This window comes from Orcinus orca, chromosome 12 (assembly GCF_937001465.1).
Source record: "Orcinus orca chromosome 12, mOrcOrc1.1, whole genome shotgun sequence".
NCBI lineage: Eukaryota > Metazoa > Chordata > Mammalia > Artiodactyla > Delphinidae > Orcinus > Orcinus orca.
In genome coordinates, this window is record NC_064570.1 from 26100262 (window position 1) to 26244440 (window position 144179).

At 40.1% G+C, this 144179-nt stretch overlaps 3 protein-coding genes across 14 annotated transcripts in view; all 3 read left to right on the forward strand.

The window, feature by feature from the left end:
* Nucleotides 1–6073, forward strand: part of IFNGR1 (interferon gamma receptor 1) — a 20220-nt gene extending 14147 nt beyond the window's left edge. Inside the window, exons 5-7 of the mRNA XM_004263778.4 lie at nt 41–230; nt 2736–2863; nt 4956–6073. Coding sequence (XP_004263826.1) covers nt 41–230; nt 2736–2863; nt 4956–5510 — 873 coding nt within the window. The 3' untranslated portion in view covers nt 5511–6073. The remainder of the gene's footprint in view (nt 1–40; nt 231–2735; nt 2864–4955) is intronic.
* A 12077-nt stretch (nt 6074–18150) lies between these two features.
* Nucleotides 18151–28575, forward strand: IL22RA2 (interleukin 22 receptor subunit alpha 2). Its single transcript, XM_004263887.1, has 5 exons — nt 18151–18280; nt 19074–19209; nt 21580–21758; nt 27281–27447; nt 28426–28575. The coding sequence occupies exons 1-5, from the start codon at nt 18151–18153 to the stop codon at nt 28573–28575; spliced, it is 762 nt and encodes a 253-aa protein (XP_004263935.1).
* Nucleotides 28576–64813: 36238 nt separating this feature from the next.
* On the forward strand, nt 64814–120260 carry IL20RA (interleukin 20 receptor subunit alpha). 12 transcript variants are annotated; one of them, XR_007470659.1, is made up of 9 exons: nt 64814–65426; nt 84370–84505; nt 90007–90188; nt 91846–92021; nt 92596–92740; nt 96122–96261; nt 99168–100002; nt 100106–100208; nt 119187–120260. XR_007470659.1 is itself a non-coding variant. In XM_049695585.1 (8 exons), the coding sequence occupies exons 1-7, from the start codon at nt 65315–65317 to the stop codon at nt 99957–99959; spliced, it is 1683 nt and encodes a 560-aa protein (XP_049551542.1). In that variant the 5' UTR covers nt 64814–65314; the 3' UTR covers nt 99960–100002; nt 100106–101963. The 12 variants fall into 12 exon arrangements, 9 of the variants coding, with proteins under 9 accessions (XP_049551542.1, XP_049551541.1, XP_004263827.1 ...); XR_007470658.1 differs by lacking the exon at nt 119187–120260 and adding an exon at nt 115862–119143 and having other exon boundaries at nt 100106–100255; XR_007470660.1 differs by lacking the exon at nt 119187–120260 and adding an exon at nt 115862–119143.
* Nucleotides 120261–144179: the final 23919 nt, after the last annotated feature.

The following is a 144179-nucleotide window of genomic DNA, read 5'->3' on the forward strand; positions in this document are numbered from 1 at the left end:
AGGAGTCATGCATTTTCATTGTTTTTTTTCCTCTTTCCAGACCACAAATAAAATGTACATAAAGAAGGAAGATGATTGTAATGAGACTCAGTGCTTCTTAAGTATTCCTGTGTCCTCGCTGAATTCTGAGTACTGCGTTTCAGCAGAAGGAGTCTCAGAAACGTGGGCTGTTACAACTGAGAAGTCGGAAGAACTTTGTATTACCGTTTCTGATAATAACAGCACAGAAGGTAAGTTCTTGCCATTTTTTCCTAAATGTAGTGAGTGATCACTAAAATAGGGTAATGTAAAAAGAGGCAATTTGTAATTTCAATAAACCTCTGCTCTTTTAAAAAATACTCAGTAGTTCCGTTCTTCAGAGAAGTTCTAAATTAAAAATAAGGCCATTTTTCAGGCATTAAGAGATACAAAGCAACCAATTTAGAAAGCCATGTGATGACCTTTTGACCCAGGAAAGAAAAAATATAACAAAAACATAAAGCCATGTGCATAAATGTCTGCATTTCAGGATCATGCATAATAATATAAGTTAGTTTATTACTCCAATATAACAAGATGTTATATATCCATTAAAATGTTCTTTATGGGGACAGTAAGTTTAAAAACTAAAAGCCGCAATGTTCATTGACTAAAATTGTGTGATATGTGAACTGGACAAGCATTGGAAATGAACATCCAAAAATAAATATAGATTGGTTTAAATGATGGATTGTACGTCAATTTTATAACACATTTTAAAATCATTATTTTTATTTTATTATTTCCTGTGTGTGTGAGGGGGATACATATGATAGAACTTCAGAACTGGCATTCTTATTTGGCAGGTACCTAACAAAAATTTAGACTTTTTTTTCATGGTACAAAATTTAAATGTTCATTATAGATAATTTATAAGGAAACAAAATTATCTGTAGTTCTAAGTTACAAACACTCAGTTACTCACAGTTTGGTGGTTTTTTTCCATCCTGTTTTTTCTTTTGCTATGTAGCCTTGATCATATTATGTAGTATATGTAACTTTGTATACTGCCCTAAGCATATGCTATAAATATTTTTCCATGTTATTTTACATACTTTATTAATATTATTTTTAATATCTCTAGAACATTTTATTATGAAGATCATATTTAATGTTCCTCAATTTTTGGACTTTTGATTACTTGCAGATTTTTCGCTGATAAATCATGCTTTGGTGATTGTCTTTGGGTGTATATATAATTGTTTTGATTGTTCAGATGTTTTTAGAACATATATTCTAGGTTAAAAAAATAACACAGTACAAATTTTTTAGAACATATATTCTAGGTTAAAAAAATAACACAGTACAAATTTCTTTTTGAAGAATGGAAATCTAGGCTGAAGAATCAGACCAAACACCTAAAATTAATACTAAAAACTTTTAGGCCATTATATGAGGGTTTCAAATAGGTGACTCAAAATAATGCAGTGCATTTAATACCAGTTTGTGTTATACTATTTGGAGGAAGAAAATCCTCATCAATGCATAAAATTTGAAATAATATAAATGCCCTAGATTTATTTAAAAAAAAAATCCTGAGTTACAAACTGGGCTGATACTGTGTCCACACGATGGCACCATCGTGGCTCATAAGCAGCATCCCCTACCTGCCTGCTCAGTGCTTCTAAGCAACGTGCCAGTGTTTCTTATGGAGTTATTTTATCTTTTCCTATTGTAATAATTTTTTTCACCTCCTGTAACAGGTGTGATTGATAGAGGCATTTATTTGAGTAACTTCCAGAGTCATTATTAGAATAGAAATTAAAGGTAATAAAATGCTATGAAGGAGGGCAAACACCACCACAATATGTAGAGTACTGTTAATTTGTTTGTTTGGTTTGTTTGTTTGGTTTTGGATTTGTTTGTTTGTTGTTTTTTTTTTTTTTGGCTGTACCACACGGCATATGGGATCTTAGTTCCCCGACCAGGGATCGAACCCGTGCCTCACGCCTCTGCAGTGGAAGTGCGGAGTCTTAACCACTGGACCGCCAGGGAAGTCCCAAGTACTGTTAATTTGGAAGAGAAGACTATGGAAAAAAAATCTTGAAGATTGTGCTGTGAAAATAAAAAGCAGCATTAGAGAAAAATATACAACCGTGATTATAGATGTTTGTGCTCTTAAACAGATCTTCCCAATTTTATATTATTCGTTGTATCTGGTTTTCATTCGGGGGACTTCATTCCTGTTCAACTTTCCTGTGTGTGTGTGTGTGTGTGTGTGTGTGTGTGTACACACCTGTGTATTTTTATAAGTTTTTGTAATCTTTAAATAACAATTTAAGAATTCAGAAGGGTGGGACGACATTATTTTAAGAGTTAGAGACATTGCCAGAATTTATTTCTAAAGAGATATATTTAAAATTTTTTTCTTTTGCCTCTTCAACTGAGAGAAAAGCGTAACTCTAGAAACACTCTGTATTTGGGGCTGTAAGGAAATTGTTATGAAAAAGTTATTTTAGCCACATCATATCATGACAGTGTAGTCACAGAAAGTTTAGGATCTCAAAGCTGGGAAGAATCATGTTGATATCTAGGACAGGTATGTAATTTTTTACTCATCTCTCCTGACTTCTGTGTCAGTGTTCTTTAAAACTGTGACCATATTAATTACCTGATATGTAAATCTGTTGAAGAATAGCACTAAGACTTTATAACTATCTGATGGATATAGCAGTGTTCCATTGTAATTCTAATTTGTGGTTTTTCCCTTTTCTTAGATCCTGTTTGGATTCCAATTGTTGCTGCTTTACTACTCTTTCTAGTACTTGCCCTGGTAGTTGTATGTTGTCTTGTTAAGAAGATGAATCCATTTAAGAGGGAAAACATCATGTTACCCAAATCCTTGGTAATATATTTAAATATTTTTTCTTTAATTGTATACAGTTGGCCCTTGAACAACACAGATTTGAACTGTGTGGGTCCACTTATACTTGAATTTTTTTCAATGAATATGCTGGAAATTTTTTGAGATTTGTGAGAATTTGAAAAAACTCTCAGACAAACCACATAGTTGAGAAATACTGAAAAAATTAAGAAAAAGTTAGGTATGTTATGAATGTATAAAATAGATGTAGATATAAATATAAGATGCAGAATATGTGTGAATTGACCATTTATGTTATTGGTAAGGCTTCTGGCCAACAGCAGGCTATTAGTAAAGTTTTTGGAGAGTCAAAAGTCATATGTGGATTTTTTGACTCCAGAGGCGCTCAGTGCCCTTAACCCTTGTATTGCTCAAGGGTCAAATGTACACTAAAATGTTAATTTGAAATTTTCGATAATTCTTAAAATTTGTTTTTTAAAGTAGAATGATGTTCAGCATGTCACCTATCATAAATAACTCAGTCTTCCACACATCCAAAGCCACATATTTTTTACTATGCACTATGCTTTTTTATGCATGGGGCAAAGGCACAGTGAGACAGTGCTAAGGAGCTTAAAGTCTAGTGGGAAAAATGATAAGTATTCAGTGGTTGTCCAGTGTGATAGGTTCAAAGACAGACGTTTATGTACATGCCAGTGAGGACTTCTTTTCTTGTACTTTTGCAGGGTAGGGTTAGTCATGGCTTTTCCAGAGACAGTGATGCCTGAACAGTCTTGAGGGACAGATAGGAGTTTACCCAGGTACTAAGGGACAGTGTGTGCTAAGGCCCAGTGTCAGGAAAGCGTGGCTTTTGAAAATCTGTAAATACAGAAACTCTTCATGGTGGTTAGAGGGTAGAAGGAAAGATGACCCAACAGTGAGTCTAAACGAGAAGTGTGACATTTTAATGCCTAACATTTAAAAGTCTTTGTCTGGGGCTTCCCTGGTGGCGCAGTGGTTGAGAGTCTGCCTGCCGATGCAGGGGATACGGGTTCGTGCCCTGATCCGGGAAGATCCCACATGCCGCCGGGAAGATCCCACATGCCGTGGTGCGGCTGGGCCCGTGAGCCATGGCCGCTGAGCCTGCGCGTCCGGAGCCTGTGCTCCACAATGGGAGAGGCCACAACAGTGAGAAGCCAGCGTACCGCAAAAAAAAAAAAAAAAAAAAAAGTCTTTGTCTGATGAAAAGAACATTTAAAAGTATCAGAATGATAACTATTTAAATCAAATATGACAGGCAAAATATCTGTGATATGCAAAGGGCATATTTAAATGTGTTATGGAAACATTATCTTTAAGTAGCGGGGTTAAGAACTATCAACAGTTAGTAGACAATTCACCTATGAATTATAATGTTCTTACTACTAGTAGTTAAGCACGAACCAACCTTGCAGCGTGCTATTTTACACCCGCTAGAGAAGGAAAAATAAACCTGAATATCCATTAGTACCTTGTAATAAAACTGGTATATGCTGGCAAAAAGTAATTATAGCCCTGAGGGGAGGGTAAGCATACAGTGGGTGTACAGAGTAGTAGCATCCTAAACATGCCACACTCTTAGATTTAGTAATTCCTCTCTTAAGAATTCTTAAAAGATAATTTCATAAATAATAAAGATGTATAGAAATATTAACTTCAGCATGTTCTATAAATGGTGAAAATTGGAACACCTTAATACTTAGTATTAGAGAAATTATTTAACCATCAGTGTAAAATTACTGAGCCCATGAAGATTAGAATTATGAAGACAAATGATGAAATACTACATAAAATAAGTAGCTGTACTCCCATTACAAATGTAACATGCATACGTGTCGAAGGTAGTACACAAAAAGCAACATAGGTTGGTGAGATAGTGACTTTCTAAAAATTCTGAAATATTGTTTTTGATCTTAATATATTTCCATTAAAAAGAAAGAAAAGGCAACTATCAGATTCTATTACACTGTTATCCTAAATATGCCATTCAGTTGTATATTTAGTTAACCATTACCATTAGACCATTTTTCTTTTGAGGATGAGCACTTAAGTTTAATAATTTATTATTTTTAATCACTGATTTCTCTTCCCCTAGCTGTCTGTGGTAAAAAGTGCCTCTTCAGAGACAAAATCTGAATCAAAATATATATCGCCCATCACCTACCAACCAATTGCCGCAGGAAGTGAGCAGCTCTCTCCAGGGACAATTTCAAGCGTGCATACTGAGGACAGTCCAGGAAAAGCAGAGCATGGAGAAGACCTTTCTAGTGAAACAGAAGTGGTGATGACTGAAGAAAATATTTCTGACTTGGCCCCTGGTAGCTCTCTGACCCCAGTAAAGGGAGAAAATTCTATCCATGCAAGCAGTAACCAGTCTGAAACCTGCAACATCACTTTAAATGTGTATCACTCCAGAAATGGTTCTGATAGTGGCCTTGTGGTATCAGAAAACTGCTCTGACTCAGAATTTCCCCCAAGTAATAAAACTGAAATAAAGACAGAAGGACGAGAGTCCATAACGCTGAGAAACACCACCACCTCCTTTGGTTATGACAAACCCCATGTGTTAGTGGATCTGCTTGTAGATGAAGGTGGTAAAGAGTCCTTGATTGGTTATAGACCTACAGCAGATTCCAGAGAGTTTTCATAAGATCAACCAAGGTCACCAACTTGGAAGGATCTGCTTTTCCTGAACAGTTTTTCTGCTTTGATTTCATGAAAAGATCATGATTTCAGAAATTGTGTCTTCTTGGTATTAATCAAGTGGAGTGTCATGGTTTAGATAAAAGTGTAAAGAGCCTGTTTGACACTGTCACTTTTGGTCGGAAAACTGCAGAGTCTTTAATAAAAAACAAAAACCACTGTCACATGTGAACCTTTCCATCTAGATTTGTGAACAGTAACAGTGAACGGTCTCTAATAACCCTGCTTCCTATAATGGTAGGTGTTATGCCCAGGGTCTTTTGTAACCACTTCAAGAGAGAAAATGGATTTTTTCCTTTCTGTGCCTCAGCATGGTATTTGTTTTTGGAAGTTTATGTATATAGTCTTTCCTAATACTTTCAGAAAAAACATGAATGCTTTTCAAAATTGTCCTTAAAATTGAATTGAAATCAGTAGTGTTAATAGAGTGTGTAAATAAAAACATGTATATATTTTTTATGGAACATTGCATTTAAGGATTTTTTTATAATAAAGTAACTTCAAAGTTCATTTTGGTATTCATTTATTCAGGGTTAACTAGAATATTTTTTATTCATTTGCTTGTTTCCATCCATTAATGTTACAGAATCATTTTCTAATTATTCATCTCTGATCTTTAAAATAGTCCTAAAAATAGCCTAGTCTTTAAAAATGGTCCTTTTATATCTGTATCTTAATATTTAGCAATCAGTGTGCAGAACACACAAGCTGTGTGTCCCAAGCTGTTTGGTGGGAGAAGCAGAGATTTAGCTGTAGAGGGTGTAGCATGGGGAGTCTCTAGCATAAAGATGGTGGTCAAAACCACAGGAGTGGGTGAGGAAGAGCTAAGTAGCATGTGGCGTGAAGAGAGAATCCCCAACCAGAGGCAAACCAAGCGTTTATATACCACAGAAAAGTTCTTGGGAATTACTAAGAGGATAGGAATTTTAAGACTCAAAAGTGAATTAACTGACTAAAAAAAAATGTTAAATACAAATTACGTGAGTAAATTAAGCCATGGAAAAAATATTTCTCCTCATTTAAAAGTGCAAATGGAAACGCGTTGCTGGTTTATTACTGGGAAAAAGGTACTAGTATACTCATTTGGGGTATACTCATAAGCAATGTCTTATGAATTGCTTTTTAAACTGGTATAGGAGTACACATAACATCCCATAAAAATCCATATCCTTTACAGAATCTAATCTCTATTGTAGGAAAATTATAAGAAGTAAATTTTTAAGGCAAATGAAAACTGTAGACATTAGAATGGGAAAAAGCAAAAATATGAAAATAATGGATATAGCCAAGGATAAGGTGATAGTTACCACTCTTCATAAGGAAGGTGATAGGTATTACCACCAAATGTAAACAGAGTACCTGTTCTTTTTACCCTAGCTAATTCTGATAATCTTTTTCATTTCTCCCAGTCTTTATAGAAAAAATACTTTAATGCCTTCATTTACATTTCTTTCATAATTAGTAAAGTTGGGCATATTTTATATATTAGGTATTTATACTTCTGTGATGACTAAAGTTGTCCTTTGTCCATTTCTTTCTGGGCTGTGTACATCTTTTTTATTGACTGTATCCTTTGTCTGCCATGAGTTACACATTTATAATTTCTTGCCTTTCACCCAAGTCTTACTACGTAGATGTTTAAAACGTTTATAAAGTCAAATTCATTTTTCCTTTCATTCTTAAGAAAACTCCCTTTCCCAAGAAGATAAAAATTTTCACCCATGTTCTCTTCTACTATTTGGGAGTCATTGTTTCATTCCTACTTTTAATTCTTTTATCCGTCTAGTTTCTTTTTTCTTTTCATATAAGGCATGAGATAGGGATTCAGCTTTATTATCTTGGTTTCTAGGGCTGCCATAATAATTACCACAAACTTGGGTGGCTTAAGACAACAGAAGTTTATTCCCTCACATTTCGGAGACTGGGCCACATTCTATCTGACAGCTCCCTGGAAAGGTCCTTTCTTGCCTCTTACCAGCTTCTGGGGGTTGCTGGCAACACTTGGTGTTCCTTAACTTGTAGATGCATTGTTCTAATCTCTGCCTCTCTTGTCACATTCTTCCCTATGTGTCTCTGTGTCCAAGTCTCTCTTTATAAAAACACTAACCGTTGGATTACGGCCCACTCTAATCCAGTAAAACCTCATTTTAATTTGATTAGATCTGCAAATAGGTTATTTCCACATAAGATCACAATCATAATTACGAAGGGTTATGACTTAACATATCTTTTAGGACACACAATTCAACTCATCATCTATTTTCCCCTTATAAATTACTCAGTTGTCCCAATGCTACTTATTAAAACATCCAACTTTTCTGTGCTGATTTCAGATGTCAGATTTGTCATATGCTGATCCTCAGTATTCCCGGGACTGTTCATTGTTTTGTCTTGTATCCATACCACACTGTTTTAATTCTTACAGCTTTGTACTGGGGTTGTTTTACCTTGTGAGCCCCTCCTTAATACTTTGGGTCAGTGTTCACTGCTCATGTTTCTCGCAAATGATTGTTCTTTCAGGTGAGTGGTAGAAATTTTTCCCAAGTTTCCCCCAAAATTTGGAGGTCCTTTTGGGATTTTTATTAACCTGCATTGACTTTGTACAATGTTTAGGAATAACTAGCACTTTCCAAATTTGATGTTCTGCAAGAATGGAGTATTGAATATAGTATTTCTTTATTCAAGTCTTATATCCCTCATTAGAGTTTTATGCTTCCTACAGGTGTATGGCATTTCTTACATTTAGTCCTTGATATTTTGTATTGCTGATGGCAATATAATCTTGCATTATGACTTCTAAATGACGGTATGTAAGAAAACTATTGTTACAGATTGTTTTTAATCCAGCTAACATCTAAACTTTTCTTTTAATGAAGTTTCAGTTGATTGTCTGGTTTTCCCAGTATACAACTGTGTCGTCTATAAATAAGAATCATCTTGCCTTCTTGTTGCCAATAATGTACTTTGTATTTTATTCCCTTGTCTTCAAACTTTGATAAATTGGAATAGTCTGTTTCTCTAGAGCAACATACCTACTAAATTTGTCAAAAGCTGGTGACTGTGGGTAAATCACTTAGCCTCATGGGAGTTGGATTAAATTCTCTCTACCTTTGGCTCTAAGAATCAGTGTTTCCATTTACATTAACTAATAAGGGGATTCTCTTCCTGACACAGTTCTGATTCTTAAACTAATTTTTCTCCTAAATAACTACTGCTTTCCAAAAACTCGTGCCATTGCATCATCATTTCATGCCAAGTTAAATTGTCTAAGATTACTGCCTGTGTCACCTTTAGGATACTGGATTTTATGCCTAAGAAGAGTATAAATGGATGACTTACATCATAAATCCCAGCTTCGTTTGTTCGGTGACTAGTTAGCTTCGTTTATGAGGTGCAGGACTTACTCTACATTCTCCCCTTCTATGCTTCCACATTCTCCCCTTCTATGCCTCTACATTCTGGAGCTTGGACTCTTTTGGTCACTAGAGTTACCAGCTGGGAATGAATGAACAAACAAAAACAGATGTATAATTATTGAACTGTTTTCAAAAATACCCACCTCGTCTCATCTTTACAACACCCCGTGAGGAGGAATTGCTGTCCGCATTTAAGGTGAGGAATCCATCAGATTAAGAGACTTACCCAGTAAGTGGCGGAATGGGGATTCTGCTTCCAGTGCTTTCTCCAGTAGATCTCAGCTGCCGGCTGGTGGTTATGGCATAAATGTGTGGAATTATAGTCAGAGGCTAAGAAAAGCTAGACAATTTGCAAAACTAACAAACAAAAAAACAGCTCTTTTTTTTAATGGATTTGTACCTGCTATTATTTTTTTTGTTTAGATACCATTCGTATGCAAATGGGCATAAATCTTTTTTTAAAATTCATTAATTAATTTATTTAATTTTTGGCAGCGTTGGGTCTTCGTTGCTGTGCGCAGGCTTTCTCTAGTTGCGGCGAGCAGGGGCCACTCTTTGTTGCTGTGCGCGGGCTTCTCATTGCGGTGGCTTCTCTTGTTGCTGAGCAACGGCTCTAGGCGTGCGGGCTTCAGTAGTTGTGGCACGCAGGCTCAGTAGTTGTGGCCCACAGGTTTAGCTGCTCGACCAGGGATTGAACCCATGTCCCCTGCATTGGCAGGAGGATTCTTAACCACTGCACCACCAGGGAAGTCCAAAATCATCTCTTCGGTTTTTTAAGAGTACCAATCTTCACGTTCCATAACAGGGTGCTAAACTCAGTGAACTGATTTTACCTCAACAGTTCCACCTGTGTTATGCCATCTATAGAACTGTTCTTTTCCATCATTTCCAGTGTTGTCGTGCAGGGCTGCATGGAACCAGATATGACTCTCTCCAGATCTGTAGGGATCCTCTGTTCCACATAGCAGGATTCCCACTTGACTCCTGCTGAATGTTTGGGAAACATTACTACAGCTGTCCCCACACACCCAGCCTGCAGGTAGGACTCATGTTTATCAAGTCTCTGTTATAAGCAGATGTTTGGCAAATTTCTCTTACTGATCCCCTAGAGACCTGGTGAGGTGAGTATTACACATTTTTTTCCAAGTGAGGAAACTGGGGCACAGGAAAGCTAAAGTTGTTAGGTAAACTAGAAATCACAGAGATATGCCTTGGGAATATAATAGGAACTCAGAATGTAAATGAAACTTTGAGGACAGCAGGGCTGAGGCCTTGTGCAGCTAGGGCATGGGGACAGGTGCAGCTCAGAGGCTAAGTCAGCCAAGCGCTGGGATATGGGAGACAGGAGCCCAGCGTGACCTTGAGCAGGTCCCTCTGCGGGAGTCTGTCGGGCTGAGGGAAGGACACATCCCTTCCCCCAGGGATTGGGGGAAGGCAGGCGGCCTCTGCAGTTATGAAGGTGGAGTCCCTATTTTGGGGCATATGGGATGTTTAAAAGAGTCCAGAGACCCCAGTAATCAAAACTTGTCAGTGTTCTGGGTTTGTCTGGGCACTTGGGGGAGGGGGATAAAAATGGCATCCTATAGGACTTTGAGCACCAGGATGGGGACCCCGCTGCAACCGAATGAATCTTAGAGAAATGTATTTTGAGACTCAAACTCGAGTTTCACTTATCTCCGAAGTCCAGGCTTTATCCACTGTGGTCTGATGTCTCTAGCTTCCTATGTAAACAAAGGGACACTAAACCTTCCACTTGTCTTTGAATATACGTTATTCTTTAACTTTGACAACAGGCACCTACCTCCAGGTACAGCCTTCAGTGAAGCTGTAAATACACTGGAATAAGTTACGATGGTTACTCATGATGCTATAGTAAAATAGTACATAAAGTACTATTTTAGTACTTAGTATAATAAAATAGTACATAAAGTACTTTATGTAAAATAGTACATAAAGGCATTATTTTAAAATAGTACATAAAGGCATTTACATAAAGGTACTTTCCTTACTCTCAGGTTTATGAGGATTAAAAAAAATTTTTTAGAAGCTCAGTGTCCATCTTGTTGTATTGCCTGGATGTTTTACCTTTGCTCATGAATAATAAATGAACACTAATCTGTTTCTCTGCCCTTCAACTCCCAGAAAGCAAAACAATAGGAAAGGGGATTTCCAAATTGCAAATGGTTGCCAAAGTCAGCGTATTTTTCTTCCCTGGGAATCATGAAAACACAACAATGAGAACTGAAGTGAAAAAGCTTCTCCACTTGGAAGGTTTGTTTTTAATTCTCTCTGTAAAAACCCTTGGGTCAGAAAAAGTAATCTAAATTGCAGAATTGTTAAAGAAATAGATAGAGAAAAAAAATTACATTTCAGAGCCAAAGGGAGAGCCTGTGGGATACATTCCAGAGTAAATTCCTAGTGTAAATACTTGTACTGATATAAAATAAAGAATAAAACCAATGAAATAAACATCTGACAAACGGAGTTTTTCGTAAAAAAAAGAAAAACAGATTAAATAGAAGAAAGATAGAAGAAAGGAATTTTAAAAGGTAAAAGGAGATATGAATGAGACATTAAATTTTTAAAAAGCAGAATATATAACTAATCATAAAATCTGGTTCCTTGAAAAAAACTTAAAGATAAATAACTAGCTAACCTAACTAAAAATAAGAAAACAAGGGAGAAAATATCACTACTTAACGTAGGAAATTATAATAGGGAAACTACAGAAACGGAAATTGCATACATCATAAGGTAATAATTTGCTCAACTCTCTGCAAATACATTTAAAAGCATAAATGAAGTGCACACTCTTCTAAAGAAAATATAATTTGTAGACTTTTCTGAAGAGAATAAGGACCACGTAGCCCTTCATTACCAAGAAGGGATGAAGAAGATGATGTTGGCCCCCTGTGGATGGGCTCTGCTGGCTTGTTCAGTACTGGATGCCTAACCTGGGGCCTGGCACACAGCACATGCTCAGTAAAGATTTGTTTGAGTGAATAAAGAAAGGAATGAATGGTCAAATCTTTCTTTATGGAATCAACATTACAAGTGAAAACAACACATGATTTTATAATAAACCTCATACCCTGAGGGCAGCGAGATCTGACTGCACCCCTCACTGTGTCCCTGCATGCTACGGAGCCTAGTCAGGTTCTCCTAGCCTCTCTGTGTCTCAGTTTCTTCATCTGTAACATCAGGATAATAATACAGACCTCCTGGGCTTGTTGTGATGATTAAGTAAGATAATGTATGAAAATGGGACTTCCCTGGTGGTCCAGTGGGTTAGGCTCCTTGCTCCCAATGCAGGGGGGCCGGGTTCAATCCCTGATCGGGGAACTAGATCCTGCATGCATGCCGCAACTAAGAAGCCCACATGCTGCGACTAAGGATCCCGCATGCCACAACTAAGACCTGGCACAGTCAAAATAAATAGATAAATTCATTCATTAATTTTAAAAAAAGATAATGTACGAAAAGAATCCACCATAGTGTCCCACAATTATTCGATATTATTATCAACACTAAAACACCATTAAAATTACTGTAAGAAATTTTATAAAGATGACATCTTGTAGATAAGCTTAAAAATTTTTTCTTTTTTATGAAAATTTTCAAATATATACAAAAGTACAGAGTATAATGAACCCCTGTGCACCCAATACCCAGTTTCAATAATTATCAGCTCATGGCTGGTCATCCTCTTCCCCAAACACTTGGATTATTTTGAAGCACATCCCCGACATTATGTCATGTCATCTATAATACTTCAATATCTATTTCTAAAACAATGATAATAACCAAAATCCCATATCACACTTAAAAATAAATTAATAATGATTCCTTAATTAGATGAATTGTTGGTCGGCTGGAAGCCACAGGAGAAAAGAGGAGAATCGAGTCGGTCCAAGGCAGGGCTTTAGGTAAGTTCTCTCCAGATCCAACATGATAGAGGCATCCACTGTCACTGTCAAGGCGGTCTCTTTGTGCTGAGGGTCTGATGGCTGGGGGTTGGGGGTGGGGGCGAGATAGAGGGGAGGGGAGGGAATAAGTTTGAAGCCAGCATTTCATGCCTGAAGAAAAGTAAAGCAAGGGTCTCCCATTATCTGTAATTTTCTTACTTCCCAAAACAAATCTCATTTCATTTGAAACAATTCTGTACAAATTCCTCTGCTTCCAAATTGGTGAGATTTTAGAATTGAATTGTATCTTTTCATTACCTTGAGTCACAGTTGGTAGTGTGGCTTTTATGCAGACTCTGATATCACACAGTGAGCTCATTTAAGGATGACAAGACTAGTTTAGTTTCTGAAATTTTTTTTAAAGATTTTTTGATGTGGACCATTGTTTAAACTATTTATTGAATTTTGTTACAATATTGCTTCTGTTTTATGTTTTGTTTTTTTGGCCCCGAGACATGTGGGATCCTAGCTCCCTGAGCAGGGGTTGAAGCCTCACCCCGTGCATTGGAAGGTGAAGTCCTAACCACTGAATCACCAGGGAAGTCCCTGGTTTCTGAAATTTAACATAGCACAGAAGCTCACACATCTCTGAGAGAATTCAGTTCTTAGAATATTCGATGCTCTGCTCTCTTTCCCCCATTTCCCCTTATTTGTTCTACAACATCAGGAACCCAGTGGAAACCCCAATTTCCTTCTCTGCTGCTACTTATTAAACCTTAAATTAAGATATTTTCTTTTTTTCTTAACTGGAATTTGAAGCAATTTGGTTGCTCCAAAACATAAGCTATTGGCATTAAAGACATTGAACATCGATAGTTCAAACCCAGATTTCTATTCCCCATTTAAAACCAAGGTGAATGAAAAGTCTAGAGTTCAGTGGCTAACATGAGCAAGGAGATGAAGGACGATGCTGAGGAGGCTAGGAGACAAGGAGTCCCCAGAAGGGGCAAAGGGCACCTAAGATAGGCTGCTTGTTTCTTCTTTGAAAGCCTAAGCCAGCTTAGAAGCAATGGAAACTTCACCTGGAGGAGATAAGGAGTTTGGATTCAGAAGCCTGACCCAGCACAACGGCACTGGGAAACACCCTCCATCCTGCTGGGGAAGTATGTCTACTTCCCCCTTTAGAAGTCTGGTTTGGGTAGGTAGGGCAATGTCTATTTTATTTGCGGCTGCATCCTTGCTGCTGAGAACAATGCCTAGCACGTGGTAGGGCGGCAAATATATGTTCTTGACTTAATTAATTAATACTTAAATAATTATTGATTAATTAGTACTGCTCAGCAGCCTTCACTATTCCTTACTAAAGGGGCTATTCTACCAAGAACTTGAAAGTTTGACTACCCAAGAGGAAAAAGAAACCAGCATATATTTCTTCTTTTGACCCGAAAAGCCCCTTTAAAACAATCTTTATGACTTTCCTGTGCTTTAATGTATAATTTTAGTGTCTCTAAAATCATGTGGTACAAAAAAATTTTTTGGTAATAAAACTGATGTAGTGAATCATGGGCAAAGAACAGATGACCTAGTTTGATTAGATAAGAAGATAGGACAAAGATTTAATGTAGTTCAAAATGAACATTGCCCCCGCATTCATCCTTTTAAGGAATTACTTGGTTTGACGGGCTCAAAATCTTTATCAGCTAGGTTGCTGGAAACCGAGGGCAGGAATGGAAAAGGAAGAAGCATGAGCTGAGTGGGGCCCATTGACCGGGGCGGCTGTGGAGTGTGGGAGGGAGTCCTGCAGAGAGGCTGAGGGGGCAGAGGGTATGAGGCCTGCACCAGGGAGGTTATTCGAGGAGCTTCCATGAAAGCAAGAAACGGAAGAATCAACCAGGGACCCCACCTGCTTGAACCACTGCCAGGGGCCCTGATCATTGCAACTGCCAAGCCCTTTACTCAGAATCAGCCTGGCAGCCCCTCTGCCCTCTCTGCCAGAATCCCCGAAGGCCTCCTTCACTCACCTGCGAGCATCTTGCATAATTCCTCACCCTACCTGCCCTCCGGGCCACCCATCATCAGTGTTTTGCCTTTTCTCAGCTAGCAAAGCTCCCAAAAAAACAAGCGTCCACATCAAAGTGACTTAACAGCAAATGTTTTCTGAAATGATTCTTAATACTTATTACCCCCAAATTATAATACAATATAATTTATGAACGAAATGAAATTGTATTTGCTTCAAGAACCATGGTTACAACCAAAAAGGGGATGTTGAGTGGGATGATTCGAGTTTCCTCTCCTGTCCAGAGCTGTCCTCCCCTCGAGGGGAACGCCGGTCGCCTGACCAGTCTCACTCGCAACCATGACACCTAAATGTTGCTTTCTAGCCTTCCTCATCGGTGTCCTCCTGCCTGGTGTGGTAGGTAAGTGCTTCATTTCTTTTTAATTGCTCACAACTTTGTCATCTGAGTCTGCCCAAGGGGACTGTCAGACATGGCCGTGGTGCATTTCTGGGCTTTGTAAAAATTTCAGCTTTCTCCTGTCACTAACTGGTCCGGACAGACATGGGGTCCGTTTCTCTCTGCAGCCTGAATAACTGCATGCGGACTTCACGAGTAGCTACTAAAGAGGAGGCGCTCTTGTGGGTGCAAAAACTTCGCACAGGACAAACATACACCTCTCTCTGTCTCCTTAGCCTTTCTTTCGCCTTCAAGGACAAGATAGCATACTGGTTACCAGCATAGCTCCTAAGCCAGACTGCCTGAATCTGGACTTCAACTCTGCCATTTTATTATCTAGAAAAACTGGGGCAACTAGCTTAAAGCCCCTCTGCCTCAATTACTTCATCTGTAAGGTGGGGACTGTAGGTCACTGTGAGGATTAAATGAGTTAATACATGACAAGTGCTTAGAGCAGTGCCTAGCACAGAATAGACCATAAATAAACAACATGTGAGAATTTGCTGTGGGTATTCATGGAGAACTCTTCAAGAGCAGAGGGCATCTTATCATCCCAACATACCTCTGAGCAAGGTCATTAGGACCCCCAGTTAACAGATGCGTACCTCTCAGTATAAGTGTCTCAAGTAACTTTCACAAGACTGTACAGTTGCCCAGTGACTGATAACATAACAACAATTCAATCCTCCATTTCCCAGAAATATGTTGATCTGAGTAGACTATGACTTTGGTCTTTGGTCAGACCAAGAACTCAATTAGCAGAATACGGCAGGAATTCAAGTGGTACCCAAATGACCTCGGCTCTGCATCTTACCAGACCTGTAACCATATGGACAAGATATGCAACCTCTTTAGACCTCAGTTTCCCCACGTGTAAAATGTACTAATAAAAATACCTACCTTATTGGGTGGTTGTGGGAATGAAAGAAGATGTAAAGCTTTGAGCACAGGGCCTGATATACATTTAAGGTTCAAATATGTTCAGTGATTAATGAAGGCCGGCCAGGGGGAGGAGGCGGAGGGAAAGAAGAAGGAATATCTTCAGCCTCTCGTTGCTCTGCTTGCTCCATTAGCTCCTCTCTCCTGAGGCTCTTCTGTTGGTTTGCTGTGACGGGTGAGAGGCAGGCTCCAGGACCAGACAGCCTGGTTACAAAATCAACCTCACCGTCTGCAGCTGCACCAGCTCTTTTACTTCTCCAAGACTTGGATTTTGGTCTGTAAGAGGAAGACTGCAATAATATCTTTTGCACAGATGAGCTGGGCAGACTCAGTGAAGACAGGTAAAATCCCCTCTGTGTCTGCTACAGAGGGATTGCTATTTTCTTTGATGGAGGTTAGCAGTGGTGTTACAAAAATGAGAGAAGAAATCTGAAGACAGACGAGGTAAAGGACACTGGACTATCTATGTTCAGGACAGCAAATCGACTCTAGGAAGGATCTTCCGGAAAATGTGCGTGCTTGTCACCTCCTGAAAATTTCTGCTAAGTACAATTTTATGTGCTAAATACAATTGATCGGGTAGTGATCTGGGTGAACAAAACCAATGGTGGCATTTGACCCTTTCCAAGTACACATCAGCACTTGATGCACTGAAGGAGGTCCAAAAATAAAAATAAAAACAAACAAAAACCAAATAATAGTAATGACACTATTTGGTTGGTAAAAATAACTACCTAAGGAAACAGCCCCATTCATTAGAAAATAACACATCTTGAATGTTCAGAGCTGAGACCATGGGCTTAGGAGAATTTCCTTCCATCGTAATGATATTTGAGCAAAGACCTAAAGGAGATGAAGAAATGAGGCATGTGGAACACCCGGGAAGAGTATTCTAGGAGAAGGGAAGGGCCAAGGCAGAGACCTCAGATGGGGCCATTCCCAGCATGGTGGACCAGGAGAAAGGAAGTCACTCTGGAGAAGCCAGGGAGCAAGTGGTAGAAGATGAGAAAAAGACAGGGGATGTGCTTCCTCATTTCTCCTGCTCACCACCTATCCCTTAGCAGAAACTTTGGGCCTATTGGAGAGGCAAAGCTTTACCTCTGCCCATTTTAGGTTTTCAGCTGGGACTCTTTTTTTTTTTTTTTTTTTTTAACTTACACAGTGTTACATGTCAAATTTATTCAATAAAAAAGTCGGCTAGGACTGCTTAACAAAAAGGCAGATGAATAAAACAGTTTATTAATGAGTGCAGCGCACAACACCGGGGGATCCTGTATGAAGAGAAACTCAAAATGGCGGCTTAGAATTCCAGCTTCTGTAGCATCTTCAACAAAGCACGATACACCTGTAGGAACATGATAGGACAGAGGAAAGCAGTTTTAGTCTTCCAAGGGAGGAAACTGTGGGAAAGTAAATACGTGGGAGAAAACTAATGGAGTAAGTTTCATTTGCAGATTCTTCTGGTGCCTTCTTTGGGCTGATAAGAGTCTGTCTCCCGTAAAGTAAAAGGAGACTTTATTGGGCTGGCCAGAAAGTTCATTCGGGTCTTTCTGCAAGAGCTTGCCAGAAACCCGAACGAAATTTTTGGCCAGCCTTATATATCCTGCCTTTAGGCGGAAAAAGGGGGAGGTCAAGAGAGCTTTTCCTGCATTTGCTGCTTCTTAATTGCCTTCAGCTCAAAATAATTTTTATGTCAAAGAGGCATATTTGGGGGTAATATATTCTGGTTTCCTTCAGACCCTAGAATAAAATTTTGTCAAAGGTCTCTTGCCTCCAGTGGACTGAATGTAGGTGAGATTGAGCTCTCATGTTGCATGAATTGACCAAGAAAGCACAAACTATGCCAGTGCGAAATTATCCCCCTTCCTGCCATGACTCCTGTTGAGACTCTTCTCGGGAATGCTGGGTTCCGTGGCAAGCCCTTGGGCAGTTTCCCTCCACAGCCCGGACCATTCCACCTGAGCAGTTATGCTCGGGCACTTGGAACCAGGATGCAGGCAGGTAAGAGCATCCACTCAGGAGTGGAACCGGCCTACATGCAATAAAGCCAGGTCAGCTGAGAGAGGTGAGGGACAATGAAGTAGGAAGAAGAGATGAAGCAAGAACCAGAGAAAGGGGCTTCCCTGGTGGCGCAGTGGTTGAGAGTCCGCCTGCCGATGCAGGGGACACGGGTTCGTGCCCCGGTCTGGGAAGATCCCACATGCCGCGGAGCGGCTGGGCCCGTGAGCCATGGCTGCTGAGCCTGTGCGTCCGGAGTCTGTGCTCCGCAATGGGAGAGGCCACAACAGTGAGAGGCCCGTGTACCGCAAAAAAAAAAAAAAGAACCAGAGAAAGGAGGAATGAGTTCCAGGCTGAGGTCCTGGAGGCAGAATAGAATCCAGGCAAAAGCTTGCCTCAGAGGAGCAGAAACGCAGGGTCTCCTAGGAAGGTGGGCAAAGTGGCCCTGGTGAGGCCTTTCATCTCAGTCATTACATTCCATCACCACCAGGGGTGGAATCAAGGACAATACTATCTTTTCACTGCTGTTACTTCCTCTCCAGCTTAGGAGTGGGGTGGGAGTTTATCACGTATGTTTTTATAGTCTGGATCACAACTGTCCTGACACTTTAGCATGCATCAAAATCATCACATCAAAGATCAGAAATGTTGATTTCTGGGCTCCACTTCCACCATCTGCACCTGTAGCAACTATTTCAAGGAATCCTGATGCAGGTATTATTACATTGAAACTTATGGCTAATAACGATGGTGCTCATATCAATGTTCAGTGTTGCTCTGTTTCTTATTGTTTTAGAAACTCAGCCAGCCCACGAGTCTCTGAAACCTCAACGAGTACATTTTCAGTCCCAAAATTTTCACAACATTTTGCACTGGCAGCCTGGGCGGGCTTGTCCCGGCAACAGCACTATCTATTTTGTGCAGTATAAAACGTAAGTAATCTGAGCTTCCTCCAGCTAGTAGAGATGGCCACTAAGATTCCATGTTCTAGAAGGCGATGGAGTGTTAGGATCTGAACTTTTGTCAGTTTCAGAAGGGTTGAGAAGAAGCAGGGGTGGAGGCAGGAGTGTGTCTTCCCTGAAGGTGACACAAAATGCATGATGACGTGTAGTCTGTGACGGGAGATACTTCATCCCTCAGAGACCCAGCACTGAGGCTTCACAGGGTCAGCCTTTGGTTTCACAACAGAGACTCTCAATACACATTTGTCCAACTGAATGTTAGAAGCGACTTGTTCAGCACCTAATAGGTCCTCAATTAAATTGACGCTATTGATAGTTGAAAAAGAAGTTGTGGGACACATGGATGTGAGTGTGTAAACTACATTTTCAATTTAAAGTTCATTTCTTTAGAGTGGGTTTACTATTTAGAAAATTCCTTTCAAAAATGAACGCCTCCTGTAAGCATGAATGCAAATTGGAACACGCTGAGGCATGTTCCTCCTGTGTGATCTTCAGACTAATTCTAGTGGATCGTTGCCAAAACTCAGATATAACCCACTCCTTTCCTGGATTGAGGCCTGGAAACAGAAGCTCCTGATTTGCAAATGGCAGGTTTTCCCCTTCACACATCTCTGCTCAGGGGGCTGGGGTGGGAGTATGCAGAGAGGAGTTGAAGCGCTTCCTTCTCTTACGTAGATTGAGATTCCGGCTGAACATGAGACAGGAGATATTATAGTTTAGCTTTTATGATTTTCTATTCAGAAATTCAGAAGATTAGATGTAGCTATGGACCAAAGTAGCAATTTTTGTGCCATAAATTCCTTCATGTCTCTCCAGCATGGGGTAGATCTAAAGTCAGATTTTTCCCTTTACCAAGCTCTCACTAACTTCAGAAGGACTATTTCCAGAAGTTTCTCAGTCTTCAACTACTGCTTTTCTCAACATATTTTGTGTAGCAACTGTAAACTTCACAAATCTTTACAATAAAGATTTCTCCACTCCCAAAACAGATGTGTGCGTCGTCGTTGGAAACGCTTCCCTGTAGGAAGTGGGGATTGGTGATCTTTTTATCTTTCCCCTGTAGGCAGCATAAACATATCCAAAGTGGGCCTATTTATGGTTCAACATAAACAGTGGATTAGACATTGTTTTTCCATGAAATTAATGAAGATTAAACTTTAGGGCCCCAAGGAAACATTTCATAGTTGTAATTCTTTTTCTTAAATAGAGCTCTTAAATTTGTATAAATTTCAGAATACCTGGATCCATTCCTACCTATGTGATATTTTCAATAGCACAATGCAGATTTATATTTTCAAAATCTTTCGTTTTGGGTCTATCCAGTTCTCATGGGTCTACTGACAGTTTTTGTCCCATGTAGGATAGGACAAAAAATGAAGTATTACACTAAAAAAGAAACCAGTCATTACAGCTAAATTCAGCTAGGAAAGGTAATATCTAATAAGAGTTAGAAAACATTAAATTGTGCTTAATATATGTTGTTGGTTATGTTCTTATGTTGTCTTCTGATATAATGAAACTGCTGTCAGCATATAGTTTACAGAGTACAGACATCAGCAATGCTCTTCATTATATGGCTAAAAAGTTATACTTCAAGTCCTTCAACAAATATTTTGGAAGCTTTCTCCCCAGCCTCTAATTCCTGCTCTGTTCCCACCATCATCTTATTGCATTTTCTCTGATTTGTGACTGGTAAGGAAGGGAAGCATTAATCCTCCCTTTTGCTGTTACACCATCCCACAGTCTTAGGCTGAATCAACGTATCTGGCGCTTTGCCTCATTACCTTTTCTTCCTGGGTTCTCCCCATTCTCTGCCAGCCTCTAATTGCAAAACTCCTTAAAGAGCCCTTCCTACAACCGTCGTTCAGTTGTCAAAAAAGAGATTGACGTTATGTGTTGGGTGTCACCTGAGATGAAAAGTGGTAGCAACTTCTCAGAATCAGCCACGTTACTCAACAGCAAGCTGATAAGAAGTGAGGAAAACCACAAAGTGTTGAAACCTCAGGAGGCTGAAGGACATGGAGAGCTCGTAGTCAAAAATGGAAGTTGGTTCAGACCCCAGAAGAAAAACTTCACTAAGTACTAAAAATCCAAAAACCCTCATGCTAGTGTTACAGAAGGTATCAAGCTTGAGTTTATATTTCAACGAGAAAACACTTTGATAGCACTTCAATTAATTTAAAACTTTTAAAGATACTTAAGAACAGCTGTCAGCTTTCACAGTGGCGCTGATATTGGAGGACAAATTTCAGCCAGTCTGAAAACTGAATAGACTGATAAAACTGAAGACTCCTTCAATGGAATAAAGGAATGCAGATTTTTGTCTTTTCCCTTCTATAGGTATGGACAGAGACAATGGAAAAATAAAGAGGACTGCTGGGGTATTCGAGAGTTCTTCTGTGACCTTACCAATGAAACGTCAGACATATGGGAACCTTACTACGGGAGAGTGAGGACGACCCTGGCTGGGGTCCACTCAGGCTGGACCATGACACAGCGGTTCTCTCCCTGGTGGGAAAGTGAGTTCCATGGAGTTTCTTTGCATTTGCTTTTCCTGCCCTTGAATAGCCCTCATGGAGCCTGGTTAGCTAGCTACCAGGCCCTGTGCTTTGGTGAGGTCCACACCATCGTCTCACTTGATGTCATTCTCAGAACAGCTCTAGCAGATGGCTTTTACTATTCTCGTTTACAGCCCAGGAAGTCAGGGCACAGAAACTTTAGTAGTAGCCCAGGTCTCAGAATTCAAATTTGGCTGCCTCTGATTCAGAGCTGACATTCTATCCCACTGCCAGGATGTTGCCTGCTAGAAAAAAGAAGTATTTTTAGATAGCAGAAAAGGAGCCATATGGGGTTATCCCTAAGCATGACGGTGAGGTTCTTGAAAATACACATTAGAAAAATTTTCTATTGAGGAAATTAAGACTTTTAGTCACCTGTCCAAAAGAGGAGACAAAAAGTGCTCTCTTGTATCCATTTCTCAATGATGTATATTCTTCTAATTTAGTCATAATGTCAGAATAATATACTATAATCTATGATGTAAATTATAAATGGAGCCATTGCCAGCAGACCTTATATAACGGGCTCCCCTGGTGGCGCAGTGGTTGAGAGTCCGCCTGCTGATGCAGGGGACACGGGTTCGTGCCCCGGTCCGGGAAGATCCCACATGCCGCGGAGCGGCTGGGCCCGTGAGCCATGGCCGCTGAGCCTGCGCACCCGGAGCCTGTGCTCCGCAACGGGAGAGGCCACAAGAGTGAGAGGCCCGCGTACCGCAAAAAAAAAAAAAAAAAAAAATAGACAAAAGGTATGAGGAAAAAAGTTTAATGTATATGTACAAAGATATGCATAACAAGACAGAAAACATGGGTATTTACTACAGTCCTCACAATGGCAACTAGTCATGAAGCTGTAGTTAATATTTATAACTGCTTTTCTCATGACTTAACTCAACATTCTCTTTCTTTTCAGCCAGCATCTCAACTTTCCATTTTTGAGGAGTTTGAGTCCTTTTGATCTTTTCCATATTAGCTTAACATAGCCTTAAATTAATTTTTATCACTGAATATAGGAGTTCTAAGAGGCACGTCCAAGGATACCAAGCATACTTGACCCCGCTGTATATATAATTCTATTTCCCTTTGATAATTGGAACCAGTCACCCTAGACAACAGAAGTACCACATTTCCTCCTTGTTGGTTAAATGGCATAAAGAGATCCCAACCTTCAGGAGGCAGCCTCAACTTCCAATTCTTTGAAAATATTGTTGTTATAACCCAGAAGAATTAAGGATCAAGTGTATGGGCATTGCCTCCACCTAGATTTATTAAACAGCTTTATTGAGATAAAATTCACATCCCTTACGATGACTCATATAATGTGTACAATTCAATAATTTTTTACTCTATTCACAGATAAGTACAACCATCACCCATAGTCAATTTTAGAACATTTTCATCACCACAAAAAAGAAACTCCATACTCTTTGGCTATCACCCTCCTATTCTCTCCCTCCTTTAGCCTCTCAGCCCTAGGTGACCACTAATCTACTTTCTGTCTCTAAAGAGTTCCCTCACCTTGATATTTCATATGAATAGAATCATATAATATGTGATGTTTTGTGACTGGCTCCTTTCATTTAGCATAATGTTTTCAAGGTCTGTCCCTTTTGTAGCATGTATCAGTGCTTCATTCCTTCTTGTGGCTGAATAATATTGCAGTACACGGATATACTGCATTTTGTTTATCCATTCCTCAGTTGATGGATATTTGAGTTGTTTCCACATTTTAGCTCCTGTGAATAGAGTTCCTATAAACGTTCATGTACAAGTTTTTGTGTAGACATGTTTTTATTTCTCTTGGGTATATACCTAGGTGTGGAATCACTTGGTCACCCTGTAACTGTATGTTTGATCATTTGAGAAACTGCCAGACTGTTTTCCAAAGCAGCTGCACCATTTTCCATTCCCATCAGCAGTGTATGAGGGCTCCTATTTCCCCACATCCTTAGCACCACTCTGTCACCTTTTGATTATAACAATCCTAGTGCATGTGAAATGGTATCTCATGTGATTTTGCTTTGCATTTCCCTGATGATTAGTGATGTTGAGCATCTTTTCATGTGTTTATTGGCCATTTGCATATCTCCCTTGGAAAATTGTCCATTCAGATACTTTGCCCATTTTTAAATTGAATGATTTGTCTTTTAATTACTGAGTTTTAAATTTTTTGTATGTTATGGACACCATTACCTTATCAGATATATGATTTTCAAATTTTTTCTCCCATTCTGTGATATGTCTTTTCACTCTCTCAGTGGTGTCATTTGAAGCCCCAAAGTATTTAACTTTGGTGAAGTCCAATCTACCTATTTTTTCTCTTGCTACTCATGCTTTCGGGGTCATATCTAAGAATTCTTTGCCAAACCCAAGGCTATGAAGATTTATCCTAAGCTTTCTTCTATGAGTTTTATAGTTTTGGCTCTTACATTTAAATCTTTGATCAATTTTGAGTTCATTTTTATATATGATGTGAGGTAAGGGTCCAACTTCATTCTTTTGTATATGGCTATCCCGTTGTCCCAGCATCATTTGTTGAAAAGGTATTCTCTACCCATTGAATGATCTTGGCACCCTGTTGAAAATGCAAGCCATAGAGAGAAAATATTCACAGTGCATGTTTGGGACAAAGGACTATGTCCAGAATGTACAAAGAACTTTTACAAATCAATAATAAAAAGACAAGACAACTAATTTTAAAAATGGGCAAAGACTTGAACAGGCTTTTCACAAAAGGGAATATTCAAGTGGCCAATGAACATATGAAATTCCATTAGTCATCAGGGAAATGCAACTTAAAAACACAATAAATTGGTACTACACACTTACCAGAATGGCCAAAATTAAACTTTTTAAAAATAATAATGCCAAGTATTAGAGAGAATGTGAAAAAAATGGGAACTTTCATACACTGCTGAAGGGAATATAAATTGGTGTATCTACTGTGGGGAAATGGCAGAATTTACAAAAGCTAAACATATATAAACTCTATCACCCAGAAATTCCACTCTTAGTTATATTCCCAACAAAATGAATGTTTCCCAAGTGACATATACAAGAATGTTCCTGCTACTTTACTCAGAATATCCAAAAACTAGAAACGACCTAAAAGTCTGTGAATAACACAATGGATGAATTGTGTTATATATACAATTAAATACCACACACCAATCAAAAGAAAAAACTCTTTTTTTAAAATGTTTTTATAGCATTCTTTATATATATATATATATTTATTTATTTATTTATTTTATTTTATTACTTATTTTTGGCTGCACTGGGTCTTCTTTGCTGTGCATGGGCTTTCTCCAGTTGCAATTAGTGGGACTACTCTTCATTGTGGTGTGCGGGCTTCTCATTGCGGTGGCTTCTCTTGTTGAGGAGCACAGGCTCTAGGTGCGCAGGCTTCAGTAGCTGTGGCATGCAGGCTCAGTAGTTGTGGCGCACGGGCTTAGTTGCTCCACGTCATGTGGGATCTTCCCGGACCAGGGCTCGAACCTGTGTCTCCTGCATTGGCAGGCGGATTCTTAACCACTGAGCCACCAGGGAAGTCCCGAAAGAACAAACTCCTGATACATGCAACATGGATAGATGTACAGACTTTAGATTGCCAGGGCTACCATAGCAAAATACCACAGATTTTGTGGCTTAAACAACAGAAATTTATTTTCCTACACTTCTGGAGGCTGGAAGTCCAAAATCAAGGTGTCCACAGGTTTGGTTTCTTCTGAAGCCATTCTCCTTGGCCACTTTCTTGCTGTGTCCTTCCATGGTCATCCCTCTGTGCTCAATTGTATGTGTCTTCTTATAAGTACACCAGTCATATTGGATTAGGGACCACCCATACCACCCATATGACTTCATTTTTTAAAAAGCCATATGCTTTTTTAAAAAAAGACCCTATCTCCAAATGCAGTCATATTCTGAGGTACTGGGTGTTAGGACTTCATACTATGAATTTGACGGGAGGCACAATTCAGCCCATAATTATATATATACAAATAAAAGTGAAAGAGTGAAACAAGGCAGACACACAAAAAAGTGTATATTGTATGATTCCAAAAATGAATGTACATGGTGATAAAAGTTAGGAAAATTGTGGTTATCCTCTGGGGTTAAGTAATTGGAGGAAAGGTGAAGGAGGTTTCTGGGGTGTTGGTGATGTCCTGTTTTTTGTTCTGGGTGGTAGCTATACAGGAGTGTTTATTTGTAAAGATTTGTTGAGCCATATCCTCACGATTTATTTGTCTGTATCTATCTTATAAGTTGATAAAAGTGTATTTAAAATTTTAAAATTCTAACTAAACAACAAAAAAGAAAGCATCAACTTTCAACATGTGTTCACAATAAAAACACAAGGAAGCAGATCAACACAAGCAAGGCTGGAAGAAACAAGTACTGGCTGGACCAGCGCTTCAAGGTTTTGTAATATTGGAAGCAGATAATAAATTAAATAACTTAAAGAAATAACAGAGGGAATAAAAACATAATCAAAGGACAAAATGTTACTCAGACCAAATAGATTGAAAAAGACCCAAATAGAGCTCATAGAAATGAAAAAAATATAATCATTGAAATTCAAAAAGTTGATTTGGGGGGTTAAAGATCAATTTAGCCATGACAAAGTAGTAAACTGATGGACTGGAAGACAGCTCTGAAGAAACCCTTCAGAATACTCCACTGAGAAAAAAAAGATGGAAAAAGAAAAAAGAAAATGACATATGGAAAATCGAATGAGAAATGCTAACAGATGTTTAACTGAAATTCTAGATTAAAAGCATGTATGTCTCTGTCTCTATCTCTGTCTATCTCTAAGTTGATTGATCATGGCTAGTTTTCAAGAATTATAAAAGATATGTATCTACAAACTAAAAATACATAATGAATGCCGAACAAGAAAACAACAACAAAACCCATTAACGAATTAAATCATTTAGAATTACCATAGTTAATCTGGGGGAAATTAAAGTGACTATTAATTTATTTAGTTTTCTTTCCTATTTAACAATCATCTGATTATTGATACCAAATGCAAGAAACAAAAATTCTCTCTTGATCCTTCTCCTGCTATTCCATAGTATATAACATAATTCTGTTGAAATAATTTTCTAGCAACAAGTCTTCAAATGATTTTCAAGCTGCTTTGAAATTTTACATCTTTAAGGACCTACAAAATATTTGCCTTACACTAAGATCTTCACCCAAATAGCTTTTTATACTTCGTTTTCCAAAACAATCACTGCAGGCTGTGGAAATGATTGATAAAGGTCCTCTTAAAGTTGATTCAGAATATATGTCTTTGCAAATAAAGAATCATCTGCAAAGAAACTTCTCAGATATTTATATTTTAGGTGTTAGCAATATCTCTTCATAATGATTTTTGCCAGATCCCTGAGCTTAATAATGATTTGTTATTATGCATAATGTGTCCATATGAAATATTACATTTTTGGGTGATATTGTCAAATTTTCCTATTTTTCCTCAGCAAAAATAGATCCTCCATTCATGAATATAACCCAAGTTAATGGATCTTTGTTGGTGAATCTCCATGCTCCCAACTTACCATATAGGGACCAAAAAAGAAAAAATGTATCAATGGAATACTATGGGCTAGTATACCGAGTCTTTGTAATTAACAATTCACTGGAAAAGGTAAGTTCAGATGAATAGATAAGTTTGGTATTTTTTCTTTTGTTTAAGCAACATTTTAGCCATAAAATAGGTCCTGTCTTTTGCTACTCTATCCCCTCTTATTTTTCCTTATCGTTTTTTAGTTCCTTCTCACTTTCACCCTCATTGATAAGCAATTAGTGGTTACCATCGCCATCAGAATTGTGTGTACGTGTGTTTGCACCTTTTCCGTCATTCAGCTGGTTTCCTTTTGATTTTCCCTGCATATCTAAAGACTGGTATTAACAATATTTAATTCCATTTGATTGTCACAAATATTCATTTTTATGGACTTTACACACCTTATTTTAAAGTGGCTTTTGGATCGGAGCATTATATATTAGTGCCAGTTTTGCTCTGATATTATAATCCTCCATTGGTGACTTTATTTTGGTTTGGTGAATGTTCCTTTTTTTGTGTGTCCATCTAAGACAGGGTTCCTTTGGCTGTAGAAAACAGAAACCCATTCAAACTGGTTCAAATAGAAAAGTGGAGGGGAGAGGAAGATTTTTACTCGGAGGTAATGATCAATCTTACAACAGCCAGAAGCAAGAAATAAAGTGCTGCCAGGCTTTGCAGTCACTGGAAAGGAGAAATGGAGAAGCAAGTTGTAAAGAATGTCACTCCGTTTCTCCGTGGTCGCATGCCACATGTCTACAACTGTCTTCAAACCTACTCCATTCTCCTCACTGCACAGTTCAAATTCTTAAAAAAGAGACTCTGACCACTGGGTCAATCAATCAGCATCACTAGGGAGAAGTCATGTGGTTCCTCCACAGCCATGTGACCTGTCCCTTTCTCAGTCTGTGAGCTAGGGCTCTGGAGAAGGAGGATGTGTCTCGGAAGAAACCCTACAGCCCATCTAAACTGGTCATGAACAACTTAGTTTTATCAAAAATAGAGCAAGTCAATGACTTACTGGAAACCATTTATCATCTCATTTTTCCCCCTTGTGTGTAGGAGCAAAAGGTATATGAAGGAGCTCACAGAGTTGTTGAAATTGAAGCTCTAACACCTCACACTGGTTACTGTATAGTGGCTGAAATGTATCAGCCCACATTAGACAGAAGAAGTCAGAGAAGCCAAGAGAGATGTGTGGAAAGTCCTTGAAGTGCTCTGCAGAGGGGCAATCCAAACTCTCTGAGAATAGGACGGCTCGTTTTGAAGAATCTCATTGAAAGTTGTTTATATATATATTTTTTTTTTCTGAAATATCGTTGATTTACAATGTTGTGCTAGTTAGTTTTTATATATTCTTAATGCAATGTTCACCGTTATACTTCACAGACCTCTCTGTTTAATCATTCTTTCTTCCTCTATATTTTATTTGTAAACTAAATTTAAGCGGTTCCCCCCCGCAAAAAAAAAAAAAATAGAATTTAAAGAAGAGGCAGAAAACAAAGGGCTCTGTGAAATACAGAACTTTATTTCTGACTGTAACATCTCTAACATAATCTCCATTCTTCTAAGTCAGCTAAGTAAAAATTAAAGAACCAAGGAGCAGTAGGCATGTTTTTAAATGTTGAATTAATTTTTTAAAATAGCATCACAGACAAGCAATCCTGATGCAATCCTTTTTCACTATGTATTGACAGTTAACTTGACATAGATATTTCAACTTTCACATAAGTGGAATTTTTATGTGAATGAGCATTTTCCCATACATTTCTATTTTATATGAATATACTTTCCATACATTCATTTTCTATTATATAATATTCTTACTTAATGAACCAATATTTTCTTTTAAATTCTATTCTATGTAAATAATAATATTTGAAAAAAAGCCTCTCATGATCTCTGGATTAATATCTAGGTTAAGTTTATCAGCAATAACATCTAAATACCAAAGGATGCCTACTCAATACAATTTCCTTCATTTAACACATACTCACATTAAGGTTTTCTTTTCTGTTTTTGTTTGTTTTTTAATATTGCCTGAGAAGAATGTATCTTTCTTCTCAAAGTCAGGTATAAGATTTTTCAGCAACAAAGTAAAAAAGAATGTTTAACTCTAATTTATACCACACTCATTACTCAATCCTCCTGGTGAAGGGTCCCTTGCCAGTGGCATCTTCATAATTTCTATATACAAGGATCTTTTGAATGACAGTTTGATTGGGGACATAGGGTATGGTTGGGGACCAGGTAAAGAAGTTGACTTGCAGCTGAAAGCATAGCATGGGTGGTGGGTTTATTGGGGAGAGGGGCTGGTGCTGGCAGAGACTGTAGAGCCAGTTAAAGCCCACCAACAATCTCCTAGCAGCTCCAGCCCACAACAAGTGAAGGTCTATGGGCTCAGGCTCCGTGTAGCAACAGAAAGCTACCTTCCTCACCTTGGGCTCAGTGTTTAAGGCTGTCCTATTTTGTGAAGAGATATGAATTGGAGAACATTTGTACAATTCCTCATGAACATTGCTACAAAATGTGACAAAAATATATTAAGTGTTTCTGGTTATATACAATTACACACAATAATAAACTGATTAAAAATTCAGAAATGTGCGGAGGGAGATAGTAAGAGACAGAGAAAGAGCTAGAGAATTATTTTCACCGCTTTCCCATGTGGTCAAAAAAAATGAATTTGAGCACACATCTCGAGATAAAAATTACTTTAATCTATGTTTTTGAATTACGGTTTGTTGTTTTTTTGTTGTTTTTTTTTTTTCCTTGCTGTCCTTTTGAGGGGGAATTAAGAGCAATGGGATGGGTATGGAGTAAGGATTGGTGCGTGACCAACAGCATTTAAGTTTTTGAAATTCAATAGTCCTGAAGACTGATCTAAAAACAGTTATGGCTGCCTCATGAAAGTTATTAGGTAGCATCAAGTTTTATTTTATGTTTGTTGTACTTTGTTTTTGCTTTCATGCTTAGGCAAGTTATTTAGGCATGCTTAGGCAAGAGTAAAATACTTTGTAAAACATGATAACTGTTACATTCTTCATTGGGTTAGGAATATATTGTACTATTTCAATAAATCTTTTAATTTTTTTGCTTTGTATTTTGACATATCTGTTACTTGGGTTTTTTAAAGGATAGACTTGTAAATTCTGTCAGATGAAATCCTAATTAGACTTCTTAGACCTACACTAAGTTCCAACCAGAAAAGAGCAAACAGTGTTGAGCAGGACTTCAGGCATTCCTTGACCTTGCCCTATGATCAAATGGCAATTCCACTCTTACAGTTTCTCAGGCCAAAAGCTTTGGGGACATCTTTGTTTCCTCCCTTTCAGTCACATCCTATATTCAATCTGTCAATAAATTCTACTGGCTCTAAACTCCAAAATATAACTTTTCTCACACCTACCTTATTCCAGGCCAACACCCTTTCTCATCTGGATGATTTCTAGAGACACCTGGCTGGTCTCCCTCTCTGCTCTTGCCTCATTCTAGTCTGGTCTCAGCAGGGTGGCCGGGTGATGCTTTGAACATAAATCAGATCATGTCACTCTTCTGCTCCTAACCCTCAATGGCTCCCCGTCTCATAAAGGTAAAAAACCAAAGTTCTTCCCATGGCCTCCAAGGCCCTGGATGATCTGATTCCTTTTCTCCTAATCTCTCAGGCCTCAGTCCCTAATTCTGGCCACTCTCACTTTGTTCCAGCACACTGACCCTGCTGCTTGGCCCTCAAATGCAAATGTTCTGGCCTGAGGGCCTCTCTACCAGCTGCTTCCTGGAAAGCTGTACCAGCAGTCCATAGGCTGGCGCCCTCACCTACACTAGGTCTTTGCTGCAAGGTTGCCTTATCAGTGACGCTTCCCTCACCATTCGATTTAAAATGGCAAACTACCCACCGTGACTCTCTCTACCCTTCATTTTCCCTCACAGCACTTAAACCACCTGACACACTGTCGTTCACTTGTTCATCTTGTTTATTGTTTGTCTTTCCCTCCTCCACTAGAATGTAAAGGCGGGTCTATCATTTTGTTTTGCTTTATTTTGTTCTGTTCCCACAGCTATCTCTTCATCCTCTAGAACAGAACCAGTGCATAGCAGATGCTCAATTAATATTTGTGAGATAATTTAATGAAGCAAGAGTGGAACCACTGACATCATGGGAGAGTTGGTGAGGAGGACAGGGGAGGAGGCTTTTCTTATCATTTTGTACAATCTGCTGCCTATCTTCCTCCACAGGTTAGTGTGGGAGAGTGAGCCATTCTTTACAGAAATGCAACGATGGAGATAAGCAGAGATAAGGTCTTGGGCAATTCTGAGCAGAGCTATTCTGGAGTAATTGTTTCTTCCTCCAACTGAGTGTCACTTCCTAGGCATTGTTTGCTCTCCTTGGATAGTGGTCATGTCCAGAATTCCCACCCCAGGTTTTCTTTAAAAGGAGAGAGGGAGTGAAATTGGGAATGTGAAAAAACATACCCACTTTGATGAGAAGGAATTTTAGAGAGAGTTCTCAATATAGGGTTGAGGTAGGTGTTCATGGAGTAAATTCATTTCTAGGATGGGTTCTCACAGGACAGCAACCCAAGATCACACAATTTGGGATTATTTATATGAGGTTTATGGCATCCTTAGCAATGGCTTTTTTTGCCAGAAAAAATTATTCAGGGGATATTGGGATTGTTTTTAATTAATTCTTGATTTATGAAAACTGCAAATTCAAATCCCTTGTTATTCTTTGTTAAGTTCAACTCATAAACCTTATTACTCTTGTTTATAAATCTGGCAACTTTCAGCAATCACTTTTAAGAGGGCTTTTACAATTTAATTGAATGATTTTAGATATTTATAAATTTAATATATTCCATATCCTTTTGAACACCTCAATTGTATAACACACAGGTTGTCAAGAACTGTAAGAGGTCTGATAGCTTACGCTGCTCAGAAGCTAACAAGTTAGCCTGTCAACATTTTTTCAATGCTAGCAGCAGACATGAGACTCCTAGGTCAGAGACAAAGAGCTTTAACACTCACAGCAGTAGCCTTAGCCAGAGTATCATCATTTTGCATCAGTTCACTGTTCAGTAGGTCTGGGTTAGGGGCTTCCCTGGTGGCTCAGTGGTTAAGAATCTGCCTGCCAATGCAGGGGACGTGGGTTCGAGCCCTGGTCCAGGAAGATCCCACATGCCATGGAGCAACTAAACCCATGTGCCACAACTACTGAGCCAGTGCTCTAGAGCCCATATGCCACAACTACCAAAGCCCACGCGCCTAGAGCCTGTGCTGTGTAACTAGAGAAGCCACCGCAATGAGAAGCCCGGGCACCGCAACGAAGAGTAGCCCCCACTCGTCGCACCTAGAGAAAGTCTGCATGCAGCAACAAAGACCCAACGCAGCCAAAAATAAATAAATAAATAAGTTATAAAAAAGAATAGGTCTGGGTTAGGACCCAATTATAATATGACAACTAAATTTAATGTGGTATCCTAAATGGGATCAAGAAACAGAAAAAAAAAAAGGACATTAGGTAAAAAGTAAGGAAATCTGAATAAAGTATGGACTTCAGTTAATAATAATGTATCATGATTGGTTCATTAATTATGCCAAGTATACAATACCAGAGTAAGATAATAATAAGGGAAATCAGGTGTAGGGTATATAGGAAATCTCTGCACTATCTTCAGAAAATTTTTGTAAATGTACAACTATTTTAAAAGCGTTTTTTAAAGTTGAGTAAATGAGAAATGTTAAATAAATTATAGAACATATTGTACTTGAGTATTGAAAACACTGTGAAAATTGTAATCAGTGACTGAAATCCAGGAACACTGCTTTTGAGCTTACCAGGGATGTCATTCTTTCTCACCGGTGTGACGTGGGAAGACATGTGACCAAACCACATCAGTGTCCACCCATAAGTTACAATTTCAGATGATTCTTAGTCAGCACTAATTAGAAGTCTTTCATCAACCACCCTGAGAATGAGCAGAGACTAACCACCAAAAGCAGAGCTGAAACATCTGCAAGAGTGAAACATGTCTGTCTAGAGGGAACTGGGGCTTCTTGGTGTCTGGGTTCTCAGGGGATTTCTTAGGTGGGAAGTCACTATTAACACCAGGCTCTGGTTTACCACAGGGGCGTGGCTCTTCAGAAGCTTGTGTCTTTCAGCAATCCCCTTGACAAACATGAGTCCTTATCTACACAGGCAAGACCCCTCACTCTGGAGGTAGGGAGAGGGAATTAAGGGCCATATTCACTGATGCCCCATCCTCAATAGCTCCCTAACCATCTGTCATCCCACCCTGTTCACAATCATCTAGGGATTATAGCACTATCCCTCCCTAAACACTCAAAGTCCCAAAGTGAGAGACGAGAGTGCCAACATTCCTCGTCTGTAAAATGGAGGACAACAGGAAAGGGTTGGTCTAAGTCAGTGGTCTGGATCTTCAGTCTATGTGAGAACCATCTGGAGGGCTTGTTACAACACAAGTTACTGAGTCCCCCTCCAGAGTTCCTACTCAACAGAGGGCCAATAATTGGCATTTCTGACAAGTCCCCAGGTGATTCTGATGCTGCTAGTTGGAAAGCCACTCTTTGAGAACCACTGGCTTAAAGGATCTTGAGGACATCTTTCTACTTTCGTATTTATTAAATCCATGTATCTCAGACTCACGTGGTGATAAAAATCACCTGAGAACTTGGTTAAATATACAGATCAGCAGGCCCTATGCTAAACCTCCTAACTCAGAAGCACCAGGAGAGCACCCCAAGTGATTCTTATGATCAGAGGAGTTTAAGAAAATTCATTGCATAAAAACTCAGGGGACCATCAATGAAGATGGTGTTAGGTTGGAGCAGGGCATGGTGGGGGAGATCACAGGCAATCAAGGACAGCATGCAGCCCCAGAAGAAATGGGTAAAGCTGAAGGAGGGGATGAGAAGAGATCATCAGGGGCACAGTTTTGCCTTGACCCCTGCCCACTGGGTGTAAAGCACTGCAGAAATCATCTCAACCACTTGGCATGCTTCTTTACTACTCTACCAGTACTATTGGATGGGAAGGGCAGGAGGCTCCAGGGAGGACAAATGGCCAAAATGTGATAGATACAGGGTTAAAGAGCAATATTGGAAGGTCATCAAATGCAGCATTCATTGAGTGTTTTGAATGTGCTTGGTTTTCCCTAACATATAACAACACATCAATGGAAAAGCCTTTTATTATTTATTTATTTATTTACTTTTGTATCCTCTTTTACATGAGGGACAAAGCTGGTCTTATGAGTAATTAGAGCATATGGCTTCTAAAGCCTCTTATGGCCAGGGAGACCATATGTCCAGGTTTTCCCCGGACAATTTACTATTATCTCAGTTTCCTGCGCAGTCCTCACCCCCATTCTCTCTCAAAAGATCCTGGCTTAATAACTTACATTACTTATATAAATTACATATAGCTCTAAAATTCCACACGTCCATAGTTCTAGTCATAGTCACTTATATTTGTCTAATGCCTTACATCTTAAAAGGCATTTTTTGTAAAATGAGTTGAAGATCTTATCCCCACTGTGACATTCTGGAAACAGACTCAGAGAGCCTAAGTGATATGACCAACATCACAGTGCTATTTGTGAATCAGAACTGAAGCCTCTTCTATACCCTAGACCAATGGGTTTCTTCCAAAATAGTATTATTTGAAGGTAAAGTGTTCCTTCTCTTTAAATTATATGATCCATGTATCCCAGAAAACAAAAATTCTGTCATGAAGATGTTCATTCCTTTTTTATTTATTTTTAAAATAAAAATATTCTAAGCCTCCATCAACTAATACATCTGTGGAGTTAAGTAGAGAGGTAGTAGAAAGCTGGGTCTACTATAGTAGGTAACAAAGCATATGCCACTACCGTAACCGCACCACACCCTGGCAGGAAGTAGAAAGAAAAATGGTAACAGAAGGAAAGAACAGTGAGTAGAAAGGCAAATCCCCTCAAAGGTATTTTTTGAGGGGAGGTGTAGGGCAAGGAGAGCATCACAATTCCTGCTTCCCAATTTTACCTACATAGTGTCCAGTAATGCTAGTCAGTTCATATTAAACAGAAACTAATTCTGTCTGAAAGCAATGTGAGGCTTCAATTCAGCCTAAATTCTCCTCTTATAGATTAAGCAGCAGAGAGAAATTTCTCCTTATAGAGAAAGCCCTGGCCCAATGATGGCAACCAAGATGCTCCATTTAAAAGACCGTTTTCAAAATGCCACCATCCTAGAAAGAAGTCTTACTTAGAATAAGACCAAGAATCTTCCTGGAGATATTTCTCCCTTTCTTCTCTGAAAGGCAGCTTCAGGATCATGTTGTTTTTCCGTGTTGTGACCGCCCGCCCTTCTTTCCTGCAGCACGTTCAGGGGGGCTGCTTGATTAAACAAGAGACTCAAGGAGAAGGCCGTTAGAAAATTGGAAAGAGTGGCAGCTAGAGACCAGATGCTCCTGCCTTATAAATTAGTAGAAGATTATGCACAGCCAGCTGTACCATATAAATGCCCGGTTTTTATACCACACCATGACCCTCTGTGTTTATCACATGGTCCAGCATCTGGTCAATTCCGTCCCCAACTCCCATATATCTATTCAAATCAAGCATTGGCTAGGGATTTATTTATGTATATGCTTCAGTCTCAATCAGGATACCCTCCTGAGGTCCTAACTTGCGGCGTGGCAGAGAATTAACCCAGCAAGTCCTTTGTATCATGACTATAAGTTCCTCATTCATCTGGAGGATCATTTTATTTTCACAGGGTTTAGAAGGTGAGTAGTGGCCAAATAAGGAATGCATGCATGTATGTAGATAATAAAGACTAGATATAGACATAGATACAGATATAGATACAGATATAGAAATATAAGCCTCAAAGTCTTTACATACCAAGATATGGATTTTCTAGAATAAGGTAGAAGTAATGTTTTATATGCCTTGAATAATTAAGATAAAAAGGAAAGAGGCTTTCTTGTATTTTTAAATCTTGAGCTAAATCTGAGGTTACAAAAAGTCTTCTAAGTTTCTTTTGTAAAGACAGTTTTTCCAAGAAAAAAATCCATTAATTGATTACTTGGCTTTGGGTGTTTGGCTTTAAATGTCTTTGTTCGTTTACTTTTAATGTGGCCCAAGTTATGTGGGCCCATCTTTGTGGTGCAGCCCAAAGAATACTCGGATCTTCCCCTCATGCCACACATCAAAACAAATTCTAGATTGACCAAAGAATTAAATGGAAAAAAGTTAAACAAAAAATAAAATTAGAAGAAAACACTTTAACAATTTTTTCTGATCTCTGGAAGGTAAAGGACTTTAGATTATAAAAACAAGGGAAGACATTATAATAGAAAAAGATTGATAGATTTTATCCCATAAAACTTTAAATTTTCTAAATTCCCAAATTTAGCACAACCTGAATTAAAAGCCAAACAGCATGGTGTGATTTTTTTTTTTTTTTTTTTTGCAACAGATAATGAACAAAGAATAATCTTAACATATGGAAAACTCTTAGGGATCAACAAGGAAAACACCAAAGCAACAGATAAATAGGAAAAAGACAGAATTAAACAGTTCTCAACAGAGAAAATACAAATTGTCAGTAAATTTTTGTTTTGCAAATTTCATTAGTAATGTTAAAATCTTAAGTTGAAACAAGGTACCATTCTACACCTATCAGCTAGGAAAGATTAAATTATAATAGCAAGGATGGGATGACATCAATAAATGGGGCAATCAATCTGGAAAACAAATTAGCTTCGAAGTGTTCAGATCCCTTGACTCAAATTTTATTTCTGGGCCTCTATACTAAGGGTGAAAATTTCAAAATGCAGGTGTAAATTCAGGCACAGTGATATTCACTACAGTGTAAGTTTAATAGCAAAACAAAGAGTGGAAACCATCTAAACGCTCTTCAGCTATAGGGAAATGGCAAAGTATATTGGATGTGTCCTTTAGGCTATTAAGTTCTCATTAAAAATCATTCTTACAAGAATTTGTAATGACATAGGAAGGGGGAATAAATTCACATTTCTCTGGCCTAATTAATGTAGCACCTTTTCCATGGGCATTTGATCTGCATCGTGTCCAGTCTATGTGAAGCTTTCCACACAGTATTGAAAGGAATAAATGTATACCACCCCCAGATATGTCAATTTGACATAAAGATTATTTTGAGCTAGAGGAAATTTAAGAATCAACAGACACAGGAAGACTTCTCTGCCCTCCCCTTACTTGCCTACATGCAGGGCATAAAGTTCCCTTTGTGAGGGGTGGCTTAAGTTCTCCCCATGTTCCTGCTCCAGAATGAGGAAAGCGACCTTTATTACGAGAGACAGTCAACACCAAGGTGACTCTGCATAAACAAACTTTACTAAAATAACCTGTATCTTCCACTAGTTCCCTCATACATTTCCTTGTTACTTCCCCACAATTTATAGTCCCTTGAAGTCCAAACCCTCTTTTGTTTGTTAAAATGTTACATAAGTTAAAATGTTACATAACAAAAGAGTTTCACTTCTTTTCTGTGAATTCCTGTGCATGTAAAAATATTAATAAATGTGTATTTGTTTTCTCTTGTTAATCTGTCTTTTGTCAGTTAAATTCAAAGGCCCCCAGACACAGAACCTAAGAGAATAGAGGAAAGGTTTTTCCTCCCCAACAGTTTTTGACATGTAGAAATTCTTTCATGAATCTTAGCTACTATTGTCATTCTCATTTAATCCTTGAAACAACTCTGTAAAGTTAGCATTGTTTTACCCATTTCATGAAAGAGTGAAACAAGGCTCACTGAGGTCAAGTGCAGGGATATCTTACTGAACTACTGTTTGAACAAAGGTGGGTCAGAATCCACAGACCATGTTTTTCTCAACACATTCTGCTCCAAAGACTGGAGAATTCAACAAGACTCATCATAAAATTCAACAATATTCCACATTAAAAAGTTGTTTTCAATTGTTTGCAGGGTTGCATTTTGTACTTTGGGGTAGGTATAGAAAGAAATGGCTAAGAATGACTCTGATTGGTAGGAAGGAGGAGGGTTTAAGATATTAAGATTATTCTAAATTAAAGCAATATGAAAAAGAGCTATCATACTAATAGTAATACTTGACTTGCATAAAAAAAAGAGTTTAAAAAATTTGCAGTAGAATGATATACCTTGTTTGCTATGATTTTATCCAACTTCAAAGTCTTCTGATACCTGGAGGCAAGTATGCCTATAAGTTGCAAATCTGAATTTCTAAACCTGGACTCTGAAGCATGTTTTGAGTGGAATGCTATAAATGTGACCCAGCTGTTACCTACACTTGCAACAAACAGAGGTGTCTCAAAATGGCTTCAAGTGACTTATAAATATCAGTGATGCAAGAAAAAGAAATTACTGGCACAAAAACAGAAATATAGATCAATGGAACAGGATAGAAAGCCCAGAGATAAACCCACCCACAGCTGGTCACCTTATCTTTGACAAAGGAGGCAAGAATATACAATGGAGAAAAGACAGTCTCTTCAATAAGTGGTGCTGGGAAAACTGGACAGCTACATGTAAAAGAATGAAATTAGAACACTTCATAACACCATACACAAAAATAAACTCAAAATGGATTAAAGACCTAAATGTAAAGCCAGACACTATAAAACTCTTAGAGGAAAACATAGGCAGAACACTCTATGACATAAATCACAGCAAGATCCTTTTTGACCCACCTCCTAGAGTAATGGAAATAAAAAACAAAAATAAACAAATGGGACCTAATGAAACTTAAAAGCTTTTGCACAGCAAAGGAAACCATAAACAAGATGAAAAGATAACACTTAGAATGGGAGAAAATATTTGCAAACGAAGAAACTGACAAAGGAATAATCCCCCCAATATACAAGCAGCTCACACAGCTCAATATCAAAAAAACAAAAAACCCAATCCAAAAATGGGTGGAAGACATAAATAGACATTTCTCCAGAGAAGACATACAGATTGCCAAAAAACACGTGAAAAGATGCTCAACATCTCTAATCATTAGAGAAATGCAAATCAAAACCACAAAGATGTATCACCTCACACTGGTCAGAATGGCCATAATCAAAAAATCTACAAACAATAAATGCTGGAGAGGGTGTGGAGAAAAGAGAACCCTCCTGCACTGTTGGTGGGAATGTAAATTGATACAGCCACTATGGAGAACAGTACGGAGGTTCCTCAAAAAACTAAAAATAGAACTACCATACGACCCAGCAATCCTACTACTGGGCATATACCCTGAGAAAACCATAATTCAAAAGGAGTCATGTACCACAATGTTCATTGTAGCTTTATTTACAATAGCCAGGACATGGAAGCAACCTAAGTGTCAATCAACAGATGAATGGATAAAGAAGATGTGGCACAATGGAATATTACTCAGCCATAAAAAGGAACAAAATTGAGTTATTTGTAATGAGGTGGATGGACTCTAGAGTCTGTCATACAGAGCGAAGTAAGTCAGAAAGAGAAAAACAAATACCGTATGCTAACACATATATATGGAATCTAAAAATATGGTACTGATGAACCTAGTGGCAGGGCAGGAATAAAGATGCAGACATAGAGAACGGACTTGAGGACACGGGGTTTGGGGGGAAGGGGAAACTGGGATAAAGCGAGAGAGTAGCAGTGACATAAACACACTACCAAATGTAAACTGGATGACTAGTGGGAAGCAGCTGCATAGCACAGGGAGGTCAGCTCAATGCTTTGTGACGACCTAGAGGGGTGGGATAGGGAGGGAGGGAGGGAGGCTCAAGAGGGAGGGAATATGGGGATATATGTATACATATAGCTGATTCACTTTGTTGTACAGCAGAAACTAACACAACATTGTAAAGCAATTATACTCCAATAAAGGTGAAAAAAAAAAGGAAAAGAAATCTGTTTGTTTCTACTATACCATGATGTTAAATGCATTCTCTTCATTAGATTTTGTTACCTACATTTCCCCTTGGTTTATTTTTGAAAGATAACATCCCTTTTACCATATTTGAGACATATGTCAGTTTGTACGTTAGAGTTAGTAAGAGAAGGGGCTGCTGCAAAGTGTGTCTCTGTTTGGTACAGAAAGGAGTCATTGAAGACTTCAAAGTGATTTTGAAAATATTTAGGTATTAGAGGGAAAGAACCATCATGCAAAAACATTAAATTCAAAGAGAGGATTTTTAAAAAGCAAAGGAGGTGAGGGAAATGAGCTGCCTCCTTTTTTCCAAGATTTCACGTCATTTTGACTTTTTTTTAGGTACTCTGGATGCAAACACGTCTGTAAACATTACCAATGCGAAATTGCACTTCTTGAATTGGAAGCACATTATTCAATAGAATAGTATAAACATGATCACAGCTGTTTCAAAACGCACGTGTCCCAATATGGTCCACCAAGTGGCTTTTAAATATTGATGATGCAAGAAACACTAACTTGGTTTTATGTAATCGGGCACTACTGAGATTTTGCAAGGCTTCAGATTTCACTGCTAGTAAAAGCTGTAAGTCGAGTCCTCCCTCACCACCAATTTCTTCACCTCGGACCTCCCTCCAACCCCTCTTTTCCAGCATAATAAACAGTTGAATCCCAGCATAATAAACCAGTTTTATAAGATGGTTTTATAATCAACCTAGAATATAGATGATACATATGTCTTTCCCTAGTATGGGGACATTTATGAGATCATCCTTTCTGACCGCTTCATTCCCAAGGCAAGGGTGGAGGGGTAGGCAGCCGAGAAGAGTGAGAGGAAAACATTCACCTTTCCAGGTGCTTGAAAACCAAACATTATATATTTGCCACAGGAAAGAAAGAGATGAAGAGAGGGAGAGAGGAAGGAAGGAAGCAGAAGTTCTCCTGTCAAGAAACTTGCAGTGGTGAGTGTGATGTGAGAATAAGAGCAGTTTGGGGAGATAAATAGCAGTAGTTTGGGATTTGTTTTGTTTTTAGTTACTGGCTTCAAATCACAATGAAAATTTCAAAACCAGAAAACATTAACTTTAAAAACTGAACAAATGGGGCTTCCCTGGTGGCGCAGTGGTTGAGAGTCCGCCTGCCGATGCAGGGTACACGGGTTCGTGCCCCGGTCCGGGAGGATCCCACATGCCGCGGAGCGGCTGGACCCGTGAGCCATGGCCGCTGAGCCTGCGCGTCCGGAGCCTGTGCTACCCAACGGGAGAGGCTACAGCAGTGAGAGGCCCTACCGCAAAAAACAAACAAAAAACTGAACAAATGACCCTCAACATCATTTGAAGGGTAAATAGTTACCTTCAGATACAATGGCTAGTGGCCATATGGATCTGTGTTTTAATACTGAGGCATGTCACACACACAAGCGTACACAATATTTCTGCTGCCCTCTTACTAATGGAGTTCAGAGGTATTTCCATTCAGTCTCTTTGAGGTCTGGTGGGGGTGGGGAAATGAGAGAGGAAGTCGCTGCTTCTATGGGAAACGGAGCTTGGGTGCAGCCCCTTGAACTGGAAGAAAGGTAAGCCACCTGGGATCCAGCTAACTCATCCAGGCAGCTCAGGATGAGTGCCCACAGCCATCCTCAATCTTCTCTTTTTACTTTTTAATTAATTTTTATTGGAGTACAGTTGATTTACAATGTTGTGTTAGGTTCTGCTGTACAGCAAAGTGAATGAGTTATACATATATCCACTCTCTTTTAGATTCTATTCCCATATAGGTCATTACAGAGTATCAAGTAGAGTTTCCTGTGCTGTACAGTAGGTTCTAATTAGTTATCTATTCTATATAGAGTAGTGTGTATATGTCAGTCCCAGTCTCTCAATTTATCCCTCCCCCCACCCTTTCCCCCTTGGTAACCGTAAGTTAGTTTTCTACATCTGTGACTCTATTTCTCAGACAATTTTCTACAGTATGGTTGAAACCCTGCTTTCTGTGCCTAGGAAATATTTTTTATATTGGAATATCAAGAAACTAGGCTTCTTTTGAATTATCCAGCTTTTCTTTCACAATCGTTGATTGTTTTGTGGAGTAAAACTCAGGAGAAACTCAAAAATCCACTAACCAGAATCCTTCTTTAACTAGTTATTTTGCATATTTCCTCTAAAATTAAAGTTGAAGCTTACACTCTTCAGTGCTTCTGGTTGCAAAGAACAGCAAATTTTCTGGCTAATTTAAACAGGCATTTGCTCAAAGGATATAAATTACTTCACGGAATTGTTGGGAGAACTGTGTTTAGGCAGAAACTAAGGTCAGCAAAGCCCAGCCCACGTCCTGCTGAACTCCGCTCCTCCTAGGTCCTCGCTGCCGGGCCACCAGCCTCACAGCTGCCGTTACAAATAATATCTAAGTGGTCCCAAGCCTTTGATGCTCCCAGTGAGAGCATCTGACTGGCCACCCTTTGGCCACCCACCCATGCTCTAGCAGTCAGGGGTCAAGAGTAGAAAATGGATCTGTGGCTTCCACTGGGGTCGTGCAAGCCCTGTCTCCCATCCATCTTTGGATTCTCCCCAAATAGGAAGGACACTGGGCACCCAGAGCCACAAATTTTAGGGCTTTATGATAGGCACTTTACCTACATTGTCTCATTTAACTATGACAATAACTGTATTATCCCCATTTTTAAAGATGCAAAATTGAGGCTCAGGTAAGTTCAGGTGTCCATTAGGTTGAGATCCAAGGTACTGAAGTGCTATCCCAAACATCAAAGAAATCTGAAATTATGCATACTCTAATTCTAATGATAGATGTGTTTGTGTATGTTTTGGGTTTTTTAAACTTTTTATTTTACATTGGACTATCGTTGATTTACAACGTTGTGTTAGTTTCAGGTGTACAGCAAAGTGATCCAATTATACATATACAGAATGTATTTTCTTTGAGCAGTGGTGATCTAAATGTGACCCAGGTGGTAACACCCTTAACCAAAACATAGGTTTAATAGAACACCATTTCTTCCGACACACTGGTATCGTAGTACATGAATCTTTAAGAAGAGATTAGTGCCTCTGCTATTTTATAAGCTGCAAACATACTTTCTTCAAGCTACTCTATCAATCTATCTGCAGGTACTGGCATGTGGAATCACTGAGCTAATAAGCCCAGTTTTGCTCTGCTCGAAAGCCACAGCCCACATCCTGAGGATTCGCCCAGTTCTACCCACAGCACGACGTCTGTATTGTGTTTGTTTATATTCACCGAGCACCTTTCCTATTTGGGCCTTCTGACAAACATTTGCCCTCCATTGTCTCATTTAATCAGTGCAATAATTGTGTTATGCCTGTTTTACAGATGAGAAGTTTAAGTTCAAAGATCAGTAATTTCCCCCAACCCCACCCCAAGTGAGATGAATAAAAAGAGATTTTGAGAAAAGGATTCAAATCTTCCTCCCAAGGTCTGCTAACATCTCCATGAAGGCTCCTATGACTATCTGGCCCACAGAAATCTCACCCCTTCTAGACTTTAGTGCTTAGCAGATGCTGTTTTGTATTATCTTCATGTGTGTGGTAAAAACTTTGGGTGGTTGCTGGGTGGGAGGGAATGCGGGTTTGTAAACCCAGAACAGAAAATCTTTCCAGGGCTGGAATCTGCACACGTATGAAAAGAGAACAACAGTGACGGCTGATACGTAACAACGGCTCACCGTGTGCTGGGGACAGGACATCTCAAAATGCTTTACGTGCTCTAATGATTACATCTTCATATCAACCCCACAGTGTAGGTATTATTAATAGCTTCGTTTTACAGATGACAAAGCTAAAGCACTGAGAAGTTAAATAAATTGCTGTTATGAGTTGAATTGTGTCTCCCCAAAATTCATATGTTGAAGTCCTAGTACCCAGCACCTCAGAATGCGACCTTACTTGGAAATAGGGTCATTGAAGATGTAGTTAGTTAAGAGAAGGTCTGCAGGAGGATGGGCCCCTAATCCAGTATGACCGTGTCCTTATAAAAAGAATGACATGTGAAGAGACAGACACATACACAGAGAGAATGCCATGTAAAGACTGGAGTTATGTTGCCACAAGCTAAGAACACCAAAGATGGCCAGCAAGCCACCAGAAGCTAGGGGAGAGGACTGGAACAGATCACAGCCCTCAGAAGGAACCAACCCTGCTGACACTTGATTTTGGATTTCTAGTCTCCAGAGCTGTGAGATGATAAATTTCTGTTATTCTAAGTCACCCAGTTTGTGGTACTTTGTTAGGCGGCCCTAGGTTGTGTAAGGTCACACAGCTCCTAAGTGGTGAAGGCTGAAAATGAACCTGGGCTGTGGGGCTTGGGAGCCCGTGCACAGTCCTGGAGAGAAATGGGGAGAAGGAAGGAGGGAATTGATGACAGAAGTTCCTCCAGGCCCTTGGCAGGGTGGCCAGCACCTAGGACCAGGTGGGAAAAGAGATCTGACTCAGAATCCCCACACTGCAGAAGCTGTAACTCTGTCCCCTGTCTCTCATTTGTACTTCTTATCACCCAGGATCCCCAGGTCGTCGTAGGAGCAATGCCATCAGCAGCAACAGTGGCAATGGTGACGGCTGCCCATGCCACCTTTGACCTTTAAGTTAGGTGTGCTTACCGCCTGTCAGACACCCACAGCAGCAAACAAGTATCCCAAAAATGTTAGCAAGGTTTTGTAAAGTTAATAGCTTTATTGACATACAACTGACATACAGTAAACTGCACATATTGACAGTGTACAGTTTGATAAGTTATGTCAAAGGTATATACCCATGACACCATCACCACAGTCCAGATACAAAGCATGTCCATCATCTACAAAAGTCTCATTATGTCCCTTTGTATCATCTCCCTCCATCACTTCTATCCACCTCTCTGTCTCCAGGCATCATTGATCTGCTTTCTTTCACTATACATTAGCTTGTATTTTATCAAATTTTATATAAATATAATCATATAGCATGCACTATTTTTGCCTGTTTTCTTTCACTCAGCTTAATTATTCATCAACTTAGTTTTGTGTATCAGTAATCCATTCCTTTTTATCACTGAGGAGAATTTCACTGTATGGGTATATCACAATTTATACTTACACCTGGTTTTTTTTTTTCATTTTTTTTCATTGAAGTAAAATATGCATAACATAAAATTTACCATCTTAACCATCTTTAAATGTACAGATCGCTGGTATTAAATACACTTGTAGAGTTGTGCCACCATCCATCTCCATCCATCTCCATAACTCTCTCCATCTTGTAACACTGAAACTCTATACCCATTAAACAAATAACTCTCCACCTCCCTCTCTGTCAAAACCTTGGTAACCACCATTCTACTTTCTGTCTTTATCATTTTAACTACTCTAAGTACCTCATCTAATACGAGTTACACAGAATTTGTCTTTTTGTGACTAGTTTATTTCACTTAGCATAATGTCCTCAAGGTTTATCCATGTTGCAGCATATGTCAGAATTTCCTTCCTTTTTAAGGCTGAATAATATTGTATTGTATGTATACACCATGCTCTGTTTATCCATCAATGGACACTTAGGTTGCTTTCATGTTTTAGCTAATGTGAGTAATGCTGCTATGAATTCTTTGAGATCCTGCTTTCAATTCTTTTGGGTGTATATCCAGAAGTGGAATTGCTGGATCACATGGTAATTCTGTTTTTAATTTTTTAAGGAACTGCCATACTATTTTCCATACTGGCTGTACCATTTTACATTAAAACTTTCACAAAGCCCAATTTGTCTACTTTGTCACTTGGTGCCTGTGCCTTTGATTTCACATCAAAGAAATCATTGCCATAGATTTTGCCCTGTGTTTCCTTCTAAGAGTGTTATAGTTTTAGGTCTTTCATTTAGACCTTTAAACCATTTTTAGTTAATTTTTGTATGTGGTGTTAGGTAAGAGTCCAGTTGCATTATTTTGCATATGGATATCCAGTTTTCTCAGTACCATTTGTTGAAAAGACTGTCCTTTCCCCATTGAATGGTTTTGACTTCTTGTCAAAAACAATTTGACTATATATGTAAGGGTTTATTTCTGGGCTCACTATTCCATTCCATTGACCTATATGTCTGTATTTATGCCACTACCACACTGTTTTGATTACTTTAGCTTTGTAGTAAATTTTGAAATCGGGAAGTTCAAGTCCTCCAGCTTTGTTCTTTCTTTTGCAAGATTGCTTTGCCTATTTTGGGTCCTTTAAGAGTCCATATAAGTTTTAGGATGGGTTTTCAGCCAAAAATACTCCATGTCATTGGGATTTTGATAAGGATTGCATTGAATCCATAGATCACTTTGGGTAATATTGACATTTTAACATTATTATTTCTTCCAACCCATGAACATGGGATGTGTTTCCATTTATTTATGTCTTCTTTAATTTCTTTCAGTCATCGTTTGTAATTAACATTGTATAAATGCTTTACTTCTTTCATTAAGTTAATTCCTAAGTATTTTATTCTTTTTGATGTTATTTTATGTGGAATTGTTTTCATAATTACCTTTTCAGAACTTCTCTTCTGTTAGTAGAGAAGTTTAGTAGAGAAATGCAACTGATTTTTGTGTGTTGACTTTGTATCTTGCTACTTTGCGGAATTCATTTATTAGTTCTACCAATTTTTTTGTGGCATCCTTAGGGTTTTTTACGTATAAGATCATATCATCTGTGAACAGAGATCATTTTACTTCTTCTTTTCCAATTAGGATACCTCTTATTGCTTTTTATTGCCTAATGTCTCTGTCTAGGACTTCCACCCTATGCTGAATAAAAGTGGTGAAAGTGGTCATTCCTTTCTTCTTCCTAACCTTAGAGGGAAAGCTTTCAGCCTTTCACTATTGAGTAGGATGTTCGCTATGGGGTTTTTTGTATATGGCTTTTATTATGTTGAAGTACTTTCCTTCTATCCCTAGTTTATTTTTTAATTTTTATTTTTTATACAGCAGGTTCTTACTAGTCATCAATTTTATACACATCAATGTATACATGTCAATCCCAGTTGCCCAATTCATCACACCACCATCCCCACAACCCTGTGGCTTTCCCCCCTTGGTGTCCATACGTTTGTTCTCTACATCTGTGTCTCAATTTCTGCCATGCAAAATGGTTCATCTGTACTATTTTTCTAGGTTCCACATACATGCGTTAATATACAATATTTGTTTTTCTCTTTCTGACTTACTTCACTCTGTGTGACAGTCTCTAGATCCATCCATGTCTCAACAAATGACTCAATTTCATTCCTTTTTATGGCTGAGTAATATTCCATTGTATATATGTACCACAACTGCTTTATACATTTATCTGTTGATGGGCATTTAGCTTGCTTCCATGACCTGGTTATTGTAAACAGTGCTGCAATGAACATTGGGGTGCATGTGTCTTTTTCAATTATGGTTTTCTCTGGGTATATGCCCAGTAATGAGATTGCAGGGTCATATGGTAATTCTCTTTTTAGTTGTTTAAGGAACCTCCATACTGTTCTCCACAGTGGCTGTATCAATTTACATTCTCACCAACAGTGCAAGAGGGTTCCATTTTCTCCACACCCTCTCCAGCATTTATTGTTTGTAGATTTTTTGATGATGGCCGTTCTGACTGCAAGACTTTATTTTCAGTGTATCTGGGCTTAGTATAAATTACCTGTCACATGACATCCTAGCTGAAGGTGCCTGCAGGTGAAAACAAAACAGGATGGTGAGAAGTTGGCTTTTGACATATTGGAGGTCCATTTATGGAGATGCTGCTTAATGGTTCAGAGGATAGACTCAGAGCCAGACCGTCTGGGTTTGAATTCCAGTTCCCCTCTTACCCACACCAAATCTCTAGCTGTGAGATCTTAAACTAGGTACACCAATACTTTTGAGCCTCAGTTTCCTCATCAATAATATGAAAATAATACTTTATCTATAATGTGTCTGGTTTAATAAAGGGAATCTAGTCATTCTGCTTCACACTTTCCCTCTCTTTCATTCAGACCATGACTAGGTGACCCAATAGAGCTGCCATATATTTTCTGCTGTGATTTAGCTAAATCTGCAAACTGAAATTGAGGAGAAGTCCTGACAGGATGCAAGGCAGCAAGAATTTAAGTATGATTAACTTGCAGGCATGCTGCACGAGATCACTGATACATTCTCACAGAACCACAGGAGGGAGGAAAGATAACTATGTTCTTACTCTAATCACCCTGAAGCAAGAAAAGTCACAAATTATTGTACTTTTATTATTGTGATTGGCAGAGTGTAAAAAAATTGTGCTGCTTCAACAAAACAGAAAAAGACTCAGGTATTCTCATATTTCTTTTCTGAGCTAGATTTGAATGGGGCCATTCTATTTGATTGTAATTCCTGTAGGTAAGCAGATGGTCAGGCAGCACACCAAGAATTATAATAATCTATGTGGAATGTTCCTAAAACATGAGCTAATGCTTTCAAACCCATAAAGCTTGGAATTTTACGGAGATGAACCACATTATAGAACCACAGGCAAGCATGTGCTCATCAATATTACCTCAGCTGAATCAACAGCTCAGTTCATTTGCACCTCCTGACCTTCTGGAAGTGACCTGTGAGATGCATCCTGAAAGCAATTTCTTCCTTTTAAGGATTAAAATTAGATATATAAAAATACACACAACTCACAGTGATAGCACGTATTTTCAAGTTCAGATTTCTTCATCTAAAACAAACATGGGAAACAAGATAAACTGAACTGCCAAAAAACAAGTTTTAATTATAATCCATTGCCTCCCTAAGATTCCAGGGGACACTACCAGAGATGACAAGGAAAGAGATAGGAGGGAGAATAAATGGAAAAATGCACAATACCGTTGGCTCTTCATATCCACAATTTCCAAATCCAGGGATTCAACCAACTGCTGATGGAAAATATTTGGGAAAAAATTCCAGAAATTTCCAAAAAGCAAAACTTGAATTTGCCATGCACTGGCAACTCTTTATGTAGCATGTACATTGTATTAGGTATTATAAGTAATCTAGAGATGACTTAAAATATACAGAGGATGTGCATAGGTTATATGCAAATACCACACCATTTTATATAAGGGACTTGAGCATCGTGATTTTGGTATCCACGAGGGTCCTGAACCAATCACCCCATGTATACTGAGGGTGGACTGTAGTAAACTAATCTCCATGGATTATACACAATTAATTGAGAGTCAGCTTTGGTGCAGTGAAAAGAAGGCACAGCTTGGAATATCCAAAAGGCTAGGTGTGAATCGTGACTCAGACACTTTCGAGCCAGTGGCATTAAGAGGTTATTTAACCTCTTTCTGCCTCAGTGTCTTCATCCTTAAAACAGGGATAACAATACCTACCTCACAGCACAGTTGTGAAATAACCTATATTAAGCACCTGGAACACAGTGCACAGCCAATGAATGTCTTTCATGTTTCTTTCTTCCTATATTTTTCTCTTTTTAGTAAAAATGTTTTTATTTTTAAAACATCTTACTGCTTTCAGTGCACTTCTACATAGATTTTCTTAATCCCTCTCACAGCAAAATATACTAACATTAATTCTGTTTCACATATAAGAAAACTAAAACTCATTCTAGAATACAGTCTGTTTTACTTCTAGTATTGTGCTAATCTCTCTAGAATGAATATTGGGATAGCTAAAACCATATGAGGAAAAAGGTCAAAACAGTGAGAAGATTCTAAGATGAAAATATAATAATCTAAGGTTTGTAGAGATCATTAGGTCAAACAGATAAAAGAATATCATGGCAATCTAAGTGACATTTATTTCATTTTTTACTATATAGTTGGGGCTTCAAGAGACTAGAAATAAATATCTCATTAAGAATTACAGGGCTTCCTTGGTGGTGCAGTGGTTGAGAGTCCGCCTTCCAATGCAGGGGACACAGGTTCGTGCCCCGGTCCGGGAAGATCCCACATGCTGCGGAGCGGCTGGGCCTGTGAGCCATGGCCGCTGAGCCTGCGCGTCTGGAGCCTGTGCTCCGCAACGGGAGAGGCCACAACAGTGAGAGGCCCACGTAGCACACACACACAAAAAAGAATTATAAAGCACACAATATAGGATTTAGGGGGCTTGTGGAGAGCTGTGAAATGATTCTTTTAAAAATCCATTCTTGTTTGCAATTACTGTTTGCAGAAATTTACAGATAACATATGCATGTATAAATTTATAAGACAGTTATTAAAAGCTCTTGCCTTTCGAAGTTAATGTTAAATAATAAGGATGAATCCATTTTAGCAACTTAAAAAACAATAAAATAACTCATAATATAGTTAAATACTACTGTGGAAATAACTTTTTTCGGGTTTTGTCTAGTTTTCATTTTATCACTGCAATTAGCGCACACACGATCACTATAAGTCTTCATTTAGAAAGAGAGCTTCAGAACAATTTTATGAACATCTCAGAAATAAAAAGGTAAAACAAAGAGGTAGAATTCAGTGTTCAACAAATTTTGGAAGAGAACAGAAATAAAGGTTAGTGTTTGAAAAAGGGCATACCCAGCACAGTGCCTGATAGATAGTAAGCTTTCTAGTCAAGTTTTTTTCTGCCAAGGGAACGTGTGTTTTAGGTTTGGAAGAATAAAAGGCAGAGATAATGAGTCAACAAAGATTAAATCTGAGAGCAGAGCAAGTAGCAAAGTAGGGTCAGGGTAGCAGGTTCATGTTTTAATAGAGAGAAAATAATCCATCGATAATTTCTTGAACCCCACCGTATGAAAACCTGGCTGGGTTGCCGTAAGGGATGCTATTCCACACCACTCGCATCCCCACTTCAGACTGAGGCGTTTCTTTTCCAGCTGCCAGAAGTGTTGGTTGTCACAGCTGAGTCCCTCCCAGGGAACTGCCCTTGGCTAAACAGAGCTGCCTTACACAAGGTTGTGCTCCCCTCTCCTGGAGCAGTTGGAACCAAGTGACTGATGGATGCAAGGTTACAAGGCCCATCAGCCTCTTCCCTCAATTAGGATAACCCCTCCCAGATCCAGAGCTCCTCATGGGATTGGCTGAAACCCCTGTTGCAGCTACTACACCAAAGTTTAACCTCACTCCACCAACACTGCTTCCCTTGCTTCCTTAGCCTTATTAATCCTTGGAGTTCTAACCAATTAACCACTACCCATAAATCTCCATTTCGGAGCTGTTCCCGGGGGACCCAACCAAAGACAGTTGGTTACAGAAATGGTCCTAAGAATAAGACTCTAACTTGGGATTTGGGAGATAGGTGGCCTGCTGGCCGGCTGGTAATGAGGACCCTACAAAGAGTCATACGTGGAGAACTGATAACCTGGTACATTGTAGCAGTCAATTGTCAAAATGTCCAGTGGTGGTGAACTGAATGGGATAACATGCAGGGCAGTGCACAGGCTCAGGCATCTGAGAGGTACCATGGACAGCATCGTTATCAGGACTATGGAATAGGGAAAACCTGATTAATCCAGTGGGACTGACTTCACTGCAGAAGTGATTGGAGTTCAAGCCAAACTTAAGGGTGAGTGTGTGTGTGTGTGTGTGTGTGTGTGTGTGTGTGTGTGAGACAGGGAATGAGGGATGGTTACCAAAGAGACTTCCAGCCAAAAGAAACAGCATCTACAGAAGCTCTGATGCACAAAAGTGCCTGGCAATGAGAAGAACTGGGAAATGAATCTCTAGAGAGTGGAAATGCAACAAGGGGAAGAATGGCGCCTGGTGAGCCTAGAGGAATAGGCAGGGGATAAGTCTCAGCCGTGGTAAAGACCTTGTTGTCATCTTAAGAGCAGTGATAAATCATTGAAGGGTTTGAAGCAAGAAAGCTAAAAGATAATATTACTGAATCCAAGTTCGTATGCACGACAGAAGCCAATAAATTGAGAGACAACGTGCTGGGGCAAGGAACAGCGACTTAATTTGGAAAGCCAGCAGACTGAGAAGATGGCGGACTAGTGTCCCAAAGAACCATCTTGCCTGGGTTTGGATGCTAGTTTCTTTTATAGAACAAAGAGGAGGAGGTGAGGAGGTATAGTAAAAAAAAAAAAAAAAAAAAAAAAGGTGATAAGGTGTTGCAAATATTTCCTGTTTCTTGCCAGACTCTGGAGGGGATGTGTTAATTTCTTCTTTCCTGGAGCCATTCACAGGTGGGCTTGGTCAGCATGTTTTCTGTGATCTAAACAAAGATATTTTAGCTTAATGCTCAGGCATAGGAGGCAGGGCTCCTGGAGATGGGCCATTATGTCTACTTTAAGCTCTAGGCAACATCCCTTTAGTGATCAACTTGTAGCAAAAGCAATAGGATAAGTTAAATAAACAGAGCCAACATGGAGTCAGATTTGTTTTTCTCTCTTACTATAAGATTTGCTTTTAAAAAAATCTCTTTGGCTATGTGAACAGATTGGAGAGAGCAAAAATGGATATGAAGAAAGCAGGCTCTCAGAGGCCGTTGGAGTGGCCTATACAGGGATGTGGTGGCAATCAGTAGAACCTTTTTTACTCAGTGAGCTATCAAACCACCTTCTCGGTGATGAGAAGAACAGATGCACCTCCACTTACTTGGTTGACATCTATAGAAACAATTGTGTGATCTCCCTTTAGCTTAAGATTTTAATCTCTGTTTGAACACTAGAATGTGGGCTCCACTGTAACAGGAATTTTATCTGTTGTGTAACTGTTGTGTCCCCAGCTCCTAAAATAGTGCCTAGTACTTAGAAGGTGGTACTCAATAAATATTTGTTTAATAGTTGAATAAATGAGTTTAAGAGGAAACATTCCTAATGGAAGTGTAACAAGTTCCTATATTCCTACCTTGATATGAATAAAAGTGAGCGAGCATAGGCTCAAAGGGGGCAGGAGGGAAGCAATGGGTAAGGAGCCCGTAGCAACTTGCCTACTTTATTCTACTTATATGGCTGTGTAAGTATGGAAAGCAAGCAGGTCATGCCTGTGGGTTAAAAATCTTAATGGAACTGGCTGAAGATGTACTTCTAAGTCAAACTGGAACCTTGCACTAGTCTTTCGAAGAGGGAGCAACTGTCATGTTTTGATATAAACTGGTCACTAAGCCTTGTTTTTCATTTCCTGTTTCTTTTTTTAATGGAAGAATTTTAGTGTTATCTTTGAATGTAATCTGAACCAGCTATGAAACCCAAATGATTTCCAGTCCTCATGTCCAAGCTTGGGTCTGTAGAAGAGTCTTGACTCTTGACTAAAAGATAAACGGCAGCTGGGTTCCTTCTGGCAGCTGTGTTGCTTCCCCCGAGCACTGTTTTCAGGCTGAGACTATAGCTGAGAGCGGCACTTGAGATCACATATCTCTTCTGAACCTTTCTGTGCTGCTCAGAACCGAAAATAAATTTTATGTAAGAGAAGTAAGTGATCCCATATTGAAGAGGCCTTTACAGGTGAGTCTGTGCCCTCTGTCAGGGTTGTAAACTAGGACATTGCATATTCATGCGTAGAGAGACCAGCCGGACACCCAGACTCGGTAGCGTGGGAAACAGTGACATCCAGTGGCCGGCCGGCTGCATTTCTGATGTGTGGTGCACACTGATTGGGAGGGACGGGGACTCACTCTACTCCAGGTGCTGACTTCCGCTTTTGGCCTTCCAAGCCTGTGAACCCTGTGAGACGCCAGGAAGATTCTGATTTCAGATCAACCAGGTTCTACCAATAATATTTATCCTTCTACATCTTCTCCTGGTTTTTTTTTTTACTTTCAGGATAAGCACTCATCTCTCCCTACAGCTGCAATGTCTTAAATTGTATCATAAAATTGAATAAATGTTAATGATCAACAACTGAGAAAACGTAAAATTCCAAAATTACATTTTTTCCTGGTGTTGAAAGTAAGCTTTGTCATTCATTCAACAAATGTTTATTGTGCACCTACTAGGTGCCAAGCAGTGAGTACAAGAGGAATCCTTACCCTCCTGGGGAAGACAGTAATGTACACACACACACAGAGACATCCCATAATGTCCGGTCATGGTAAATGCTAAAAAGAAAAATGAAACAAGGGCATAGATTTTGACAAGAGAATTGCTGCTATCTTGGATGGTGACCGTACAAGGTCTCTCTGAGGACATTTGAGCAGAAACCTGAATTGAAGGGTCAGATCATGCATATATCAGAGGAGAGCCTTCCAAACATAGAGAAAGGCCAATGATAAGAAGAACTGCTGTGCAAAATCCAGCTGCTAGAGAAAATGAAATATGATGTCAGTGTTGAAATAAAAATAATTATATATGAAAGCAGTTTAAATCTATTTTTAAAGATGAAAAGAACCTATAAGCCTAAACTCAGCTTTCATATTTTATACGGGAGAGTGCAAGAGTTAATTACAGCCAATCTTTGAATTAGGAATTCAGACCCAAAGTAAAATAGTGTCATATGCCACTAAAATGCCACTATTCATAATCAATTTGCCACAAAATGCCACTATTTATAATCAATTTGCCACAAAATGCCACTATTTATAATCAATTTGCCACAAAATGCCACTATTTATAATCAATTTGTTTCAGAGTAAAGGCAGTGAGTCAGGAACGTGGATAGTCAGATGTTTCATTCTGTCCCCATACACAACATGCCCAGACCTCCCAGTGCTCCCAGGGGTAGCTAGGGTGTTTTACACACACACACACACACACACACACACACACACAGAGTGAAGAAAGGGTTTTACATTCATTATGGTATTTGATAAAGCTACTTCGGGAAAGATAACTTTTTTCTTTTTGTTTCCTCTTTTTGAGATATAATTTACACATACCTTTAAGGGTGCAGCTTGTTTAATTTTTACATATGAGTTTTGACATATGTGTAAGTTTAACCTCCACTGAGATCAAGGTATAAAACATTCCCAGCTCCTCAGAAGTGTCTCTTTTGTCCCCCTCCTTCTAACCTCCAAAAGATAACCAGTATTTTGATTTCTGTCACCATATATTTAGCCAGTTTTTTGAACTTCTTATACATGAAATCACGTAGTACGTACTCTTTTTGCACCTGGGTTCTTTCGTTCAACATTCCACCTGTGAGATTCATTCATGTGGCTGCATGTAGCTGTAATCTATCTGCTTTCATTGTTGTCTAATATTCCATTATATGAATATGCTACAGTTTATATGTTCTACTATTGACAAACTTCGCGATAATTTCTTGTTTGGGTGGGGTTAGTATGAATAAATTTATTATTAACATTTCTGTACGTGTCTTTGGGTGAAAATAAGCATTCATTTTTGTTGAGTTTCTATCCAGGATTAAAGTCACTGATTCAGAAACTGGGCCAACTACCTAATTTGCAAGCCCAATGCAAAATGAAAATGAAAAGCTCCTTATTCAAAAAGTGGGGAAACATGCTATTAAAGATACTAAAATATAAAACTTTTTCCTTTTCCTCAAGTCTCTCTCAACTTGTCATGGTGTCCTTTTATTTTCTATTTAATGTCCTGTAAGTAAAAAAACTTAAATGTTTAAATTTTAGCATAAATTTCACCTTTTTAATGAATGAATATGAATGAATATTGTGCAATGGCTGTTTTATATGCAAATATTAAAGCATTTAACCTGTATGCAGGATCACTGAAATTACACAATTCATTTTTCATAGTTTGTATATGCATATGTATTTCTTTCTTAAGAGAACAGTGAAAATGCTGCATGGAACTAAGTTAAATATTTTTGTGTCTTCTCTTTGTACATGCCCATTATGTCAACACTTTCTACCCTCAGCTTACTGGTGAGAAAGTAGGATCAAAAAAAAAAACTATAGGTGGTCCTATCTTTCCTTTCCTTCCACGTTATCACTGTTAGCATACGCGTTTGGTTAATGCAGGGAAGTAACATGAGTAAGAAAGGCTATGATAGAATTCTTTGGGTTTTTGTGTGTTTCTTAAAACATCATTGGGTTCTTTCTGTTCAATGCAAGTTCTGGTTCAAGCAGAAATGGGGCTTCTCAGGGCTGTCAGTGTCCCCCACTTACCTTGCATTCCTTTGAATTTCATTGAACTTCCAGGCATTGGGGTTCCACTAGAATACTGTGCCCATGGATACAGTGAATGCTATCCATGACTGGGGTACAAAGGAACAGCACAGACACACAAACTGCACTTCCTTTCCTGCTCAGGTGTATGCTCCGCAGTCTTGCAAGTCTTCACTTACAAAAAAAAGTTTAAAATCAGCAAGAATTTGGGGCTTTCCTGGTGGCGCAGTGGTTGAGAGTCCGCCTGCCGATACAGGAGACACGGGTTCGTGCCCTGGTCCGGGAGGATCCCACATGCCGCGGAGCGGCTGGGCCCGTGAGCCATGGCCGCTGAGCCTGCGCGTCCAGAGCCTGTGCTCCGCAACGGGAGAGGCCACAGCAGTGAGAGGCCCGAGTACCGAAAAAAAAAAAAAAAAAAAAATCAGCAAGAATTTCAAAATGTCGACAGCAAGGCATCAAACCATGCATACAGCCCTTCTAAGTTATGGGCCCTGAGCATCTGCACAGGTCACCTGTCCATGAGTCTGTCCATGGAGTTATTCAAAGTATCTTTACCGTTTAACTCTCCCCCTAGAAATACATGAGAGTTCTAGTTGCTCCAACTCCTTACCCACACTTGGCATTTTAACCATCATAGTAGGAGTGTATTCGTATCTCATTGTAGTTTTAATTTGCATTTCCCTGATAACCTGTGCTGTTGAGAAGCCTATTGTTTATTTTGATATCTTCTTTTGTGAAGTACGTGTTAAAACTTTTGCCCAGTTTTGTAGTGGGTTGTCTGTCTTTTTCTCATCAATTTGTGGGAGTTATTCATATTTTCTGCATTCTTTTGTCATACATATGTATTGCAAATATCTTCTGCTCTGTTCTTATTCTTTCATTCTCTTAATGGTGTTTTTTGATAAACAGCAGTTGTTACTTTTAACGAATTCTAATTTATCAATGTGTAGCGTTATAGTAAGTCTTGATGTCTTTGTGTAAGTTGCTCAGTTTTGTTCTTCTCCAAGATTTATCTTGGCTATTCTAGGCTCTTTTCAAATAAAAACTCTGAAATGACCTCTGTGCTAACCTAGCATTTTCAAAAGTTTTCAGACTTAAATTCCTTAAATTACCCAGCAGAGGGTACTATGCTACAACCAAGTAAAGCCAGACTACTCTGGATTTGGACCGAAGAGGATTATTAATGTTGTGCTTTTGTCTTTCCATACCAGAAAAGAGGAATCGTTAGTTTCTTTTCACATATGCTGGCTAATTAGCATGCCTGGCAGGTGCAACTACCAACTGAATTATTATACCAACAGTTGTTGCATTGAGAATTTTTTTTTTTTTTTTTTTTTTTTTTTGCGTTACGCAGGCCTCTCACTGTTGTGGCCTCTCCTGTTGCGGAGCACAGGCTCCGGACGCGTAGGCTCAGTGGCCATGGCTCACGGGCCCAGCCGCTCTGCGGCATGTGGGATCTTCCCGGACCGGGGCACGAACCCGTGTCCCCTGCATCGGCAGGCAGACTCTCAACCACTGCGCCACCAGGGAAGCCCGAGACCTTTTTTGATGATCATGAATGCCAAGGTCATTCAGCATTTGCAAGGATTTTCATCTTCTTTATTACCACCATGCTTTACGGTAGTGGCTGAAGTAACTACTATGGCTTTTTATAAACCCTTCCAGAAGCCAGTTTCTGTTAGGAGTACTGTTTCCATTTTCCATAGTAGTTCTCAAAATAGAAAAGATGACCAAAAACACATTACAAATCCCTTAGATAAAAATGTTCTTTGAGACAAATATCATATGACATCAGATATACGTAGAATCTAAATTATGATACAAACAAACTTATTTACAAAATGAAAACAGACTCACAAACATAGAAAACAAACTATAATTACCAAAGGGGAAAGAGGATGGGGGAGGGATAAATTAAGAGATTGGGATTAGTAGATACAAATTATTATATATAAAATAAATAAACAACAAGATCCTACTGTATAGCACAGGGAGCTATATTCACTGCCTTGTAATAAACCATAATGGAAAAGAAAAAGAAAAAGAATATATTTATATTATATATATAAAATTCATACTTATACATGAATCACTTTGCTGTACACTAGAAACTAACAAAACATTGTAAATCAACTATACTTCAATAGAAAAAAAGTTCTTTGAAATTAAAGTTGCTTAATATCCAGAAAAAAAATGTGTGTATGTGTGTATATATATATATATATATACACACACATATATATCCAAAATATATGTATACATAATATAATGTTCTGCATAATACATGTTATATATGATGCACATACAGTCTTTCAGTTTGCAGCTTGTCTCTTAAGTGTCTCTTTCAGTGTCTTCTGATGAGCAGAAATTCTTAATTTTAATGTAGTCAAACTTTCCAATCTTTTTATTTATGGTTAATGCTTTTTATACTTAAGAAATGCTTTCTTACCCAAGGGTCACACCCAAAATCTTTCTGGTTTTACATTTACGTTTAGTTTTTGGATTGGTTTGCTAAGGCTGCCTTAAGAAAAGTGGCTTAAATGTCTCACAGTTTTGGAGGCTGGAAGTCTGAAATCAACATGTCGGCAAAGTTTGCTCCTTCTGACACCTGTGAGGGGGAATCTGGTCCATGCTTCTTCCATAGCTTCTGATGGTCTACCTGCAATCTTCAGTGTTGCTTGGCTTGTAGATGCATGACCCAGTCTCTGCCTTTCTGTTCACATGGAATTCTCCCTGCGTACATGTTTGCATCCAAATTTCTCCTTTTTATAGGGACACCAGTCATATTTAATTAGAGGTCCATCCTACTCCAATATGACCTCATCTTAACTAATTACATCTGCAACAACCCTATTTCCAAATCCGGTCTCTTTCTGAAGAACTGGGGGTCGGGACCTCAGCATATAAATTTCAGGGGGAAAGGACATCATTTAATCTAAAACAGCTCTTCAATGCACCTCAAGTTGTTTTTCATGTGGTGTAAAATAAGATAAATACCCTATGTTCCCAGAACCATTCACTGAAATCCCACTCTTCTAAAATATCTGTAAAATGTCGCCAACAAATGTCTATAAATGCTGGACTTTATACAGGTATACCTCGTTTTATTAAACTTCACTTTATTGTGCTTTGAAAACAGTGCATTTTTTAAACATTGAAGGCTTGTGGCAACCCTGCTTCGAGCAAGTCTATTGGTGCCACTTTTCCAACAGTAGCTGCTCACTTCTTGTCTCTGTGTCAAATTTTGGTAATCCTAGCAATATCAAACTGCTTCTTCATTATTATATTTGTTATGGTGATCCGTGATCAGTGATGTGTGATGTTATTACTCTAATTGTTTTGGGGTGCCAAGAGCTGCACCCATATAAGACTTAATCGATAAATGTTGTGTGTGTTCTGACTGCTCCACTGACCACTGTTCTACTGTGGGTAAAACTTTATCATACAGCATTGTATGCTACAGAGAAATCATTCTTGAAAGGAAGAGTCAATCGATGCAGCAAACTTCACTGTAGTCTTATTTTAAGAAATTGTCACAGCCATCCCAGCCTTCAGCAGCCGTCTGATCAGCCAACAGCCATCAAGATTGAGACCACACCCTCCACCAGCAAAAATATTATGACTCGCTGAAGGCTCAGATGATGGTTAGCATTTTTCAGCAATAAAGTATTATTTAAGGTATGTACATAGTTTTTTTTAGACATAATGCTGTTGCACACTAAATAGACTATAGTGTAGTGTAAACATAACCTTTATATGCACTGGGAGACAAAAAGAATTCGCGGACTAGCTTTATTGTGATAATCACTTTATTGTGGTCGTCTAGAACCAAACCTGCAAAATCTTTGAGGTATGCCTGTATACTGTTTCATTGATCTTTTAGTTTACCACCTTTCCTTGCTGTAACTTTACAATAAGGCTTGATATGTGGAAGGGAAAGTCCTTCCATCTGAACTTTAAAAAAAAAAGTCTTTATTTCTGGACCTTTGCAATTCCACACAAATTTTATAATCCCCTTGTTAAGTTTCACAAAGGTCTGTTAAAATTTAGATTAGATTTGAATCTGTGGTCATTGAATATATGACCTAATTTTAACAGATATTGAGTCCTCAATCCATAACTACAATTCATATCTCCCCACCAAAAAAAAAATTATTCTTCAATGTCATTGATTGGAATTTCATACATTTTCTTATAGAGGTTTCTCACATACTAGGTATCTTTCATACTATTATAAACAATATTTTATTTAATTTTCGACCTGTTTAATGTTGGTGTACAGATGTGCAATTGCTTTTTGGATATTGAATTTATGTCTAGAAAACTTGCTAGACTCATATTGGTATTTTTAAATTATTCATAGATATTTTTTCAATCTACAGGATCCCTGGCCAATATTCCTTAAGACAGTCTAGTTCATGAACACATGGAAATATTGAGAAACTATCACAGACCAGAGGAGACTGAGCCATGGCTGTCGCAAGCAATGTGGTACCCTGGATTGGGTCCTGGAACAAAAATGGAAAAAACAGAGAAATCCAAATAAAGTCTGGAGTTTACTCAAAGGTAACATGCCAATGTAGCTTTCTTAGTTTTGAAAATTTACCATGGTAATGTAATGCGATGAGGAGTATGCTGAAATTCTCTGTACTACCTTTGCAAATTTTCTGTACAGAAGTACATAAATAAAAACTAGGGCTTCCCTGGTGGCGCAGTGGTTGAGAGTCCGCCTGCCGATGCAGGGGACACGGGTTCGTGCCCTGGTCCGGGAAGATTCCACATGCCGCGGAGCGGCTGGGCCCGTGAGCCATGGCCGCTGAGCCTGCGCGTCCGGAGCCTGTGCTCCGCAACGGGAGAGGCCACAACAGTGAGAGGCCCGCGTACTGCAAAAAAAATAAATAAGTAAAATAAAAAATGTATCATGGAACATCCTAGCAATAAAAAAGAAAAACTACTAATACATGTTATAACATAAATAAGCCTCAAAGACATTATGTGGAACAAAAGAAGCCAGATGCAAAAGAATACATGCTATCTGGTTCCATTAGTAGGAAGGGCAAGAAGATTAAAAAGTAATCAAATGGTAATGGAAGCCACAATAGTGATTGCCTGTGTTGGAGGGATATTGATTGGAGCATGTGGAAATTTTGCAGAGTCCTGGAAATATTCTATATTTTGTTCTGTAGTTGGTAACATGGTTGTGTATACATGAAAGATTTAAGATTACTGGACTTTATGCACCTTATTTTATGTATGACAATAAAAAGCATTTTTTAAAAAAGTCTCAGCCAAGTTGTTTTGTGGGAATTTGCAAGTGATTCTAAAATTTATATGGAAATGCAAAGGGAAAAAAATAGCCAAGGTACTCGAATAAGAACAAAGTAGAAGGACTTGTTTGCCAGCAAAAAGATGATTAAAATAGTGTGGTATTAGCGTAGGAATAGACAAATAGATCAACAGAACAGAGGATGGTTATAAACAGACCCCTTCATGAAAGACAGTTTATGAAGAGCTGTAAGGAAAGGATAACTTTTCAGTAAATAGTGCTGGGTCAGTTGGACTCACATAAAAAATAAAACTTGAACCCTTACTTTACATCATATATAAAATCAATTCCAGGTGGATCATAATTTGAAATGTGAAAAATAAAATAATAAAGCTTTCAGGAGATAACTTAGAAGAATATCTTCATGACCTTAGGCTAGGATAACATTTTTTAAACAGAACACAAAAAAGCAATGACCATAAAAGAAATAATTGGTAAATTAGACTTGATTACATTTAAGAACTTCTTTTATTACTGTCTGAAGAGACTGGAAAGACAAGCCACAACAAGAAGGAAAATATTTGCAACATATATAACTGGGAAAGGCCTCATATTCAGAAGATGTAACAAATTCCTTCAAACCAATTAAAAATAAAATAAAAGACACGATCGTATAGAAAAAAATAGGCAAGAACTTGAGCAGATCCATGATACAAGAGCTAATTATGTATTATCCAAAAGGCTGATAAATTATCCATTATCCAAATGGCTAATAACTTATGAAAAAGTTCTTAACATCATTAATCATCAGAAAAATGCAAATGAAAACCACAATGAGATAATTCTACATATCTTCTAAAATGGCTACAATTATAAAGCCTGAAAATACCAAATATTAGCAAGAATGTGGAAAAAGAACTCTCATTACAGCTGATAGGGGTGTAGATTGTTACAAGTACTTCAGAAATCAGGTTTGGCATTATTTAAGTTACTGAGGTTGAAATTAGGTATGTCTTATGATCCAGCAATTACACTTCTGGGTGTGTATCTGGCAGGAATATGTGCACATAAGCAAGAGACACGTACAAGAATGTTCAAAGCAGCACTTTTAATAGCTTCAAACCAGAAACAATTTAAATGTCATCAAAAATAGAATGCATAAATAAATTGTGGCATAGTCATGCAATGAATAACTTCACAGCATGGCACAACAGCTACAGGCAACAACATGGATAACCTAATAGCCTAATGTTGAGTGAGACAAGCCAAATACAATAGAATACACCCTGAGTGATTTGGGGGAGAAGAGAAAGACTAGGAGAGGTGACTCTGTCAGGTTAGAATTGTCCTATTTCTTGACTTGAGTGGTGCTTACGAATGCTTTCACTCCATGATAACTCATTGAGTTGGAACAACTACCTTTGTGCATTTTTCTGTGTACATATTAGGCTTCACAATTACAAAATTTTTTAAAATGCATGAACCACTTTTCAAAACAAAAACTGAAGAGTTGGAGGAAGATTTGATGAGATAGGATGCCATAGGATTTTAAATATTGGATATAATTTGATTTAAGCAGACAGCATGACAAAAATTGCTAGTGGCCCCAAACAGCCACAGAGAATGGCAGAGTGGACTAAAAGGCTCATAGAAATCCTCTAAGTACCAGATGCTTATTATTTTCCCAGAACTCTCCTTTTCTCGAATTTGTCCCCACCCCCAATACTTTTCAGAGAGCTTTATCTTGCCAGCTCTCTCCCTCTAACTGCCACCTGTCCTCTAATCTTCAGGTTTACTTCTGGAGCAATCACCTTAGTACATTCTGAGCCTGCCCTGTCCACAGCTGAGTATCCAAGAATGGACATCTCTTCTCCCTTACAGAGTAACTTATGCTAAGGAAATCACACCCATGCTGCATTTTCATAAATTAATAAGTATACATCTTAATATATGTGTTATTTTACAGTTCACCCCTCAAATGTATTGGCTTCATTTTCTTTTTTTTTTTTTTGCTGGGGGGAGGGAAACAGTCCTTTACCACATATGGTTTTATTTTATTTTATTTAACATCTTTATTGGAGTATAATTGTTTTACAATGGTGTGTTAGTTTCTGCTTTATAAAAAAGTGAATCAGCTATACATATACATATATCCCCATATCTCCTCCCTCTTGCGTCTGCCTCCCATCCTCCCTCCCTATCCTACCCTTCTAGGTGGTCACAAAGCACCGAGCTGCTCTCCCTGTGCTATGCAGCTGCTTCCCACTAGCTATCGATTTTACATTTGGTAGTGTATATATGTCCATGCCACTCTCTCACTTCGTCCCAGCTTACCTTTCCCCCTCCCCGTGTCCTCAAGTCCACTCTCTACATCTGCGTCTTTATTCCTATCCTGCCCCTAGGTTCTTCAGAACATTTTTTTTTTTTAGATTCCATATATATGTGTTAGCATACAGTACATGTTTTTCTCTTTCAGACTTACTTCAGTCTGTATGACAGACTCTAGGTCCATCCACCTAACTACAAATAACTCAATTTCATTTCTTTTTATGGCTGAGTAATATTCCATTGTATATATGTGCCACATCTTCTTTATCCATTCTTCTGTTGATGGACACTTAGGTTGCTTCCATGTGCGGGCCTCTCACTGTTGTGGCCTCTCCCGTTGCGGAGCACAGGCTCCGGACGTGCAGGCTCAGCGGCCATGGCTCATGGGTCCAGCCACTCCGCGGCATGTGGGATCCCCCCAGACCGGGGCACGAACCCGTCCCCTGCATCGGCAGGTGGACTCTCAACCACTGCGCCACCAGGGAAGCCCTCAATACATTTTTTTTTAACTGAAGTCAGAGTTGATTTACATTGTTGTGTTAGTTTCTGGTGTACAACAAAGTGATTCAGATAGACAGATAGATATAGAGAGATATAATATAGGTTATTACAAGATATTGAATACAGTTCCCTGTGCTATACAGTAGGACCTTGTTGTTTATTTTATATACAGTAGTTTGTATCTGCTAATCCCAAACTCCTAATTTACCCTTCCCCTACTCCCTTTCCCCTTTGCGAATCATAAATTTGTTTTCTATATCTGTGACTCTTCAGCACATTTCTTAATTTCAGCCCCGCCCTCCCATTATGAAGAGCATGGGACCTAGAATCAAGCCTGTGTGGAAATCCGGGCGTCACTGCTCACAGGCTTGTGGGAGTTCAGGCCGACGCCCCAACTTTCTGAGTGTCCCTTTCCTCATCTGTAAAATGGGACAATGCCTAATTGCAGATGACGAGGATTAAATGGAATCAATGGAATCAAATACAATGGATGGCAGAGTGACTGACAGTGTGTGGAGAAATAAATATCCATTCTTCCTCCGGCACTGAACTCGGACATTTCAAAAGTTTTACAGAAATGACCATCAGGCCCGAAGACCAGAATCACTCTTCAGTGTGCGTGGCTCACGCTCCCTTTACTGGAGGGAGGTTTTCCCTGCAGTAGTAATCTCGTTGGTCGCGGCGGTGGAGAGTCTCAGATTGTCAGAGCTGCGAGCCTGAGGAGCTGGGACTAGAAGTCGCGGGCCCTCCCCTCTCCCTGGCGTCCGGCCCGGGCTGCGGCGGGACGCGACTCCGCCTCCCCGGCCGCCCCGCCGACCCGAGCGCGGCGCGCAGTGGGAGCTGGGGCCCGGGGCGCCGAGGGGAGGCCGCGCTCCCACCGCCCGCGGCCCGAGGGGGCGTCTGACACTACCGGCCGCCCGCGGAGATGTGACCCGGCCCCGCCGCCCATGTGCGCCCCCCGACCCCCAGCGAAGACGGCTGCCATAGGGGCCCCGGCACCCGGCCTCCCGGCTCTGCCGCTGCTGCTGCTGCTGGTGGCCGCGCCGACGGGACGGGCAGGTAGGAGGGTAGCGCCGGGGCCGCGACGACCGCCCAGTTCCGGCTGGTTTAGGCCCTCCAGCCCCCGGGTTTCGCTTTCAAGAGCGCAGAGCGGGAGGAGCGCGGGTCAGCGCCGGGAGCCCTGGAGTCCCAGGGAGAAACTCGCCGCTGCCTCGCGTGGGCCGGCTTCAGGGTCAAGTTCGCGCGCTCCGCGTTTCACACTTTTCGTTGCGGGCGAGGTAGAGGAAGGTTGACGGTGGTCGCTCCGAGCGGTCCCCACAGCTGGTAACTTACGGTCGGTGACAGTGACCTTTCGCATTGCACCCGCCGGCACGTCGCAGGTTCCCGCCACCCAAGCCGTGGCCGCACAGACCTGTAGCCTTTCAACAGAGCACCCCAGGGAAGGAGGCGATGTCTGCGCTTTAAAAATCGAACTTCCTGAAAGAGTGGGCTTTGAGGGAACCGGAGCTAGAAAGTGCAGCGTTTCTAAAGTAAGATCTTTCTGGGCACGTCATTTTTTTCCTTTGCAGTTTTGATCTTGTACATATATGTGCTCTTTGATTTTTTTGCAAGTAACAAAACTTTGAACTGATCCATGATATAGGTAACTCAAGGCTTTTTGGTTTTAAGTGTTAACTCTCTACCATCTGGAATCCAGTAAACCAGAATGATTCATTAACCTGATTTCTTTTTTTTTTTTCTTTCCTTCTGCATTTCTGGTGTATGAGAGAAAGAAATTTTTTAAAAGCAAGATATCTAGGACCCTCCTTTTAATAATAAAAAAAAAAAAGTTAAAGCAACACAACTTCCCAGAATACTGTGCTTTGTACAGATTTGATCCAGGCTTCCATGTTTTTAACCCAGAGCTGAACAATGACAGTGAATGCAGGAAGAAAGTTGTTCATGAAACTGCGGTGTCCTTAGTAGTCAAAGAAAAAGTTACTAAAGTTCAATATAGTTACAAAGGTAAGAATTGTGTGCATATAGATCTTGGAGAGATTTTTGGACAATAGACATTATACACAAAAAGTTTCTCTTCTAAATCCTAAAGTTACCAGAAATTGTAGTTCTTTTGTCTTGTGATAAATATTCTTAGGTAAGCTGAATGGGAAGATCTGCTCCTGACCTATCCAGATACTGAACCTCAACTAACAGATATGAATTTAGTTGTTTCTATTTCTAATCAAAGAAATAAAGCTTGCTCCTTAATTGGGTTGGGAGGCTGACATTAGAAGGTAATAATATTCTTGGCTTCAAAGCAAAATTGGGGAAAAAACAAAACAGAAGAAACCCTTTTCGGACCCACGAGACTCAGGTACTTTCTTAGCTCTTCTTATAGAGTTCCTGTCCTCTTCTGGGCCTCCAGGCACCCTGAGGACTGCTGGGAAAACCAGGTGAGAAGGCATATGTGGTTACATGGTATGTGGTTACATACCTGGCTCTTAAGAGAGAGCTATTCTATCTTGATTGATCCGCCACCATATCTGCTGAGCAGTGTGAACCTTCTAATAGTTATATGACATTACCATTCTCCAGTAGGCGAATTCTTTAATTTTTCGAACTTTTAGCACAAAAGTTCGAAGTCACACAACTCTGTGATTGGATCAGGCTGTACAATACCAAACATCCAAAGAGAGAGAAAGAAAAAAAATTCAATGGGGCATCAACATTTTAGGAAAGTTCTTCGTAGTTCATTTCAGGTAAACTTTTAAAGGAATCCAGAACGTCTGTGCCACTCCCTCAAGGCAGGAGGGATACACATCTGTACCTTCACTCTCTTATGTCTCCAGGGACAGAAGTTTCACTAGGAAGTTTATCACTGTGGTTTATCAAACTCTGCCCTGTTGGCCCAATCCCATGTCTTATTCCTTAGTGAAGATAAAGAACCGTGGTCAGCATAATATAAACAAGCATTTAAAGCCAGTAAGAGAGTGGAAGGAGATGACTTTCCAAGGTCATGTATCTCCTTCCTCAAGCCCTTCAAAGGCTTCCATCTGAATTCTCCTACGTGGTCTTATACGGCTCACTCCTGCCTGTGTCTCCAGCCTTACATCACTGAATTCCTGCTATCCTGGCCTTTTTCCAGTTCCTAGAGCAAACCAAACCGTTTTCCCTCTCAGGACTTCATACTTGCAGTTCCTTGTGCTGGAATGTTCCTGTCCACTCTGTCCCCGGCTAACTCCTATTCAGACTTGGCATCTCACCTCCAATGTGCGTCCTTCAAGGAGAGCTTCCCAAAATCCCCAGAGAGGGAAAAAATATTGTTTATTATGCCTATGAACAAATGAGCCAAACTCTAGGTTTGGAGCTTTTGAATGCAGTCTATTACAGCATCTCTGCTTATTAGAACTAATATACTATAATTAACAGAATGAGGGTATTTGTTGAAGTGTGTCTTCTTTGATATGAACACAACAGCATCAGGTATTTTATTTCACTGAGAAATTATTTCAGGATCTTTTTCAAACACACACAAATTATTCCAGTGAACTAATTAAATTTTCTTCATTATTTTATTCTTTTTAGCTTTTAATTTTGAACTATTCTGAGACTTACAGAAAAGCTATAGAAATAATAGAGCTCTCATAAACCCCTCACCCAGTTTCTCTCAATTTTAACATGTTACGTAACTGTGGTACAGTGTTCAGAATGAGGAAATTAACATTGGTATAGTATTGACACTATTCACTAAACTATAGACTTTGTTCCAATTTCACCCTTTTTTCCACTAATTCCCCTTTTCTGTTCCAGGATCAATCCAGGAGCCTTATTACACTTAGTTGCTGTGTCTCCTTCCTCTCTTCCAATCTACGACAGTTCCTCAGCCTCTCTGCTTTCATGTCTTTGACATTTTTGAAGAGTTCTTATCACCTCCTCCTCAGGCTGCCCCTCAATGTGGGTTCATTTGAAGTTTCCTCTTGATTAGAGTGAGGTTATTCCTTTTGGGCAATAATACCACAGAGATTATGTTGTGTTTCCCAGCGCATCATATCAAAGGGTTTATGATGTCAATATGTCTTCTTCCTGGTGATGTTAACCTTGATCATTTGGTTTAGGTGGTGTCTGCAGGGTTTTTCACTGTATAGTTACTATTTTCACTTTCTGATTAATAAATACATTGTGGGAAGATACTTTGAGATCATGCAAATATCCTGTTTCTCCTCAAACTTACACCCACTAATTTTAGTATTCATCAGTGGATACTGAATGCAACGACTATGATGCCTAATGGTGATTTTTCTAATTTCATTTTTTCCTTCTCTATTTATTAAATTGGAATTCTAATGCAAAGAAGAGCATTTACTTCTCCCCCATTTATTTATTTATTCAATTGCTTAAATATATCAATATGGACTCATAAATATTTACTTTATTCTTTGAGTTATAATCCAATACTATTATTATTAATTTTGCTGCTCAAATTGTTCCAGCTTTGGCCATTAAAAGCTCTTTTAGTTTGGCTCCCATGTCCTTTCAACAAGCCCCATTCTTTTTAAGCATTTCATTGCTTTCTAGCAACATAAAATGTTTCAGGTTCATCTTGTATTTTCCCTTCCCCAGGGCTGAATCAGCTACTTCCCCAAGGAGCTCTAGCTCCTTCTACTGGAGAATAGGATCTAGAAACCAAAATCTAGTTGCCAGGCATACTCATTGCTACTGGAATGTTGTTTCTAGGCTCTCTCAGCGGACAGAGCTGGAAGTTATAAATATGTATACTAACCCAGGCATCCACACACATCTGTATTTCTGTATCTATATGTATGTGTCTATGTATACAAAAGACAATAAGCTTACACTGATACCTGTGATTCCAAGAGCACAGAGTTCATTGTCTTTATTTGTAGCTTCTTTCTCCAACAGTGAGAAACCTGATATCATTATCTATAATAGATTTACTTATTTCTTCATTTCTAGTTTAGAGTTTCAGAAGTATTAACCCATGCTTCTATGAGAAGGACATTTACTAACTAGATTATAGTATCTATATACAGTTCTTTTGTCTTTAGCTTTATAATACCCAGTCAAGATACTGTTGACCAAAGTTACTTAGATTAGACCGGTTTTCTTTCACCTTCTTTACTTTATTGTCTATTTGTAATAAGGTTAGGTTCATTTGTTACTGTTTGTATTTCAGTTGGGGTTTCCCACATGCTAGTTGGTTTTGTTTCTTGATTTGGGAGTATTTGAAGGGTATGTGAGACATTACTGTAGTTTAAGAGTCAGAGAGAGATGTACCAAATGGTACACTTGGAGAGGGGTTGCCCCCTCATCATCCTTACAATCTGGTTCCTATTCTCATTCCACGTCACCCCCGTAGGTAACCAGTCTCCTTAGTTACTGGTTTATCCTTCCTGTATTTCTTCTGCACCAGTGAACAGATATGTGTGTATTTTCTCATATTCCCCTTCTTTCTCACATGAAACCTAGCATACTACAGGTTCTCTTTTCCACTTAGCATTTTTTCACTTAACAGGATATGTCTTTTCTGCTTCACAAATCTGTAATCCTCAAAGGTAGGCCCTGACTCTACCGGCCAAATTCATATCAAGGCTAAATCGTTTCCACATCTTGCTTCAACTTCGCAGGAAAGCACCTGATATTAAACATATTGTATGCTAAAAGTCAAGAACTTGGTCTACATCTGGGTGCTCTATTGCAGCTAAAGCAGGATTTGTCTTCTCACATGTTCTTTCCATCAAACAAGCTTGTCCTCTTTTCCAGCTTCTCTCCCATTCCCTTTGGAGCAGACATGAGGGATTTCTTGTACATTTGCGTGTACATTTATCATTTCTTGGCTGTTATATAGCTCCTCATTGATCAGCTCGAAGCCCATCCTCAGCATGTCTGGAGAGCATCACATACCTGAGATCTAAGCGTGTGGCTATAGGTATCACCAGCCTCCCCTTTCAGAAGACGTGCTCCTACTGCCTGTAGCTATTTATCCAGCTTCCTATAGTACAAACCCAGGAAAGGCAGAATTTGCTCCCTAGAGAACAGTAAAGGAGATCTGTTACCCACAGGAGGTGGCATGGTGTACGACCAAGGCGGTAGGGCTGAGGAGGGGCGTCAGTTCCCTGAGTGCACCATTCCATACAGCTCTGACTCAGAGCCATAGGTAGGATGCAGATTTTGCATTTAAGCCTAAACTTTAGACAAAGACAATAAGCAGTAACATATATTTTTAATTTTTAATATTAATGCTATAAAACTAATACTTTAGTAGAAGCATCTCATAAAACGTTATGAGCATAAAACATTAACTATTTTTAAGTGCTTGGCATAGTGCTTTTCACAAATGTCACTCAGTAAATTTGCCTTTTTGGTTAAAAGGCATCTTTCATTATATGCATGATTTTTTTTTTTTTTGCTGTACGCGGGCCTCTCACTGTTGTGGCCTCTCCCGTTGCAGAGCACAGGCTCCGGACGCGCAGGCTCAGCGGCCATGGCTCACGGGCCCAGCCGCTCCGTGGCATGTGGGATCTTCCCGGACCGGGGCACGAACCCGTGTCCCCTGTATCGGCAGGCGGACTCTCAACCACTGCGCCACCAGGGGAGCCCTGCATGATACTTTTAAACTGACTCTCTACTTGCATCTTTTTCTTCATGTACAATTTTACCAGGTATCTTTGACATGTTTACTTCCATGATGATTAAAAAAAAAGACTGCTAAGTATTAACTGCAGCTTAAGGTAGTATATATTTTAAGAAGTGAAATCATTTTATTCATCTTATTTATAACATTACCTTTATGCTATGATTGTGATGTTCTGACAGCATTTTTACTTTTTCTTGCTCCACATTTATGATTATTTGACTCAAAATGTGATACTAGAAAAATGAATTAAATCTCTATAATCTGTCTCAAGATGTGTCAATTCCATATAAAATTGGAGAACAAGAGAACTTTTTTAAAAAAGAATGCTGGCTGAAGACAATACAATTAAATACTTCCTCTGCTTTATTTTCAGAATTCCTTTTGATATAGAAAACTAGGCTTGAAAGGGCCTTAAAATCCCGTCCAACTGCTTCCCTTGTGAATGTTCCCTGCAACATAACTTCAGAGTCATTACCTATCTGCTGTTGGAGCACCTCTCATCACAAGAAACTTGATACCTGACACCCAAGACAGGATGTCCTGTCGTTGTAGACTTCCAGCTACTAGAATGTTCTTCCCATGAACGAGCTGAGGTCTTGATCTCTCATCTTGTCACATTGTTGGTCCTCACTCTAAGCTGATGCAGTCATGCAGAACAAGCTGCTCAGCTCATTGACTGCAACCATCACATTTCCTCTGTCTTCATTCGTCTCAGCTAAGCACCTCCCCAGTTGTGTCATGCCAGGCGTCTCTCTCTCCTGGTCTTTTCTGTATGTGTGTGTTCCAGATTGTCTGTAAGTTCTCAGGCACACTCACTGTAGATCATGATGACATGGCTGGTCTGCCAGATTGTAATCACTGCCCCTGGCATGTTGGTCCTTAAGTGATTCAGCATCAGTTTCCTGGTGAACAAAGGGTTCCTGATGCCTAAAAGTTACCCTCCCTTTTTACCTTTGCTGTCTTTTCCTATAAGACACAGACCTTGACCCCCTCATTTAAACTCAGCATTTCATATTAATACAATTTCAGTTTGTGGAGGCGATTTTCTTTCTCTTTACTTCTCAGAATACAGAGAATAGAAGTATGTATGATTTTTTTTTTTTTTTTTTTTTTTTTTGCGGTACGCGGGCCTCTAGCTGTAGTGGCCTCTCACCCGTTGCTGAGCACAGGCTCCGGACGCGCAGGCTCAGCGGCCATGGCTCATGGGTCCAGCCACTCCGCGGCATGTGGGATCCTCCCGGACCGGGGCACGAACCCGTGTCCCCTCCATTGGGAGGCGGACTCTCATCCACTGTGCCACCAGGGAAGCCCGGTATGATGTTTTATCTAGAGCACATGATGTCCGTCACGGTGGACTTTAACGCAATTAAGGAGACTCTTCTGGAAAGGAAATTTTTATTGATTACAAATATTATCTATTCAAAATCAGTTCTGTTTTTCAAGTGTGGTGGTCACCACAGTGCACGTTGAGACGCCAAAATGGCTTCCACTCAGCTTCTCCAATCACTTTATGCACCGCATCATCGAACTCCAGCTCCACCCCCCGGCACAGAGAATGGGCAAACCTTGTCCTGTACAGATATGTCAGGGAGTTTTCCTTATACTTCTTGAGTCTCAACATGTATGCCTTTAATCCAGCCCCCTGAAATTTTCCATTCCATACCATTAACATTTGTATTTTGGTGATATGAGATATTTTGGCAAGTGTATCCTCTTAGTTGAAGCATTTGTTTACATTACTTCCGCCATTTGAATTTCCTCTTTTTCAACTTTGCAGACTTTTTTTTCTCCTACTTCAATCCCTCCATCCTTACTTCCAGGTTACTTGGCAGCCCTTAAAGCATTCATGCTTCTGTTAAATAAACATTGTGTTCATTTTCGAGGAAAGATACAAGGAACAGACACCTACTATGTTACTTTCCTGAGGCTGCCATAACAAAGTACCACAAACTGGGTAGCTTAAAATAACATAAATGTATTATCTCACAGTTCTGGAAGCTAGAAGTCTGAAATCAAGATGTTGGCAGGGTTGCTTCCTTCCGAAGGCTGTAGGGGAGCATCTGTTCCACGCCTCTCTCCTGGCATCTGGTGGTTGCTGGCAATCCTTGGCATTCCTCGGCCTGTTGAGCATCATTCCAATCCTCTGCCTTCACTCACTGTTCTCTGTCTCTTCACATAATCTTCCCTCTGTGCATGTCTCTCTTTGCGTCCAAATTTTCCGTTTATATAAGGATACGAGTCATGTTGGATTGAAGCCCACCCTAATGACCTCTTTTTAACTTGATTACCTCTATAAAGACATTATATCTAATTAAGGTTACTTTATGAGGTACTGGAGACTAGGATTTCAACATATTTCTTTGCGGGGCCACGGTTGAATTTATAACACCTACCACACCCTCAGCGGCTTGTAGGGCAGTGAGCAGGACTTGAGCTTGGCTTCTAAAGTGGAGAAAAGCTACCTATTCTTTCTTTTTTTTTTTTTTTCCGGTACGCGGGCCTCTCACTGTTGTGGCCTCTCCCGTTGCGGAGCACAGGCTCCGGACGCACAGGCTCAGCGGCCATGGCTCACGGGCCCAGCCACTCCGCGGCATGTGGGATCTTCCCAGACCGGGGCACGAACCTGTGTCCCCTGCATCGGCAGGCAGACCCTCAACCACTGCGCTACCAGGGAAGCCCGAAAAGCTACCTTTTCAACCTCATGCAGTTTTCCTCCTCAACGCATTTATTAGTCTTTGTCCACTGCCAAAAGGAAACCTTTGCAGAAGTCTCACGTCTGAAAGGCTCTCCTGAGAATGTAAAGGGCAGAGATGAGTCGTCTCCTGTACTTTCCATAACATGAACATAAAAGATAGCCACCATTTTGCAATATGTACAAACATGGAATCATTATGTTGTACACCTTAAACTAATATGTTGTATGTTCATTATACCTGTTTTTTAAAAAGGAGAGAAACGTCAATGGGTATGTAATAAAGATGGTGGAGTTTAAATTTCTTCAGCAGAGGGGCTCACTCTCGTCAGACCTCCATCTCTGTTGCTCTACGTGGCACGTTCATTGCAAAATCTTCACCCTTGCTCCAGCATGGACCATTTTCGTACTTGAGGCTAACTGTCCACGTGACTCCAAGTCAGCCCTCCTCCGCCATTTTAGATGAAAGTATAAAAGAAGTAAAAGGTCCTCTGAATTATCCTACCGAATGCTTTACGTTGTTATTTTTTAAATTTGCTGATAGTTTTTAGGTGCAAAATAGAATATCACATGTGCCTTAGGAGCAAATAACTTAGGGGAATGAGGTATTTGAGATGGTCAGAGTTAATGAAAAAGAATTAACCTTCACACCCCACACATTCATTTTGAGTTTTCATAAGTTAAAATACAACTTGACACAATGTGATTTTTAAATAACCTTCTTTTGAGCATTTTTCATTTATTCATTTTTCTTTCATTTATTCAATATCTTTCATTCATACGTATCAGGAACTGTTCTCAGTATTGAGGTGAACAAGAAAACAGGGCCTCTTTCTTCGTGGAGCTTTTAACTTCGGGTGATTACATCAAAGTATAAATGCCAGAACTGAGGAAACCAAGCTTCTTTAGAAGCACAGAGCAAGGCGACGGATCTAATCCAGGAGTCAGGCAGGGCTTCCTATGAAAAGGGAAAGTGAGACTTATGAGAATTGCCAATATACTTGTTATATTTTGCATTTAAAATGCTAGCAAGAAAATAAAGTTAAATCCTTCTCTAGGCATAGTCTATCTATAAACTACCACGTAGTTAACATTCCTTTTTCCCACCTACATTTCTTTCTTGTAAAACTACAAATCAACCAACAAAACCCAACAACAAATAGCAGAATCCTATGAAACAGGTGATTTTTTTTCTGACGATGGTATTTATTGCCAGGTGGGTGGGAGTAAGGAGCTTTGCAGCTGTAGGACAGCCCGACCTCAAGGTCACTGACAGCTTCAACAGGTCACTGTGGTCTGCGGCTCTGTGCAACACTGAATCCAACCACAAACAGGTATCAAAAGGCTCCCTTGTTACAGCTGTGGTTTTCTAGAGGGCTGGTGCCCGAGGCGCACTTTCTCACTTCCTGAATCAACACAGTCCTTTGAAGGCTCTGTTAGCTTTAACAGCAAGAGCAAAGGGAATGTCTTCATTGATCCATTCTCTGAGAGGTTCCAGTGTCGTCAGAGCCTTTGGCTCTTCGTGGGTGGCCTCTTCACCGCTGCTCTGCTTTTATCCTGACCAGTGTGTTTTAATCTTTGTGGTAGGATAACCACCTCAGAGAGCTGATCTTCAGCGAGCCCCGCGCAGCACGTGGATCCCCTGTCCATTTTATCACATTTAGTTACACAACTTCATTGAGGCTTAATTCAACCCTGAAGAGGTGTGATCCGAGCCCCCGTCACCATCAAAAACATCAAAGCATGGACTTGTCACTGTGAAGGAGAGTTAACCTATTGAAAAATATTGCACCTTTCTGACAGTGTTCTTGAGGGCTGCTGTACACCTCTGTCTTCATCTTGTTTGACTGGAAAGTCTGAGATCACACTCTCAGCCTCGTTTGCCTCAAAATCCCAATCGACGGCCAAGAGAAGTAAATACTACTAATTACTTCCAAATCTCCACTAAGTCATTATTTTTGTCTCTCTTACTTTTTCTATGAATTTTTTTCTCACATTTTTATCTTGATTTTCTCTCTGAAAATTTCAAGTGATGGAGATGTTAGTGGAAGCATCACATTCCTTATGTGAGGATAAAAAGAAGTACTATGATTTATGAAAATTATTTGAAAAATAAAGTGGACGATGTATGTTGATACTTAGTAAACACCTCGTGGTGGAACTGGGAGTTCCCAACAGCTATTCTTTCCAATACCTTAGTGGTTTCAAATGGTTTGTCTTTGACTCTGTTATTTCTTTTATCTTTTCCTTTCTGAGGCAAGTTATCAAGTTGTAGAGACTCCAACCCACATTTGAATCTATTTTTCCACAGTTACTGTGATATTCAATTTGGATAAACACTTTGGAGATCACAAAATGTGGAGAAAAATCAAGTCCCTGGCCTCAAAAAGCAAGTCTGAAAGGGAAGGGAAGGGAAGACATACATGCAAGAGATGACATAAGGAAGTGGGGCTGCTTTTCTAACAACGAGACCAACATATTCAAATTAATAATGGCAGCTTCAAAACAGACATTTTAGGAGGCTGTGCACAAAAATCTCACAACGTATTTCCTAAACTCGTTTTCTCAGAGTTCTCAATAGAACCTGTATGCATCGGTCAGATTAAGGTTTGCCATTTAGTGGCAAACCTTCATCGTGGAGGTGTGGTTTAATTTTCAAAAGCATTCAAAGCCACTTCCGACCAACTTGGGTAATCAAGCTAAGAAATGCTGTGTTGGGCAAAAACAAGGTGTGACTATAAAAAAAAAATGAGATGGAATTTTTTGCATGTATGCAAGCAACCGCTGAAGACAGTTGTAGCTGAAAGGAAGCATGCCCCAGATGCCAGAGCTGAGCAGTACCAGGGAATAATTATAAACCCTCCCAAGGGAACTGCTAGGACAATGCACACTCTTTTTGATGGGTAGATGCCAGTATATTTATTTTAAGAAGTAGTCTCAAAGTCCTACTTGCTCTCAAGCACCAACAGCAATATTCCAAAACATGTTTAAGCACATAGATTTACTTATTGAGGTGTGGCTATAAAGAAATAACATGCTTTTTATGTATGACTTATATATCGCTCATCCATATGAAAGTTCACATACCTGGCAGGGAAAGCATGTATTGATGGATTGTGTCCCAGATTCAGAAAATATCTGCTCTGTGAGAGCAGGGCCTTCTGTGTGTTTCTGTCTGCCACTGCACCCTAGTAACTATCAGTTTCTGTTTCTAGTAGGTGCCCAGTAATGAGGTTGAATGAATGATATGACTAAATACCTTTCCACCAGAAAAAACTTCAGTGAAGGAGAAATACTAGGGTTTTCCTCCTTGAATTCCGCGTGTGTGTGTGTACATATTTTTATTCACACTGAGAAAAGATAGGGAAAAGCAGCATATGAAGCATTTGCATTTTTAAGAATTGAACTCCTCATTGAAATTCTTATATATCTCTTTAGAAGCAGTCATCTGTAACATGCACACTTTCCAATGACCATGCAATCTTTTCTTCCCACAGCACTGCTCCTCGAAGCGTTCCCTAAAGGCAGTAAGTGAGTGTCCTAGTAGAGAACCCTGTTGTCCTCAGAGCACTTGGGCTCAAACAGCTTCCAGATGGCTGAATAACCACAGGCAAATCAGTCCGCCTCTCTGGCCCTCTATCTAATCAGCTATAAAGGGAGAATAGTAACCATGGAGGACGATACTGAACTAATGATTATTGAGCTCTTTCTTTGTACCAGGCGCTATTTTGGGAACCTTATTTAATCATTCCAACAAGCCTATGAGGCAGATGATATGATTGTTTTATTTTACAAATGAGGAAATCGAGTACAGAGGCTAAATGACTTACTTCAGGGCACACAGCTTAGGTACGCTGTAGAACGGAGTAGGTCCCAGTGTGGCTCTAGAACTCTTGTTCTTAAAACTTCTGTCTGACCTACTCACGTAAACAATTATTAGAAGCCAATGAGATAGGGCGGGTGGCAGTGCCCTATATAACGTTCGGTATACTATTAAGAGAAAACAGAGGCAGTATGCAAGTACAGCAGCAAGTGGGCAAAGAAATAATTAGAGAAATTGTAGCGGGATTGGTAGAGGAAGATAATCGAGTTCAGAGGAACTAACGTTAACATCAAACCGTACTCGCTCCTTTACAGAAGACAGTTAAGTATATTTTCTCAGGTAAATAGTTCCTGAATAACTTTTCAAGTGTTGTTTAGATGACTCACTTTCTAAGGGCACTTGATATATGTAATATATGTCAAGGGGGAAAAGAGGAAAGAGAAGTTAATATTTTTCAGGAGAGACAATTGATAACTTAAGACAAAAGAAAATATGCCTTTCCTTTCAGCACGATGAAGTTACAACAATATTTAATCTGTTTGAAGGCAGTGAACTGTTTGGCTCTCCTTTGGTGGAGGCTGGGATGAGATATATCCAACTTTTGCTTCCTGAAACTGATTAATCACCCTCTGGTGCTTCTTGTACATCGATTGTTTTTAACCCCATTTCCCACAACAGAAAACGCATTCAGGAGGTGATTTTTTTTTTTCTTTTTCTGGTCTTACAAGCATAGTAGGTATTTTCCTATTTTGAAAGGCACTTGTAAGATGTAGCAACCACTTGCCATGAGCTGCTCTTCCTTCATTAAAAAGCATCTGTTGAGTATCTTCTGACTGTGCTAATCCCCTGTGTATAGTATAAGTTTCCCGGGGTGATTTCAAGCTATCAGGGTTTGGTGGTTCAGACTGTGTCACCCTCATCCAGATGCTCATGTGAATCCGGGTCCTGCCCTTTCTCTACAATTTATGTGAGCCCAGTGGTCCCTGGTTAGTTCAGTTCAAAAGTATTTATGTGAGGGCTTCCCTGGTGGCACAGTGGTTGAGAGTCCGCCTGCCGATGCAGGGGACACGGGTTCGTGCCCCGGTCCGGGAAGATCCCACATGCCGCGGAGCGGCTGGGCCCGTGAGGCATCGCCGCTGAGCCTGTGCGTCCGGAGCCTGTGCTCCGCAACGGGAGAGGCCACAGCAGTGAGAGGCCCGCATACCGCAAAAAAAAAAAAAAAAAAAAAAAAAAAGGATTTATTTGAGAGGCACTGGGGATACAAAGAATCTTATAAGACATGGTGCCCAGGGTCAAACAGCTCAGAGCCTAGTGATGCCTTCATTGCTTAGCTTCAGAAAGACAGATGGGGCTGGAGGGCTGGAGACTTTCTCTGGGCAAAGGTGGGCAGGGCTTCCTCAATGCTGAGGTTCCCTTGTTAATCAGAGCTTGAGAGACTTGAATGGCCCCAAAGGGAAGTCCCCAAAAGTGGACACATTTGACGGTTCAGCCTCTTGTAGTCTGATGGTTTTCCACAGGAGTGAATGAGCATACTGTCCATAATGGGAAACTCAGAAAGCCTCAGCCCCAGAAGAGAGAGGTTTGGGTAACCACGAGCCTGATTAGCCTTTGTGAGTTCACTCCGAAAACCTCACCACTTTTTACCAGTGTTCATCAGGCCCTAATTTATGCATAGACTTTCCCCACAGTATAATGAAATGGAAATACCTTTTACTGTCAGGCATATAATTAAAACTGCAACATACTTAAGATGATGACCTTAGTATTATCTTTGAAGCCATTAAGAAAATGTCACATACTATTTCATTCCACCTACAGAAAGGTAACTATAAGGTAATTCTTGGAACTAATGTAGCAGCCACATTTTATAAAACTCCACTAATGAAGTTGTCAAAGATTTACCCATTTCAAATTCCATTTATTTATTCTCTTTCTATTAGAAGGACCCAAGAGGAGATAGAGGACTTTTTCTTTTGGGGGTTATAACATAGATGAAGCTGGGCTAGAAGACTTTCCCAAAGGCCAAGATATAATGAGAGGAAAATAAACACTGAAAGGGAACACAGGTCTAAATGACATGACTTACAGGCTATAGCTAACCCATCATTACTTAGGAGTTCATTAAGTGGACCCCTTCTTGCTGTCCCCTCACAGCTGTGTTAGGACAGAAGCCATCTTTTTGGTTGCTGTTCATTGGTTAATTTTTTTCCTTTTTTAAATTGAAGTAGAGTTGATATACAATATTACATAAGTTACAGGTGTACCATATAATGAGTCACAATTTTTGAAGGTTATACTCCATTTATAGTTATAAAATATTGGCTATATTCCTTGTGTTGTACAATATATCCCTGTAGCTTATCTTATACATAATAGTCCGTGCCTCTTAATCCCCTACCCCTCTACTGCCCTTCCCCACCTCCCCACTGGGAACCACTAGTTTGCAGAAGCCATCTTAATACCCATTATCCAAGGGGGCCCCCCTCAAGTCTCCCTCCATTGACCAATGTCCATACCCCGGTCAGGGAAGCTCAAAGGGAGCCTGGAGTTCTTGTCCCTTTCTGAGGTCTTCTGTGTTTCATTTTCTCCTGAAAGACCAGCCTCCCACCCAGTGACTGTCGTCAGGAATGCCCACTCCCTTTAAGGGAGACCATGCACACCCTCCACAACATCACAATGTAATCACGTCATTAAAATAGTGCAAGCCAGTACTCTAAATGGAGGTACACATGGAAAAATAAGGCGTCTTTTAGTTCCCAAAGATACTATAGGAGGAGGGTACCAGAATTGTAAAGGCATGAAAACTGCAGAGCTAGTTAGCGTTTTGCAGGTGATCTGGTGTGACTAATGAGCATAGTGCATTTGGCAGAATTACAAAAGGAGAGGCCAGACCAGACCATGGAGAACTTTGTGTACCAAACCGAAGTTGTAATGGTATAGCACTCCCAGAAATAAAATTATGTGTGCTAATCCAACAGCTTCGTGATTTGGGATATTAAATGGACAGACTTTCAGAGGATCAGAGCTGTACTTCCAGGCCATCAATCTATGCGAACAAAAATGCTTTTGTTACCCACGAATTGGCACATGACTCCTGATATCAATGTGGGTGTGACATATTTCCTCTTTGGTGTTGATTAAATTATCTTATCGATACTGGCAGGTTAGGAAAATGACTTATCTCAACTGGAACATTTATTCAGGAGTGTTTTCTTTATGTTTTCCAAACTGGAAACAAACAGTGCCTACAACTTTGTGAAGATGAAAACACCACAAAGAAATACTAGTTATAAGTTGTTCTTTTTAAAATACTGTTTCTCCTCCTCAAAAACAAAGTGCTAATTCTATTTTTTATCACTTTTTTGCATCATCAAAAGGGCAAATATTTCTTGATAAATCGTCATCTGTTGATTTAGCTTTCACAACACAGCAACTCTCTTACTGATGTGACTCTCATAGCTCTGCTTCATCAGGGGGTACTGTTTCTACTTTGAAAAGAGAGCTCCCAGCTGCGCCCACCTCACCCTCCATATCCACAGCCAGCATCTCGGTGCAAGCTCAGCCTTCCTCACTGCGGCTGCTGCAACTGCAGTCTCACAGGTCTCACCAGTGCTATTCTTGCCCCCATCTTTCTTCCTTCCTCTCATAAAAGGCTAAGCCTTTTATGCAGTGGAAGCCATGGGCCTATTTGTATTTCAAATGGATTACTTCACCGTCCGGAGCCTGTGCTCTGCAACGGGAGAGGCCACAACAGTGAGAGCCCCGCGTACCGCAAAAAAAAAAAAAATTAAAATGAGCAGTCCGTTTACTTTATTCCAAGTTATTTCTTTAAAAATTTGGGGGTATGTTTTAGGCATTTTGAGAATTCTGTCGTTTACTTATATTAAAAGTCACACAGAAACCAATGTAGAAGATAAACCTTTGTATAGATAAACATTGAGAAAATATGCCTGGATTATAATATCTAAGATAACTTGTGTTTTTTTATTCTCCGAACACAAATTGCCACAAATCAGACTATTCTGGTTCCTTCTCAGTTAGTTCTGTGGAGCCATGCTTTGGTAATGTCTTCCGTCGCGATATTATAATACACAGTCTATTTTAATTTAGTTTTTACAAGATGCTAACCACTCTTCACATGTTAGTGTCATCTAAAAATATAAACCACAGCATTTTAGATCTGGAAAGATCCTCAGAATTGTTTATTTGACAGTGTTCCCCACTTTTTTTTGTTTTGTTTTGTTTTGTTTTTTTGCGGTACGTGGGCCTCTCACTGTTGTGGCCTCTCCCGTTGCGGAGCACAGGCTCCGGACACGCAGGCTTAGCAGCCATGGCTCACAGGCCCAGCCGCTCTACGGCATGTGGGATCTTCCCGGACCGGGGCACGAACCCGTGTCCCCTGCATCGGCAGGCAGACTCTCAACCACTGCACCACCAGGGAAGCCCTGTTCCCCACTTTTGAAGGGTTGGGGAATACTGTACTTCATGGTGCTGCTTCCCCAAGTTCTCTGTTTTGTCTTAAAAATATGATTAAAAGTTAGAACCTAGTGATAGCACAGAGCAGTATTAAATCATTAATAATTATTCATTATATATAAGCTCCAGAAAAAGCCAATACCAGTTGATATGCAGTGGTTCCAAGGAGTTCGAAGAATAGAAATCAAAGACAGACACTTTGATGGCAGGTGGCATCCTTTAGAGATCCTTTCTACTGCTCCTACACACACACCCAACACAGTGACCAGTTGACAGAGCTTCTCTTTGAGTGTTTAACTTCCCTCTCTGAAATAAAACTGAGGACTTCCCTGCTGGCGCAGTGGTTAAGAATCCGCCTGCCAATGCAGGGGACATGGGTTTGATCCCTGGTCCGGGAAGATCCCACATGCCGCAGAGCAGCTAAGCCCATGTGCCCCAACTACTGAGCCTGCGCTCTAGAGCCCACGAGCCAGAACTACTGAGCCCGCGTCCCACCACTACTGAAGCCCGTGTGCCTAGATCCCGTGCTCCTCAACAAGAGAAGCCACCGCAATGAGAAGCCCACGCACCGCAACGAAGAGTAGCCCCCGCTTGCCGCAACTAGAGAGAAAAGCCCGTGCGCAGCAACAAAGACCCAACGCAGCCAATAAATAAATAAATAAATTTATTAAATAAAATAAAATAAAACTGAGGTATTAAAAAAAATGAGCAAGGTTAAAAGTAGGAGTCGTTACAAATGTAGCATATGCTCGCACACATGCCCGAACGCAAACTCAGCCACTTATAGTTCGGTCACCCTGCCACGTGTTAAAGAGCTTACTTTGGCTCAGAATCAGGGTCATGTTACGTTATAAAGTTTAATTCCAAAGGAAAGAATTTTTTCTTTCTTTTCATTTGGCTTGTGGGATTACAATACATTGTATAGAGCTAATCTTAGCCAAGGATTACCATAATCATAAAGCTAATTCCTTTCTCTGACATTAGTCTCAGTTGATTTATACAAGAATTATTGAACGTTAGCCAAAATTGGACCAGCCTTCAGTGACTTAGCTCAGTTTTATTTCCTGTTTGATTTGAAATATCAAAATTTGATATTTTCCAAATTCATTGACTAGAATATTCATATTTATGATAAATTCTTCATAATATCTGATTATTTATTACTCAGGACTTTGGGATCTCTCCAGTAGTTTAAATTAATATTTTGATTCTTTCATATCACCACAGAATTTTTTCATTTATTGTATTTAAAGGATCGTCTTTGTTTTCTTTTATAAGAAACTATTCTTCACTTTTCTTTTTTCCTTTTCTAATTTTTTGGTAGTTTCTCCATTTTTTATCATTCCTTTACAGAGGATTTCTATAAATTAATCCTCTAGGATACAGTCTTTCTTAGAACACAGTTAGGTGAACATATCAGTGTTTTTTTGTTTTGTTTTGTTTTGTTTGTTTTTCTTTTTTGCAGTACGCGGGCCTCTCACTGTTGTGGCCTCTCCCGTTGCGGAGCACAGGCTTCAGATGTGCAGGCTCAGCGGCCATGGCTCACGGGCCTAGCCTCTCCGGGGCATGTGGGATCTTCCCAGACTGGGGCACGAACCCATGTCCCCTGCATCAGCAAGCAGACTCCCAACCGCTGCGCCACCAGGGAAGCCTGCATATCAGTGTTTAATTAAATAAATTGTCTTCTTTCATTAGTTCTTATTATAACTATTTCTTTATTACATACTTTAGTAAAGCTAACCCCAGCTCCAGTCTCCAGTCTCTGGCCTTTCAGTGACATCTATCCTAAATTTTATTTCTATATCTAATAAAGGGATTGTTTCAGTTATCTTCTGGTGCATAACAAACTGCCCCAACATTTAGTGGTTTAAAAGAATCATTTTATAATTTCTCATAATTCTGAGGATTTATCTAAGGCTCAGCTGGATGGTTCTTCAGCTGGTCTCTTTCAGAGCCTCTCATGAAGCTTCAGTCTATGGCACATGGGGCTGGAATGTCCACAGTGGCTTCATTCTGGCCCCTTGGTTGGAAGACTGGGCTCAGCTGGGACACTGGGACAGCCAAACCTCTCCCTCTTCACATGGCCTCTTAACATGGTTTCTCCAGCATAGTAGCCCACTTTTTACATGGCAGCTTAGGGCTTTCAAAAGGACAAAAGTGGAAGCTCGTAGGCCTTGTTAAGCCTCAGTCCCAGTATCAATTTTGTTGCTTAAAGAGGGCCATGAGGTCAGCCCATGTTCAGTTTGGAAGGAAATACACAGAGCATGAGTACTGGAAGGTGTGGCTCGTTGGGGGCCATATCTGGAGACCAGCTACCACATGTTAGGTCTTCCTTTCTCTCTATTAAGACCTCAATTCCTCTCTACTCCTTTTTCAGTTTCCTGTGTCTCTGGTGGTCTGCCTAAACCTACAAATATAACCTTCTTATCTATAAACATGAAGAATATCCTACAGTGGAACCCACCACAGGGCCTACAAGGAGTGGAAGTTACTTATTCTGTGCAGTATTTCATGTAAGTTGGTTCTTTTCGTTTTGGCTAATTTATAAGCACAAGACTCAGACTCCTATTAATTGTGCAAAGATAAACCATCTATTGTATTAAATGAGTGAGGAAAAAGAAAGGTTTTAGATATTTCATGTAGAATTGTCTCATTGTGTTTTGTTAGATTAAATTAGACAACAGTTTCTTCATGGAAACAGAGTATTGAGTACTTAGGCAAGAAGAAGTTATTTAAATGGAGAAAAGAAGTCTGTCAAAACGTTATTCTGTGGCTGAGCAAACAAGGAAATCCATCACCTCTGAAACATCTATACTTATTAGAATTATAGGATATTTTTAAGTGAAACTGAGTGCAGAATTCTGTACAACTCACAGTTTTTACTAAAGATAATAGTGAATGGACATTTTCACTTTTCACCTCTCGCTCAACGCTCACTGCAATCAAGAAGGAATGCAAAATGGTAAGTGGGTGTGTGTTAGATCCTCACTCCTATACCCACTCACCTAATATTTAATAAAGAGCTGGCTCCATTCAAAGAGTAATTGTCCCAAAGAATCCAGCACACCTATCCCTAATTACTGAAAGGGAGAAAGACAAAACGAACACAAGTCAAACATTCCTGAAAGCTTTCTCATGGAAATTAAAGAAAAATTCAGACAAATAATGGTTCAGAGTTTGAATCCATAAACAACATGTTCTCTAATGGTAAACCTCAAAGAAGGGATAACAGTCAAAGAAGAGGTTCTAAGACAAGAAGAAGAACTTTTTTAAAAAGCACGGTGGCAGAACTTAGGAAGGAGATGGAAAATAAAAATGTTATGTAGAGATGAAAAACCTATTATAGCTAACAGGTAGTAATAATTGAACAGGTAATAATGAGTACCTGGAATTGCATATTGTAAATGCATGCTCTGTCTAGGAAAATTTAATAAAGATAATAGGAAGACATATCTTGGTAAAGTTATTTAACTTTGAAGAAAATGAAATGATTTATGACCGTCACAGCAAAAGCAATGATTTCTATCTGGCAACACTCAGTTCATGACAGCGATGTATCTTCTGAGGGAAAAATAAGTGTGACCTAAGACTCTTATCAAGTTCAGCAAATATATTTTTTGTATTTTCAAGCAGGTTGAACTTGGGCTGTCACTCCCCTGAGACCTTCTTGCAGGCTGTGGTAGGGAGGGAACACTAACTAAAGATGATATCCAACTGACAGAGGGATAAAGATGAGCCTAAACGAACTTAGAAATGACAAGATTTTGGCAAAAAGGGAGCAGGTATTGAAACTATCTAAATGTAGAACTAAGACTAGTGATGGGAAATATGGTTACAGAACTTTCTTGTAAATGTTTGAACCTTATCAATAATATAACAAATCAGAAGGTGGGGAAAAACTGTATATGTACTGACTTCCGTAGCCTGAAGCCATTATATGTGATCCAAAATGAAAATATGTCATCATTTTAATAAGTAAACTCTCAATATCTTTCATACACAGTTTTCTTAATTTAAAAGATCTTTTTAAGAACTAATATCTCATGTGGTGATGAAACATTTGAACTGCAGTGATTCATTTCATTTTAATTTCTTTTTCTTCAAAGTTTGAATCAAGTTAAATTTACTACTTTTATTAAAATCATAAGTATGGCATAACCTAGCTTTTGTCTATATATTCAGCTATTGAATCATTCCTCTGGGTACATATAAGCATAATGAGATGTGCAGAATCATGTGTACCAAATGTTTCAGGGTAATGGGCTTCAGGGTAATTTATTTCTCTCTCGGTTATACTTTTCTGACTGCCTGAGTTTAAAAACTGTACCATATTTACAAAAAAGAATAACATCATTTTTGTCTTTGAAAAGAAAATTCTGAGGCGATATGGGGATATATGTATAGCTGATTCACTTTGTTATACTGCAGAAACTAACACACCATTGTAAAGCAATTATACTCCAATAAAGATGTTAAAAAAAAAGAAAAGAAAAGAAAATTCTGACCATTAAAGGCAGTGAAAGACTTTGGCTGCTACCCACAATGACCTCGTTTATCTAGAACTTCATTCTCATTGCCGAAGAATTTCTCAGGAACCAGTGTTTTAGGGAAGAGGCATCACTCTGCCAGGAGAAATGGCTCATGAGTGTGTCCTTGTCTCCTTTTTCATTAGGTGGAGCAAGGAGCTTGTTCTATTCTTTATGTGTTTATGTGATTCAGAAAAGGATTTAAAAAGAGAGAGAGAGTAATCACTGCTCTGTGAGAGTAGATAATTTAGATTACATAAATTTCAAAAAAGAATATTTGAAAAGAAACTTGCCATGGTGGAGTTCTTACATGCCTGTGAATGTGGACAGTGGGCAGGAATACAGGGCAGTTTGTGTCACTGACAGGGCTCCAGGCTCATTTCCAAAGACAAACAGTCCTGGGGTCATAGCCAGACTGTGAACCTAAATGGGTAGCCTTGGGCAGGTTACATATTATACTTTTTTACTTTTGAGTGAAGTTTGTTTCTAAGCAAAACATGAAATTTTAACAAAAGTTTAAATTATATCTACCCAAAGAATTTAATGCTGAAAATAAGAGTGTAGCATTAAAAGCACAAGCTTTAGCATCAGGGAAAAGTGGTTCAAATCCCAGATATGCCTGTTATACTAGTCAGACTGCCTTGAGCAGCTCCCTTAATATCACTGAGCCTCAATTTCCTCATCTGTAAAATGGGATGAAAATAACGGTACCTACCTCCTAAGGTTATTATGATAATTAAATGAGATAAAGCTTTCAAATCCTAAGCAGCAGTCCAAGCGCATAATAGGCACTTGATAAATATTTCCTGCCATTACCAGAAGTCAGAGACCACTGAGGGCCCCGCATGACTTTTTGACATGCATGAACATCATTACTGTAGTATATATTGAATGATTCATGTCTATCAGCTTGTCAGACTTACAAAGCATTTTGTCCAGAATTAAGTAAAGAGCGTTTCTCCTTCATTGACATCTGTCATGGGAAGCTGCCTTGCCCTTGGCAAAGTCAGGAAATTTGAGGAGAAAAGGTCAAATAGGGGATGGCAATATTTTTCAAACCACAAGTCAAGACCTGTTGGTGGACCATGAAGTCAATTTTGAGGGACATAACTAGCATCTTTTTTTTTTTTTTCGGTACACGGGCCTCTCACTGCTGTGGCCTCTCCCGTTGCGGAGCACAGGCTCCGGACGCGCAGGCTCAGCGGCCGTGGCTCATGGGCCCAGCCGCTCCGCGGCATGTGGGGTCTTCCCGGACCGGGGCACGAACCCGTGTCCCCTGCATCGGCAGGCGGACTCCCAACCACTGCGCCACCAGGGAAGGCCTAGCATCTTTTTTTTAATGGGAAGGATTAGAATGGTGTGGAGTGGATTAGAATGGAAAATAACTAAGTGCCTGGCATGTTGTAAAGTTTAGGTATTATCTTCCAAGACCTTTGTTTTAGTATGTTGGATATATGTGTGAACTGGGTCACACTGTGAAATGTATTTCTTTCTATGGCTCACAGTCAATAAAAAGTTTGAAAGCCCCTCAGCATGGTGATTACTTGAATGGAGAAATTGGTCAACAAGATCTAACTATATTTCTAATGTTTTCTGGTAGCTATGGTACTTATGAAACAGGAGACATTTACTTTCAGGACTCTGCTGCCATATTTTGAAAAGAGTAGATACCCTTAAGCTTTGGCAACACTTGATAAAGTTGACATTTCCTCCTTCTCAACACCCAGTCTTCCCTTGACTTTTGTGATGTCTGTTTTTCCTTCTCCCTCTTTAGCTGCTATTTCTAAGTGTACTTTGTATCTCACCTTTATTTTTTTTATAAATTTATTTATTTTATTTATTTATTATTTTTGGCTGCGTTGGGTCTTCGTTGCTGCACGCGGGCTCTTCTCTAGTTGCGGTGAGCGGGGGCTACTGTTCGTTGTGGTGCGTGGGCTTCTCTTGTTGCGGAGCATGGGCTCTAAGCACGTGGGCTTCAGTAGTTGTGGTACACGGACACAGTAGTTGTGGCTTGCGGGCTCTAGAGCGCAGGCTCAGTAGTTGTGACACACGGGCTTAATTGCTCCGTGGCATGTGGGATCTTCCTGGACCAGGGATTGAACCCATGTCCCCTGCATTGGCAGGCGGACTCTCAACCACTGTGCCACCAGGGCAGTCCCTGTATCTCACCTTTAAATCTTGCTGCTCCTGAAACTTTATCCTAGGCTTTGCTTTGTCTCCATGGGTAATTTCATTCATGCCTGTGCCTTCCATGAGCAGCTTTATGCCATAGATTTCAAAATCCCTACCTCCCACTCACCCCTTTCTCCTGAGCTCCAGCGCCTTCTGAGCATCCGCATTTGGATACCTTTCACGTATCTTAAGCTCAACATGTCAAAAACTGAACTCATTATCTTTCCCTCCCCCCTCCTCTCCCCATTTCCCAAACCCACTCTTCTTCCGCATACCTGATCTTGGTAAATGTTACCACCATTCCACCCAACTAGCCAGGACAGAAAGAGACATCATCCTTAACACCTTCTTTTCCCTCATCTCTCTCATGCACTCAATCACCAAGTCTTGTCTCCTAATATTTTTTCCTTTTGTCCTGTCATTCATTCCACTGCCACCATCCTTGTGCAAGCCACCTACGCCTTCCACCTGGACCACTCTAGCATCCTCTCAACTGCTCCCCAGTCAGCCACCCTTGACCCATTACATTCTATACGCTACCACCAGAGTTAGCTGTCTAAAAGCCCGACACACCTGCTTTAATCCTTTCAGTAGCCTTTCATGCAACCCTGTCTCTTTCACCTGGCTCTTCCCATGTCACTTAAACTCTCAATACCTCAGTCTCTTCCACCTGAGAAATGCTAAAATATTTCCCACCTCCTATTTTCTATGGGTGCTATGTCTTTAATAAAGGAGAGGAAAAACAGATGTGAACAACCTGGTTAATATCATCATCATCACTATGATCATTGAAAATGCTGATTTCGGAATGCACTCCAACCTAGTGAATTTTCCCCAGAACCCTTGAGGGCAAGTATATTTTTAAATTTTATGAGAATGTCAAGAAGAATTTCCAAGGAAAAAATGACTAATTTTTCTTAAAACAATCCATCCAAAAAAAAAAGACGCATCAAACTGACCTCGGTATGCATGTGGGCTAAAAATTTACATAGAAGAATTGATCACACAATCTGTAAAATGTTTACTGTAGGCCAAGGCTAATAATAAAATACATGCTTTCAAAATGTACTGTCCACATTATAATTCACAGAAAAGAAAGGTGATTATAGAAACTCTGACTCATGTTCCTGACAGCTAATGAAAAAATTTGCCAGCAGCAAAAGTAGATTCTTTTTTATCTCAATGACAAGCACTTTTGTTGTTCTGAAGAGAAGGTCTTAAGTTCCATTCAGTTTTATATAATGACTGTTTTTTTTTTTTTTCCTACTGTGAAGCATAGAGAGCACCTCATTGTTAATTCACAGTTTCCTTCTCAGCAGATATGGGCAAAAGAAATGGCTGAATAAATCCGAATGCAGAAATATCAGTAGGACCTACTGTGATCTCTCTGCTGAAACTTCTGACTACGAACGTCAATATTATGCCAAAGCTAAGGCCATCTGGGGAACGAATTGTTCTAAATGGGCAGAAACTGGACGATTCTATCCTCTTTTAGAAAGTAAGTAACACAGTTGTTTGTTAAACATGTATCAATATCAAGTTCATCTGACCCCCTAATGTAACAGTCTCTGCCTCATAGACAGCCTTGTCGAGGCCAGCGCTCTGCACTCTGTCGATCAGGTGAAGTGACCAGCCCAAGGTACTTCACCTTGCTGCATCTCAGAGTCTCATCTTTAGAATGAAAGTTTTGGCCAAGTGTCTCTAAGATTGCTCCCGGATCCAGAATTGACGCTAGATGCCAATAATTTTTTTTTTCTTTTTTTGCGGTACGCGGGCCTCTCACTGTTGTGGCCTCTCCTGTGCAGAGCACAGGCTCCGGACGCACAGGCTCAGCAGCCATGGCTCACGGGCCCAGCCGCTCCACGGCATGTGGGATCTTCCCGAACCGGGGCACAAACCCGTGTCCCCTGCATTGGCAGGCGGACTCTCAACCACTGCGCCACCAGGGAAGCCCTAGATGCCAATATTATCAAATTTTGATTTTGTTTTATTGTTTAGTTGAGATTACATAATTTGAGGAACAACTGACATTTATTTTCATGTTGTGGGTTTATAAACTATTTGACATATGCCCGCAGGTTGATTGAAGATTGTTCTGATCACCAAACTAAGTCTCTTCTTGTTACAAACTTGGTAGAGTTATTACATAATTTCTAGATGTAACTCAGAATTAAGGCAACATCTTCCTGGTATTTCTTTTGAAAATTTTCCATCCCTGATCTGTGACTGATTCGGCCATAGAGGACCCACTCAGAGCTGCCATGATGAAATTTACAAGCACTCCCTGAGTTCTGGAGCTGGAGCCTTTCCCTTGCTGCCTTTCTGGATCAGAAGTCAGCAAACTATGGCCTCGGACTAAATGCAGCACCCCCTCCCCTTTCTGTTTTTGTACAAGACAAGAGCTAAGAATGGTTTTTACATTTCTATAAATAATAGTTGCGACAGAGATCACATGGCCTGCAAAGCCTAAAATACTTACGTCAGTACCTTTATGGTAAAAGTTTGCTAATCTCTGTTCTAGATCATTCTCCAAAGTTTACTTCCCCAGAGGTCTTTAGCAGCGCTTCATTTCTCCATTTCTGATTTTTACTAACACATCAAATCCTCTTAATGTTATTTATCACCAACGTTTCAGGTGCCAGGAGTGTTGCACACCCTTTTTTTTTTTTTTTTTTTTTTTCTTTTACGGTACATGGGCCTCTCACTGCTGTGGCCTCTCCCGTTGTGGAGCACAGGCTCCGGACGCGCAGGCTCAGCGGCCATGGCTCACGGGCCCAGCCGCTCCGCGGCATGTGGGATCTTCCCGGACCGGGGCACGAACCCGTGTCCCCTGCATCGGCAGGCGGACTCTCAACCACTGCGCCACCAGGGAAGCCCATGCAAACACTTTTAATTATATTTACCGTCATCTAGTACTGTTTAGCCATGTGACTAGGAACTACATGTGACTAAGTAAATTTGCTGCTTTAACGTTCTATCAGTGTGTGACATGATTGTTTCAAGATTCGGTATCACTTGGGCCCACCTAGAGCATTCTGAGGCATCTCAGATAAGAGGGTGGGCTTTAGAGCTTTGATCCCAGTAGGATTATATTGTTTCATCCGAGGTGATTTCTACATCTGAACATGATCATTCCCTCTCCCCTCCCCTTTAAGCACAAATTGGCCCACCAGAGGTTGCTTTGACTACTGATGAGAAATCCATATCTATTGTTCTGACGGCTCCAAAGAAGTGGAAGAAAAACCCAGAAGAAAGCTCTATTTCCCTGGAACAAATATACTCTAATCTGAAGTATAATGTGTCCATACATAATACTAAATCAAATAGAACGGTAAGCCTGAAATGGAATGGGGACCTATCATTTGTGTCACTTTTTGCAGCTAATGCTGGAACACACAGCCCTGATGCTTAAATTCTCGGCATGTGAATCTGGGAAGGTGTGACATTCAAAAGTGTTGCCATACAAGATACAGTTGAAGCTGATGTGTAGAAATTTTAAAAACTGCTTTCAGATTTCCTTTACAGAAAGTCTCTGCTATGATGTTGCTGTGGGTGGGTAGAGCAATTGTCCACCTCACTTTGATGGAGAGTTTTTACTTGCTTAACATCTGTCAGTCACTCTCCAAGAAAGAAAAACATATCAGCAAGAACCCAGGACAAAGTGGAAGAAGAAATCCCTCCTTATGTCATTATTTAGAATTGTTCCCACAATTTGCCCAGTCCCTAACTGGGACTGCCAAGCTGAAGGAAAAGGATATTTTAAAGTTGTTGCTAAAAAAATAAGCTCTTAGTGATAGTAAAGGACTTACTGGTACCTCAGTCTTCTGTTTCCTTCTAAAGTTACTTGTCTGGGGTGGTGCTGGAAATCTCTGGCTCTAACTGCTCTTCGCAATCCCCTATCCTAGTGGTCCCAGTGTGTGACAAACCGAACGCTGGTATTCGGCTGGCTGGAGCCGGACACTCTGTACTGCGTCCTCGTGGAGTCCTTCGTCCCAGGCCCTCCTCGCCTTGTTCAGCCGTCTGAGAAGCAGTGTGTCAGTACTTTGAAAGGTAAGCTTTGAGAATCTCAGCTGGTCTGAGGTAGGAAATCTGCTAAAACTAGAAGGAAGGATGGTGGTGTAGACAAGGTTTTGAAAATCCGTGTCTACCAGAAACAGGCTGAAGTGCAGGCAGAAACAACCACCACCAGAAATGCACTGAGCAGCCCGGGACTCTACCATTGAACTTGGCTCACAGTAGGGAGTGTTTTCACCTCCTAGGGCACTCTTAGCACAAGTCCAACAAGACTCTATCTTGGGAAAGAAGAATTATAGGAATTTTTACGCACACGGCTTTTCTTCTTTAAAACTATAATCACTCTGATCAGTAGAAGTTCTGTGGTCTTTAAGAACATCACATGAGTTTATTCCTAGGAACAAAGCAGTATCCTAAAAACACTTTACTACAGAGTCTTTTGCTCCCCCTCGGGAATACAAATTATAGGCGCTGCAGGTTGTGTTCAGATATCACTCACTGTGCAAGGCTGTGCAAGGGCCTGGGATCAGCAAATCAGTTACTACTCCCTCACTCTTATAGTTGCTTCTCTCTCTTTCCTTTTATTTGTCTCCTCGTGTTTTCTGAACTTGGCTGCCAAGGAAGTGTGGTTGAAGATTCTCGTTCCTGTTAGGAGACTAGAGTTATAGGAGCCTGGCGTCTGTTTAATTGTTCTCCCCTGAGGGTGGTAAGACCCTGAACTCAAAACCTAAAAATTGAAAATAAATCCTAAAGGTTACCTTCATTGAATGGCTCTTCATCCATTCTTGTTTCTCTCTTCCAAATGTGCTGGCCTTCCAAACGTCACAATCATTTTCCCCAAGACTTGGTTCCGTCACCAGCTATGGGACAGGAATGCTGACAGAACCCCTGTTTTCCTCTCCCCTCAAGCCTCCCACATTCCAAGATGAAACTGTCCTAAGGATTAAAAAGGGAATTTTGTGAATACATATCAGAAGTGAAAAGCTTTATTTTTGAATCTCCATCATTATCATACCTTTCCCTTTAAAATGAAGGGCTCTCTACCATATGTCAAATATCAATAAAATTAAAATGCAAGGCAAGCAAAAGGCAAAGCAAAGCAGATTGAGGAAATCATTTTTGTATTTGGAAAAGTGCTCTGTTTACTAACAGCTTGATCAGTGGGCAAATGGTAGGAATGAATTCCCAGTGGAAATCATTTAAGCCATTGGCAGAGCTAAAGCAACTAAAGTACAGATTAAATGAAATACTTCCCAGTAAGCAGAAGGAGCCGACCTTCTCACTAGTCCTGGAACGGTAATAACAAGGTACCATTTCATGTTCTGACCTTTCTTGATATCCCAGCTGTTAGAGCACCCCAGATACCTTTCCAAGACACCATTATGAGGGTCTACTTTTTCAAAAACTCACTATCACCTCTTTGGGGACTATTCTTTGAAATATTTCTGCTCTCCACAATCCCCCAATTCCTAAAATACAGATACAGTTTATTAGTTGGTTGTTGCAAACATGTGCTGGTGTATACTAAGTGCCTTCAGTCATTGTTGTCATGGCTCTGTTTATCAGGATGAGTTTGGTCCAGAGGCCAGGGATTGTATTAAGAGGACTGTATTGATTGGGATTGACATATACACACTACTATATGTAAAAGAGATAACTAATAAGGACCTACTGTATAGCACAGGGAACTCTACTCAGTACTCTATAATGACCTATATGTGAAAAGAATCTAAAAAAGAGTAGATATATGTATAAGTATAACTGATCACTTTGGTGTACACCTGAAACTAACGCAACATTGTAAATCAACTATACTCCAATAAAAATTTAAAAAAAAAAGGACTGGACTGAGTTGTAGCCTGAAGTAGGGGCAGGTGATGCCCAGCCATCTGCAACATCTGCATTATTGGCATCTTTCTATGTGGAATCTGTTGACAGATGTGCTCTTCGGGATGGAAGAGCCTGCAGTTGGACCCCCATACCTGGGCTTTTCCCACTGGCTATTGTTGACCAGAAGTCCATGATGCTTCTGTTTCCACTCTTTAACTAGACAGTTGACCAGACAGTAACTTAGCTGCTCTCTCCCAGGACTAGGCATCAAGAGTACCCAACGTCTGCAATGGGTTAGAATACTCCCACGACACGCCTGCTGATTGTATTAGTATGTAAGGAATGCCCTAGAACTTCTGTCATTTGTGCTAAATGCTGTAGTAGTCAGGGTTCTCCATAGAACACAATATACATAATCTTTATGTATAAATGTACACACACACACACATCAAGATGGAGATAGAGACTTATTTTAAGGACCTGGCTCACGTGATTTTGGAGGTTGGTAAGTTAAAAGTCTGTAAGGCTGGAGACCTAAGGAAGAATTTATGGTGCAGTTCTTATCTGAAGGTGATCAGCTGGCAGAATTCACTCTTCTGGGACATGATCAGTCTTCTTTCTATCAAAGCCTTCAACTGATTGGATGAGGCTCACCCTCATTATAGAGGGCAATCTGCTCTACTCATGTCTACTAATGTAAATGCTAATCTCATCTAAAAAATGCTTTCACAGAAACATCTAGAATAATGTTGGACCAAATAACTGGGTACTGTGGCCTAGCCAGATGGACACGTAAATTTAGCCTTCACAATTTACAAGTACTCCACAGGAGCTTAACAAATATAAATTAGTCACAATGAGTCCTATCTATCAAGCATATAGTCTGATCCATGGTGATCCAGGGCTACTTTTCTTAAAACTACTCGCCAGATCTTTTCATGTCTCTATGGACTTTTAAACTCATCATGAACCTACGGCACAGCAGGACCAGGGAGGGAGTTACTGCCATTCTCAGCACACACCAGCTCAGCTGCCTCTCCACACATCCCCAAGCTCCAGACCTACCAGAAAGCCTGGCCAGCTGTGTAAGGATGATTCTGTTTGTCACACAGAAGATGACGCCATACATTCGTGGCAAGGTCCTGAATATGTGGAAAAGATTGAGTCAAATGAGGGGCATGGAAACGTGGGGCAGCTTAATGGGATCTTCAGGAGAAGGTTTTGTTGTTTGGTTTGAAGCGCTGTGAGTTACTTGAGTATCAGGCACACTTTTCCGCAAATAGAAGAACCGGCGTGAATCTCATAGCCAGATATAAAATGTTGGAATATCTGCTGACTTGGGTTGTTAAGGCATCCTTGCTGTAAAGGTTGGAGACAAGTCCCGATGATTCCTTAAGCCCATCTATTGTCAGAGAGAGTAAGAATTCTGAGATCCCTTCTAACATTTAGCTCAAGCTTCTCAATTTATAAATGAGAAAACTGAATTCCTAAAAGTAACTGATCTCTCCAAAGCTTCTTGACGTTACCAATGTTTTCCCACCACACCAAATCACAGCTGTCTACCCCACCCTACTTTTCTTTTTACAGATCAAACATCAACACTGAAGGTTAAAATCATCTTCTGCTATGTTCTGCCCATATCTGTTACTGTGTTTATTTTTTCTGTGATGTGCTACTCCATGTACAGATATACCTACGTCGGCAAAGAGAAACACCCAGCAAATCTGGTGAGTGCCTAGAGTGGTAGGAGGCTTTATAACACACCCAGGAAGATAGAAAAGGAGGTTCTAGAACAGATACCGTTCCTTTTATGGGCAGAGTGAGTTTCAAGTTAAAGAGCTGATGAATTAAAAACACTTTCTGTCCTAGACTAACTCAGTACCATAACCAAAGAGAAAGATTCCTTAACTTTTGACAAAGATTTTATATTTATGGAACAGATCAGACTAGGTCTTGAGGTACACAGATAAATTGTCATGACCCATGCCCCTCCGAAGGCTTAAGTCTAGTTGGGGACTAGAAGTTTTAAAGGATATGTGAAGACTAAGATGAAAGTGGGTTCTAGGGACTCTTGCGGGTACAGGAAGGGTGCTGGCACCCTACGTGGAGGATCAGAAGTTTCATGCCTGGGCTTGGTCGTGAAAGTTCAGTAAGAGTTAGGGCACCTACCTCAAGCGGAAGAAACAGCAGGGGCAAAGGTAGAGGATGTTTGGGAAAACATATAATATTGCAAAACCATGAGGTTCCTGATGAGAAGCTATGAAAGAAGAGACTGGAGGGTGAGGGGGTAAGGCCAGATAATGGGAGAATTGGGGAGCTATTCTAAGGACCTTGGACTTCATTGTGTTTGCAAAACTCTGTAGGGTTTTGAGCTGGGATCATTATGGTCAAGATTGAGTTTTAGATACAACTGGATAGTGTTAAAGACAACTTTAGGGAGAGGAAGACTAGAAACAAACAAACAAACAAACAAACCCAGCTAGGAGGCTGTGGGAGTTGTCCAGGAGAGAGAAGATGAGAGTCTAAAAGAGGAGAGGGGGATGTAGGGCTGGAGACAGACACAGAATGGAAACACGTTTAGGGGGAAAGCGGCCAGGGCTTAATCATTCACAGCAAGGAGAAGCAAGAAAGTAAAAGAAGGAACAAACCTTATGCTTCTGGACCATGTACTGGAGGTTTCCCAAGGCTGAGCATATTTTAACAATCAAAAACTATTTCTTTGGGAATTATCAAAATACGTGTTCACGTGTACACGATACATACATGCATTCCTGTTAGTTCTGTTTTTAAATGTTTCTATTATTCTGCCTTCATTTAGGTTTCAGAGTTAGCTTTTCAATGACGTAGGGAGACCTTTCCTAGGAGGAAAAAGCACAGGAGAACTGACAGCCTGTGACTTTCTGAAACCCACATTTTTGTAAAAGAAAGATGCTGAAGTTGCTATTTTGTAGTTAAATGAAATCACATCATAGGGTGGATAATGAGAATTGTAACATAACTCATCATTGACAATCTAAACAGGCACCTTCCATGTATTGCCAGCAAAACTTTAATCTTAACCAAGTTTTCCTGACATGATTTAGAGTTTCTCTCTCTGCTATAAATTGGCAGGTGAATTTCCATTTTGGGCCCTATTATAGCATGATTAGTTTGGTGTATGGGGGAAGTAAGTAAAACCATCTCTATTCATGTGCTTGTTTCTCTTTTTACACCTAGTTTTCATGCCCTCCCACATTTCCTGTCCAGCGTATATGCAAAAAAGAGCTGGTAGCCCAGAGGATGGCTTATTGATAAACACATAGTACACTGTAATTAATAAAGCAATTTCAAAAACTCTCAGTCTTCACCACTCCTGACACAGCAGAAATTCTGATTTTACAGAATTAAAAAAAGGAGGCTCAAGAAATTAAATAAGCCCCCTGAATTCCCTCAGCCAGTTAGAGGAAGAGGCGGTCACACCCGATCCTTGGACTGGATCAGGACCACCCAGGGAACCAGTCTTCACTGCCATATGCCTTTCGTGCATCTTGGGTCTCTTGCCTCAAGGTGAGGGAGTTTTCCCGCGTATTCCAAACATAACTTTCACTTCCATGAGTTGGTAAGAATAGGCCTTTACAACTATCTGGGGACGGTATAAATTCTAACTAACAGCTGGTTTTATTTGTTTGTTTGTTTTTATAATATCTTTATTGGAGCACAATTACCCTACAATGGTGTGTCGGTTTCTGCTTTATAACAAAGTGAATCAGCTATACATATACATATATCCCCATATCCCCTCCCTCTTGTGTCTCCCTCCCACCCTCCCCATCCCACCCCTCTAGGTTGTCACAAAGCTCCAAGCTGATCTCCCTGTGCTATGTGACTGCTTCCCACCAGCTATCGATTTTACATTTGGTAGTGTATATATGTTCATGCCACTCTCTCACTGCGTCCCAGCTTACCCTTCCCCCTCCCCATGTCCTCAAGTCCATTCTCTACATCTGCATCTTTATTCCTGTCCTGCCCCTAGGTTCTTCAGAACCATTTTTTTTTTTAGATTCCATATATGTGTGTTAGCATACGGTATTTGTTTTTCTCTTTCTGACTTACTTCACTCTGTATGACAGACTCTAGGTCCATCCACCTCACTACAAATAACTCAATTTCGTTTCTTTTTATGGCTGAGTGATATTCCATTGTATATATGTGCCACATCTTCTTTATCCATTCATCTGTCGACAGGCATTTAGGTTGCTTCCATGTCCTGGCTATTGTAAATAGAGCTGCAATGAACATTGTGGTACATGACTCTTTTTGAATGATGGTTTTCTCAAGGTATATGCCCAGTGGTGGGATTGCTGAGTCGGATGGTACTTCTATTTTTAGTCTTTTGAGGAACCTCCATACTGTTCTCCATAGTGGCTGAACCAATGTACATTCCCACCAACAGTGCAAGAGGGTTCCATTTTCTCCACACCTTCTCCAGCATTTATTGTTTGTAGATTTTTTGTTGATGGCCATTCTGCCTGGTGTGAGGTGATACCTCATTGTAGTTTTGATTTGCATTTCTCTAATGATTAGTGATCTAACAGCTGTTTTTAATGTCTCTCTAAAGTGAAAAGATGAAAACCATTCTCTTCTCTCTTTATAGATTTTGATTTATGGAAATGAATTTGACAAAAGAGTCTTTGTACCTGCTGAAAAAGTTGTGATTAACTTTATCACCCTCAATATTTTGGAGGATTCTAAAACTTCTCATAAGGATATAAGTGTAATGGAAAAAAGCAATGATGCCTCAGACCTGAATGAGCCCAGCAAGGACCAGGAGCCCCATCAGGAGGAAGTGGAGGTGAAACACCTGGGATATGCTTCCCATGTGGTGGACATTGTGTATGACCCTGAGAAAAGCACCCAAGGGACTTCCTTAAGCCAGCAAGAGCCACCCAGCAGGACAATGCCCACAGATAAAACAGTCATCGAATATGAATGTGATGTAAGAACTAGTGACATTTCTGTGGGGCCTGGAGACCAGGAGTTCAATTTGCAGGAGGAAGTGTCCCTACAAGGAAAGTTATCTGAGCAACAGGCAACTTTAGCAGACTTGGGTCCACAAACACTACCATATTCATATACCCCTCAGCTCAGAGACTTGGACCACCTGCCGCAGGGGCATGTGGACACAGAGGAGGGGCCAGAGGCAGAACCATCAACCACACTGGTCGATTGGGACCCTCGGACTGGCAGGCTGTGTATACCTTCATTATCCAGCTTTGAACTTGACTCAGAGAGATGTAAGCATCCTGAGTCTGAGGGACTCGAGGAGGAGGGCCTCTTATCTAGACTCTACCAGGATCGGGCTCCAGACAAGACACTGGAGGAACATGAAGCCTATCTCATGCAGTTTATGGAGGAATGGGGATTATATGTACAAATGGAAGACTAACACTCAAACGTCCCTTTGCCAGACCTCTACTATTACAAAACACGTGAGTGCAAACAGATAAGTGACCGAATAATAAAGTACCGGAGCCAGAAGTTTACTCGGATTTCTGTGTCAGTGAGAATTACTTATTCCTTCTATTTTCATAGTGCTTGTTTCATTCCAGCTCCTGTGGGTGCTGGGTTGTGCGTGTGGGTCTCCCGCACTGATGGTGGGCGCCCAGAGTGCAGTGGCTGACCTTCTTTGTACCCAGTAAGTATTCAAAAATGTTGGCCAACTTGGATGCAGAATTTATTCAGGTGGGTATACTGTGGCCTCTTTATTTATGATTTTCTAACAAGCACTTGTACAATTATTTTCTGGGCCCTTACCAAGCGTATAGCACTGTAAAAAATACTTCATGAAGACCATTCATTGTATAAGTGCTACTTTTTTAGAATTTGGTTTATTGCCAGAATGCTGAGATACTTAAAACATGCAAATACCACTAAGTGGGTGGGAAGTGGTCACATTTAAAGACCTAACCCACTGTTCAATCATAATAATCCATGTTCAGAGTGAATAAATCAGGCACAGATCTTGATGTCATATGCTTTGGGCTACTTTAAGTGGCCATACTAATACTTTAGGAGAAGTTCTCGAGTGTAAACGTAAATTGTTGTTATTAGTTTATAATCAGAAAATGTCCTCTCGCCTTTCCTGGTGGCATAGTGGTTGGGAATCCGCCTGCCAATTCAGGGGACACAGGTTCGAGCCCTGGTCCGGGAAGATCCCACATGCCACGGAGCAACTAAGCCCCTGCACCACAACTACTGAGCCTGCGCTCTAGAGCCTGTGCTCCGCAACGAGAGAAGCCACCACAATGAGAGGCCTGCGCACCACAACCAAGAGTAGCCCCCGCTCGCTGCAGCTAGAGAAAGCCCGCACACAGCAACAAAGACCCAAGGCAGCCAAAAATAAATAAATAAATAAATAAATTTTAAAATGTCCTCTCAATAACTAGCAGAGGCTTTTTAGTAGGGAATTAACCTGAAAAAAAAAATGCCACATTTTATAATAGAACAGTACATTTATTTCTGGAAATGTGTTTTTCAAAAGATATTTCGATAATCTATAAACTAGAACATGTTTAGTAGCTGAATCACTGTTACTATTATAATATTAAATATTCTATTTGAATGAGCAGTGCCTTAGAGATTCCTTGGAATATGTGTGAATGAATATCCCATATCTACATAATCTTAAAATCAATAAATAAAGACATACAAAAGAAATAAGTTGAGTTTATATGTAAGGGAGAGTGTATTGACATAATTTACTGTGGGAATGAAAGTATATCATAAAACAATATCACCCTAGTTAAATTCCAGTAACCATTCCCATCTCCTTCATCATTTGCTTAGAAAATTAAATCCGATAGTCACATTGTATTAAAATATGACAGAATCTGTTAAGTTGAGCCATATAAAATTGTTGATATTTGACTGTTTTTGACTTGCAGAGACAGCAATTTCGTATGATTTACCTTAGCATATGTTTGCTTTAATCATGAGCTCATGATCCATTGATACTCTTTCAGAAAAACAGATATTATCCATATTTTCTTATTTATATTCTTGGCACAGACAACCCTGGTAAGAGAGATGGATTCTGAAGTCATGGTCTTTTCAGATTGTCCACAAATCCAAACAGCTTCTGATCTAGTGATTTAATTTAGAGCATAATTCTATTAACCAGAGTGTTCTGTTCTTCTCAATCTTTGTAAAAATAATTCTGCTAATTTTGAAGAACAAATTTATTATTAAATAAATATGTAAGAGAGAGTGTATTAAAATTTTGACATAATTTACTGTGGGAACAAATGTATATCATAAAACAATACTACCCTAGCTAATTTCCACTAACTATTACCATCTCCTTCACCATTTGCTTCAAAACAGCCAGTTTTGAAGAACAAATTTATTATTACTATAAAGGAAATTCAGGAGTGGGAAAGAATGAGTTGCTATTAAGAGCAAAAAGAAAATAAAATGATTGATGATTGTTTGGCTTATTCATTTCATTCACAAAATACTTACTGAGCATCTACTATGTCCTACAATGTCCTCGTTGTAGGGAGGATAACAACAACCTTAGGGTTACTTTGAGGATGAAAAAGCATTAGAACGTAGAAGGCGTTTAGAACGGTGCCTGGCACATAGCGAGTGTTAGGTGTTTGTTATCGTTGTGCTTAACACCAGGAAAAGAAGCCATTTAGACATAGGACTATTTTGATTCAAAGGCAGAGTTTGCCTCTCTTTGTTTCTCTTACCGAAAAGTACAAGAGTAATTTGCTTCCTACTTTATGCCTTCAGATTGAAATCCATCTGTGGTTTTGTAAAAGGGAATCTAATTCTGAGTTGCTTTCACATCTCTTATCATTCTAAGCATATCAGAAGTATTGAGCCTTTGTAAAATTTTGTTTCTTTAGTACTTTGCAACATACATAATGCACGCAGATATATATATATATATATATATATACATTCAAATGTGAGTGTACAGTAGGTATGTCTTGTGGGGGAAAGTGACACAGTCTTCGATGCAGTGTACCTTTATGAGCAACAGTCATCGTGCTTCCTGTCACCTCTGTGGCCAGAGCCTCAGCAGCTCCGAGAAGTCATCCTCTGGGGCCTCATTAGATTCCATCCCTAGGCCTGAGGTCCCAGTGGAGCTGGGAAGTTGAGGTTTCAGAATCTTTGACCAGCACCTTCATCCTTTCACTAGCTGTTCATCAGTTTTAGGATTTTACATACCTCTTCCACATTAGGTGATTTTTCCACATGAAAATGTCTGCTAGTGGCTCTATGTCCATACCCCATAAATTCTAAACAACTGGGTGAATAAAAATACCCCCTGCTACAAAGTGAATGAAACCTAGTGCCACATCCTGCACATGGGAATGAAGTAGAAGAGGGACATTTGTCCCCTCAGCCTACAACATGGGGAAGATCGGGTGCCCCCAGGCTGAGTTCACCTCAAAGGAAATCAGTGCAGGGAAAAACTATTTGTACAGCCCAGAGTGCAAGTCAGCGCAGCATGGTAAATCTAATGAGAACATCAAATAGAGGGCTACACCAGTATGGATCAGTGCACCTGGGTCATAAATCAAATTCTTTCTGGCCCACACACTGCCATCCCACATCTTGAGATGAATTTTTGCTAAATTACCTTGGAAAGAACTTTTTCTATTTCCTTTGTGGTTCCCACATTATATCTTCCACAAATCTTCTATCCACGGTTTTTCAAAGACTTTGCTCAAGAACATGTGCCTATAATTTTTTAATAAATAATGCAATAAATTAGAAGTTTGGGATTAACAGATACACACTACTATATATAAAATAGATAATCAACAAGGACCTACTATATAGCACAGGGAACTGTACTCAATATTCTATAATAACCTATATGGGGTAAGAATCTGAAAAAGAAATCATATGTATATGTATAACTGAATTACTTTGCTGTACACCTGAAGCTAACACAACATTCTAAATCAACTATACCCCAATATGAAATAAAAATTAAATTAACACATAAATAAATAAACATTTTTTAAATGTAAAAAAGAAGAGTGTGACTACAGACAAATTACCAGCAAGATATATTACTGCTTAGTTTCAAGCAGCCTATTGGCTAGTTGCAGTTCAGCCAATAAACTTAGAATATTTTAAAATCTAATAAATAAATAGTGCAATGGTTGTGGGTATTTTAAGACTAGATTTTATTTTTTTCTGTAGAAGATAAATGTACACATAAAAAAATGTACACATACTCATTACAAACTAACTAGAGATAAAGGGGGGAAAATTAAAATTACCTGTAATACTCCCACCCAGATTTAACCACTGTACACATCTTAGGGTAGGGAAATGATTCTCAGCTGGGGGTGATTTTGTCCCCGATGGGACACCTGGCAATATCTGGAGACATTTTTGGTTGTCACAACTCTAGGGAGAGGGTGCTGCTGGCATCTAGTGGGGAGAGGCCAAGAATACTCTTCCACATCCTACGATGCCCAGGGTGGCCCCCCACAGCAAAGAGTTATCTGGCCAAAAATGTCAATAGTGCCCACATTGATAAACCCTGGTGTAGAATTTTCCAGACACTTTCAATACATTTATGTATCTATTTTTCCTCAAAAGAGGGATCCTACTGAACTTTTATAACTTGCTCTTTTCACTCACTCGAAAATATATAACTGTCTTAACTATACTTAGATTAACTTTATGAAGCACCAATCTTATTCAAGCTAGAACAACTGAAATGACAGGTGATGAATTATTTTTTCTAAACTTAATGCTTTAAAACTTTTTTAGTCGAACAGCAACCAAAAGTTCGCATTATTAAGAGCAAAGTGATATGAATCCTTTAAAGAAAACTGAACCTCTCCAAAATGTTACTTCCTGGAACTCACTGCCTCTGCAGAGTGGCTGGATGACTCTTAGATGGTCGTGTATCTTCCCTTTGAGGGTGTTGGACTCCCCTGTGCTTAGTTTTGACCACCTTCCACCTTTCCTCTAAAGGTCTTCAGGATCTTCAGTGACAGATCCTTGAAGGCAATCTTGGCTTTCACTGTAAATCCTGGATAAACATTCATGTTTATCACTGAGTTTCCTCCAGATTCCTTTGCCTATGGCAGCCACAAGATTTCTTTTGTACTTTACTAGTTTTAGACTGCAACAAATCTTCCAGGTGGTTTTCAGTTCTGAATGCCAGTAAAGATGGCAGGTTAAGGCTCTGAAAGCATTGCTTCATCCAAGGCTCCCTACCGGGAGGGATTACGTTGTGTTGGTGCCGGTTGAAGGAGTCTCCTTCTGTCCTCAGGCAAGGCTGCCTCTTCATGGGTTTCCCTAAAACCCTGTCTCTAGCACTTTGCTAAATTTGGAAACAGACGAGGTATTTTCTCCCTTACTTCCTCAACAGATTTCTTTCTGACATCTCAATCCGTCGTTCTCTAGATTAAGTGGTATTTGGTATTAAGTGGTATTAAGCCATATGGCCATCGTCTGGTGTTTGTGTTTTCACGCCCAGGCCACTGAGACAATGAACGCTGCTGGGGATAGCTACCATCTGCCATTTGCCTGTCCCTGGGACTGACTTTTGTGGGACGTATGAATTAGCCACTGCTTTTAGAGGTCCCATAGAATTAAGATAGTTTACATATTCTTCCTTCTCCTCGAGTGCATTCTTCTCCAATCTGAAATGCAGACGCTTCAGAACATTTGATGTGAGAGGGGAAAAAAAATCAGTGGGAATTTTAATCCCAACCCCCCCCAAAAAGGAGGCATGGGATATTGGATCTCCATTAAATTTGTCAACTTTGTGCTTTTAAAAGAATTTCGCAGCATTTGACTAACAAAGGGATGTATGGACTGTCTACTGAAAAAAACTGCACAACCTAAAGGGTGAGAATTATATTTTATTCGGCAGACCTTCTGAGGACTGAAGCCCGGGAGGCAGCCTCTCACATAACTCTGATAGACTGTTCCGAAGAGATAAGAGAAGAGCCAGGCTATATACGAGTTTTTGCAAAAAAACATCAGTCATAGAATATTGAGCAGTCCCCTGTGCTATACAGTTAATTCTTTATTGGTTATCTAGTTTAAATATAGCAATGTGTACATGTCAATCCCAAACTCCCGATCTATCCCGATCTATTGAACACTGCTCAATGTTCTGTAATAACCTAAATGGGAAAAGAATTTGAAAAAGAATAGATACATGTATATGTGTAACTGAATCACTGTTGTACACCTGAAACTCACACAACATTGTTAATCAACTATGCTCCAATATAAAATAAAAATTAAAAAAAAAACCATCAATCAGAACATCAAAAGACTACTGCTAATTAAAGAAAACCAGACATATCAAGTTAGTGAATTTAGTGCTTTTCCGTGTCTGGGAAGATCCAAGAGTCTGGGCTCATTGAAATCATTCCTTTGATATGCACCTTAACTATCTATGGCCAACGTCCCGCTTTTCTCCATCCTGAAACACCTCAGCGTGCACTGTCAGGATGCGGCAGGCGACATTTTTCATCCACATTACCTTAGGCAATTTATTTAACCTTTTGGGACCAACTTCCCTCATCTATGAAATAAGGATAATAATTGTCCCTACCTCCTAGGGTTGTGGGAGGTTTAAAGGAATCAATATATTGAAAGTTCTTAGAAGAGTGCCTGACACAAAATGAGTGTATTTATCTATCAGCGGAAGAAAGCCATGGACAGGAAGGAACTACACGTCCACATGGCAACGTGAATCTCACAGGCGTGTTGAGCAAAAATAGTGATTTCTAGAGAATATACAGAGGATAAATCCATTTACATAACATCTCGAGAAATACAAAATTAAACACTAGTCATATATACATGGTAAAACTATAAAGAAAGGCAAGGAGATGATTAACACAAAGCTTAAGATCATGGATTCCCGCCGTGGACTGAAGGGGATGGGAGTGCACAGAGCTCACGGGAACTTCAGCGGAACTAGTAACAGTCTCCTTAAACATGGTAGAAGCAGTGTATTCCTTTGATTATTCTTCTTTAAACTGCACATATGTATTAATATATCCTCTAATGTGTGTATATTTAATTAAGGAAAACAATAATGGTACCCCAAAGCCCCTAAATTTTGTGTCATTCTCATAGGTTCCATAACCAGTGTCAGCTTTGTACCATTGGTAAAGCTATTTGGAATGATGATCGCTCTTAAACATTTTCCCTTGCAAGTCGGAAACAAGTATTTTATGACGATATTCTGTTTACAGATCTTCTTAGTTTCCCAAGATTTGATTATGCCTAAAATTCTGAACAGAAAAGAACTATTGACCAATTGATTCATTGGGTTTCCGTGGTGAAGGGCGTGCCTTGGCTCGGCTGAGAACTGCCATTATTCAAAGAGTGAATACCTGAGCCCTGGCAGGAAGTGAGGAGGACACGTGATTCACACAAACTTCTGAAATGCAAGCGCCTTCTCCTACTCACAGGTAATAATGAGTTAAAAAGATCTCAGGCGGGCTTTCCCGGTGGCGCAGTGGTTGAGAGTCCGCCTGCCGATGCAGGGGATGTGGGTTCGTGCCCCGGTCCGGGAAGATCCCACGTGCCGCGGAGCGGCTGGGCCCGTGAGCCATGGCCGCTGAGTCTGCGCGTCCGTAGCCTGTGCTCCGCAACGGGAGAGGCCACAGCAGTGAGAGGCCCGCGTACCGCAAAAAAAAAAAAGATCTCAGGCAGGCAGGCAGGCAGTCCCACTGACAAAAATTACATAGTGTAAATAAATCCCTTCCTTATGAAGCAGCTAACAGTTGATCTCTGCTGATTTTAGTATGCAGAGAAGAAGGATTACGACTTTCAAATGCCCTGCCTTTACACTCCAGCTAACTGTTCCTTTCTGTAATAAGCTTGCCTTGGTTACACATGCTTAGTGACCATTGGCAAATAGAATGTGTTTGCTTTTCCTAAGTCCCATATTTCCAGCCAGCTTGTTGCCAGCAGCTTCCAAAATGAAAAATTTGCAAAATTACAAATTTAAACACGTTCAAGTGGAAACGCCTTTAATCCAGGCATAATGATGAACTTTAAACATTTAACTTTCCCCCAAATGAAGTATAAACAGAAGTATAATTAAGGTGTGCTAATATTTCTTCTTAGCCACCCACATGATCTTAACCCCAGTTTCAAAAATCTAGAGTGTATGTTCATTCTGAGCATCACCTTTTAACAAAGGCTTGAACAACCAAAAAGCGTCTCAAAGAGAGTCCAGGAGCCAGGACATAAGGGGAAGTGTGGAGGGAATCCAGGGTTTGGTGAAGTCCAAACAGCTGCCACATGCAAAGGACTTTTCTGTGAGTGAGGACATTGGCCACGTGTTTATTGCTCCAGAGAAAGAAATTAGGACACATATTTGGGAGTTGCTAGAAGGCAGAGTTCAGTTCCAAGGAAGGAAGGGCTTTCTATAATTAAGTGGCAGCTCTTAATTCATAACCATATGAGGAACTGAGTTCCCTGTCACAGGAAAGGTTCAAGCATGGGCTGGTTTCTGCTGACGCTTTTGCAGAGAGGATTCCTCCATGGGGCTGGGGGTTGACATAGGTGGTCTTTAAGTTCTCTTCTGCCTCTAAATGTCTACTATGAAAAAACAATATTTGGGATCTTCTTTATTTCCCCCCATTTTCTCCTTTTTCTTCCAGGCAGTTCACTAGCTAGTCACTCATCCTATTTTTCGTAAATTGCCGTAGACCTGCTCTTTGTGGACAGCTAAGGTGAGCCAAGTAGTGCCTTTCCCTGAATGTGATGTACAAGAGCTTAGAAATTCTTACCTGGGGGACTTCCCTGTCAGTCCAGTGATTAGGACTTCGCACTTTCACTGCCGTGGGGCTGGGTTTGATCCTTGGTTGGGGAACTAGGATACTGCAGGCCGCACTGTGCGGCCAAAAAAATATTTTTTTAATAAAAATAACAAAATAAGGGGCTTCCCTGGTGGCGCAGTGGTTGAGAGTCCGCCTGCCGATGCAGGGGACACGGGTTCGTGCCCTGGTCCGGGAAGATCCCACATGCCATGGAGCGGCTGGGCCCGTGAGCCATGGCTGCTGGGCCTGCGCGTCTGGATCCTGTGCTCTGCAACGGGAGAGGCCACAACAGTGAAAGGCCCACGTACCGCAAAAAAAATAATAATAGATAAATAAATAAGGAGTGAAGTGTTATATTTTTAAAAAAAGAAAAAGAAAAATTCCCACCTGAAGCATTTGGCACTAGACAGACTCTTCTGAGCTCTCTCCCTTACAAAAAAACAGTGTGAGTCTAAAAACCAGTGTCTTTTTAAAAATTATTTCTCCTTGTCATTGCTATCCTGCCTAAGCAAGTCTCTTTTATCATTTTTTTTTCCTTAATGAAGGTTTTGGGTTGTCAGAAAAGGGAACACTTCACACAAATAAGGCTCAGAACCCATCTTGTTTCCATAAATCTCTTTCTGACTCTGAGACCAGGACCAGACAGCTATGTATCAAAGAAGTACAAATAAATGACAGGTTAAGAGTGGTTTACAATTTAAAAACATTGCCTATATCACCCTTCAACCTGAATAAATATTATCTGTTCTCCTTCCAATTATACAGAAAAGCCCAAGGTAGTTAGCACTGAAGTAGAGGTTTCTTTGCTGGAAGCATCAGAGTAAGCTGGTAAATACAACTTAGCCAGTATCTCATTTCTTAGTGTACTCAAGGTCTCAGGTATGCCTAGGTCTAAATATCATATTATCGTTCTTTTCCAACAGCTAGAGAAAGTGAGAATCGAATGAACAGAGATGGGAGGGAAGGGGGTCTCTTCATAGCCCAGCACCTTGAACAGTGCGCAGCACTCAGCTCAAACTTGTGATGAACAAGCAAGTGCATGGGAAAGTGTGAGCAAAGACAGGGGCATTTAAGGGCACACTGTACTTAGTTGGGAAAGGAATGTGAATAACTCTAAAAATATTCTTACATGTAATATATTACCTAACTTCTAGAATGTAAACTCCATGAAGGCAGGGATTTTTTTTAAGGTTTCAAATTATATTTACCTGAATTGATCAATTTGGGTCAAGTCAATGAGAATACTGGAATATATCAACACGAACTCTTTTCAAGTACGGTGAGTTGTGTTCAGTGAGACTACATCTCTGTTTAGATCCAAAGTTAAGATCTCTGATAGTGGATTGATCAAAGCTTTGATTTTAGTAGTTTCATGAGTAAAGATGTTTCATAGGGCCAAGTGGACCAAAATACTGAAGGCAGGGATTTTGACCTTTTTTTTCACTCTATGTTCCTAGCACCTAAATAAGTGTCTATTATATAGTAGTTTCTCAGTAAATATTTGCTGATGGAAAATATGAATAAATGAATCTTGAAAATTATGTGAATTAGTGCCCAGAAATATACCCACACAAATGTAGTTTACTGATCTTTGATCCAGCCACAAAGGCAATTCAGTAATTGAATTGAGAAAGGATAATGTATTCAATAAATGGTGTTGGAACAATTAGACATCCACAGGCAAAAAAAATAACCTAGACAAAGACTTTGCACCTCTCACAAAAATTAACTCAAAATGGAGCACAGACCTAAATTTAAAATGCAAAACTATGAAACTTTCAGAAGAAAACATAGTAGAATAGGTGACCTTGGGTTTAACAATGAGTTTTTAATTACCAAACCAAAAATATATTCCAGAAAGGGGTTCTTGGCCGAGGGAAGGGCAAGTGCTAAGTCTCTGGGATGTACATGTACTTGCAGTTTGAAGGGAAGGTCAGAAGGAAGGCAGGTAGTACATAGTGAGCCAGGAGGAACCTGGAAGAAGATGAGGGCAGGGGGCAGGTAAAAACCAGGAGCTTTTTTTTTTTTTTTAAGTGTAGTTGATTTACAATGCTGTGTTAATTTCTGCTGACAGCAAAGTGATTCGGTAATACGTATATATATAGTCTTTTTCATATTTTCTCCATTTTAGTTTATTACGGGATACTGAATACAGTTCCCTGTACTCCACAGTAGGACCTTGTTGTTTATCCATTCTGTATATGAGTTTGCACCTGCTAATCCCAAACTCCCACCCCATCCCTCCCCCACACCCTGTTCCCCTTGGCAGCTACAAGTCTGTTCTCTACGTCTGTGAGTCTGTTTTCGTTTTGCAGACAAGTTCATTTGTGCCATATTTTAGATTCCACATGTAAGTGATATCATATGAAGACCATATGTGGCAGCTGTGAGACGTTTGGGTTACACTTTAATGACAATGAGAAGCCACCAGAAAGTTTTATGCAGGAGACTGACATGATGTGATGCAGTCGACAAACATCAGTTGACTGAATCTGGACGACTGTGTGCAGGTAGATAGTGGTCACCTTCACTTTAAAAAAGAGAGAAACGAAGACCCAACACAGCCAAAAAAAAAAAAAAAAAAAAAATCCCAAAGTGAGATACAGCAACTAAAATGAAGACTCGAGATCAGAAAAACTAATATGAAGAATCAAGTAGAGGCAAAAGCTTCTGTGTTGGGAGAATCAAGTCCCACTGAAGGGGGAGGCCACTTGAGGCCATGAACAAAGCTACTGTCAAAAAGAAACTGGGTTCAGGAAATTCATCTTGCAAAAATACTTGAGCAAATGCACAGGAATATAACTATGTTCATCACTGCATTGACCATAGCAAAGATTTTTAAATAATTTGAATCTCCAACAACAAAAGATTAATTTTGTTACATCCATACAAGGCAAAATTAGGCAACCATTAGAATCAAGGAACATGTTCATATTATATTAAGCAGGAAAATATTAAAAAGTGATGAAATGAATCACATTTTTACAAATATACATTTTTATAAATATGCATATAAGAGTGCATTGTTTTTCTTTCTGCTTACATGTTTTCTCATTTTCATCATGGTCATGCATCACTTGTGACATTTAGAAAAGTGTGGAAATTCTATTAGGAGCACATTCATGCTATTACCCGCACCACCCTCAAGGACAGAGAGGCCTCTAGCTATCGCATTTTTTTTTTTTTTTTTTTTTTTTTTTTTTTTTGCGTTACGCAGGCCTCTCACTGTTGTGGCCTCTCCCGTTGCGGAGCACAGGCTCCGGACGCGCAGGCTCAGTGGCCATGGCTCACGGGCCCAGCCACTCCATGGCATGTGAGATCTTCCCGGACCGGGGCACGAACCCGTGTTCCCTGCATCGGCAAGCGGACTCTCAACCACTGCGCCACCAGGGAAGCCCTAGCTATCGCATTTTTAAAGACCAAAGACGCACAGAAAAAGTAATTAGGATGGAACAGTGAGAATTAAATGAACTACATCCTTCCAACAATGTTATAAGTACAGGCACAGTGTATAAACTCAGACAGGAACATTCAAAAATGTATTTGAAATTAGGAAGTAAAACCTGATGCGCACGCTGACGGCGAATCGTCCCCTGAGACGTCTATCAGGCTGGAAATTAGCAAACAGCGCAGTCTACCACCCGAAGAATAATGATAGCTCTTCAACGCAGTCCCAGAAAAAGGAGCTCATACAACCTTGGGGACCTTTAATTTTAACTATTTAAAAGAACCAAAGTAAACTTTGTAGTTGTAAGTGGGATGAATTAGCTGAATATTTCAATACTGCTAGATATAAACAGATGCTCTCTTAGGAAGCCATGTTTGGTTTGTTTAGAATCTGAAATGCAAATATATTTGTAGCAGCAAGGGCCCTAACCCTCAATAAGTCTGCCTTTTAAACAGCATTCAAGGCTAGGTGGTAGGTATGATAGAAAAGAATTATTAAAGACCCTACGTATCTGATAAGGCAGTTATCTGACATAAATATCTCTGAGTCATAGCTGTATTTCCAGGGAAAGTACAGAAATCAGCACCTAAGGATTAAATTTGGAGACCCCCAGCAAAATTTCAGACAAGCCCAGAATTCATCTACGAATGCATAAACTCGGCCTGTCTCTGACAGAGAAGGTTCCCGCCTCTGGTTCCTACATATGCCCTCAACTGCGGAGCCGCCCAAGCCGTCTTCACATCCCTGAGCATCTGCTGACTTGAGTTCCACGCTGCTGCCGGGGTCAGGACGCTGAGAAAGCCGGAGTGGGAAGCAGTTGCGAGCAGGTGCAGCCCCTGCCGCCTTTCCTTCCGCGGAGCGTTCCTGCGGCTCAGCTTCCAGGGAGGTGGCTGGCTCAGCGCGGGAGGCAGAGCGCACCGACCGTCTTCCGTGAAGTGCAGCAGGCAAAGCCACTGACCTTTACATCCCAGACTGGCTCCTTCGGGTCCAACGGTCGTTCCAGAGGAGAGTCGGCTTCATCACCCTCCCCTAAGGACGAGGAGCCGTTCGTGACAGGAGAGCCCATTCTCAGCGCGCCCCCTCCACTTGCATTCAGAAACGGCACAGGGTTAGTCCTTGCGCCCCGCGCTGCCTGCCCGTACCCTGCCGCCCCCAGGCGCCTCCTTTGCCTGCCTATCTACAGGCCCCACCTGCTCCCAGGTGAACGTTGAGCTGACCAAGCCCTCCCGCAATCCCACAGCCCCTGGTCGCGGACAGCAAGTCCAGGGAGAGGTGATGAGCCTCTCTCTGCCCCCAGGAGCTAGGCTGTGTGCCCTTTCCTTGGCGGCCCCCTTCCCAGCTAAATGCTTCCAGAATGATTTCCCCACCCAGAGGTGGCTGAAGTGGGAACGGTTCACCTCTACCTGGCAACTAGCCAGCCACACTTACTGAACAACTTTCAGGTTTACAGAAAATCCCAGCTGCTTGCAGGGGACGGGGAAGGAGGGTTTCAAAAGAAATAAAAGCATGGCTCCTCCAACCGAGAGACGTAAAGAATAAGACATAAAGACCAAGAAGGCCCACTGCCCAGTGCCGTTTGAATTCACACACCCATATCCTTGCAGTATAGTGTTTATCCAACTAGAGATTTTGTAGTGACAAAATCTGCTATTTGAGCTCACAAATTTAGCAATCTGATAGAGGAAGCTATATTTCATGGGCAAGGATGAACATCCTCAGGAGTGTTTTTGGAAGTTGGTTTCCCTTACGCAATGTGATTCTTATTTTCTCTTGTTTCTGTTCCTGCTTCAAAGCCAACTGAGATTTTATAACTCATTTTTTCATACGTATCAATCATGACTCATAGCTATCTGATAAAGGATAAAATGCTTCTGTTTCTCAGGCTTAACTTCCAAAATTAAACATTCAAATAAAAGAAAAATTACATTGCTCCAGTAGATGTCGGTGATTAAAATCACGAAAACAGTTCTTTTCAGAGAAGCTCCATAATGCATCTAGACTGTGTTTTCCCTTCATTCAACCCTGACCTAATTCTGAGCTTTTCTTTTAAGTGCATCTTGACTTAATTAATTGTTTACAAGTTGCCACTTGGAGATAAACTTCTTTTCTGAATAGATTCCCATGAGGACTTGGTCAGGAAGGCTGAATGAGGCCTCCTTGCCTTTAGGGAATGACAGGCTCCTACTGCACACGTATCCCTGGACCTGTGAGCACGCAGAGTGCCTATGAGTACACAGGGCTACTCCCGCTGCCCTGAGGTGGCACTGCCAGTGTCCCTCCAGATCCTACAGCATCAGAGAGCGAATTGGTGTCTGCTACTTTTGTAAAAGCCACTGGAAATCTAAGGAGATGGAAAGGCTACTTGCCAGGGTCTTCAGAAGATCTGATCCAATATGACAACACAGACTTTTCAGTTGCCTTAAGAATAATTCTGTTTGCAAGACTATGTCTGGAGCCAATAGCTATCTGCTCAAGCACGAAAGACATTTACAAATTTCCTCCGTTTTATCTTACTCCCTAAAGGGAGATGACTAGAAAAGGTCAGAGTGATTCTAATTGGTTTCTATAAGTCAAATAAATAAATTATTATTAAGCACCCACCAGATTTGGGCACTGGGGACACCAGGATAAATCATGTATGTCCTGCCCTCAAGGAACTTACAAGGACTTCTCTGTATACCGTTCATTTACAATGAGGTGTTTTATTCCCCAATACAGAAAATCACTACTAAATGGATTTCATACTTCCCTGACCTTATGTCATGATTCCCAAGTCTTCATTTAAAATGTCAGCTGTAATAAGGTGATGCCCTTATTGGAGAGATTGGAGCCTCTCACTGTTTCTTCATGCCAGCCAGAAATCTTAGAGCCATCCTTGACTTTTCCTTCTCCCTCACCTCTCCCAACTCATCAGTCATCCTGAAGTGGAAATTCTACCTCCTTGATCTTTCATATCTCACACACTTCTTCATTTCCACTGTCTTAATTAGGGCTTCTTCACGTCTCACCCGGAACACTTTAAATGTATTCTGGCTCATGGCCCTGGGCTCAGTCTCATCCAGCACTTAACCATTCGCCCTACTATATCATAATGGCATTTTTATTTGTCAATCTTTATGCTGGATTATAAGCCCTTGTGGGTAGGCACTGAGTTTCCTGGACACCAAGCACAGTGATGGGCTAATAGGAGGCGCTCGGCTTATGTTCATTAAATGTATGTGAGAATGCAAACTGGGTGCATGTGTGCATTAAATGTCTCCAAACTACTGTGATTTTATAGTTCCTCCTTTCAGTTTCCTCTCCAATGTCAGTAATCACTTTATATGTTTTAGCAGCATTTCTGCTTTCCATTCACTTATTTCCACTATCCTAATAAATTTTGGGTTTTAATCTGCTGTGGGCTGGCAAACCAGAAAATCAAAATTATTTAGAGCGAGTATAAAGTAAGGGTGAGCATGCTCTGACTGGGTCCCTCATCTACAATTAACGCAAATGAGCTTCAGTGCACTGATTCTGTGAGAGATGTCTCAGTACCTCAGGGAACTTTGTTCCATTGCTGGGTTCCAGATTGCAGGAGTTGTCAGTAAGCCTGAATTCTAGGTAACTAAGGTGTGACTATATTAAACTTTTTGGTAATTGGTGATTATTTTATTGAAGCAGAGTGGATTTATAATGCTGTCTTAGTTTTTGGTGTATAGCAAAGTGATTCAGTTTTATATATATATATATATATATATATATATATATATTCTTTTTCATATTCTTTTCCATTATGGTTTATTATAGGATATTGAATATAGTTCCCTGTGCTATACAGTAGGACCTTGTTGTTTATCTATTTTATATACAGTAATTTGTATCTGCTAATTCCAAACTCCTAGTCTATCCCTCCCGCATCTCCTTTCCCCTTTGGTAACCATAATTTTGTTTTCTTTGTCTGTGAGCCTGTTTCTGTTTTGTAAATAAGTTCATTTGTGTCATATTTTAGATTCCACATATAAGTGATAGCATATGGTAGTTGTCAGTAATCAATGATTTTAATTTGTACTTTTAATTCAACAGGACTCTTCCAAGTTTGCTTCTGGAAATGTATAGCAAGACTCCTGATTTTAGTACATTTTAAAAATTATAGGTATGAATCTAACCCAAAAATGTTATTAAAATTTATCTCATTGGAAAATATTTATGTTGCTATTTTTGTTTATATCTTTGCTGTTTAACTTTTTCAAATACAGTTTAATGTTAAGTGAGACAGTATGTCAGAAATCCATGTTGGAATGAATTGAGGATCCTCAACTAAAAATTCACGGACATTGCATTATTCTGTGGAAAATTTCCACCTAATCCTATTCTTAATGGGTTCTTTGTCGATGGAGAACTGAGCAACACAGCCCTGAAATACTTGTTAGCACAGAGCAGTGGTTTCTGCTTTTCCTTTTTAAACTGAGGTTGGTTACATTTAGGAGTGAAGATAGCGCACACCCTTAGAAAAGAAGTTGAGCTTGGAATTGAAGCCAGTTACCCTCCCCATGTGCATTTTATTGTTTCTTTTTAATTATTTATTTACTTATTTATTTTGCCTGCACCAGGTCTTAGTTGTGGCATGTATGCGGGATCTAGTTCCTCGACCAGGGATTGAACCCGGGCCCCCTGCATTGGGAGCACAGAGTCTTACCCACTGGACCATCAAGGAAGTCCCCACGTATGCATTTTAATTGCCTCACTTAAGAGCACAAGCCCAGTCCTCAGCCTTTGGAATCGCCTTCCATCTCAGCTCCTGCAGCTGGAGGCCTGGACATCCAGGAACACATGTGTGGCCAAGCCAGTTAGATTCTTTCTCTTGGAAATATAGAGTCAGGGCTCTGAGATGAAACTAATGGGTTGATGTTGAGCACTTGACCTAAAAGGTCATGTAGAGTTGGGATGGAAGTGGCCTGTTGGGTTATATGCAACCATGAAAAGCTGATTAGAGAGAAAGGAAGCAGAGAGAAGAGACCCTAGGAGAGACGCAGAGTGTGACCTCAATTCAGAGAATGACCAGCTATATAATTGGCAGGGTTCAGCACATAATGGAAATGTGGACCCCCTTATTCAAAAGCAAGGGGGAAAATGCCACTAAAGGTACTAAAATATAAAGATTTTTCCTTTAAAATTATTCATAAAATGTGCAGGGGTATATTAGTCAGCTAAGGCTGCCTTAACAAGGTACCACATACTGGGTGGCTTACAGAACAGAAATTTACTTTCTCACAGTTCTGGAGACTAGAAGTCCAAGATCAAGGTGCTGCTAGGGTTTCTGGTAAGACCTCTCTTCCTGGCTTGCAGATGGCTTCCTTCTTGGTGTATCTCATACAACCCTTACTCTGTGCACACAGAAAGAGAGACATGTCGAGCGTCTCTTCCTCTTCTTATGAGGACACTTGTCCTATGAGATTAGAGCCCAAGCCTTATGACCTTATTTAACTTTAATTACTTCTTTAATGGCCTTGTCTCCAACTACAGTCACATAGAAGTTTATTAGGATTTCAACATATGAATTGGGGACAGGGGACAGAATTCAGTCCATAACAAGGGAATAATAGTGACACATAAGAATCATTTACAAATTGAACTTACAAAATGAACAAAATAATATTCTTTTGTGTCATGATCTTATATAACACAATAAATAATAGTTTATTAGTGTGATGGCTTGATTGATCGTTAGACTTTTCTGGCTCACTACTGCAAACATAATTATTAGGCCATCAAAATTTATACTTTTAGCAACTCATTTTCAATTGATATTGAAAGCAATGTGAGGTGCTCTTGGAAAATTCAAGACTGAATTTTTTTTTTTTTTTTTTTGCGGTACGCGGGCCTCTCACTGTTGCGGCCTCTCCCGTTGCGGGGCACAGGCTCTGGACGCGCAGGCTCAGCAGCCATGGCTCATGGGCCCAGCCACTCCGCAGCATGTGGGATCTTCCCGGACCGGGGCACGAACCCGCGTCCCCCGCATCAGCAGGTGGACTCCCAACCACTGTGCCACCAGGGAAGCCCATATCTATCTTCCGATAACTCCAGTTACTGGAGCTGTTAAGAGTATTTTATAGGCTGTGAAAACTTTGGGGAAATTTTCTGATTATTTATTTTGAAATACAAATATCAGTACATCTAGAGCTGATGATTCTTGCAGAACAATTTTTCTTAAAAAATGTGATCCTTCATACAAATCCCTTTCATGTAAGTCTGGATCTAATTTTAAATGCAAATTTGAACAATGGCATGTTAACATTTCCTCTTATATTTCCTGTAACTTGTGGGGGTTATACAGAAATCTGACTTCATGATTTATATACAATTCAAACATCTGTTTATGTATTCTATCACTGTATCTTCCATTACAAGAGAAAACTAATTTTAAAATGATTTCCTTCGTTAATAATTGGTTCACCTGATGCTTCATATGACAATAGTGTTCTTTTCCATCATATGTGATTATCTTTAAGTTTAATTTCTATTTCTAGGCTTGTGGATATGTATTTGGCAACGTTGCAACAGTTTTCAAAACCAGAGATTTTAAATTATGAAGAATTCTAGCAACTCACTGATAGGCTTTATTCCAATGCCCATGTGTCTTTTTTAATTTAGTAATAATTTGCTGACAAAGTTTTACCAGCTGAGCTCCAGCAGTTCCTGGCCAAAGATTTAAGATTTGTGTCAGTGCCCCAGAGATAGGCTCCACGACCAGATCAGCAGACAGGCACCCACCATGGATCCTAGCATCATCTTCACACGCGGACCCTCCTCTCTCCAGGGCTATGGCTACTGCTGCCACTATTGCTGCTTCTGCTTCCGCTGTCGCCATCATCACCACCAATCCGGACCCAGGTCCCAGCCTTGGCGTGTGCAGCCAGGCTAACTGCTTAGCACGAACATTGGCCACTGCTCACAGTGCCACAGGACTAAGCCAGCATGCATGAGGACGTGTGTGTGTGCGTGTGTGCTGTCACTTCACATATCTCCTCTTTGCACAGGCATGTTCCATTATCTATTCAGACTTAACTTACAAAACACAACCTCCTCATTGGCCAGTTCTGGCACCATCCCTCAGGAATCCAAGCTGTGCTTGTGTCTTGTCCTTGGATGCCCATAAGATGGCCCACTGTATTTTTGCAAAAAATCCCCTATTGGATGCCCAGTCATTGTCCTTTCTCTCTTCTTTACTAAAAGAAAAGTTAGTCTTTTCAGGGGAGCCATATGCCACTTCCCAGAATTCCTTACATCTAAAGGTAATTATGCAACTCAGAGCCAATAAAAAATAATCAGAAGGTTGTTCTAGATTTCTGGTGTTTGTTTTCCTGATACACATATGGCCTTCTTTCTGTTCCTCTTCTTCTTCCTACAGGAATGCACACATGAGGCTGGAGGTAGAAGAGCCGTCTTGCAAGCATGAAGCAAAAAGCAAGAAGGTTGAGCTGGAACACTGTTCACTGATACCATCAGGAAGCAGCTACACCAATCCCAGACTGCCAACTTCTGCACTTCTTATTTTATTAGAAACATAAACTCTTTTGGTTGGGTGCTGAATCCAGTTTTTATTATATGCAGCCAAATGAAATCTTAACTGAGATACCCCTTTGCTTACGTTACCTTGGGTGGGTTTTTGTTTCTTGCAACTTGCTGTCTTTGCACCATCCATACCCTATGGATCCTTTTCCTGCACAAGGGCCTTCCCTCAAGGTGCTTTCACTCCTACCAACCAGTACCTGCAGCTCTTTGTTAGAGGACCACTCTCAGGCTGCCCAGCCTGTTGGTCTTAAGAGCTGTAACTACCCGGGAATTTACATCCCCTGGGAGCTATTTGTAACCCTTGCCTTACTCTGGATGGTTTTACTTACTGCAGGATTGAGTAAGAGTTATGCCCTGTGAGATATTGATCTGACACTCTTGCACAATCCCACTCCCCTACCAGTTTCTCCTAGGGACATTTCCTAATAAACTACTTTCCCATGAATCCTTATCTCAGGGTCCACTTATGGGAAACTCAACCTAAGATGCAATCCAAAGATCCCTGAATAGAATACATATTCCCAAGTGCTAGGGACTGAGTGTTTGTGTCCTCTCAAAACTCTTTTGTCGAAACACTTTGTCCCCAGTTTGATGGTATTTGGTGGTGGTAAATAGGAAATTAGGCCTTAAGGGTGGAGTCCCCATGATTATAAGTGCCCTTATAAAAAGAGGAAGAGACATGAGATCTCTCTCCCTCTTTTTTTTTGTGCACATGCCAAGGAAAGGCCATGTGAGGACATAACCACATGGACCCTCACTAAGAGCATCCTGGCACCCTGATCTTGGACTTCTAGCCTCCAGAAACATGAGAAATAAACATTGATTGTTTAAGTCATCTAGTCTAGTGTAATCTGCTATAGCAAACTGACTAAGATACTAAGGGACTTAAAAGTAATTTAAAAGCCAATCAGTTTTGATGTTAGTTGTACATTCAAGTCTTTAACAGAAATAAAGGTATCCTTCTTTGCATCGAGCATAAGCTCCATCCCTCTTCATATATCCCATCTGACAGCAGCCCAGGAATTGTTGTCACCCTCAACCTCCTCATTACCTCCCAACACTGTGCTTTCTTAATCCTAAAGTCCTAATTATCTCGCTGCTCTTTTTTGACCACTGAAGGCGGGCATTTCAGACTTTTGTTTTGTGCGCAAAAGAAAATTGAATGGCTTTATTCACAGCCTGATTCTCTTTTATCCTGATGCTATGAGTCGTCTCCTTGATGTCAGCAAGGCCGGGAATTATTTTTAAAGGCCTAAATCAATACTTTCATTGAGAAAACTGGACCATGCGGGCTTGCAAGCTGCAGATGAAAAGCTGAAACCCTTTCCAATAGCTCAGTTCTGAGGGCTGAGATCAAGGCAGATGGCTCAGTGTCCCTCGATATGATTTGATTACCTGTCACTGCCAGATGCCCAGTCTGAGGTACGTGAAGAGAAGCACAGACAGCTGAAATTACACTGTTTAGGAAGCAGAGGTACTCGTTCAATTCAGTGACTGAGAAGCAAAATGCTCCTTCAGGTTTTAAGGAAACACAATTTTTCGAAAATTGGAAATGTCTTCCTGTCTTAAGAGGTCTGTCTTAACACATTGCCATCTGGCTCCTGGTTTTCACTGAATCTTTGTTATTCCAGAGTTCTACCAAGCTGGGTTTAGAAACTGTCCCAATAAAGGGGACCATTAATTCCATAGACTTATAGAACTGTGGGGCTTAAGGGAAACTTCCAGATCAGATAGTGCTGAGTTCGTCCCCTTCGTATTTTTTTTTTATTATTTTTTTATTTTTGGCTGCGTTGGGTCTTTGTTTCTGTGCGAGAGCTTTCTCTAGTTGCAGTGAGCGGGGGCCACTCTTCATCGCGGTGCACCGGCCTCTCATTATCGCGGCCTCTCTTGTTGCGGAGCACAGGCTCCAGACGCGCAGGCTCAGTAATTGTGGCTCACGGGCCCAGATGCTCCGCAGCATGTGGGATCTTCCCAGACCAGGGCTCGAACCCGTGTCCCCTGCACTGGCAGGCGGATTCTCAACCACTGCGCCACCACGGAAGCCCCCTTTCCTATTTTTGAAGGAGGCCAGTGACATCCTGAGTGTCAACTGAAGGCTTTTTGGTTGCATAAGTCAGAAATCTCCAACTACCTTAAAAGAGAGGAAAGTATATGATTGAAAGAACCCTGGAGGGGCTCAGAATCCAGGGGCAGACGGTGCCTTTGAGACTCATTGGAAACTTGAGAAACTCAAGAGCCCTCAAGAACCCACCCTGCACCTGCCACCTCTCAGGAACCACGAGGTTTCTTGCATAGCTGCTTGTTTATCTTGTATGTGGCCCAACACACCTGCAGCTCAGGGGCTCACCGTTGAATCACTCAAAATTCCACGTTCCTAAGAGTCATGCCAGCCTGGTCTCTGGTGAGTCTACTGAGGGAACCCTCTGGTCAGGTGTCCAATTCTACAGCAGTCACCTGATACTTGGAGTTGGGAAGGCAGTGCCACAGCTCAACTGCGGAAGAATCCCCAAGACAGGAAATAATTGGCATCTCTAATAACACGAAATGATTTGTTCTCCCGAAAAATATCATCAGATTCAAACAAAATTATGGCATGTCTAAAAGAGTTTATGGAATACAAGGATAGTCCAACATATGGTTTACTTTTCTTCCTGCAATGTATCACACGTATAGATTTAAAAATAAGAAAAACTATTAATAAGTATCAATAAGATACTTGGTAAAACTCAATAACCATTCATAATTTTCAAATTCAAAAAAATTGTTAAAATACCATTAAAAAGGCAAATAACAGGCTAATTAGAATATGTAATCAACAAGGGATTAATATATTTAGTATAGAAAGTTCTTAGAGTAAGGTTTTTTCTTTTATTAGCTCCTCGATTAAAAAAAAAAAATGAGCCAAGGATGGGAAAAGGCAATTCATACACACAAAAATACTCAGCCTCATCAGAGTTTAACATACAAAATGAAACAACACTAAAGTATTACTTTACTCATCAAGGAGGCAAAGATTGAAACAATGATTATACCTAAGATTATTTAGCACGTGGTAAAACACATAGACTCACGCAACATTTTTAAAAGCATATATTGGTAAAACTTTCTGAATAACCATCTGGTATAATTCATCAAAAGCTTTAAAATTGATTATGCAATTTTACTAGGAACTTCCCAGAAGTATTCTAATATATAGGTAAGTAAATGTTTATTATGGCATCCCTTAAAATATAGGAAAATTATAAACAGTAAACATGTATAACAATTGGGAGCTTTAATAATTTATGATAGTATAAAATTGAGAGAAATGAGAAGCTAGAAGGAATAGACACAACATAGTTTATAGGTTTATTTCTAAGTGGAGTTTTTTATATTAACTTATTTTTATTTTCTTCTCTGTGCTTTTTAAGATATTTTCCAAAATTTTTATGATGTATGGTAATTTTGCTATCTGAAAAGAATAAAGCATTCAAAAAATACAAAGGGAAAATAAAATTTAAAAATAGGAAAAAGTGGGGAAATATTGGAGCCATTCTCTTTAAAGTCAGTACCAATAAAAAATGTCAAATGTAAAACTATTATTTAATATTTTTATATCCTGTCAATCCAAGAAATAAAAAAGAATAAAACAGAGGTTAATCCACGGAAAAGAGTTTAGAAAAACTAACCAGACACGGTAAGATAGCATATCTTCATGAACATAACAATCACAGGCCAGAAAATGTAGATAGGAAATAAGGAGAACATACAAACTTGAGATTCACAGCAGATAATCATATCTAACTTACCTTCCTAAAACTTGTTGTGAGGATTAAGTAAAATGATATATATGAAAGTCCTTTCATATTTAAAAAAATGGTATAATGGTAGTAATAATGATTGTATGAGTGTGTTGGGTTTTTTCGTTTTATTTATTTATTTTTTATTTAACATCTTTATTGGGGTATAATTGCTTTACAATGGTGTGTCAGTTTCTGGAGTGTGTTGTTTTAAGCAAAAAAATATATATATAAAATAATGTGGTCCCTTCCAAGCAATAGTCACTATTCTGCCATTCGCCAAAAAGTACATTTTATAATAGTAAAGTATACTCATTGCTGATATTCAGGAGCACAGAGATATAAAAGCAATGGCTTATAGAAGAAAAATGGTTTCTATCCTCTGACTCTCACCACCATATACCCTTCTGGGCTTGATACTTACAGAAGCCTAGATATGAGAAGAGGGCATTAGGGATCGCAGTTCTAGAGAGAGGGCATAAAAACTACACAGAAAGCCTAGGGGCATATGTACTGATTGTCTTGCAGATGTCACACATACTATACATTTTCAGCCCACCCCATCCAGAATGGATAAGTGAGTGGCATTCTTCCCTGGAGGCAGCAGAGGTCAGAAGGGGCTAGAAGACCCAACAAGGAGGAGACAGAGAGTCCAAGGAGAGATGAGTATCTAAATAGAAAGGGATGTCCAACAGGGTAGGATGGGGCACTGGCCCTAAGGGCTGAGACTGAAGGACCATCCCTCATTTAGGAGCTAGGAGTGGAGTTTGGCAGGGTACAAAAGCCACCCCTAACCACCACCTCCCATCCCCACCCCAACTTCCTCCTTGGGTTCTGAACTGGTTAGAAGACAAAACTCAAACTTGAAGTCAAGAACTGTTTTGTGCCTAGACTAGCTCACATACCAAATGAGAAACAAAAACATTAATTCAAAAGGATACATTCACCCCAATGTTCATAGCAGCATTACTTACAATTACCAAGGTATGGAAGCAATGTAATTGTCCTTCAGCAGATGAATGGATAAAGAAGATGTGGTGTATATACACAATGGAATACTACTCAGCCATAAAAAAGAATGAAGGCTTGCCATTTACAGCCTCATGGATGGACTTGGGGGGCATTAAAATAAGTCAGACAGAGAAAGATAAATGCTGTATGATATCACTTATATATGGAATCTAAAAACTACAACAAACTAGTGAATAAAACTAAAAAGAAGCAGACTCACAGATATAGAGAACAAACAAGTGGTTACCCATGGGGAGAGGGAAGGGAGGAGGGACAATATAGGGGCAGAGCATTTAAAAAAGAGTTATTATGAGATTATATGAAATCATGTGTGTGAAACTTTTGAAAATTGTAAAGCACTATAGAATTTAAAGAGTCTTTCATTCACTACAAACAATAAATGCTGGAGAGGGTGTGGAGAAAAGGGAACCCTCTTGCACTGTTGATGGGAATGTAAATTGATACCGCCACTATGGAGAACAGTATGGAGATTCCTTCAAAAACTAAAAATAGAACTACCATACGACCCAGCAATCCCACTCCTGGGCATATACCCTGAGAAAACCATAATTCAAAAAGAGTCATCTACAACAATGTTCATTGCAGCTCTATTTACAATAGCCAGGACATGGAAGCAACCTAAGTGTCCATGGACAGATGAATGGATAAAGATGTGGCACATATATACAATGGAATATCACTCAGCCATAAAAAGAAACGAAACTGAGTTATTTGTAGTGAGGTGGATGGACCTAGAGTCTGTCATACAGAGTGAAGTAAGTCAGAAAGAGAAAAACAAATACCGTATGCTAATGCATATATATGGAATCTAAACAAAAAAATGGTTCTGAAGAACCTAGGGGCAGAACAACAATAAAGACACAGACGTAGAGAATGGACTTGAGGACACAGTGAGGGGGAAGGGTAAGCTGGGACAAAGCGAGAGAGTGGCATGGACATATGTACACTACCAAATGTAAAATCGATAGCTAGTGGGAAGCAGCCACATAGCATAGGGAGATCAGCTCGGTGCTTTGTGTCCACCTAAAGGGGTGGGATAGGGAGGGTGGGAGGGAGACACGAGAGGAAGGAGATATGGGGATATATGTTTACGTATAGCTGATTCACTTTGTTATACAGTAGAAACTAACACACCATTGTAAACTAATTATATCCAAAAAAGATGTTTAAAAAAAAATCTTTCATTCAATAAAAAATAAACTAAAAAATAAATAAATAAAAAGGAATGCAAAAATGCTCAATATATGAATGAATGATGACAATAAAATAATTTTATAGCAGTGAAAAAAAGCAATTCTAAAATAGAGAATATTTAATAAATTAATAAAGCAGTTTTTGAGTACCTATTCCCAAATATATTTTACTTATCTAATACTCTCTCCTGCTTCTCTGTTCATACCTTGTTCAAAACTTAATGTCAAAAAGAAATTTAAAAAAATTAATGTCCTTCATGCCTCCCTAGATGTAAGTGTATGTCATAGTAAAATCCAAACTCCTACGTCCAAATCCCAGTTTCACCATTTACTAGCTGTGTGATTTCCGACAAGTTGCTTAATAACAGGGAATAAAACATTTATTTTTTAGGGTTGCCAGAAGGGTTAGCTAGTAAGAGAAGGCAAGGAAATCACTTGGAGAGTGATCAATACATAAGGATTGCATCTTAAATATTGTTTATCTTTTAAGTAAGGCAACGTTTTGTCTTTAATATTATACTTTTCAAGTTCCATAACATCACTGTTATAAATGGAATGAGACAGAGAAAATTTACTCACTGGAATTCCTCTGAGGAAGTGCTCTATGTTTATCTGGAAAAAATATTTTGATAAACTGATTGGGACTGAGGGTAAGACAAGACCTCAAGATCAGGCTTCAAGTGAGAAAAATGCTAAATTGAGATTCAAGAGGCAAGTCGAGGAATGTGTTTTGCTTTGAGAAAGAAGGAAGAGAAGAGAAGCAAAGCAAAATGGGAGGGAGAGAGAATGAAAGGAGAGGGACGCCCCAGAATTTCATGCCCAGGTTAATTAACCAGCCAGACACAGGGAGAGGGTATCAATAGCTGGGTTGCATAGTCTAGGAGAAAATCATCTCCTCTGGAGATTTGAGAAAGGAATTTTAGACAGTTTTGAGTAGTTCACTCGTTTTCCAAAGGGACAAATGCCAGAGCTGGATGCACAATTTCTTCTAGTCTAGAACCTGGCCAACGAAAAAGGTCATGTCTCCAGAATTACGGATAAGGCAACAAGAGTTATGAAAGTACAGGAATGCTAAGGGGGATTGGCTTAAAGTATCCACTTCCAAATAGAGATGACCAATATATTTTGAATCAGTACTTTCCTGACTTTTGTTTTCAGCCTGCCAGACACCTACCACTTCAGGGAATTTAAGGCAATTTAACATGCCACACACCCCATTAGGCGGGGGTATGCTTGGCTTGCCACTGTGCCTTCCTGTGTCAGTTTCTCTACCCAGAATAATTACTTGATTTCAAAACACAGGCTTAGCTTTTGGCAGTTCTACTTCCTTTGCCATCAGATGGGGCCAGTTGGAAAAAATGAACCTCTGTTTATCCATTTATATTTAACAATTTATGTATGGTCAGCTAGCCTCGTGATGCAATTTGACTATATTAATTATATCATCCCATTAAGGCAAGAACGATGAAACTCATGAGACAAATATTAAGTGACCATCTGCAAGTAAAATGCAGATCTGCCCCCAACTCAGTCACAAACCAGAGATGTGGGTTAAAGACACTATAATCCTGAGTATATTTTATTTTACGGGTCAAACGTGATGGTGGTCTGGGACTTCCCTGGTGGCCCAGTGGTTAAGAATCTGCAGCCAATGCAGGGGACACGGGTTTGAGTCCTGGTCCGGGAAGATCCCACATGTCGCGGAGCAACTAGTCCCATGCACCACAACTACTGAGCCCGCGTGCCACAACTACTGAAGCCCACACGCTTAGAGCCCATACTCCGCAACAAGAGAAGCCACCGCAATGAGAAGGCCGTGCGCTGCAACGAAGAGTAGCCCCCGCTCGCCGCAACTAGAGAGAGCCTGCGTGAAGCAATGAAGACCCAACACAGATAAAAATTAATTAATTAATTAATTAATTTTTTAAAAAGTAAAAAGGGATGGTGCTCAACTTCCTCCAAACTTGCTACCCTGTAATATACAGGCATAGTTCCCTTGCTACCTTTGGTCACTTCCCAAGTGTTGGGTACTGTGAATTGGGGCAACTTTGTTCAAAGAGTCATTAACCTTTCTGGAGGAGTAAAGAGAAATCAGAACAATGGCAATGAAGATTACCGGAAATATTTTTCACCTTAAAAAGAAAAAGAAGTCCTCTCCCTACCCTCTGTACAACCTACACACACACAGCTTCCCACAACCAAAAATTCCTTAGGTCTTCATTTAAGATACTAGCAGAGATGCACACCAGTGACTGGGTGACTAACAGCTCTGCTTTTATAGTCCAGTCAGAGGCACTAGAAAGGCAACAACTGGAATCTGACTGAAGAGAGGGAGAGAAGAGCACCTTGGAGTATAACAAAGGTCCCCCAAGTTGGGGGAAGTTGTCTAAAAGCCAAATTCTGCCTGAAGTCTCTGTCTGCATATTCCTGACCCTCGTTCCCATGATCTGAGATATTCAAAGAACTTCTCTTGGGAAGCCAAGCCACTTAAAGGGCCCATTTAAAGCATCAAAACTAATGCTGTATGTACTACTTGTTCTGAAAAGGAAATTCAGAACATTCAGATATGCAATAAAACCAAAAAAATGATATGACACACATATATCTCTAACATACAAGCAGTCTCGAGCCAACTTTGTGCATTTTTGGATTTCTGTTACATCAGTTTGGAAAACTAATTTAGTATACTAGGGCTATAATTTTACATTAAGCAATTCAATTTTAGCAATCTTTATTTGCACAGAAATAAATTGGAGTGGGTGGCCTTTAAAAGAAAACTTTTTTTATCTGTAAAAAGAATACATGTGTATTGGGTGGATACAGAAAATATACGGAAGAAAATAAAAATCAACAGTAATTCCAGCACCAAGGGAAAACCTCTGTTGACATTTTGAGATATTTACCTTCAGGTCTTTTCTGCTCATGTATTTAGACATAGTTTTCATGGTTATCCTATTGTTTATGCAGGTTTTACATTAAATTTATTTTTGAATATGTTACATTAAAGTCTGATTGAAATATACTAACTGTTCACAATTTTATCACTTTTTTCTATTGTTGCGTTAGTGTTTTTCTTATTGAGTTTGAAGAATTCTGCATATGTTTGTCATATTTATTGCAAGTGTTTTCCCTGCCTTAGTATTTTTTTTCATTTTTTTAATTTTAAGGGTTTCTGACAAATTTAGACAAACATCTACTACTGCTTCTATAGTTAGAGTCTTTGACCTCCTAGGATGTAGTCATTTTTCTTCTATTTTTCTGTTTTGCTTTTTCATATTTTAGGCTTAATTTTAATCCATTTGAAATTTATTTGGGGCTGAAGTGTAAGGTGTGTCCAACCAACTTTATTTTTTGTCCAAAAGAGTTAAATAAATTGTCATTTCTTGAGCAATGGTTTCTTTCCCTACAATTTTGTGATACCATCCATTATGGATTGAAATGTGTCCTCCAGAAAGATATGTTGAAAGTCCTAAGCCTCAGTATTTCATAATGACCTTATTTAAAAATAGGGTCATTGGTCTTCCCTGGTGGCGCAGTGGTTGAGAGTCCGCCTGCCGATGTAGGGGACACGGGTTCGTGCCCCGGTCCGGGAAGATCCCACATGCCGCGGAGCTGCTGGGCCCGTGAGCCATGGCCGCTGAGCCTGCGCGTCCGGAGCCTGTGCTCCGCGACTGGAGAGGCCACAACAGCGAGAGGCCCGCGTATCGCAAAAAAAAAAAAAAAATAGGGTCATTGAGAACGTAGTTAGTTAAGCTAAGGTTACGCTGGAGTAGGATGGGCCCTTAATCCAATAAGATGCTTGCCCTTATAAGAAGAAAAGAAGCAGACAGAGAGGAGAACTCCAAGTGAAGACTCAGATACACAGGGCGAAGACGGCCATATGAAGGCGGCTCCAGAGACTGTAGTCATGTTGCCACAAGCCAAGGAACACCGAGGATGGCCACCAACTATCAGAAGCTAGGAATAAGCTAGGAAGGATTCTTCCTCAGAATCTCCAGAGGGAGCATTGTCCTGCTGACACCTTGAATTTGGACTTCTAGCCTCCAGAACTGTGAGACAATAAATTTCTGTTGTTTTAAACCACTCGGTTTGTGGTAGTTCATTACAGCAGCCCTAGGAAAGTAATGTACCCTCCGTATCACATATAAAATCCCCTTATGAACTAGTACGTATTTTGGTTCCATTGATTTATGTGTATTATTGTATGAGTATAAAGCTATTATATTAAGGTTTTTTGATTTAATCCTCAGTACTTTTCCCTCATTACTTATCTTTTCTGAGTTTTCTTAGTAATCTCACAAATTATTCTTCACAATAAGTCTTATTTTTAGAATGAATGTGTCAAGTCCTATTTCCTCTAAAACACAAAACTTTTTTTTTACGTACAGTGATTCATTACTTAACAAAAAAAATTCACAGTATGATTATGTTAAGTAAAAAAATCTCCAGTTCCTTTGAAATAGGATTTTGATTTTTAAAATTGATTTACATTTAACAATTTACATTTATTCCATAAAATTGGACAAATATGTGATTTTAAAACAATAATAGATCTTAAAGAATAAAAATCTTACATTGCATATAGTTGAAGGAAACTGTATTTTTAAATGATAAATTTACTATTATTGATAATAATGCATACCTCTTTGATTTCCACATTATTTTAAATGTTTAAAAATTCTTTCCCATCATTTAGTTCAAGTAAACAGTATAACAGATGTTCTGCCTCAAGAATGTTACCACATTCATCAGCTACCCAGCCCAATGCCCCAGCTCCAATCATAAAAGTAATTCCAAAATCCTTACCTGCCTTCCCCAAAGTCTTCCCCCTCCCTATATCATGAATGCTTGGACCCCATCAATCCTTCAAGGCCCCCTCAGAAGTTGCTGGTACCTTAAAGCATTGAAGCCACCCTAGTTGGAAGGACTTTCTTCCTATTGCTTAACTAGTCACTTTTTGTCTACAGTTTATCTTGCACTCACCATGTATTGTGTAATAATGTTGTCTTTTATCTATGTTTAGGGTTTGAACTATGATTTATTAAGTCACCTTCGTTTGAGCAATATATTTTGTTACAATGTGTACTAAACCCTTTTGAAAGATCGGATTGGCTAATTCTGCCTACTCCTCCTAAATTTATGCTTCCAAATTACCTGTTCCTTATGCAAGTGAATGATGGGAATTGAACTCACCTAAGACATTTCTGTAGAGGGGAATACCCAGCATTTAAAATGCATCTCTGTGTAGGTCAGGGTTGGACCCTACAGCTATCATTCCACATACTAGATACAGACATCAGTACTACAATGATGTTTTCCAACAAAACTTCAAATATCACTTTCTCAGTGTGATGGAATAAGCACTGGGATAAGGGTCAGAGAGACTGGATTCAAGTTCTGGCTTTGTTCTAAACTTTCCTTCTCTGGGACTGTTTCTTCATCTGTATCATGAGGTTATTGCACTGGGATCACTGGGAGGTTTTCGTTGTGAGGCGTTATTTGTTGTTTGTTTGATTTTTGCTTTGTTTTGTCTTGATTGCAACAGCAGTAAAGCTTTCAAAAATTAAAGTGGGAGGAGGGGAAATAAACGTTAAAAACAAAGAGAGCTGCCCTGGTTGAAGCTGATAGAATGGGCTGGAAACCTGCCTCTTGACCTCCCCCCCTTCTCATAGCAGCCCCAGAGGCTCCTCTGCGGCTTGAATCCCAGGACAGTTCCTGAGAACACACTTTGAAACCATTAAACTAGGTCAGGGTTTCCTAAGCTTCAGGCATCCATGTACCACCTTATGACTTTTGCCTCAATCAGCATCTATCATGTGCTACTCATTCTTTCATTCATCCATTCAGCAAAGATTTGTTAAGGCCCTACTGTGCACTGGGGATCCAGCAGAAACAAAGCCCCTCTGTTGGGGAGGAGGAGTGATTACATTTTGAAGAGCCGCATCTCACGGTGTTCTGGGTCCAGACGTACATTTTGGAGAGCCGTATCTCACGGTGTTCCGGGTCCAGATTCTGAATTCCGACAGATCTGAGTTTGTCTGCAACCAGACAGGTCTGCCCCTTATAACTGTGTGCATTTGGTCAAGTTATGCAATTTTTCTTTGCTCTCATTTAGTTTCCTGTAAAATGGAATTCAACTCATAGGATGCTGTGAGAAGGTTAAATGAGGGACTACCTATCAAGCACTTAGTACAAGACTAGGCACACTGCACTTAGTATCAGCTGTCATTTTTCTAACCTACCTACTTTTTTAACTTAAGTAATTGCTTTGGCCTCATTCTAAGTAAATAAATTTAATACACCAGCCATGGATTTCTAGCACACTTGAAAATATGTACACAACAATTCCATTTGGAAATGTTCCTCTTCACACCTAAGTCATTTCAACTTCCCTATGGTATGTGGGACACATTTGGGAGCATAATTGCCCTTGTTTCTTCTAGCATGACCTTTGCACTCTCTGGCTGAATGCAGTGGAAGGACCTCATTTTCCTCTGGGCACTGCTGTCACTCCTATCCATCTTAAGAAAATAGTCATTAAGTGCTTAATTAATTGCTGCAGTGTCTCATATCTAGGGAATGGCCTGCACTCATTTCTTCATCACCCAGATAATCATCAAATGTACATATATGTACCGCATCTTCTTTATCCATTCCTCTGTCAATGGACACTTAGGTTGCTTCCATGTCTTGGCTATTGTAAATAGTACTACTCTGAACATTGGGTGCATATATCTTTTCAGATTAGAGTTTTCTCTGGTTATATGCCCAAGAGTGGGATTGCTGGATCATATGGTAGCTCTGTTTTTAGTTTTTAAGGAACCTCCATACTGTTCTCCATAGTGGCTGTATCAATTTATATTCCCACCAACAGTGTGGGAGGGTCCCCTTTTCTCCACACCCTCTCCAGCATTTATTATTTGTAGACTTTTTGATGATGGCCATTCTGACCGGAGTGAGGTGATATCTTGTTGTAGTTTTGATTTGCATTTCTCTAATAGTTAGTGATATTGAACATCTTTTCATGTACCTGTTGACCATCTGTATGTCTTCTTTGGAGAAATGTCTATTTAGGTTTACTCCCGATTTTTTGATTGGGTTGTTTGGGTTTTTTTATGTTAAACTGTATAAGCTGTTTGTATATTTTGGAAATTAAGCCCTTGTCGGTCACATTGTTTACAAATATTTTCTCCCATTTCGTATGTTGTCTTTTTGATGTGGTATATATACAATGGAATATTACTCAGCCATAAAACAGAATGAAATAATGCCATTTGCAGCTACACAGATGAACCTAGAGATTATCATACTAAGCTAAGTAAGTCAGAGAAAGACAAATATCACATGGTACCATTTACTTGTGGAATCTAAAAAAAGATACAAATAAACTTATTAACAAAACAGAAATAGACTCACAGACATAGAAAACAAACTTATGATTAAAGCGAAGGGGGGAGGGATAAATTAGGAGTTTGGGGTTAACATATACACACTACTATATATAAAATAAACAACAAGGACCTACTGTATAGCACAGAGAACTATATTCAATATCTTGTAATAACCTATAATGGAAAAGAATCTGAAAAAGAATATATACATATATGAAACTGAATCACTTTACTGTACACTTGAAACTAACACACTATTGTAAGTCAACTATACATCAATTTAAAAATTTTAAAAAAAGGCATGCAAGGTGTGATGAAACCTCATGCCCAGGTCAGGCAGGCACCTTAACAAAGAATAAACAAATACATGGAAAGCTGATAGAACATTAATATCATATAGTGCTTTAGAAGGATTTTTCAGGGATAAAGACAACAGTGGGGTCCTATGAAGTTGGCAATGGGAGCTTCAAGTTCAGATCACAAGTAGCCCCGCCCCCTTTCCAAGGGCCTGGCTGCTGTGTAGAGAATCCTGCAATGCTCCTTTCTCCTGGCTCCATTCTCCCCACCCCACCCCCAAGTCAGAGCCTGGGGACTCTGCAAGGGCAAGAACACTAGGGGATCCCAGGCCGGAGAACTCCGTAGCCTCCTGTTGTGGAGAAGCACACAAACGTGGCCTTTTCTGAAGGCCAGACCTTTCCTGGGGACTGCCTTTCTGACCCTCACCTCACCAAACTACACACAATGAATTATCTACCAGTTACTGGAAGAGTCCCACGACAACGGCACAGAGGCAGAGAACCTAGAAGTAACCGCAGAGGTTTTCTAGTGGCTGGGCTGTGGCCAGCCCTCTGTGCAATTCAGGAACTCTCTCTATGGACATTCAGTTTCTGCTTCAACACTAAACAGAAGCCATCACCCTCCCTCCCCCCACCTTGGGTACAGCTTACAACCTGATGGGTGACCATATTTAGGTACAGTCCAAGGTCAATGTTCTTGTCCTAGCACTATTACCAGCCAGTTGTGTGACACTAGGAAAGTGTCACTCTCTTGGCCTCATTTTCCCCTTTTGTAAACTGGGGAGTGTGTTTGATGGGATTTCTAAGGTCCCTTCCATAATTAGCATTTAACCAATCTGTCTTCTCCACAACAGCCCTTCAAATGTCTTCTCCACAACAGCCCTTCAAATGTCTAAATGCAGCGTTCACGTCGCCTCTTCCTCAGCAAACATCCCCCTTCGCCTCCACATGTCCCGGTTGCGCCTGGTTTCCAGATCCCTGTCTGCTCTGGTCACCCTCCTCTGGAAAGGGGCCAGCTCATCAGCTTGGTTCAGATAAGGGGCACAGCAGAGCCTGCCTGGGACTTCTTCCAGAGCACCTGCTCATTGCCGGAACCAAGACTGTCTGCCTCAATTAGAACATCTGGTCACCTTCCCTTGTCCCCTTAATCCCATTGCAAAACAACTGGCTTCACAGATACGAAGAGTTAGATTTTAAATACTGGCTGTTAGGCAAAGACAGAAGAGGCACCTGCTAATGCATAACCTCATTTTTTCCAAGACATTAATTTAAGGAAAGAGAAACATTCAGAAAACTCCTTGTGATAAGTACTGTGAAGATCCTCGGGTGCTCAAAGAGCAACTTGTTTCTGAAAGTACAAGCGGGGAGAAAACCATTTCTTCTGTAGTTAAAGAAAATGTGCCCACTAGGCTAGTCGAACACAGCCAAGGAGATGCTGCTGCCACCTTGTGGTGGAAGTTATTACATTGCATTTCTGTCCATCAGCAGGACTTAGGGATGAATCGCTGAGTAAAGTACATGTTGGCTGGTTTTCATGTAAGGAGTCCTGAGACAGAGAAGATGAATGGGGATGGCAAACTTGACCAAAACTTCACCCAGATTCGTTCCCCTCTCTCCATTCTTCTCATCTGTCAGGCCTCACCTTCCTCCCAGCCCTCCTTCATCAGGAAGCTGATAAGATTTGACAAGACCCCTGCAGCATGGTGTCCACCCCTATGGGGGAGGGTGGCAGCATCTGTGACTACCCACCTGTGACTCCCAGAGGCTGGGGCAGTTTCTGGACCACAGTGGCTGGCGCTCTCTCATCTCCCTGCCCCTACCTGTGGGGTGTAGACAGTGGCTGATTCCTCCATTATTCTCCACATTCCTTCCAGCTGGTATAACCCCCTGACTGGTGCCACAAGTAACACCAGCGAGGACCAAGTGTGTGTCCACAGTCCACTAAGTATGGCAGGAAAGGCCCTGAGGTCCGACTTCTGTCTCTGCAGGGAAGATGAGCCACCTCCCCTTTCAGCATCATGGCCATATGATTGGTGTCGTGCACGGTCTCTACCCAGAACTCTACCTAGAGATCTGCATGCTGGAAGCGGGCTCTGGAGTGCACAGCCAGGGCTCCAGGCTGAGTAGGGGCTCTGGGGTGCATAGGCACAGAGGCCGAGGTTGGTCCCTCTGGACTCCATGCCCCACTTGCCTATCTCCATAAAGGTCAGCAACACCAGCTTCTCCCCTGCAAATATGTCCCCCTTTCCTCCTTAGTGTCCAACTGCCGAGCTCGGAAGGGGCTGCAGAAGCAGTGTACGGGGAGCAAGGGCAACGGTGTGTATCTAGTCTAGTGATAATCCCCGGGGCTGACTGCAGGCAGTTTGTCAACCTTAAAATAACTTATTTTCTCTATCACTAGCTCACAAGTTCTGTTAACTGAAGAAAAAGGTGCAAAAAAAGAAGGAGGTAGTAAATTAGCCCATGGTAGAAAAGCGCTATCTTAAGCTTATTTTACAGTCCACACTGATATTTACCTAAGTACTCTTCCCAGTCAGCAACAAAAAGAACCACTGCTATCCTAAAGAGAAAAAGGGACCCAAGTGTTCTGGTTAAAAGGTGATGAGGAAAAATGGTGTAAAGAGGGGAAGGGGTGAAAACATAAACCAAAAGGAACATACCTAATATTCACGGCATGGTCTGGAGCAGAGGAGAGAGCCACTTGCACATTGGCAAGCTGTAATTTATGAGGAGAAGGATTTGCAAACCAGCCAGTTACCAAGTGGAGCTGCTCAGCTACATGCAAGGTACTGGACTGTGTCATGGGAAGTCATCCAAGCAGGGGGGCCAATGCCTGAGGTGCTGTATTGGTCCCTCCAGTGCAGTGGAGCACGAATAGTCACATGAAATACCTAGAATAAGATCTGGAAAGCTCCACACCGAACTGTGACTGTGGTTACCTTTGGGGATGGGGACAGGAAGAATAGGAATAGGGAGGGGTGATTCATAAGAATATTAAGTTGTGATATCTTTTTGATTTTTTTGCCAAGAGAAGGTATTCATTTATCACATGTGTAATTTTTAAAATACATTACAAAACACCAGCAGAAGGAGCATAAGCATAGGTTGCAAACTGGGTTTAAGTGTCAGCTCTGTCTATATCTTACTAGCTTCTAGCTTTGAGCCAGTCACTAAAACACTCGAGCCTCAGTTTCCTTGTCTGTAAAATGGAGGCATTAATACCTAATCCACATGGTTGTTGTGTTGCTTGAGACTGTAATAGGAAGTACTTGAAATTCAGTGGGTCCTAAGTAAATAATTTTTAAAAAGAGAGAAATGATTGCCCAGACCAGAGGCAATACAGGCTTATGAGGATGATAGCAAAGAAAACAAAAAAGAAGAGAAAGAGATTTCAGAGACATGACAGAAAATAAGATGATTTGCCAACAAAACTGAGGTTTATGACCCGAAGCCTCTTTCCCTACAGCCCCTCCCCAACCCTGGCTGTCCTTGGGTTCTGCATTTCTTCTTTCAGACTGTCCGAATGTAGCTGTTGTAGGAGAAGATGATGGGGAAAGAGAGAAAAGAATGGAACAAGATAAATTTAAGACCAAATAAAGCCCATGGTAATAGTTTTAAATATTTGTGTGTTGCAATGACTGTTCTGTAAAAGAATCTGCAATGCCTCTGCTTTCTGTATGTGTATAGGTGCTCCCATCCTGGGGATATCCTCATCGTAATATATCTCATCATGACTACCTGCTTCCATCTCTCCCTCTAAACCGTTCTCAACGGAGGCAATATCTCTCCCAAGAAGGCAAAAATTGCTTCTTGGGCGGACAAAAAAGTCTTACTATTTTAATGTATAAAGCTTAGATAGATAGATAGATAGATAGATATTACACACACATATATAGTATACCTGTGGTATTACATTTTCATGGGAGGGCACTGGTTATGAAAAAAGTTGTGAAGCCTGCTGTAAGCCATTTGGGGGCAGGGATTCTGAATTCACGTTCACTTAAGCATCCTCCACAATGAGGAGGACACCTGTGCATAGCAACATGCTAGGGGGACATAGGGAGCCAGGGAGGGAGGGGGGGAGGAGGGGGGCACTTGCTGCATCCGTGCATCCATTTTGGGGATACAAACAAAGGAAAACATTCAATGGACTTAAACAATAAACACCATTCATTGACTCACTTCATTGTTAGTTCATGGGTAGGTAGTGAGATGCTGCTGCAAATCTCAGCCCTGACAAAATAACCTCAGAGAGACGGCATCTTCTGGAAATCTCCCCAGAGCTTCCAACAGTCTTCCCCTCTTGTCCCATTTGACTAAGTCATATGACTTTCCCAAAACCAATCATGGGCAAGGGTGTGGACATCTCCTTACACTCATGGAGACCAGCCCTCGAGCTGGGAACGGGTCCACGCCACTGAGGCACAAAGGGGCAGAGAAGTGACAGGAACCCAAATAAAATCAGGGTCTGTGGGAAAAGAAGAAGGAACGGATGGAACCTAGTCAGGCAAACAATGGACCGAGCCCACTTAATTACTGGCTCAGATGTTCCTGAGCACTTTTATTAAGGGAAATGGGCTTCCCCCCTGTTCCCACCAAATTTTAGTAGCTCTTAATAAAGCAAACAATTTTTATTTTTTTTATTGAAGTATAGTTGATTTACATTCTTAATTGAATAACAATCTTTAACTATTTCAATATATATTTTGGCTAATGATTTAATTTAATCATATGAAATATAGTTGTAACCTTTCATGTTGTATGCACGTATTACAGTATACTGTGATCTCTTACTTAAGCAACCTTAAATAAATCTTTGGATTTTTCTGAGAGAGGAAATATGGTATCAGAAAAGGAACGTGGATCTGAGGACCAGGTTTATAAGCTTAGCTTTTTTGAGTTAAGTGACTGACACCAGGCAAGTCCTTTCCTCTCTCACAGCTTTGGTCTTCTCACATATGCTTCTACTATATTATAGATTATAGAGGCTTGTGGGGTTTTACTTGTATTGATGCTTTTGCCAAATATTTTGTGTCTTATTTACTTTTTTTCTGGGATTTGAACAGAAGCAAGCTCTCAATTTTAATGCTGTTTTGATAGGAAAAATATAATCCACTTAATCATAACTCATGTCACATTACGGTTTCCAAGAGGGAATATTTGTACTGACAGAAGAGCCTGTTGTATACAGTTTTAAAGGACCACATTCAACCTTTTGGATGGATGGATGAGTTGATGGACACAGAGACAGATAACTGAATGAGCAAATGTTCTTGCTGTCTAAGATTAGGTATAGTTCACAGGTGACACTGAGGCAATTCAGTGGCAGGTATAAGTATGTCATTCCACAGTTAAGGGAGCTGGACGTTGTCCCTATTCTAATAATAGGCCTATGGATGGAGCTTGTGTCCGTGTTTGTCACACACTTTGCCAGCTTCCCAAAGGGCTTACTGGCATTTTCATTGGACTCTCTGCTTGCTTTCTGTTGCACATCTGCACGGTATGTTGCCCTTGCTGAGGGAAGCCAGTGACCACACTGAGGTCTGCAAAGGCAGGCAACGTCTCTCCTTGTAGCTCCATTTCTCTGGTCCCTTTTCCCTTAAGGATTATGAGATTTACAGGTTGCTACTGAAGAGAGTGTGTTTTCTTTTTATATAATTTCTCATATAAAAATAAAAAACTAAATACACAAGCACAAACAGCACACACACCTTGAACCACTTACAAAGGTAGGAAAATTTTTAGATTAAGAGCGGTGACAAGTTATCCATGTTTCTGAGATGAAATTTTAACCTAGAAGGGCTTTTTTCTTAAAGCAATTTTCTATTTTGGCCCAGTAAATGAACATAATCAAATAGCTGTTGTTTATTATTGAAGTATTCCCAACTAATACGTAAAACCCAACTGACAAAAGCGAATCTAATATCCCAGGCGGAGAAACTCCACGGCATATGCTTCCTCGTGTTCCCCATTCAGTTGAAGACCTCCCTGTCAACACTGTCCCGTGATTGTTGCCTCCCTGGCTGCTTCCCGCAGCTGCCATCTGGCTGATTAGAAGGGGTAAAGGCCTACGTGACAAGCCCTCAGGGCATTACTCCAACCCTTCGGGAAAGAGATCCAGGAACCACTAATAAACCTTTCAAGCGGCTTTAAAGAGGAGAGGGCATGGGGTCGGAAAGAAGTCAATCCCTTCATGTGCCATATTCCACACTCTCGGTTAGTGCCCTCCCTTCATTTTCCAAGAGTCTGGGTGCGCGCGCGCCCCCCGCCCTCCCGGAGCCCTTGCCCAGCCGGCGCGGGAGAAGGGCTGCTACGAGGATGCGCGGTCCCGGGGGAGGCGGGAGGGCGGCGGGAGGCTCCAGGATCTCGGCCCGTACTTCATTGTCCCGTCCGACTTCACTTACCTGACACAAATTCAAAGATAAATCATTATGGTAAAACGGCTACGGCAGAAACTGGGAGTGCGGGGGTGGCCCCCCTTCTGGGCGCGGGACCCTGTGTGACAGCGCTGGTCGCTCGCCCACGTGGCCAGCCCTGCCCCGGCTCCTCTCTCGATTGGAGCAGTTCCTTCCCCTCCAAGCACGGGTCTGCCTGCAGTATGCCACGTTTATCTTTCTTCCTGCTCTCCCCACCACCGCATCCCACTACCACTAAGCTGGTGGAGATAAGTGCAAGCGGCTCCAGGGGAAACCGGGACGCCCTTCCTTCTGTTTGAGGTCGGCGAGAGCGCCGGAAGTGCATTCCCTTAATACCAGGAGAAATTCTCCAGGGCTGCTTTTGATACTATTCCTAGAACCAATTAGTCAGACCTCTCATTTAGATGCAACTTGAGGATGCAAAAAACCAAAAAACAAACAACTATGGTACTGTATTTTAACAGCTTAAACAGCACCATTTGTTTAGCTTACACAGAGGAATAGCTTTCCAGAAATACACAGAAGAGGCTTCAGGCCTGCTGAATGTATAACAAAGAGAGCTGCAAAGTCACAAAGGAAGTACCATTTAGGTGACATTTGCTAATGACTTGCATTTGAAGCGAGAAAGAAAAAATTGTTAAAATAATGAAAGTTAAAGGCAAAATAGAGACCTTCTCACCTGCTTTATTTTATGAATTAACAGCTGGATCATCAGTTTGGAATATGATCTAGTTGGCATCAGCAAGGAGAGGGTTATATAGTATTTAATAGGGAAGGCTCTGTCTCAGAAGTCTTTTTCGACTTCTCATTAAAATAGAAATCATCTACACGGGATACTTTGATAATTGTGTGACTATAACTTTTGCTTATTTCTTTCGTAAAGATATGTGTTAACAATGAGATAAATACATATGCTTAAGAGTCGTATTTAGAAAGCAAAATTTCTACAAATAGATAAGTTTTGCAATTCCGGTGAACAGAGTTAAAAGCAGTGCTGAAAAAATATGAAACTAATTTTCAAATATTTTCTTCAATTTTAAAGTTATGTATTAAAAGTAAGTTCACAAAAGAGTTTCGTGAACTTTGAATTCAAGCAAAGATTTTTAAAATTAATTTTCTTATTTCTTTTCATCTGTTCATTCAAAGGTAGTTTTTAAAACTTAGCTTAGTGACTTTTCCACCTATAGAGCCTGATCTTAACATAGGTTATTTTGGATTAAGCTGACAACAGTGTAAGCCTAATAGCAAACATTTCCCTGAATCGATACAGACCTGTCAAAGAGAAATGGCCTGTTTCTGAATGATGCTCAAAAACATTCATATGTATTACACACAAAATAAAGGTTACACACAAAATACACCTTAACAGTTCTGAAAGTACCGAGAGATGGTATACTCTGGTTGAAAGATAACTGAACTGCATTATTCCAACTCTAAGGACATTAAAATTTAATTTGAGAAGAGCAAGCAACATCTGCTGCTAACAGTGCTAATGACACAAGCCAGGGACACAAAATCAGCCTGCCCAGACTTTACCTTAAGTCCTCTCTCCTTTTTCCAAATTGTACCCTTTCTATCTTCTAATCTTGACCTGTTTTGTAAACCGCATATTCTAATATTGATTCCTTTCCTGACTGAAACCCTGAATAAAAATCAGCTCGTCCAACAAACACAAGACAAAAACACTAGGTTCTAAATCTTGTGCTGGTGAGGGTGAGTCAATGCCCAGTATATGACACAGAGGGGCCAATCACAGGCAAAGGTGAGTTAATTCTTTTGTGCCCTTTCAGTTCTCCCCCATTTTCCTACCGGACTGGTGCTGCCTTCCTCCTCCCCACTGCCTTTTCTACACCTCCCTCCCACCCTTGTCATCCTATCCTTTGAAAGAGTTCTTATCAACTCTTTCAAGAATGTCCATCATGCCCTACCCCAGTGGTCCTCAAAATGGACACAGGTAGTGTTATGGGAATTAGTTCCCAAATCCTTAGCGTCCATATGGGCTTTTTTTTTTTTTTTTCATATGGGCTTTTTATTAAAACCATTCTCCCTGAGAAAGAGCCTGTGGTCAAGGTGTCCTTTTGGTTCTCTGTTCCTGTCCCCCCTTTCATAGGCACCCTTTTCTCACCTAAAAAAAAAAAAAACAGAAAAAGAAGACATACCTCTCACCTATCAGGACTCAATTCAGTGTATTACCAGAGGGCTTAAAACTCTCTGAGGCAACCAAGGTAAAATCAATTTAAAGTAGTAGTGTTGGCTGGAAGATAGTTTGGAAGGCCCTTAAAAACTAAAAATAGAGTTACTGTATGATCCAGCAATCCCATTCCTGGGCATATATCCAGAAAAGATGAAAACTCTAATTCAAAAAGATTCATGCACCCCAATGCACTATTTACAATAGTCAAGACATTGAAACAACCTAAATGCCCATTGACAGATGAACACATAAAGAAGATGTGGTACATATATATGATGGAATATTACTCAGCCATAAAAAAGAATGAAATAATGCCATTTTCCCCAACATGGATGGACCTAGAGATTATCATACTAAGTGAAGTAAGTCAGACAAAGACAAATATATGATATCACTTTTATGTGGAATCTAAAAAAATGTACGTGAATCATTTTGCTGCACACCTGAAACGTAAATCAACTATACTTCAATTAAAAAAAAAGTAGTAGTGGGACTTCCCTGGTGGCGCAATGGTTAGGAGTCTGCCTGCCAATGTGGGGGACATGGGTTCGAGCCCTGGTCTGGGAAGATCCCACATGCCGCCGAGCAAATAAGCCCGTGAGCCACAACTACCAAAGCCTGCGTGCCTGGAGCCCATGCACCACAACGAGAGAAACCACTGCAATGAGAGGCCCACGCACTGCAACAAAGAGTGGCCCCTGCTCGCCGCAACTAGAGAGAGCCCGTGCCCAGCAACAGGGACCCAATGTAGCCAAAAATAAATTAATTAATTAAAAAAAAAAAGTAGTAGTATTCGTGTTGTGACTATAGTGACTAACAAATCCTTTTGCAAGTCAAGTGGCTTCTGATTCTTTTGAAAACAGAGCTGATAAATCATTAAAAATAATTTTCCTTCACAGATTACTATGTGATTTTTGTTAGGCTACATCCTGGAGAAGTGAGAGGCTTTCCTAACAACAAAACTCTTTCCACTACCACCTACTTACTCAGTGAACAAAATTTCTCAACACGTCTATAAAAATGCATACTGAAAATTAGAGCTAAGCCCTGACTTTTTCTGACCATAAGTAATATTCTTCTATGAATTCATGAAATAACTTGTTAAACATCCGATCTATCTCATTAAGAGATGCAGTTCTAATAGAATTTTATTTTTATATTTAGTAATTAACATTTGTAATATAATTAAGCTGAGAACCCACTGAGTCCTGATAATAATTGTAATGATAACTCAATTCTAGAAGAAAACCCTTACGCTTAGGGTCCTGTGGTCAAAAAATTAATTTCAATTTCTATACATATTTTTGTTTGAGAAAAATATTTAAGACTTTCAAATACAGAAAGCACTAGGATAAAATTTCTATCAGGGAGTGGAATAGAAATACAATTTCAAAGGGTAAGGAAAAAAGAAGATGGTATAAAATTTCCCCTCATCTATACCCATGGCTTTCTTACCACTATGAGATTTAGGCTTTGTTGAATACATTAAAATGATGTATCAATTTTATTTTAAATAAAAGAGGAAATTAAATCCTTTGCAACTGTGTAAACTTCACCTGAAAATTTTTAGATATCAACTTAAACAGGTGGAAAGAATACATGGCTTTTGAAAATTCTCTCCTGGAATATATAAACAAAAAACTTTGAAGACAACTGGGCTACCTTATTCCAATCTACTCCTCTTCCCTTCTCAGTATTACCATCTGGGATGTTCTGCTTTAGCAGGCATAGCTCAGGGGTAGAGTATTTGACTGCAGAATATTCTGCTTTCAACTATGGTGTAGTGGTCCAGAGCATGTGCTTTGGAGGCCGGAAGACCTAAGAATTCCTGGGACGGGGGTGAGGCAAGCTAGATGCAAAACTTGAGATACTCTCAGGTTCTTGCAAGCATCAGCCTGAACTTGCTCAAACCTGAGAGTTTGCCTCCTTAAACTTGGTACTCTGCATGCCTCACTTGACTCACCCTAGTCCTTTCCTCTTATTACTGAGTAATCTCAGTAAGTTATTTCACTTCTCTGAGCCTCGGTGTTCCCTGTAATAAACAGGGAAAATAATGTAACTGTTTTACAGAATTGGGTGAGAAGATTAAATTACAGAACATGCAGAGTACTCAGCAAAATGTCTGTCTGTGGTCACTAATCAAGAAAGAGCAGCTATTTTCTGACCCTGAGAAGAGTATCTGATAAACCAATTCATAATGAGGCAATAATCACTGAAAGACTTAAAGGATTATCATTTCCAGGAGGTTTGATTTTAGAAGGCCCTTGGAGAGGCAATATTTTCACACGTGTGCACAGTTGCAGACACACACATACACACACAGAGCCGGGTGGCTGATAGCTGGAGGGTTTCCCCCTGCCCACCTGCCTGTCCTCTCCCACTGCCCTCTAGCCTCTGCTTACACTGAGACGTGCTCTCTCTGGGCTCAGGAATCTCCCTGTCTTAGAGAAATCTGAAAAGTGCAGGGAACTTGCCTTCCCTTTGCAAGAAGCATAGATGTAAGCACCTAGTCCACATAATACTTTAAA

Bases quoted from the DNA above. Each gene is read 5' to 3' on its own strand.
- IL22RA2 (XM_004263887.1), top strand. From the start codon at position 18,151: ATGACTCCTGTTGAGACTCTTCTCGGGAATGCTGGGTTCCGTGGCAAG. The intron at 21,759-27,280 runs GTGAGTTCCATG...ATTTTTCCTCAG, and splicing joins GTTCTCTCCCTGGTGGGAAA to CAAAAATAGATCCTCCATTC. The intron at 27,448-28,425 runs GTAAGTTCAGAT...CCTTGTGTGTAG, and splicing joins TTAACAATTCACTGGAAAAG to GAGCAAAAGGTATATGAAGG.
- IL20RA (XM_049695585.1), top strand. From the start codon at position 65,315: ATGTGCGCCCCCCGACCCCCAGCGAAGACGGCTGCCATAGGGGCCCCG. The intron at 92,741-96,121 runs GTAAGCTTTGAG...TTCTTTTTACAG, and splicing joins GTGTGTCAGTACTTTGAAAG to ATCAAACATCAACACTGAAG. The intron at 96,262-99,167 runs GTGAGTGCCTAG...CTCTCTTTATAG, and splicing joins AGAAACACCCAGCAAATCTG to ATTTTGATTTATGGAAATGA.